The following is a 121,896-nucleotide window of genomic DNA, read 5'->3' as shown; positions in this document are numbered from 1 at the left end:
CAGACAAACCAGGGTTCTTCTGACTTGAGTGTTTGGCAGAAAACTAACAGTACTTGTTACTGCTAAAATTTGAACTTTCAAGAGAAAGTTGGAATTTTAGAAAACTTGCCTCTTCACACTGTAGCATGACAGCTTCCCAATACTTTTCCAATATAATCAGTGCTGATTTAACAACAGTTGTTTTTGATAGTTTATATGAAATGTGTCAACATTTGGATGATCTGCAAAACAACCAATGTTCTCCAGATGCTCTGTGCATGGATTACAAAATGGTCCATGAGTGAAGAAGTGAGTGAAACTCTAGCAGGGTAGAAGAAGTTTACAGGGGTTTGTCAAATTTTGGTATTGTCTCAAATAAGAATGTCCACAACTATCTGAAAAGCCTGCTAAAATACTCCTTCCCAAACAAAGCTAGACAAATCAAGACTGTGTTATGCCTTATAGATTAATAAAATAGAATTAAGAGTCCAGAAATTTGTGGTTAATTTTGGCACCCTACAGGGGTGCCAAAACAGCTCAATGGGGAAAGAATGGACTTTTCATTAAATTGTTTTGTGACAACTATATACCCACTTGCAAAAGAATGAAGTTGAATCAGTACCTCACACCATATGCAAAAGTCAACTCAGAATGGATTGAAGGGACTTCCCTGGTGGTCCAGTGGTAAAGAATCTGCCTTCCAATGCAGTGGATGTGAGTTTGATCCCTGGTCAGGAAGCTAAGATCCCATATGCTGTGGGGCAACAGCCTGCGTGCCATGACTAGAGGTGCTCAGCACCTCGAGAGAGCCTGCTTGCCACAAACTACAGAGCCCACGTTCTCTGGAGCCCATGCACCACAGCTAGAGAAAAAACCCACGCGCCGCAACTAGAGAGGAGCCCAAGCAGACAGCGCACTGTGACGGAAAGATCCCGCATGCCTCAACAGAGATCCTGTGGGCCTCAACTGAGACCCAATGCAGCCAAAAAAAAAAAAAAAAGATTGAAAACCTAAACGTCAGAGCCTAAATCATGAAACTCTTAGAAGAAAACGTAGGTGTAAATTTTTGTGACATTGGATTAGGTGATAGTTTCTTAGATACAGCACCAACAGCAAAGGCAACAAAAGAAAAAATAGACAAATTGAACTTTGTCAAAATTTTTAAGTTTTGTGCTTCAAAGTACACCATCAGCAGTGAAAAGACAACTCAGCATGGGAGAAAAATTTTGCAAGTAGTATATCTGATAAAGGACTTGTGTAAAGAACTTGCATCAATAAAAAAACAGCTCATGACAAAGCAGTTTTAATCTTTGGTGTATGTTTATACTCAAGAGAAATGAAAATGTCTACACAAAACCTTGTACACAGATGTTGATAGCAGCGTTATTGATAACAGCCAAAAAGTGGAAACAACACAAATGTCCCTTGGATGAATGGATTAATAAAATATGATATATCCAAAAGTTGAATATTATCTGGCTATAAAAGGAAGTACTGATATATCCTACAACATCCCATGGGCCTTTCAATTCTGTAGTAACTGTATATATCACAGTGCAAAATGAAGCTGGATAGACTCGGATTCTTATTCTTGCTCTGCCACTTATTCCATGACTGACTAACTTATTGAGCAAGCCTATTTGACAATATTTGTCTCATATTGTTGTGAAGGTGCAGTGAGTTAAGTACTCAGCAAATAAAAGTACTCAAATAATAGGTCTCTTCATGCTACCTTTTTTTCTCTTGGAAGTTCTAATAGAGAGAGGAGGGTATGATGAATAGAGAACATTCTGAGAGTGATTTTTCTCTTTATAAAGGAACTTATCTTGTAGCTTCTTTTGTTAGTGTAGTTAAAATGTCAGCACATGCTTAAGAGACGTGTATATGTGTATAATGTGCTCAAAGTGTATGTCTTTTCCATCATCATCTCAACAATTGAAGGCACTTTTATGTTATCCTTTAAGACTTTAAGAGTGAGATTAGGAAAAAAAAAAAAAGATGTAAAAAGTTGCCCTAAGCACAAAGGTAAAACTAAAACATCAAGAGAATTCAAGTCAAGTAACCATACAAGTGCAAGTGTACGGAAGTCAAAATAATGGAAAATTTGTGGGAAGAGTTGGAAGCACAGAGAATAAATCTAAGTGGTCAGTAGACTGTGAGTTATCTGAAGGTAGAGACTTGTATTTTATTCACTGCTAAACACCCAGCGCAGAGACTGGTACAAAGTAGAGTCACAATAAATATCTTCTAGATTAATAAATGAGATATAATAACTATTTAATAGGCATTCCAGATTAAAAGACCTAGAAGAGAGGAAATAAGTGAAAAGACCTACTTAATGCCACATTTTGGTCACTCTGCAAATGAGCAAAAAAGTAAGTATACAGGGCTTCCCTGATGGCACAGTGGTTGAGAATCCACCTGCCAATGAAGGGGACATGGGTTCGATCCCTGGTCTGGGAAGATCCCACATGCCACGGAGCAACTAAGCCTGTGTGCCACAACTACCAAGCTTGTGCTCTAGAACCCGTGAGCCACAACTACTGAGCCCGCGTACTGCAACTACTGAATCCCACGTGCCTAGAGCCCATGCTCTGCAGCAAGAGAAGCCACCACAATGAGAAGCCTACGCACCACAGCAAAGAGCAGCCCCAGCTCGCCACAACTAGAGAAAGCCTGTGTGCAGCAATGAAGACCCAACACAGCCAAAAATAAATAAATTTTTTAAAAAAAGGTAAGTATACAAAGGAGAGAAAAATCAGATTGACATAAGAATTTTCACCTGTCCTATAGTATCTAGGAGACAAGAAAGCAATATTGTTAAGTGAAAAGGGGGAGCTTGAACCCAGCTATTTAATGGCTTTCTCAAAAAGTTCACAATTCTCTTGGAAAATATTAAGGATAAACTCAAGCAAAAAGAAAACATCTAATTCTTGCTTCAGCAGCACATATACTAGAATTGGAATGATACAGAGATTAGCATGGCCCCTGGACAAGGATTACACACAAATTTTTGAAGTGTTCCATATTTTCCCCCTCAGACCCTGGCCATGCCCTCAACCATGGCAGAGAGTGCCATTGCTCCTAGCAGAAGCCCAGCTCCCTCAGGGCTCCTGCTCCAGCCCCTTGGGCCCTGGACTCACCCCCCTGATGGCAGCAACCACCACTGAACCAGGAGAAGCTCTAGCTTGCAACTGACTCTAGCCCCTCCAACCCCAGCCCTACTTCCCACCAAGGAGGCAGCTGCCAATACACCCCAGGAGAAGACATGGCCCCTGTTCACTTCATGTCCTGCTCTCCCACTAAAGCCACTGGCCACACACAGACTGCATAGGGATGTTCCCATACACCATGAAGACTGGGATAGGTAACTTTCACCTAATTTCATAGAGACAGAGAAAATCAAACAAAATGAGAAGACAGGAATATGTTTCAAACAAAAGAGCAAAATAAAACCTCAAGGGGGGAGGAACCCTAATAAAATGAAGATAAGTAATTTACTTGATAAAGACTATAAAGAAATGGTCATAAAGATGCTCATTGAACTCGGGAGAAAAATTGAGGAACTCATAGCTTTAACAAAGACAGAACATATAAGAAAGAACCAATCAGAGCTGAAGAATACAATAAGTGAAATGAAAACTATACACTGGAACGAATTAATAGCAAATTAGGTGATACAGAAAAACGTACAAGTGACCTGGAAGTTAGAATAATGGAAATCACCCGATCAGAACAGCCAAAAATTATATATATATATATATATATATATATATATATTTTAGTGATAGTTAAAGCGACTTCTAGGACAACATAAAGTGTACTAAGGTTCACATTATAGGGATCCCATAAGGAGGAGTGAGAGAGAGAAAGGGGCAGAAAATGTATTTGATGAAATTATAGCTAAAAACTTCCCTAACCCAAAGAGAGAAACAGATACCCAGGTCCAGTAAGCACAGAAAGTCCCAAGCAAGATGAACCCAAAGAGAGACCAAGACATACCATCATTGAAACAGCAGAAATTATAGAGAATTTTAAAGGCAGCAAGAGAAAACAAAGAGGTACATCCAGGGCATCCCCCATAAGGCTATCTGCTGATTTTTCAGCAGAAACTTTGCAGGCCAGAAGGGAGTGGCATGATATATTTAAAGTGGTGAAAGGAAATAACCTATAACCTCAGATACTCTACCCAGCAAGGTTATCATTCAGAATTGAAGGAGAGATAGTATGCCTGACAACAAAAACAAAGAGTTCATCACCACTAAACTGGCCTTAAAAGAAATGTTAAAGGGTCTTCTTTAAGTGAAAAGGAAAAAACTATAACAAGAAATAAAATATATGAAATGGAAAATCTCAGTGGCAAATGCAAATAACAGTAAAGGCAGTGGATCAACCACTGAAATAAGCTAACATGAAGATTAAAAGACAAAATTGTAAAATCAGTTGTAACTACAATAAACAGTAAAGGGATAGACATAAAGATGTAAAATATGACATCAAAAACAAAACATGGTGGAGGAGTGAAAAATGGAGATCTTTTAAAATGAACTGAAATGACTATCAGTTTAAAATAAGTAGATATAGGTCGATATATATGAACTTCATGGTAACCACAAATAAAAAACCAAAAATATATATGCAAAAATTAGGAACCCAAACATAACACTAAATAAAATCATTAAACAACAAAGAAGTGACTAAGAGAAGAGAACAGAAAAGAACTACAAAAACAACCAGAAAACAGGTAACAAAATGGCAATATGTACCTACCTATCAATAATCACTTTAAATGTAAGTGGACTAAATGCTCCAAAAGACATAGGGTGGCTGATTGGATTTAAAAAAACCAAACAAGACCCATCTGTATGCTGCCTACAAGAAGCTCACTTCAGAGCTGAAAACAGACTGAAAATGAAGGGATGGAAGATGTTCCATGCAAATGGAAACGAATAAAGCTGGGGTAGCAGTACTCATCAGATAAGGTGGACTTTAAAATGAAGTCTATAATAAAAGACAAAGAAGGGCATTATATAGTGATAAAGTGGCTATCAATCCAAAAGAGGCTATAAATTCGTAAATGTGTGCCTATCTGCACTTAATATAGGAGCATCTAAATACATAAAGCAAATATTAACTGACATAAAGAGAGAAATTGACAGTAATACAATAATAGTAGAGGACTTTACCACCTGACTTACATCAGTGGATAGATCATCCAGACAAAAAGTCAATAAGGAAACATTGGCCTTAAATGACATGTTAGAACAGGTGAACTTAACAGATATGTACAAGATATTCCACCCCAAAAAAGCAGAATACACATTCTTTTCAAGTACACATGGAGCTTTCGCCAGAGTAGATCACATGCTAGGCCATAAAACAATTATCAATAAATTTAAGAAGACTGAAATTATATTAAGCTTCTTTTTGACCACAACAGGATTAAACTAGAAATCAGTTACAAGAAGAAGAATGGAAAAAGAAACATATGGAGACCTAACAACTTGCTACTAAGAAAAACCCCAATGGGTCAATGAAGAAATTGAAGAGGAAAACAGAAAATATCTTGAGACAAATGAAAATAAAAACACAAATTTTGAAAATCTATGGGAAGCAGCAAAAGCAGTTCTAAGAGGGAAGTTTATAGCAATACAGGCCTAACTCAAGAAATAAGCAAAATCGATAAACCTTTAGTCAGACTCATTAAGAAAAATGAGACAGGGCCCAAATAAATAAAATTAGAAATGAAAGAGAAGTTATAATCAATATCACAGATAAGATATACAATCATAAGAGAATACTTCAAATAGTTGTACAACAACAGACATTTGCAGGACAGACCCATGTTTTTCGGGTTCTTCCCATGACAGTGTGAGTGGCCTCTGTGGGCATTACTGGCCTCTGTCGGAACACTTGCAATCTACCCACGTGTGTTAGAATTCTTTTCCCACACGTCTTTGCAGTCTGTTCCCGCTGAAAGTCCGCTAAGACTTGCCTACAATTGCTGACAGCCTCATCCCACCCCAACACTTGTACACTCACTCTCAGGCTAAAAAGCCATATTGCTTAATTTCTGGTGCAGTTTTAGTGAACTTAAAGCCATCTGAGAAAAGAGACCAAAAAAAAAAAAAAGTAAACCATCAAAATCAGAAGCAGAAAATAACAGGGAGAGCCTGATTCCTTTCTTCCTCTCTTCCTTCGTTCTTTCACACTTTAGTCTAAAAGCCATAGTTGAGACCAATCTAGTTAGGTCTCATATTGTTGCAGGGCAGCAGTGACTTGATGTGGGGTGTCAGAGAAGCAGGGTAGGGATGGTGTCTGTGTGTAGTGTAATAGGGTGGGAATCAGGGGTGGCAGCAACAGGAGATAATTTACATGCATAGGGGTTGATCAAATAAGGAAACATATTGAGAGTAATGGGGGGCTGTGACACTGTAATAGTGTGAGTATACCTAGCTCCCAGATCTTCTAAATACTGTTCTCCTCTAACAGGAACCAGGGCTCTTTGAGAAATGGCTGACTTCAGGACTGGGACAGGGACAAGACAAGGTAAGTCTGGAAGACCTTGCTGTACCAAAAAGTAAGGAAGTGCCCAAAGAATGATGGGGACATGTCAAATGGGTACAGAAAACATCTTGAAGGGCCTCCTGCTGGCTAATCTTGAGACGATTTATACATCAGAAACAAATGATAATAATAACAGATTCTAATCCAGTGAATAAAACAGAAATTCATGAGTCCACCATGATTTAAAAAAAAAAAAAAATGAGGAAAAGATAAAACTTCTCTTTATAGTAGAGGATCAGCTAATGAATGTAATTGGAATAACAGCATTAGGAAATCACCACTTGGCAACCACCATAGTGATAATTAATCCAGCTAAGCAACATTGATTAATGTATGGAAGTTTGATGAAGAATGGACCATTTACACTGTCTCTAAGTCCTTCCCACAAAATACTGATTACAAAAACGAAAAGTAACTACATTGGAGAAACCTGGAAGGCCCCACTTTATGAGTGATTGGAGTTAACATTGCCAGTGCTGGCATTGTGTTGCACCTAATATGATGCAGTAAGAACACAGCATCACTTCTGTGATATTTGTATTACAAATGCATGAAGTGAATCTGATCATGAGGAAACATCAGACAAACCCAAATTAAGGGGTATTCTTCAAAATAACTGGCCAGTAATCTTCAAAAGGGTCAAGTTCTTGAAAGTCAAGGAGATATATAAGAACTTTCAGGTTGAAGGATCCCAGAGAGATGTGATAACAAAATGCAATATGTGATCCCAGCTAAGCCATGCCCGGACTCCAACCTACAGAAACTGAGATAATATTGTAAATGGGTGTTGTTTTAAACCACTAATTTTTTGGTAATTTGTTACACAGCATAGAACACTAATCCATGGGTGATCTTACTCATGCACATAGATACAAAAATCTTGAACAAAAGATTAGCAAATAGAATCCAGCAATTCATGAAAATGATGCTATATCACAAGTAAGATAGGTTTCTCCGAGAGATAGAATATGGGTTTAATGTGTGACCATCATCAATAGTTAACCACGATAACAGAATAAAGAAGATAGAATCTCATGATTACCTCAAAAGATACAGAAAAACCTGATCACATTCACAATCTATTCATGATTACAACTCTCCAAAAAAAAAAACCCAACTATGCCTTTAGTAAGCATCACAATTAATGGTGAATTATACAAAACTTTTCCTCAGTTCAGGAATGAGCTATGTATACCTATTATCCCACTTGTATTCAATGTTTTACTAGAGGTGCTAGCTAGTTCAAAAGATAAAAAATAAAAGGCATAAGAAATTGGAAAGGAAATAATCCAAAGAACCTAAATAAAAATTAGACTTAAGTAAGTTTATAAAGGTTCCTGGATACAAGATCAACATATGAATATGAATTGTATTTTTACCTCCCAGCATCAAATTAAAATGAAATTTTAGCAAGACTATATTGATTAGAAGAAACTGAAGGTCTTGGGAGAACTTCACTGACAAAAGGAGCAGGATGATATGGTTCACGTCCTCCAGAATCACCACTGTGGTGACTTCAAGAAACTCCTCTGTAAATAGGCTGCAAAGATCAAATAGCTGCAAGAGTTAGCACCTCTAGTTGCCAGGATCCCTTATCCTGGTGTCAAAAAGTGCTTATTCTTAATGTCTTTGTGTAGCCTGAGTATAAATATATAAATTTAAATGTATATGTATAAGCATTTGGACACACTATAGGCAAACTCTTAAGCACCTTGCTTTTTGACTTACCAGTACTGTACCTTGGAGATAAATCCAAATTACAAATATGTCTACTACATTCTCATTTTTTAAACTTTTTAGTTTGAGATTATTTCAAACTTACAGAAGGATTTCAGGAAGAGGATAAAGAACTCCAATATACCCTCACTCAGATTCACCAATTGCAGACATTTGGGCTGCATCTGCTTCATATTTGCTTTATCACTCCCTCTTCCCTCCTTTCCTCATGTGTGTGTGTGTCTGTGTGTGTTTTCCTGATCCATTTGAAAGCAGGTTGCATAAATCATGCCCCTTTATCCCTAAATCCTTCAGTGTGTATTTCTTAAAAACAAGGACATTATCTTTAATAAACAGAATACAATTTTATAAAATTCAGATATAAAACTATTCTTATATAATCCATATTCAGATTTCATCAGCTGTCCCAATAATGTCCTTTTATACTATTTTTTTTCCTGACAAAGGATCCCACCCAGGATTGAGTATTTGTCTTGTTTCTCTAGGTTCTTTTTAATCTGAAATAGTTCTCAGCCTTCTTTCTTTCCTGACACTGACAATTTTGAAGAGTTTTTTCCTTTTATTACCTCATTCATTTTACTAGATGGAGAGCTGAGAAAAGATGAATTGAATTGGCCTTAATGGCTCTTTCTTTACCTACTTTCTACAGATTCTAAGTTAGCTCAGAGGAAGAACATGTTGGTATTAGCTCCGGAACTCCAGAGGCTCCCCCTTTCTAACAAGGCCACTTCCTCGACCAGGTTGCTATCACTGCTATTGGTCACATGTATTCTCTGACCCCTTTTCATCTAGACAGAGCATTGGGTAGCGGTTCTTTGCAGGGGTTGGGGAGTCCCTGTCTACTGAAGTGCTTTCTTTTTTTTTTTAACATCTTTATTGGAGTATAATTGCTTTACAATGGTGTGTTAGTTTCTGCTGTATAACAAAGTGAATCAGCTATATGTATACATATATTTCCATCTCTTCCCTCTTGCGCCTCCCTCCCACCCTCCGTATCCCACCTCTCTAGGTGGTCACAAAGCACTGAGCTGATCTCTGTGTGCTATGTGGCTGAATTGCTTTCTTTCTTTTTTTTTTGAAGTGCTTTCTTAAGCACAGTTCTCTGTGAAGAAAATGAGAGCTCAGGAGCTCATGTGTGCTTTGCTATTTCTCAACTTATAACTTCTTCTTTGATGAATAATTTTATTTGCCCAGTGTGGCATTAGGGGTGTGTGTGTGTGTGTGTGTGTGTGTGTGTGTGTGTGTGTATACCTCTTTTGCACTATAATTGATGACTGTGAAGGGAAATACTCCAGTCTATCCCAATGCTATGCATTTTGGGAAGCAGCAAAAGCCATCTGCCTCTTTCCCCGGTGTGAGACACAGTCCCTCAAAGTCCCTGGAGTGGTGTGGTCACTGGGAAGCTGGATGAGTGCCCTAAGGGGGCAGAGTTGCCATAGTATCCACTGATGTGGAGGCAAATCTTCTGTGTATGTGTTTGTGTGTGTGTGTATGTCTGTAATATATATATATAAGAGAAACTTGGAAAGATGAAGAGAGGTTATATGTTCAGTTAATTCTCTGAAATCTAATCTTTTAAGTTTTAAAGCAACCAAGTAACAGTATCTCAGGCAGCATTCTAGAATTTTGAAGTGTAATGTAAGGGATTATGATGTATGGGAAATCCAAGTTGGAAGGTACCTGAAGTACAGATGAAATCAGTTTGCAGCTACTGAAAGTAGGAAGGAACATGTAAGTTGTTTATTACAAACAAGAAGAACCAAAGTAACAGGCTTGGAGAAATGAAGTTAAAAGGATTAGATGTAGCTCCTGAATAGAAGTGAAAGACCAACATTGTTTCACTAAAATGGCTTCACAACAGCCTTTCACTGCAGATGACTTCGGTATCTACTATGTCCTGTGAGCCTCTATCTACTACAGTTTTCTAGATAAGTTTAGCTGGGCTGGGGTGGGGTGGGGGGAAGCCATGCTTAAAGGGGTCATGAGGTACATGCCGAATTTTGAATGGATTCCTCAGGGTTGACCCATTGGAGGTCTCCCAAAGGGAAGGGATGGGAAGATGTTATTTAATATCTAGCCAATAGTTATTCCTAAAGAGTGACAGCCCAGGGCCTCCTGTGACATTGGTAAATAAAAGGGGAAGTGTCCCTCCGTGTAAAAGCGAGCACTTTTCAAACTGGCAGAATTGTAAGTAGAGATACTGACATGAGGTAGCTGTCTCTTGGAGTCCCAATTTTAGATACTATGTGGAAAGAAAACCTAAAAGGATGAAGATATTGGGCTGCCTGGTACAGTAGCCAAATTACAAAAGGAAGCTCTGTGTGGAAAGAAGAGGACCCTCTCCTCTGTGCAGGTCTGGTTGATCCACATGGACACACGAATTCCGTAGCTACTGTTAAGGACATCCTGGATCAGTCATTTCTTTAAAGAAATTTTTTTAGGTTACCATTAACTATGTAATCTGTGCCTCGTTCCTTGCATTGTTTAATCCTCACAATCCAATAATCCTATAAGGCAGGTAACACTATTCCTATTTTATAGATGAGAAACAGATATGAGTCCCAGATCATGTAGCTGGTAAGTGACCATCAAAATTTAAACTAAATGCTCTTTCTCTCCCCCCTCTATGTATGTGTGTGTGTTTATATATGTATGTATTATATATACATATATAACATACACACATATGTGCTCTTAATATATGTATATATTCTCTTAATATGTGTATATATTATGCTCTCAAATATATATATGGCATATATATGTATATACACACACATATATACTCCTAATATTTGATATATAAATCCAAATAACTCTTGACAGACAGATGATGGGTAGGTAGATAGATAGATAGATATCCCTTCTCTCTGTGTGCCACTGCACATGCCTTAGTATATTACCGTGGGCAAATGACGAAACCATTTATTTACACATGATATCTCACCTGTAAAACAGGATTTAAAGATAACGGTACCTACCCCATAGAATTGTTGAAAGAATTAAATGGGAAAGTTCATGTTAAGTACTTAACATAGTGTCAGGTCAATACAAGATAGCTATTGTTATTAACTACTATCTATTATTATTATTACTGGTAATAATAATTAAATTACTTGCCCAGCAAAAAAGGAAATACTTTGATATTTAGAGAGGAAGTCTGCATTTTAGCAAAGCAATTCTAGGTCTCTGAAAGGCCAAATTTTTCTGTCCTCTTGCTTTGGTTTAAGGAAGAAACTTTATCTCTGCTTATTTGGCCGCAGGCACTGTTCAAAGAGTCCCAAACAAAGTAATGCAATTTTAGACTCCAAGTCCGAATCCTTCTGTCTTTGATAGGGAATGTGTTTGGTGGAAGTCTTATGAAGGACTCTTCTTTGTGTCATTAGGTTGAGATGGCCTTATTTCATTTGTACGTATTTTGTTTCCTCAAAATGCTGTCCTTTCTTTCCATGTGGCACCAACACAGCACAGAGTGCACAGATCACTATGACCCCTTTCCAGTTAATGGGGCTGATGAGAACCAGCCCCATTTCCAGGGCGTGACTGGTCTGCAGAACCTGGGCAACACATGCTACATGAATGCCATCTTACAGTGTCTCTGCAGCATCTCACCGCTGGTGGAATACTTTCTCTCTGGAAAGTACATTACCGCTCTTCAAAAGTAAGACAATTTGCCATCCCTGCAGCCGGGCCCTCACCCCTGCTCTCCAAGGTGAGGTTAGGGAAGGGACCCTCTAGAATCCCTATGAAGGGCTAAACCAGTTAGGAGAGGCTGCAGTGCCCCAGATCCCATTTCTAGGGTGTGTAAAATGGGAAGGTCAACCAAGAAATGAATGAAGCTTTGTTTGGGGTCTGATGCCACATGCTTAGCCGGAATCATTTCCCTTCCTTCTTCCAAGGGATTGCAGTGAGGTTGCCACTGCTTTTGCCTACATGATGACAGACATGTGGCTTGGAGACTCTGACTGTGTCTCACCAGAAATATTTTGGTCAGCTTTTGGCAAACTCTACCCAGCATTTATGAAAAAAACGCAGCAAGATGCTCAGGAATTCTTGATTTATGTCCTGAATGAACTTCATGAAACTCTGAAAAAGGTAAGTAGAATTAATGGCCTTGAAATAGACCTTTAGCTCTATCGGCAACTTTCACTTTTCATTCTTTTATTTGTTCAGTCAGTATTGCCTACTCGGTGCTGAGCACAGGTGCTGGGGTCACTATGGGGAACATTCAAGTTAGTATTTGAATGGGCCTGTATTTCCCAAACTTGGCTGTTTATCGGAATCACCTGGGGAGATTTTATGGCACAGCTTCTTAGGCCCTCTGGTGTTATTGAATTAGAATGCCTGCGTTGTCTTCTGGGAAAACTCACTTGGGATTTCCAGTAATCAGCCGGTGTGGGGACCACTGGTCTAGTTCCCTTGGCAGTAACATCTGCATTGACTATTTTTTAGAGTGAAAATTACATTTTTTTATAAAAATATATTCCTCATGAGGTATAATATATAAAATTTACAATTTAAAACAAGTGTTCTTGGTAGCTACAAACCCGAGGAAATATTAAGCTTGGTGTAAGGTGAAAGGACAGATCTGTAAACTGCAGTTTCATCTTTATACTAAATGTGCCTAACCTGAGTTCTTCACTGGATTAGGACATACATTTAATAAAACATGAAATTGCCAGTTACTAAGGAGGTTGCCTTTATTTATAAGACTCACTACCTTCAGCCTTGATCTGAGACCACACTCTCCAAAGATATGCCCTAGACTTTATGCAGTGTCTTTGTGCTGCTGTTAGCTTACCTCATAGCCAGGAGACACTTATCATGAAAGACCACAAACTATTACTGTTAACCCCTCTCATCTGCAATCCTCAGCTCCATTTTTAATTTTTACTGAAATATTCACAGCAGCACTTTTTTTAGCCAGAGGGGAGGGTGATGGTCAGTAAAAATCACTGAGGTCCTCATCTGCAACCGGTCTGAAATAAATAGCGTTCTGGTTCTCAAGGTTAAACTTGGAGTTAGAGGCATCAAACTACTGTCAGGGGGAAGACACGGGCAGGTGGGTGTGATGAAAGAAGCAGCCAAAGCGGAGCTTTGTGCACAGTTCCAAAACATAGCTGACTGTGGAGCTAAAGCACCTTCAGAATGTATATTCTGCTGAGGCTGTAGAATCACCAGTCAGGGTATGCTCCCGGAAATACTGTTCCTGAGCATCAGCTAGATTCAAATCAGGCTACAAGGCTAGTGAAATTGGGCTGCCCTTGGAGTTTAAGATTTGCTCTTTAAAAAATTATTTTCTAACAATAAAAGAAGAGACTAAGGAACGTAACCTGAAGGGACTGGAGGAGAGATCCAATTCCTTTATCTTACCTCTAGATCAGCTTGCATGACCAGAAGCTAGTTTGCAGCTTACCCTCAGCCCAGGAAAAACTGCCTGCAGGACCCTATATCACATTATCATTTACTGTCAGTTTATGGCACCATGGATATATGTTTTACCAGGGTTAGGGTGTCCTCATTCCTCAGGTTCACTTAAAGAGGGAAATAACTGAATTATCAGAAATCACACATATTATACGCTCTTAAGAAGATCTTATTCTGTTTATTTTCTGAATCCAAAACTAAGTGGTTTTGGGTAGCATTCTGTTAGAAAAATCAGGTCATTCTATTAAAAATATTTTGATAACCAGTAGTTGATTTGGGGTGAATTTGTTCCTTTATTCAGTACCACCGAAGAAGATCATATGAAAAAAGATCTATTCCGAGATTCTGCAGGAAGATGATTGCCAACGAGTCCTCCATCATCACCCGGCTGTTTGAAGGGCAGCTCAATTATAGCATCATATGTTTAAAGTGTGAGAACTGTACCTACAAGAATGAAGTCTTCACCGTCCTCTCCCTCCCCATTCCATCCAAATACGAGTGCTCTCTTCAGGTAGGGATTCTTACTCCATGAGACTTCTTTTGTCTTTCTCTACCCCAGCCCTGGGTTTTCCAAGGCTGTTTCCTACATTTTCTAGTATGAGGGGAGCTACTTTATAACTTAAAAAAATTGGAAACCCGTGATGAGAACATTTTGTAGAAAAGTGACATACAGCCAAAAGTTACTATGAATTCAGATGTATCTCTAAATGTGCGCAGTGAAAGAGCCTCACTGTAAAACTGGAAAGATGGGTGGGCTTTATACAGTCTATTGAGATGGCTTGGTGCATATAGGGAATTTATACTTATAAAAATTTTATGGCCCTTTCTCATCCCAGAGGTCTGTAGGTACATATTAGGAAATGACTTTGACTCTTATTCTTGAGCTCTTATGTTTTGGACAAAAGCTGAGGAATCTGGGGGTAAGATAGAATGGAATAGTGCCTTAGTTTACCTCTAGAGTTTTCTTTACCATAATACCAAAAGTTAATCTGTAAACAGAGGAGTGGTGGAAGTCGGGGACAGGGGTGGGTGGTAGGTGGCAGTAAAAGCCAGGGAACTGTGAGGAGGGAGGGAGCAATAAGTTTCCTTGCAGGAAAACACACATTTATATTTTTCTTCTTAAATTGCTAAAAGTCTTGAAATACCAGAGTTAGAGAAAATAATCCTACTACTTATTCAGAACTGGGCTTTGTTCTCAGATCAAACTGCTAAACACTACTGAAGATGAATTCCAAAGCCTCTAAGTGAGGTGCTGGCAATCTGTGCTCGTCTTCCTCGTTAGGTTAATGGTTTGCAGAGCGGGGAGCCTGGCTGGTTGAGGATGTCTCCTGTGGGCATGAGATCTAATTCTCTCTGTTCTGCTGTCTTTATTATGGGCCACCCCCAAATACAGGGATACGGTCATTTTTCAGTCCCCAGATCATTTTTCTGATGAGATGAATAACTTAAAGTAGCTGCCTGACTTGGTTAGTGGAAATTGCATAGTTGGTATTATTCCGAAACAAACCAGAAATGTTAAAATGCTGATTCAGAGATTAGAAATGAGATGGACATTTGGATCTATTTCAATAACTCAGGGAGAAGGCAGCACCTCCTTTGCCAGGTGGACTATATCCAAGCTGCAGCTTGCAGCGCTGGCATCTCTTGGACTTGGAGAAAAGCACAGAGAATTACATTTCCGCAGCTCTTTCAGAGTTCTAATATAGACAGGACCCCAGGTTGAAGTGGATTCAGTTTGGTCACCAAATGCTTCTTCCCTCAACAGGACTGTCTCCAGTGTTTTTTTCAACAAGACACACTGACCTGGAACAACCAAATTTACTGTTCCTTTTGCAAAACCAAGCAAGAAACAGCTGTGAAGGCCAATATTTCTAAAGCACCAAAAATAATTGTCTTTCACTTAAAAAGGTATGGATTTTGACATTTTGTGAGAAGATTTTTTGAACAGCTTTATCATGATATAATTCACATACCATGCAATTCACCTATTTAAGTGTACAATTCAATGGTGTTGAGTATATTACATTAATTTTTTAAAATCTGTGGTAAAATATATATAACAAAATTTGCCACTTTAAGTATATAATTTCACTGGCATTAATTACATTCACAATATTGTGCATCGATTTTCCAAAACTTTTTCATCACCCTCAACAGAAACTCTGGAACCACTAAGCAATAACTCCCCATTCCTCTTCCCTCCCAGCCCCTGGTAACCTCCAGTCTACTTTCTGTGTCTATAAATTTGCCTGTTCTGATGCTTCATATAAGTGTAGTCACACACCATTTGTCTTTTTTGCTGGCCTATTTCACTTAGCATGTTTCTAAGGTTCATCCTTGTTGTGACGTGTACCAGAAGTTCATTCCTGTTTATAGCTGAATAATACTCTATCGTATGTATGTACATCATATTTTGTTTGTCTATTCAACTGTCGATGGACATTTGGCACTCACTTTGAGTGCTCTTAAAAAATAAATTTCCTATAAAGATGTTATAAAATAAATAAATAAATTCCCTAGCTCCACCCTTGGGGATTCTGTTCGCACAGGTCTGAGGTGGAATCTAAGAATCACTATTTAAAATTTTAACACCCCCCCACACCGCACTCAGTTATTATTTTTATTTTTTTTGTTTTTGTTTTTGCGGTCCACGGGCCTCACTGTTGTGGCCTCTCCCGTTGTGGAGCACAGGCTCCAGACGCACAGGCTCAGCGGCCATGGCTCACGGGCCCAGCCGCTCCGCGGCATGTGGGATCTTCCCAGACCGGGGCACGAACCCGGGTCCCCCGCATCGGTAGGCGGACTCTCAACCACTGCGCCACCAGGGAAGCCCTATTTTTAAATTTATTTTTGGCTGCATTGGTCTTAGTTGCTGTGCGGGCTTTCTCTAGTTGTGGAGCGTGGGTTGTGGTGTGCAGGCTTATTGCGGTGGCTTCTCTTGCTGCCGAGCACGGGCTCTAGGGCACACGGGCTTCGGTAGTTGTGGCTCGCGGGCTCTAGAGCACAGGCTCAGTAGTTGTGGAGCGTGGGCTTACTTGCTCTGCGGCATGTGGGATATTCCCGGGCCAGGGCTCGAGCCCGTGTCCCCTGCATTGACGGGCAGATTCTTAACCGCTGCGCCACCAGGGAAGTCCCAATTTTTATTTTTAAAAGTTACAAATCTACAGAAAGTTTGAAAAGGTATATAATGAATACCCATATACCCTAGAATCTTCATTAGTTGGGGCCACTTTGCCACATTTCCTTTTGCTCTTCCTGCCTGTTTCTCCCTCCAGCCCTCCCTTCCATTTTATTAGCTGAACCGTCTAAAGTAAGATGCAAACACCATGGCATTTCATGCTTAAATACTTCAGCAGGTATCACTTGAGAATAGGACATTCTCCTACATAATCACACCATTATCATATAGCCCAAGAAATTTAACAATAATTTTATATCACCCAAGATACAGTCCATATCTAAATTCCCCCATCCCCAAAATATCTTTCATAACTTTTCTTCCAATCTAGCATCCAGTCAAGGGTCATACATTGCATTTGGCTGTCTCTTTAGTCTCTTTTAATCTAGAAGACTCCTTCCCTCTTTTTTCATATTTGAACAATTTTTTCTCATTTTGAGTTTGTTTAGATTATGTCACCCATCCTGGATTTGTCTAATTGTTTCCCCATAGTTAGATTTAGGCTAAACTTTTTTTTTTTTTTTAGCAAGAATTTGCCATAGCTGATGTTATGGACTTGTCATTACATTACATCAGGAGGCAGATAATAAAAGTTTGTCCCACTACTGGTAATGTTAATTTGATCACTAAGTTAAGGTAGTGACTATACGATCTCACCATTTAAAGGTATAGTAGTTTTCCCCACTGTAACTAGTATCACTCTGGACTCGTGGATATTTTTAAACTTAATTGGTTTAATATCCATTACTATTATCATTCTTCTCCATGCTCAAATTGTTCAAAGTTGGCCAGTGGGATCCCCTTCAAGCCAGCTCCTGTGACCCCATTAGTTAATTTAAGTTTACTTACATATATAAAATGTATCCTTCTTTTATATAGTTCTATGAATTTTGACAAATGTAATGTAACCATCACTGCCAACAGAGATTCTTTCCATCACCCCAAAAAGTTTTCTCATATTCCTTTATAATCAATTCCTTCTCCCACCCTCAGCCCCTAGAAACTTCTGATCTGATTTCCATGTTTATTGCCTTTTCCAGAATGTCGTATGTTATATCATATATGGCCTTTTGAGTTTGGCTTCTTTCACTTAGCACAATGAGATTAACCCATGTTGTGGAATGTAGTCATGGTTCCTTCCTTTTGATTGCTGTGTAGTATACCCTTTTATGAATGTACCAAAATTGTTGATCCATCCACTAGTTGATGAACATTTGAGTTGTTTCCAGTTTGGGGCAGATATGAATACAGCTGCTATAAATTTTGCTTATAGGTTTCTGTGTGGATATAATCTTTGTTTCTTCTGAGATGATACCTAGGCATGGTATTGCTGGGTCATATGATATGATATTCCCTTAGTTTTTGCAAACAAGATTTCTTGCTTTCTGGCACAAGAATATCTCAGCCTCACCCAGTAATTTCCCTTCCCCTGACCTAAACCAGCTGTTTTTCCAAAATGAACATAATTTATTCTTTAAAAAGCTCTGGGGCGATTCTGATACGAACTCAGATTTGGGAATTGCTGATCTGTATAACACATAGAGAATGTGACAAGATTTTCACAAAATTTTATCTTATTAAAGATATATTAAAACCTCCAAGTTGGAAAACAGGACACTGCGAAGACAGTGTGTGCTGAAATCAACATAAGGAAAAGCTGAGTCAGCTTGGTTAGAGTGAACAGCATCAGACGGAGGGAAGACTTCTGGAAGTTATCAATGTGATTTCTACTCCCCCTGATGCTGAGCTTGGCTTTATCCCTTTCTTTTTCTCCCGCTGGATTGACTCTACCCTGTCTCACTCCCTGACTCAGGCTCTTGGCCCACTTCAGCCTCAGTTTTGGCTGTGGAGATTCAAATATATGTAGATAAGAAAAAAATAATTTATGTATAAGTCTACACCAAATAATCTTTCCAAGAAATTACTTTTAACTATACTTAGAACTTGTGAAGGTATGTGGACTTCATTCATGAGTGGTTCACAAACTTACTTTCTATTTTACACATTTATTATATCTCTGCAGGTTTGACATTCTGGGTACAATGAAAAGGAAACTGAGGACAGATATTCATTACCCGCTCACTAACTTGGACCTTACTCCTTACATTTGTCCAATTTTTCGGAAACATCCTAAATATAACCTCTGTGCAGTGGTGGTGAGTAAAATACTGAAACTATTTAAAGTAACACAGGTTTAAAGAAAACTGTAGAATTATCTGTTTGAATGACTACTACTTCTATCTCTCCCTGACTTCTCCTATACTGCCCTTTTTAAAGCAAAATATAGAGCCTGGAAACTCCCTGCTTTGACCTTGAACAGTAGAGCAGTGAAAGAATACATCAAAGAATACAATGTCCTCTATGCTGCCTCCCCACTGTCCCTCTACTCTATAATATTACAGAGTATTTATTTATTAGTATTTATACTAATAAATAATACTGTAACAATAGAAGAGACAGGCTATTTCAGATCTAGGGACATTTGTGAGCTGTGCTCTGGGGGCAGCAGAAGTCGGTTCCAGTAGCTTTATGTTGAATAATCATGAGCCCCTCTATGGTGAAAGCCCCAAACACTAGGGACACGGTAGTCATAGACTCACTACCTGTGTGTGTCAGTCCTAAGGAAACTCTGGGGGTTCCCTTTGGCTGTAAATCAACTGTCATCATTGAGGGTTCCCTGAAGGAAAGAAAGCATGGAGTATAATTCAGACCAAATCATCTAGAACTTCCCACAACATCAACCACCCCAAGCAACAGGACATTTTCTGGGTTTCTATTCTGGATCACAGTGTTAAAGATCTGCTTCAGAACATTCAGATTTCAGTTGAACCTGGAGGTCCAGTTGTGTCCAGTGTCAGATGGGCAGGGCTCCCACTGGAGCCCAGTATGATTCATCAGAGCCCTCCAGTGTACTGAAGTCTAATTTCCCTTTTGGGCTTATCACTGAATTAATATAAAATGTTGATCCCACTGGTCTTTCTCTTTAACATCTCTCAGAACCATACTTCAAACTTTAAAAAAAAAATCCTTCTTTACTTTTTCCTTTTTACTTCAAACCTTCACGTTCTCCTTTCTAATTTATCCTGCCCTTAAATATGATTTTCCTTCTCTCACTCGCCAATTTGGAGATCTAGAGTGACATCCTCTTCCCTATCATAATAAACTCTAATGTGAATTCCAAAATGATATGCCCCCCCATATTTTACTGTTTTAACATCTCATTATAAGTGTTTCTGCTTCCAAAAAAAATCCAAAAGCAGAATTTATAAAAAATTACGTGGTAATTATCTACAGTTACATAAAAAGAGTCACCCAAGCTTCCTATAAATTCTTAATCCTTTTAGTGTTTAAATTATTTGTTAATTGAAGGGTAAAAATTGGTTTTGAAAGAGAAATATATCTAGAATTTGCTGCAAATTGATGATTGATCAGAAACAAGAACTAAGCATCTTAGAAACTAAGATGTATGGTCATAGGGAAAGGCCAGCCATAGCTCGGTTACTCAAGGTGTCGTCCCCAGGAGACACCTGTTAGAAATAAGGAATCTCAGGCTCCACCCCACATTTACTGACTAGAAACTTGCATTTTATCAAGATCCCCATGTGATTTGAATGCATATGGAAGTTTGAGAAGTACTCAGTTAGACCAGAAGAGAAGGATTACCTCCACACCACCCTTAACAGAGATTTATCCAGCTTTTGAATAAGCCCTTAAAGAGCTTCCTGCTTTATAAGGAAGGCTCTTTATCTGCCAGATTTGTTTGATTTATTTTACAAACATATAGTGCTTGCTATGTACCAAGCACTTTATGAATAATCAATCATTTAATCCTTATGTAGCCCTGTGAAGTGTACAGAATGGGAAACAGGAACAGAGGTTAAATAATCTGCTCCAATCTACTGCCTACAAAGGGCAGAGCCAGGACCTGAAGCCAGGCAGGCTGGCTCCAAACAGTCCTGCTTGCACTGCCATGTTATGCTGCCTCTGACTGTTAACTTGTCTCTCTGTATGGGGCACAAATCTACCTTCGTCCTTGTAACTCCTTCCATTTGTCCTAATTCTGTCTTCTGAGGTAGTAATAGTAATATGTGTGTGGCTTTTTGGTTAACAAATGCTTGTACATATGTGTTAGTTAAACAGAACACATTCTTCTTTCTTATACATGATGACCATTCAAATATTTGAAAATAGTGATCATACACCAACAATGTTTACCTCCTTCAACCCGTTTCAGATGATTGGTTTCTAGAAAAACTTTTTAAAATTATGAAATATTTCAGGCACAGAAAACAGAATACAGTAAGTGTGCACACAGATGTTAAGAATAGAATATTGTAGAAAAAATCAAGCCCCTGTGTATCTTTAACAACCCCACTCCCCCCCTTCTCTGTCCTGAATTTGGAGGGAATTATATCCATGCATTCTTTCTTATGTGTCTATACTATACTTTCATACTTTTATCACACATGTGTGATATAATGTGTTTTGCATGTTTTATAAATCTAGTATCATTAACTGTACATATCCTTCTGTAACTTTTTTCCTCAGCATTATTTTTATGATATTAATCCATACTGATATATTAGCTTTAGTGCATACATTTACCTGCATTTACTAATTCGTTGTGTCTATTTATTTATCATTTCTCCTGTTGCTGGATAGTTAGGTTGTTTCCAGCATTCTGCTCCTACAACTTTGTATAATGCATTGTCATGTGCTAACACATGAAACTTTATATATACGTGTGTGTGTGTGTTCTCCCAGATCACATTTTGAAGATAACTGACCTGAATCTCTCCTTTAATCTATTAACATAAACACTTAATTTCTTTTTTCTTTGCTAAAAATGTTTTCACATTTTTTATATCTATTTTCACAGTCGAGAAACTAACATGTAACTTTCTCATACTGTTCTTTTCTGTTTCTGTCTTGAGGCTCAGGCTGTTTCTAGCCTCATAAAATAAGCTGGCCATTCTTTTCTATTCTTTGGCACAGTCTGCAGAAGATAAAAATAACTTGTTTTTTGAAAGGCTGGTAGAATTAAACAAAAAAACTATCTGGTCCTGAAATTTTTATTCTTGGTGGGTAGATTTTAAAATATTTGCTCAATTTGCCTTAGCCAGGATGAGACTATTTTAGGAGTTTCTGTTTCTTCATTTTTGAAAAAATAAACTTTTTATTGAGATAAAACATACATATAGAAGAATGCAAGCCATGAATGTAAAACTCAATAAATTTTCGTAAAGGTAATCTGCCCATGTAACCAGAAAACAGTTCAAGTAGAATATTACCAGCACCCTAACTGCCCTTGTGCCCCCTTATAGTCCAGGAGACCACTGGCTGCTGACAGAATAGGTTTTGCCAGCTCTTGTGCTTTATAGAAATGGAATCATACTGTGTGTACTCTTTTGTGCCTGGCTTCTTTTACTCAAAATTATGCAACATTCATTCATATTGTTGCATGTATTGTAGTTTGTTCCTTCTCATTGCTGTATAGTATTACACTGTGTGAAAATACCACAAATTGCTCTACCCAAAGATCATGAAGACACTTACCTATTCTATCTTATAAAAGCTTTGTTTTATTTTAGCATGGTTTAAAAAATTATATTGAAAACTTCCAACTTTTTATATTTTCAAATTTATTGGCAGAAAATTGCTCACATTATACTCTTGACATTTTAATATCTCTATTGAATTCTCAGTTCTCCTTTTGTTTATTGTTAATATTATCTGTGTCTAATCTGTTTTTTCTTGGTCGGTCTTGCCAAAGTTTATCTATTTTGTTATCTGAAAGAACCAGATAACCAGAACCAGAATAAAAACTTTTATTGTGGTTTTGTTGATTCTTTATTCCGTTGTGTTCTATTTCATTAATTTCTGGTCTTTATTTCCCTTCTTATACTTTCTTTGAGTTTCCATCAACATGTTATTTAGAGGTGCATTTGAAAAATTCCAAACATAATTTTATTTAGTCGTCTTTTTGTTACTAATTTCTAACTTAACTGCATTCTTATCAGAAAATATGGTCCAAATGTTATCTATTCTTGGTACGTGTTGATACTCACTTTGTGTCATAGTTTTGTGTGTGCTTGAAAAGAATTTTTAAATTAGGTTCAGGGTTCCATATGTCTATTAAATATAATGCATTAATTGTGTTGTTTGAATATATACTCTTAATAAGTTTTAGTTTGCTTTAACAAGATTAATAACTGAAAGATATATGATAAAAAAAGACTGTGATTTTGCCAAAATTTTCCAGTAATTGTCATAATTTGAAGCTATGTGTGCAATTTTATATCTTTGTAGTGAATTGTTCCTTTTATCATGGTAGGGGAATCTTTTATACTTAGCCATACCTTTTCACTTAAAGTCTGTCTAGTTTGATATTGAAAAAACTATTCCAGCTTTCTTTTGGATGATATTATTTGTTCTTTTTCTGTCCCTTTCTTTCTTTTCTTTTGTTTTCTTCCAGTTTTATTGAGATATAATTGACATACAGCACTGTATAAGATGTACAGCATAATTATTTAATCATGAAATTATCACAGTAAGTTTAATGAACATCCATCATCTCATTTAAATACAAAATTAAAGGAATAGAAGAAAAGTTTTCCTTGTGATGAGAACTCCTAGGATTTATTCATAACAACTTTCATATATGACATACAACAGTGTTAATTATATTTATGTTGTACATTTCATCCCTGGTACTTATTTATCTTATAACTGCAAGTTTGTACCTTTTGACCACCTTTCTCCAATTCCTCCTTCACCCACCCCCCCGCCTCTGGTAACTACAAATCTGGTTTCTTTTTCTATGAGTTTGTTTGTTTGTTTTTCAAGTATAATTGACTTAAAACAATATGTTAGTTCTTGTCACACAACAGAGTGATTTGATAGTTCTATACATTTCAAAATGATTACAGTAAGTCTAGTTATGCTATATCACTACACAAAGATATTATATAGTTATTGACTATATTCCCCACACTGTATATTTCATCCTTGTGACTCATTTGTTTGCAGCTGAAAGTTTGTACCTCTTAATTTCCCTCATGTCTATTTTTCCTTCGCCTATGCCTCTCTCTTCTGGCAACTACTTGTTTGCTCTCTGTAGCTATAACTCTGTTTCTGTTTTGTTTGTTCATTTGTTTTATTTTTCATATTCCACATAAAAGTGAAATTGTGTAGTATTTGTCTTTCGCGGGCTGACTTATTTCACTTAGCATACTACCCGCTAGGTCCAACCATGTTGTCACAAATGGCAAGATTTCATTCTTTTTTTTTTTTATGGCTGACTAGTATTCGATTGTGTATATATGCCACACATCTTCTTTATCCATTAATCTATTGATGGGCACTTGGGTTGCTTCCATATCTTGGCTATTATAAATAATGCTGCAATGAACATAAGGGTGTATGTATTTTTTCAAATTAGTGTTTTGGTTTTCTTTGGATATATGCCCAGGAGTGGAATTGCTGGATCATATGGTAGTTCTATTTTTAATTTTTTGAGGAATTTTCATACTGTTTTCCATAGTGGCTGCACCAACTTACATTTCCACCAACAGTGTACTAGGGTTCCCTTTTCTTCACATTCTCACCAACACTTTATCTTCTTTAATAATAGCCATTCTAACAGGTGTGAAGTGATGTCTCATTGTGGTTTTGATGTCCATTTCTCTGATGACTAGTGATATTGAGCATTTTTTCATGTACCTGTTGGCCATCTGTGTGTCTTCCTTGGAAAAAATTCTATTCAGCTCCTGTGCCCATTTTTAATTTTATTTTATTTTTATTTATTTATTTTTTGCCGTATGCGGGCCTCTCACTGTTGTGGCCTCTCCCGTTGTGGAGCACAGGCTCCAACGCGCAGGCTCAGCGGCCATGGCTCACAGGCCCAGCCACTCCGCAGCATGTGGGATCTTCCCGGACCGGGGCACGAACCCGTGTCCCCTGCATCAGCAGGCGGACTCTCAACCACTGCGCCACCAGGGAAGCCCCTGCCCATTTTTTAATAGGGTTTTTGTTTTTTGGATGTTGAGTTGTATGGGTTACTTATTATTTTGGATATTAACCCCTTATCTGATATATCATTTGCAAATATCTTCTCTCATTTAGTAGGCAACCTTTTTGTTTTGCTGATAGTTTGCTTCACTGTCCAAAAGCTTTTTAGTTTGATGTAGTCCCATTTGTTTATTTTTGCTTTTGTTTCCCTTGCCTGAGGAGATTATATGCAAAAAAAATATTACTAAGACCAATGTCAAAGAGCATACTGCCTATGTTTTCTTCTAGAAGTTTTCTGGTTTCAGGTCTTACATTTAAATCTTTAATCCATTTGAATTCATTCTTGTGCATGTTGTGAGAGAGCAAGCTAGTCTGATTTTTTTGCATGTAGCTGTCCACTTTTCCAACACCATTTCTCTAAGAGGCTGTCTTTTCCCCATTGTGTATTCTTGTCTCCTTGTCATAGATTAATTGACCATGTAAATGTGGGTTCATTTCTGGGCTCTCTATTCTGTTCCACTGATCCATGTGTCTGTTTTTGTGTTAATTTCTCTTTCTGATAGTTTGTTGTTAGTGTACAGAAATGCAGTAGGTTCTGTATGTTAATTTTGTATCCTGCAACTTTACCGAATTCATTGATGAGTTCTAGTAGTTCTTTGATGGGATCTTAGGATTTTCTTTTTTTAATGCTATTTATTTATTTAAAAACTTTTATTGGAGTAAGTTAATTGTTGTGTTAGTTTCTGATGTACAGCAAAGTGAATCAGTTATACATATACATATATAGACCCTTTTTTAAAGTTTCTTTGCCCATATAGGTCATTACAGAGTATTGAGTAGAGTTCCCTGTGCTATACATACAGTAGGTCCTTATTAGTTATCTATTTTATATATAGTAGTGTGTATATGTCAGTCCCAAACTCCCAATTTATGCCCCTCTCCTTACCCCCCGGTAACCATAAGTTTGTTTTCTACATCTGTAATTCTATTTTTTTTGTAGATAAGTTCATTTGTACCCTTTTTTTAGTTTCCACATATAAGCGATATCATATGATATTTGTCTTTCTGTCTGACTTACTTCACTTATTATGACAATCTCTAGGTCCATCCATGCTGCTGCAAATGGCATTATTTCATTCTTTTTTATGACTAATATTTCATTGTATATGTGTACCACATCTTTATCCATTCCTCTGTTGATGGACATTTAAGTTGCTTCCATGTCCTGGTTATTGTAAATAGTGCTGCAATGAGCAATGGGGTGCATGTATCTTTTCAAATTATGGCTTTCTCCAGATATATGCCCAGGAATGGGATTGCTGGATCATACAGTAGCTTTATTTTTAGTTTTTAAAGAAACCTCCATACTGTTCTCCATAGTGGCTGTACCAATTAACATTCCTACCAACAGTGTATGAGGGTTCTCTTTTCTCCACACCCTCTCCACCATTTATTGTTTGTAGATATTTTGATGATGGCCATCTGATCAGTGTGAGGTGATACCTCATTGTAGTTTTGATTTGCATTTCTCTAATAGTGATTTTGAGCATCTTTCTCATGTGCTTTTAGGCCATATGTATGTCTTCTTTGGAGAAATGTGTATTTAGATCTTACACCCATTTATTGTTCAGTTGTTTCTTTTTTTGATATTGAGCTGCATGAGCTGTTAGTATATTTTGGAGATTAATTCCTTGTCAGTTGCTACATTTGCAAATATTTTCTCCCATTCTGAGGGTTGTCTTTTTGTTTTGTTTATGGTTTCCTTTGCTGTTCAAAAGATTTTAATGTTATGTAGGTCCCATTTGTTTATTTTTGTTTTTATTTGTATTACTCTAGGAGGTGGATCAAAAAAGATCTTGCTGCAATTTATGTCAAAGAGTGTTCTTCCTATGTTTTCCTCTAAGAGTTTGATAGTGTCTGATCTTACATTTAGGTCTTTAATCCATTTTGAGTTTATTTTTGTGTATGGTGTTAAGGAGCGTTCTAATTTCATTCTTTTACATGTAGCTGTCCAATTTTCCCAGCACCACTTATTGAAGAGACTGTCTTTTCTCCAGTGTACTTTGTTGCCTCCTTTGTCATAGATAAGGTAACCATAGGTGCATGGGTTTATCTCTGGACTTTCTATCCTGTTCCATTGATCCATATTTCTGTTTTTGTGTCAGTACCAACTGTTTTGATGAATGTAGCTTTGTAGTATAGTCTGAAGTCAGGGAGCCTGATTCTTCCAGCTCCGTTTTTCTTTCTCAAGATTGCTTTGGCTATTCATGGTCTTTTGTGTTTCCATACAAATTGTAAAATTATTGTTCTAATTATGTGAAAAATACCATTGGTAATTTGATAGGGATTGCATGGAATCTGTAGATTGCTTTGGCTAGTATAGTCATTTTCACAATATTGATTCTTCCAATCCAAGAGTATGGTATATCTTTCCATCTGGTTGTGTCATCTTTTATTTCTTTCATCAGTATCGTATAGTTTTCTGAGTACAGGTCGTTTGCCTCCTTAGGTAGGTTTATTCCTTGGTATTTTATTCTTTTTGATGCAATGGTAAATGGGATTGTTTCTGGAATTTCTCTTTCTAATCTTTTGGTTTGCTATTATTTTGTTGAGGATTTTTATGTCTCTGTTCATCAGTGATATTGGCCTTTAATTTTTTTGTGTGTGATATCTTTGTTTTTGGTATCAGGGTGATGGTGGCCTCATAGAATGAGCTTGGGAGCATTCCTTTTAATGTGTTAAGAGAGTTCTGTGTATTAATTTTGTATCCTGTAACTTTACCAAATTCATTTATGAGCTCTAGTAGTTTTCTGGCAGCATCTTTAAGATTTGCTATGCATAGTATCATGTCATCTGCAAATAGTGACAGTTTTACTTCTTCTTTTCCAATTTGGATTCCTTTTATTTCTTTTTCTTCTCTGCTTGCCATGGCTAGGACTTCCAAGAGTATGTTGAATAATAGTGGCGAGAGTGGACATCCTTGTCTTCTTCCTGATCTTAGAGGAAATGCTTTCAATTTTTCACCATTGAGAATGATGTTTGCTGTAGGTTTGTCATATATGGCCTTTATTATATTGAGGAAGGTTCCCTCTATGCCCACTTACTGGAGAGTTTTTTTTTTTATCATAAATGGGTGTTGAATTTTGTTGAGAGCTTTTTCTTCATCTGTTGAGATAATCATATGGTTTTTATTATTCAATTTATTAATATGTGTATCACATTGACTGATTTGCATAAATTGAAGAATCCTTGCATCTCTGGGATAAATCCCACTTGATCATGTTGTATGATCCTTTTAATGTGTTGTTGGATTCAGTTTGCTATTATTTTGTTGAGAATTTTTGTGTCTATGTTCATCAGTGATATTGGTCTTTAATTTTCTTTTTTGTGTGTTATCTTTGTGTGGTTTTGATACCAGGGTGATGGTGGCCTCATAGAATGAGCTTGGGAGTGTTCCTTCCTCTGCAACCTTTTGGAAGAGTTTCAGAAGGGTAGGTGTTAACTGTCCTCTAAATGTTTGATAGAATTCACCTATGAAGCCATTTGGTCCTGGACTTTTGTTTGATGGAAGATTTTTAATCACAGTTTCAATTTCAGTACTTGTCATTGGTCTGTTCATATCTTCTGTTTCTTGCTGGTTCAGTCTTGAAAGGTTGTCCTTTCTAAGAATTTGTCCATTTCTCCTAGGCTGTCCATTGTATTGGTGTATAGGTGCTTGTAGTAGTCTCTTATGATCCTTTGTACTTCTTCTTTTTTTTTTTGGCTGTGAAAAGTCTTAGTTGTGGCGCTTGGGATCTTAGTTGCTGCACGTGGGATCTTTAGTTGTGGCATGCGGGATCTTTTAGTTGTGGCATGCAGGCTTGTAGCTGCACCACGAGGGCTTCTTATTTGCGGCATTCAGACATCCTAGTTGCAGCACGTGGACTCTTAGTTGTGGCATGCATGCGGGATCTAGTTCCCAGACCAGGGATCAAACCCAGGCCCCCTGCATTGGGAGCATGGAGTCTTACCCACTGAACCACCAGGTAAGTCCCGTGATCCTTTGTATTTCTGTGGTGTCAGTTGTAACTTCTTTTTCATTTGTGATTTTATTGATTTGGGCCCTCTCTCTTTTTTTCCTTGATGACTCTCTCTAAAGGTTTCTCCATACACACTGCATTAGGAGGCAAAACTCAACTTCAAAAACTTATAGTCTTTGGATCCAGCATGTTAAGAAACATCTCACATATGGTTGTCCTCTCCTCAGCAGTGGGAGCCATTTTCAGTAATGACATAGAGCTGAAGGCGACCCTTCTCCCCTTGTTCAATTCTTCTTGTCTAAAGAGCTCTTCTTCCTCTGGGCTTTCAAGGGTGAGTGGATTTACAAATGCCCACCCTTTGTTTTCAGAATCACGGGCCACCATTACAAATGTCACATCCAAAACAGGGGAAAATTCATCGTGGTGTAACTGGAACATATGCATCCTCACTTCCATGGACGTCTTCCCAACCCAACTAACAAGGCCACTGAACTTGATGTCCTGTTCTGGGCATAATTAAGCTCTTCTTACACATATCAATCCTGTCCACCAGGGCTGTAACTATTGATAAAGGAGACATCTTAGCTGAATGATTTTTGTTGTGCATGTAGCAAATAAGTACTCCTAAGCTGTCAAGATCCTCAAGAATCCTGCCAAACCTTACAGTGTTTTAAACAGTGAGATATTTCTCTTGTAATTCAGGCTGACTGCCCAAAGGTAAGAGAACTTCAGTGTAACTGTCTTTCATTCTCCTTAGGTGGCAGTCCTTTCTGTGACTTAGCCAAAAAAACTATTAAGTAATTTTCTTTCCTCCATTGCTTTCACGTGGTCTCTCCAGTTTGTGGATGCTCCTACTATCTACCGCAACTTATCTGGAATTTCATGAACGTGGAAGACTCTCTGTTTCTTGGGATTCTGAGATCCTTGAGTCAGTTCTCTGATGGGAGCGAGGAGCCCTTTACTCAGCGTACAAAGCTGCAGCACTGCCCGCCTCATCACGCTTGCCTGCCGCCACGCACATGACCACAGACCTGGGCTCTGCGTGCCGGTCGGTGGAGGGAAGTTGAGGCAATGGATGGCAGGAGAGGGAGAAGGATAGCAGGTACCAGACTGGACCTTGCTCTCCAGGACTGCACCCTTGCAGTGTGGCCATGGAAGGGGGCAGGGGCAGGCTAGATTTACCAGAATCTTTACCAACCTTTTTGCAAACTAATCTCTCTTATATATTACTTTTTCATTTGTATTCAATTTTATTTATTTGTGTAGGACATATTTCAGTAGACTTTTCAACAAGGGTCTCTTATCCTGAAGTCTCCCAAGTCTTTGACTGAAAAAGTCTTTAGTTTACTTTGATTCTTGAATAATTTAACTAGAGACCAAATTCTAGATGATTTTCTTTGATCATTTTGAAACTATTTTATTATTTCTGTTTATAAGGCTGCCATGGAGTTCTACCATCATGTTATTCTTTTGTAGGTAATCTTTTTTTCTTGTTGCTTTAAAAACTTTTCTCTTTGTATTTGTTGTCTTGCAGTATTATTTTTATTTATCCTTGGTTCACTGTATTTCCTAAATTTGAAGATTCATGCCTTTCATTAATCATTTCTAGTCATTATCACTTTCAATACTGTTTTGCTCCTATATTCTCTAGAACTTCTACAAGGCATATACTGAATGTTCTCATTCAACTTTATTTATTTATTTATGGCTGCACTGGGTCTTTGTTGCTGTGCACAGGCTTTCTCTAGTTGCGGCAAGTGGGGGCTACTCTTTGTTGCGGTGTGTAGGCTTCTCATTGTGGTGGCTTCTTTTGTTGTGGAGCACAGGCTCTAGGCGTGCAGACTTCAGTAGTTGTGGCTTGTGGGCTCTGGAGTGCAGGCTTAGTAGCTGTGGCACATGGGCTTAGTTGCTCTGCAGCATGTGGGATCTTCCTGGACCAGGGCTTGAACCCATGTCATCTGTACTGCCAGGTGGATTCTTAACCATTGTGCCACCAGGGAAGTCTCTCATTCAGCGTCTCGTTGCTACTACACTCAGGGTAATTTCCTGTTTTGTTTCTATAGTTTATTCATTCTCTCTTCAATTCTATGTACTATTTACTCGCTACATTAAAATTTTAATTTCAAGTATTTATCATTTCTGAAAGTTCTTTTTAGGTTTTCAGTTTGCTTCCTTTTCTTAAATGTCTATATACTCTCTGTATAGTCTCTATTACCTAAAGTCCTTGGAGTTTTTTTTTTTCTTATTTATTTATTTTTTACATCTTTATTGGAGTATAATTGCTTTACAATGGTGTGTTAGTTTCTGCTTTATAAAAAAGTGAATCAGTTATGCATATACATATGTTCCCATATCTCTTCCCTCTTGCATCTCCCTCCCTCCCACCCTCCCTATCCCACCCCTCTAGGTGGTCACAAAGCACCAAGCTGATCTCCCTGTGCTATGCGGCTACTTCCCACGAGCTATCTATTTTATGTTTGGTAGTGTATATATGTCCATGCCACTCTCTCGCTTTGTCACAGATTACCCTACCCCCTCCCCATATCTTCAAGTACATTCTCTAGTAGGTCTGTGTCTTTATTCCTGTCTTACCCCTAGGTTCTTCATGACATTTATTTTTCTTAAATTCCATATATATGTGTTAGCATACGGTATTTGTCTTTCTCTTTCTGACTTACGTCACTCTGTATGACAGACTCTACGTCCACCCACTTCATTACAAATAGCTCAATTTCATTTCTTTTTATTATGGCTGAGTAATATTTCATTGTATATATGTGCCACATCTTCTTTATCCATTCATCCGATGATGGACACTTAGGTTGTTTCCATCTCCGGGCTATTGCAAATAGAGCTGCAATGAACATTTTGGTACATGACTCTTTTTGAATTATGGTTTTCTCAGGGTATATGCCTAGTAGTGGGATTTCTGGGTCATATTGTAGTTCTATTTGTAGTTTTTTAAGGAACCTCCATACTGTTCTCCATAGTGGCTGTACCAATTCACATTCCCGCCAGCAGTGCAGGAGTGTTCCCTTTTCTCCACACCCTCTCCAGCATTTATTGTTTCTAGATTTTTTGATGATGGCCATTCTGACTGGTGTGAGATGATATCTCATTGTAGTTTTGATTTGCATTTCTCTAATGATTAATCATGTTGAGCATTCTTCCATGTGTTTGTTGGCAGTCTGTATATCTTCTTTGGGGAAATGTCTATTTAGAAATATCTTCTGCCCATTTTTGGATTGGGTTGTTTTTTTGTTATTGAGCTGCATGAGCTGCTTATAAATTTTGGAGATTAATCCTTTGTCAGTTGCTTCATTTGCAAATATTTTCTCCCATTCTGAGGGTTGTCTTTTGGTCTTGTTTATGGTTTCCTTTGCTGTGCAAAAGCTTTGAAGTTTCATTAGGTCCCATTGGTTTATTTTTATTTTTATTTTCATTTCTCTAGGAGGTGGGTCAAAAAGGATCTTGCTGTGATTTATGTCATAGAGTGTTCTGCCTATGTTTTCCTCTAAGAGTTTGATGGTTTCTGGCCTTACATTTTAGGTCTTTAATCCATTTTGAGCTTATTTTTGTGTATGGTGTGAGGGAGTGATCTAATCTCATACTTTTACATGTACCTGTCCAGCTTTCCCAGCACCACTTATTGAAGAGGCTGTCCTTTCTCCACTGTACATTTGTGCCTCCTTTATCAAAGATAAGGTCACCATATGTACGTGGGTTTATCTCTGGGCTTTCTTTCCTGTTCCATTGATCTATCTTTCCGTTTCTGTGGCAGTACCATACTGTCTTGATTACTGTAGCTTTGTAGTATAGTCTGAAGTAAGGGAGCCTGATACCTCCAGCTCCTTTTTTTGTTCTTAATATTGCTTTGGCTATTCGGGGTCTTTTGTGTTTCCATACAAATTATGAAATTTTTTGTTCTAGTTCTGTGAAAAATGCCAGTGGTAGTTTGATAGGGATTGCATTGAATCTGTAGATTGCTTTGGGTAGTAGAGTCATTTTCACAATGTTGATTCTTCCAATCCAAGAACATGGTATACCTCTCCATCTGTTAGTATCATCTTTAATTTCTTTCATCAGTGTCTTATAGTTTTCTGCATACAGGTCTTTTGTCTCCTTAGGTAGGCTTATTCCTCGCTATTTTATTCTTTTTGTTGCAATGGTCAATGGGAGTGTTTTCTTGATTTCTCTTTCAGATTTTTCATCATTAATTTTGTATCCTGCTACTTTACCAAATTCAATGATTAGCTCTAGTAGTTTTCTGGTAGCATCTTTAGGATTTCCTATGTATACTGTCATGTCATCTGCAAACAGTGACAGCTTTACTTCTTCTTTTCCTATTTGGATTCCTTTTATTTCCATTTCTTCTCTGATTGCTGTGGCTAAAACTTCCAAAACTATGTTGAATAAGAGTGGTGAGAGTGGGCAACCTTGTCTTGTTCCTGATCTTAGTGGAAATGCTTTCAGTTTTTCACCATTGAGGATTATGTTGGCTGTGGGTTTGTTATATATGGCCTTTATTATGTTGAGGAAAGTTCCCTCTATGCCTACTTTCTGCAGGGTTTTTATCATAAATGGGTGTTGAATTTTGTTGAAAGCTTTCTCTGCATCTATTGAGATGATCATATGGATTTTCTCCTTCAGTTTGTTAATATGGTGTATCACGTAGATTATGATTTGTGTATACTGAAGAATCCTTGCATTCCTGGAATAAACCACACTTGATTATGGTGTGTGATTCTTTTAATGTGCTGTTGGATTCTGTTTGCTAGTATTTTGTTGAGGATTTTTGCATCTATGTTCATCAGTGATATTGGCCTGTAGTTTTCTTTCTTTGTGACATGCTGGTCTGGTTTTGGTATCAGGGTGATGATGGCCTCGTACAATGAGTTTGGGAGTGTTACTCCCTCTGATATACTTTGGAAGAGTTTGAGAAAGATAGGTGTTAGCTCTTCTCTAAATGTTTGATAGAATTCGCCTTTGAAGCCATCTGGTCCTGGATTTTTGTTTGTTGGAAGATTTTTAATCACAGTTTCAATTTCAGTGCTTGTGATTGGTCTGTTCATATTTTCTATTTCTTCCTGATTCGGTCTTGGCAGGTGGTGCATTTCTAAGAATTTGTCCATTTCTTCCAGGTTGTCCATTTTATTGGCATAGAGTTGCTTGTAGTAATCTCTCACGATCTTTTGTATTTCTGCAGTGTCAGTTGTTACTTCTCCTTTTTCATTTCTAATTCTATTGATTTGAGTCTTCTCCCTTCTTTTCTTGTTGAATCTGGCTAATGGTTTATCAATTTTGTTTATCTTCTCAAAGAACCAGCTTTTAGTTTTATTGATCTTTGCTATCATTTCCTTCATTTATTTTTCATTTATTTCTGATCTGATTTTTATGATTACTTTCCTTCTGCTAACTTTGGGGTTTTTTCGTTCTTCTTTCTCTAATTGCTTTAGGTGCAAGGTTAGGATGTTTATTCGATATGTTTCCTGTTTCTTAAGGTAGGATTGTATTGCTATAAACTTCCCTCTTAGAACTGCTTTTGCTGCATCCCATAGGTTTTGGGTCATTGTGTCTCCATTGTCATTTGTTTCTAGGTGTGTTTTTATTTCCTCTTTGATTTCTTCAGTGATCACTTCGTTATTAAGTAGTGTATTGTTTAGCCTCCATGTGTTTGTATTTTTTACAGAATTTTTCCTGTAATTGATATCTAGTCTCATAGTGTTGTGTTCAGAAAAGATACTTGATACAATTTCAATTTTCTTAAATTTACCAAGCCTTGATTTGTGACCCAAGATATGATCTATCCTGGAGAATGTTCCATGAGCACTTGAGAAAAATGTGTATTCTGTTGTTTTTGGATGGAATGTCATATAAATATCAATTAAGTCCATCTTGTTTAATGTATCATTTAAAGCTTGTGTTTCCTTATTTATTTTCATTTCGGATGATCTGTCCATTGGTGACAGTGGGGTGTTAAAGTCCCCTACTATGAATGTGTTACTGTCGATTTCCCCTTTTATGGCTGTTAGTATTTGCCTTATGTATTGAGGTGCTCCTATTTTGGGTGCATAAATATTTACAATTGTTATGTATTCTTCTTGGATCGATCCCTTGATCATTATGTAGTGTCCTTCTTTGTCTCTTCTAATAGTCTTTATTTTAAAGTCTATTTTGTCTAATATGAGAATTGCTACTCCAGCTTTCTTTTGGTTTCCATTTGCACGGAATATCTTTTTCCGTCCCCTTACTTTCAGTCGGTATGTGTCACTAGGTCTGAAGTGGGTCTCTTGTAGACAGCATATATATGGGTCTTGTTTTTGTATCCATTCAGCCAATGTGTGTCTTTTGTTGGGAGCATTTAGTCCATTTACATTTAAGGTAATTATCGATATGTATGTTCCTATTCCCATTTTCTTAATTGTTTTGGCTTCGTTATTGTAGGTCTTTCCTTCTCTTGTGTTTCTTGCCTAGAGAAGTTCCTTTAGCAGTTGTTGTAAAGCTGGTTTGGTGGTGCTGAACTCTCTCAGTTTGCTTGTCTGTAAAGGTTTTAATTTCTCCATCAAATCTGAATGAGATCCTTGCTGGGTAGAGTAATCTTGGTTGTAGGTTTTTCTCCTTCATCACTTTAAATATGTCCTGCCACTCCCTTCTGGCTTGCAGAGTTTCTGCTGAAAGATCAGCTGTTAACCTTATGGGGATTCCCTTGTGTGTTATTTGTTGTTTTTCCCTTGCTGCTTTTAATATGCTTTCTTTGTATTTAATTTTTGACAGTTTGATTAATATGTGTCTTGGCGTATTTCTCCTTGGATTTATCCTGTATGGGACTCTCTGTGCTTCCTGGACTTGATTAACTATTTCCTTTCCCACATTAGGGAAGTTTTCAAGTATAATCTCTTCAAATATTTTCTCAGTCGCTTTGTTTTTCTCTTCTTCTTCTGGAACCCCTATAATTCGCTTGTTGGTGTGTTTAATGTTGTCCCAGAGGTCTCTGAGACTGTCCTCAGTTCTTTTCGTTCTTTTTTCTTTATTCTGCTCTGCATTAGTTATTTCCACTATTTTATCTTCCAGGTCACTTATCCATTCTTCTGCCTTAGTTATTCTGCTATTGATCCCATCTAGAGTATTTTTAATCTCATTTATTGTGTTGTTCATTGTTGCTTGTTTCATCTTTAGTTCTTCTAGGTCCTTGTTAAATGTTTCTTGCATTTTGTCTGTTCTATTTCCAAGATTTTGGATAATCTTTACTATCATTATTCTGAATTCTTTTTCAGGTAGACTGCATATTTCCTCTTCATTTGTTAGGTCTGGTGGGTTTTTATCTTGCTCCTTCATCTGGTGTGTGTTTTTCTGTCTTCTCATTTTGCTTATCTTACTGTGTTTGGGGTCTCCTTTTTGTAGGCTGCAGGTTCATAGTTCCCGTTGTTTTTGATGTCTGTCCCCAGTGGCTAAGGTCGGTTCAGTGGGTTGTGTAGGCTTCCTGGTGGAGGGGACTAGTGCCTGTGTTGTGGTGGATGAGGCTGGATCTTGTTTTTCTGGTGGGCAGGTCCATGTCTGGTGGTGTGTTTTGGGGTGTTTGTGGACTTATGATTTTAGGCAGCCTCTCTGCTAATGGGTGGAGTTGTGTTCCTGTCTTGCTAGTTGTTTGCCATAGGGTGTCCAGCACTGTAGCTTGCTGGTCATTGAGTGAAGCTGGGTGCTGGTGTTGAGATGGAGATCTCTGGGAGATTTTTGCCGTTTGATATTATGTGGAGCTGGGAGGTCTCTTGTGGACCAGTGTCCTGAAGTTGGCTCTCCCTCCTCAGAAGCACAGCACTGACTCCTGGCTGCAGCAGCAAGAGTCTTTCATCCACATGGCTCAGAATAAAAGGGAGAAAAAGTAGAAAGAAAGAAAGAAAGAAAGAAAGAGAGAGAGAGAGAGAGAGAGAGAGGGAGGGGAAGAGAGAGAAAAAGAAAGAGAGAGAGAGAGAGAGAGGGCGGGAGGAAGGAAGGAGGAAAGGAAGGAAAGAAAAAAGAAGATAAAATAAAGTTATTAAAATAAAAGTTTAAGAAAAAAAATTTTTTTTAAAATAAGAAGAAAAAGAAACAGACAGAACCCTAGGACACATGGTGGAAGCAAAGCTATACTGACAAAATCTCACATAGAAGCATACACATACACACTCACAAAAAGAGGAAAAGGGGAAAAAAATCATAAATCTTGCTCTCTAAGTCCACCTCCTCAATTTGGGGTGATTCGTTGTCTATTCATGTATTCCACAGATGCAGGGTACATCAAGTTGATTGTGGAGCTTTAATCCATTGCTTCTGAGGCTGCTGGGAGAGATTTCCCTTACTCTTCTTTGTTTGCACAGTTCCTTGGGCTCAGCTTTGGATTTGGCCCCGCATCTGCGTGTAGGTCGCCGGAGGGCGTCTGTTCTTCGCTGAGACAGGACGAGGTTAAAGGAGCCGCTGATTCGGGGGCTCTGGCTCACTCAGGCCATGGGGGATGGAGGGGTACGGAGTGCGGGGCGAGCCTGTGGCGGCAGAGGCCGGCGTGATGTTGCACCAGCCTGAGGCGCACAGAGCGTTCTCCTGGGGGAGTTGTTCCTGGATCACGGGACCCTGGCAGTGGCGGGCTGCACAGGCTCCCCAGAAGGGGGTTGTGGTTAGTTACCTATGCTCGCACACAGGCTTCTTGGTGGCGGCAGCAGCAGCAGCCTTAGCATCTCATGCCCGTCTCTGGGGTCCGCGCTTTTAGCCTCGACTTGCGCCCGTCTCTGGAGCTCCTTTAAGCAGCACTATTAATCCCCTCTCCTCGCGCACCAGGAAACAGAGAGGGAAGAAAAAGTCTTTTGCATCTTCGGCAGGTCCAGACTTTTCCCCGGACTCCCTCCCGGCTAGCCGTGGTGCACTAACACCCTGCAGACTGTGTTCACGCCGCCAACCCCAGGCCTCTCTCCTTGCGCTCCCCAGGACTCTCCCTGCGCTCCAGCTGAAGCCTGAGCCTCAGCTCCCAGCCCCCGCCCGCCCCGGCGGGTGAGCAGACAAGCCTCTCGGGCTGGTGAGTGCCGGTCGCAGCGATCCTCTGTGCGGGAATCTCTTCGCTTTGCCCTCCGCACCCCTGTTGCTGCGCTCTCCTCCACGGCTCTGCATCTTTCTCCCTCCACCACCCACAGTCTCTGCCCGCGAAGGGGCTTCCTAGTGTGTGGGAACCTTTCCTCCTTCACAGCTCCCTCCCACTGGTGCTGGTCCCGTCCCTATTCTTTTGTCTCTGTTTATTCATTTTTCTTTTGCCCTACCCAGGTACGTGGGGGTTTCTTGCCTTTTAGGAGGTCTGAGGTCTTCTGCCAGTGTTCAGTAGGTGTTCTGTAGGAGTTGTTCCACGTGTAGATGTATTTCTGGTGTATCTGTGGGGAGGAAGGTGATCTTCCGCCGTCTTCTCCATGTCCCCTTGGAGTTTTTAATCTTGCTATTTATTGCCCTCTAAACTCTTACTCATGGTGAATTGTTTCCGTGTATGCTCTGTAATACTGAATTGTGAGTTCAGCATCACTGGGTTTTTATATGTGGTTATCCTGTGTAGCGTGAATTAAGGTGCATCAATCAGAAAGTAATTCTTTTTCTTTTGCCAAGCAACCCCAAAATACTTTTCATTCTCACCTTAAATTCACAGGATTCTGAGACACAGTAGTGTAAATTTGAATCCCCAGCCAAAGAGAAGCCAGGTCTGTGGTAACGACTTTCCAGGAATGACGTTTATTCTTTGTACCCAAAGCCTAAGCTAAGCTAAGCACTGGAGGGTGGATTTGTCCCCCCCTAGTTTATTCTTTTATTGAGGGTGCCTCTCTTTAAGAGGTTGTGGCTATGTGTGGATTTCAATCCAACTCCTCACCTTGCAGGAACTTAGGACTTTACCTCCAGCCCTTGTGTGACCTTTAAAACCCAAGCACTGTGGTTCCAGGGACCAGAAACTGTCTTTGCTCTCAGGCAGTCACAGCATTAATCACACATCATGCTCATCTTTTATTTCCTCTGTTCGTGGCCCCTGGAGATTACTCTCACTATACAATCTTTAAAGTTAGCCATATATTTCAAAGGGTATTTACCATGTTTTATCCAGCATTCTTTTTTATTTTTTTTGGCTGGTTGAGTCTTCGTTGCTGCGCATGGGCTTTCTCTAGTTATGGTGTGCAGGGGCTACCCTTCGTTGTGGTGCGTGGGCTTCTCACTGCGGTGGCTTCTCTTATTGCGGAGTACAGGCTCTAGGTGTGTGGACTCAGTAGCTATGGCTTGTGGGATCTAGAGTGCAGGCTCAGTAGTTGTGGTGTATGGGCTTAGTTGCTCTGCGGCACGTGGGATCTTCCTGGACCAGGGCTCGAACCTGTGTCCCCTGCACTGGCAGGCAGTTTCTTAACCACTGTGCCACCAGGGAAGTCCCTATCGAGCATTCTTCACAGTTTCGTAACTAAGGCTTTCAGGCTAATTGTCTGCCAAAATTACTGAGAATGGAAGTCTAGAATGATGCTTCACCCTACCCTATTCTACTATGTCAATTCTGTTTGTTTACATTGTCATCAAAACAGAACATATTCCAGCCATAATCTGTGTAGTCACTTTAGAATCTTACTTCATCATCTGGATCCACCAGATGTTTTGTTTTCCTCAAATTACATCACAATATTATGGGCACCATTTTATAAATAAGGAATTTTAAGCATATCAGCTTAAGGTCACATGGCCAAGACCAGGACCAGAGTCTGAATCTTTAAAATGTCAGCTTTGGGATATTTCTCTAAGAGTTAACAGGAGATGTGGGGAAGATGAAGCTCTAAGGGAACACTTAATAAGTACCTCCTATGTGCTAGCACTGTAAGAGAGATAGTAGTTGTATAAGACAAGGTCTTATTACCCATTTTAAAAGATAGGGGAATTAAAGCTCAGAAAGGCTAAATAATTTCCTTAAGGTCATTGTGCAGTATTAGAGCTGAATTCATAGAACTGACTAGAAAAATCCATTTTCTTCCCTCTACCCCAGGGGTCAACAAACTTAAAAAGCTAGATAGTAAATATTTTAGGATTTGCAGGCCATGTATTCTATAGTCTCTCTTGTAACCATTCAACTTTAGAGTTGTAGTGTGAAAGCAGCCACTTAAAAACATAAACAAGTGAGCATGGCTGTGATCCCATAAAACTTTATTTAAGGACATTGAAAAATCTGAAGTTCATATAATTTTCACACATCACTAAATATTATTCTTCTGATTTTTTTCAACCATCTAAAAATATAAAATGCATTCTCAGTTCACAGGCCATATAAAAACAGGCAGCAGGCTGGCTTTGACCCGTGGGCAAATGGTTTGTCAACCCCTGCTCTATGCCATACCACCTTCTGAGAAGTGAGGTTCTCCAATGCCTTTGTTTCAAACATTGCTTTACTGGGTTAGGGAAGACATGGGAAAAAGAGAATAGAACAGGTTCTTTTTTGGGCCTTGGATGACCAAGGGAGCTGTTGCTGTACAACCTCCTCAAATTGTGTGGTAGCAGTATGCAGTTGTTTTAATGTCTTGTTCCAATGTTAAATGTCTTTTTTCATGTCTATCTTAGACTGTCTTCAAAATTATAAGCTCATTTAGGAAACATGACTATTATTTTAAAATTTCCTTTGATGTTTAATAGTCTATGTATAGTTGGTGCTAAGTATTAACTGATAAATATTAGAAGATGCCAAATACTATCCTATTTCATTCACAGTCTATTAAATAATCGATGGACCCAATATATAACCATTTCAGTGACATGAAAAATATACCAGTCAGGCTATATGTATGATTTAACATAACGTATGATTTAGCTTTTAATCCAGTATAAGGGACAATTATAAAAATATTTCTTGGCCCTATCGTTTGGGTTCTAATATTTAAAGTATTCAAATGTAAATACTGCGTGACATTCCTTTCTCCCCTAGAACCACTCTGGCGATCTGGATGGTGGCCACTACACTGCTTTCTGCAAAAACTCAGTGACTCACGCCTGGTATAACTTTGATGACACACGAGTCAGAGAGATTCCAGATACTTCAGTTCAAACCGCTACAGCATATCTCCTGTTCTATAGCTGCCAGCCCTTTTCTATACCTATACAAAAACACAAGAGCTAGGAAAATGGTGTTTGTTTCCTGAAAATTGCAAAACTAGCAATTAGAACCTAGTACTTAAGTTTTGTTTTGTCATTAAAACTCTTGCAACTTACTTGCGTCACTGACATTTTTAAGTCTTTCTGGCATGTTACGCAACCTTCACAAGGTAAGTCTATAAAAAGATGGGTCCTGGCCCACTAAAAAAGGCAGCATGAAAATGATGCAATGCTAACGAATGGGGACCTTCAAAGCAATCAGATTATAAGTATTATGTTCAGGTTTCAAAGTACAGTGTTTATTAGTGTGTATTTTTATCATAAACTATCATAATAATTATATATATCCAACAAATTATTTTCCAAAGATACTTCATGGAGCTAAACCAAAATAACTTTTGTTCAAGTGGCTCTGTGAGGTTAGGAATGTGATTTGAAAATATTTAATTGTTCAGATAATTTAGGCAAGAAACTATAATCTCTCAGACTAATTGTAGAACATGAAACGTTGTCAGTTTCACAATTCAGCACCTTCCTTTCATCTTCTTCCTGAGTGTCCACTAATGGTGACATCTTTCAGAAGCACCTTTAGAATCTTGTTTTTATATTTATATATTGACTTTACCTATAACAACTAAGTCCCTGAGGTAAATGATCAATTCTAAGCTCCTCTATCCCTTTTAATACATCACTTTGTAAAGATGTGGTTTATAATGCAGTTCACTTTGCAGTCATGTCTGACTCATCTCTTTTTATCTTAATCCTAAGAATTCTACTACTCTTAATAGAATGAGTCTGGGCATTAAGTTATTTATATTTTACTCTGACTCCCAACTCTGAGAGCATCACAAGTGCTATGTGCAGTTCAAGGTCAAGGTAAAGGATGAGTGGAATCAAGTGATGCAAAGGAATAAGTGTACTAAATTTTAAGTCATTGTAGTGGTATAGAGAGTGTATGTATAAAGTCTGTAATTCTATTGTCCTATGTTTAATAATATAAAATTAAAGACAGAACACTTAAAGGGTTTTAAATTATTTTTCTCAATAAGATTTTAATGTAGGTGTAAATGAAAATTGTCATTTAAAAAATTAAAGAAAAGTTTCCATTTATTTTTTTAGAATAAAGATTTAGTGCACAAATACAGCCCAAAGCCAACAGAAAAATAGCTTTGCCCTGTCATTTCCCTAAGAAAGCACTGCAATTACTCAGAATAGGCCAAAAAGAAAGAAAAAAAAAAAGCAATCCTCTGAGTTCTAGGCTTCACAAAAGGACCACATATTATACTATGTACATCGATTTGATGTGCAATAAATATACACACATACATTCCTGTCTGTTTTACATCATTCTAGAGTATTCTAGAGTATTCTAGAGTATTCATAGATGAAGCTGGGATTTAGAAATGTGAAAAGGCCATAACAGTAAAAACGAAAACAAAGGATACAATGGTTTTTAGACCAGTAGAATAATTATGCTTAGCTAATTATTTTAACTTTGGAGCAAACTAAAAAAGTTGTTTTGAAATAAATGGTACCTGTAAGGAATGCTTACTGCAATACTTGTTAAATGTTCTTGGTCAGTTTTTTGATAATAGCACTGACCTGAAGTATATGGTATAGTAACACAACTCTCACTGTCCTAGAATTCCTTTAAATGGCCAGCTATAGCTATCCAGAATCTTTAAGCATTTCAAGAATTGTGTTGCTCAGCCTGTTTGTTAAAAGATAACTAGCTTATAACCTACTTCTCCTTATGTGGCTACATCAGTTACTCGTGGTCCCAATGACGTATAAAAGAGGATATAAGCTGCTGAAGATTTCACAGAAGAAACGGAAATATCAGAAACTTCATGATCATCAAATTTAAACCACCGCTGTCTTGCTGCATTTTTACAATAGGCAGTGTAGTGGCCTCCATCCAGCCCACCATAGTGATTCTGTGCCAAACAAGACAGAAAATCAAATCAAATTGAATTATTTAAAATATGTCAATAATTTCAAAGACTTATGTTGTTCTTACTTTCCTATGAGGTAAGGAACCACTTGAAACTGGGTTTTTTAGTTTGCTTCGAAAGAAAATGTGTTTAGTTTAATGAGATACTTACCGAAACAGAAAACAAGTTATATTTCCTCAAATTGTTCTTTGGACCAATAACATACTGTGACAAGTCAAGATTTTCTAATGGGAAGTCCACAGATGTCTGTAATTTTTGCTTCCATCTGCCATCATAGGAAAAACTGTAGAGCATAACATTACAGCAATTACACTGACAGACCAAAGACATCAGAATGAACCCTAATTCATTCATTAACAATCCAGATTTTTAGACAGGACCATAAAATCCATTTCAAACACACAATCAGAATTTTAATAGTGGAGGGACCTGTTAAAGACACCTGGTTTCAGACTTCCCTGGTGGTCCAGAGGTTAAGACTCGGCGCTTCCAATGTACGGGGCGTGGGATCGATCCCTGGTTGGGGAACTAAGATCCCACATGCTGCATGGTGCAGCCAAAAGAGAAAAAGAAAAAAGAGAAAAAAAGAAGAAAAAGATAACGTAAGTCCCCTACATACGAATCTTCAAATTGTGAACTTCCAAAGACGTGAATGTGCCCGTGTATGCCAGCTGTTGTACTGTATGTACTACTATACTTTTCAAGGTACTATACTGTAAGATTAAAAATATTTTATTTTATTTTTTTTGTGGTACGCGGGCCTCTCACTGTTGTGGCCTCGCCCGTTGCAGAGCACAGGCTCCGGACGTGCAGGCTCCGCGGCATGTGGGATCTTCCCGGACCGGGGCACGAACCCGTGTCCCCTGCATCGGCAGGCGGACTCAACCACTGCGCCCCCAGGGAAGCCCTGTTTTATTTTTTGTGTTTGTTTTTTATGTATTATTTGTGTGAAAAGTATTATAAACCTATTACAGTACACCTATTACTATATAGTGGAGTTAGTTGGGTACCTAGGCTAACTTTGTTGGACTTACAAATGAATTGGACTTACAAATGCACTCTCAGAACAGAACTCGTTCGTATATAGGGGACTTGCTGTACTTGGTTTCATTTGTTTTACAAATGAAGAAACTGTCGTACACAGATATTAACACATTATTGACCAGAGACGTATTAATACGTCTTTTGTTACCCGAACGTATTGACTGTAGGCATTTCAATATCCATTTACATAACAAATCGCCAGCCGCAGGCGTTAGTTTCTGCAAAAATCCCCCATCAATAATGAGTTAAATGTCTAACCACAGGTCAAACAGCTAGAGTGGTAGAGGTAGGGCCATACCTTGGTCCCTTAATCCCTAGACCAGCTAATAAAGCTATTAGATTAGTCTTCTACAAAGGTAAAAAGTTATGAAAACCCCCATTTATAATGCTAATCACCACAAAAGTACAGAGGAATGACAGAGGAGAGCTGGTCTAGATTTAAGCTTGTACTTTTGGGGACGCTAGAGCTGGTAATTGCAAGCACATAAATTAGTGACTGAAATAATGGCATTCCATTATCCTGACATATTCTGCTTCTTTAAACACCAAAATACTGGTTATTTCAGAATTATTTTTAAAAAAATGAACTCTGAACCATTTATACTTTTAGATATTCTCCAAGAGTAATACACAGCATTAAAAATTTTAACAGAACAAATGTGTAATCATTTATAGAATGTTTATACCTCCACAATCTGCAAGAAGCAGAAAAGGACAACTGATATAAGCTTTTGTTAGAAAATTTACACAAGAGGAATTTGAATATATCAATGTGGAAATTAACATAAATAACTGCCTAAGAATCTCCAATAATATAAGATGAAACAAAAAATTAAAAAGAAATGCTTTCTTTGAAACAAAAATTAGAGCTCTCAATAAACAGATGAAACTTCCTTTTAAAGTTTTTCCAAAAACTGACTTAAAGTTATCACTCCACAGATGGATACCATAAAGACAAAGAATCAGAGCAAAAGACCTGGCACATGTTTTACAACTCTCTCGCCATTATTCTTCTACTGCTATAGGTCCAGATCTTTTTCACTGGCTGGAAAAATATGGGCAAAAATATGTCTGCACTCTACAATGGCATCCTTAATGTTTTATCTTTAAAAATTATACTTTAAAAAAACTCATATATTTCATTTTCAGCACAGTATTTTTTGTTATGTTTACTATATTGTTTGAATGATAAATTTTATCTAATAGTGTGTTAGTTATATTGTATAACATTATTTTTATACATTTTCACTGAATGCTTTGTAATGATTTAAAATTTTCATATTTGAAATGCAATAATTTAGTTTCGCTGATTTTATTTTTAAAATTTTATATTGGATTATCATTGATTAACAACGTGTGTTAGTTTTGGGTGTACAGCAGAGTGATTCAGTTACACATATACATGTATCTATCCTTTTTCAAATTCTTTTCCCATTTAGGTTATTATGGAATATATGGAATATTGAGCAGAGTTCCCTGTGCTATACAGTCGGTCCTTACTCATTATCTATTTTATTTATTTTTTATTTTTAATTTTTTTGGCTGTGCTGTGTGGCTTGTAGGATCTTAATTCCCCGACCAGGGACTGAACCCACACCCTTGGCAGTGAAAGTGCAGAGTCCTAACCACTGGGCAACCAGGGAATTCTCTTGGTTATCCATTTTAAATATAGCAGTGTGTACATGTTAATTTCAAACTCCCAATCTATCCCTCCCCGCTAGTTCCACAGATTTTTAAAAACAGAATTATATGAAAGAGTGATGCTGTCACTTTGCCCTGTTATTACAAACACTAAGGTGAACTAGAATCTCATCATTTCTGCCTAGTTTCCCTAGAGATACCCTAAGCAGATGATCTTCCTTTGTTATACATCCTAAGCAGGTAGTAAAACAAAGTGTTTAGAATAAAAGACTTAGAAGTCCTTCATCTAAAAAGTACTAAACACTAAGAAAAATGTGTCCCTTTTACCGTTTCAGATGCACTAAAAGTACAGGTGGCAACTTCCAGATTTCTATCTTTTTTAGCGAATCCCGTCGAGTTCTGCAATGACTGCAGTAAAACCTGTTGTTATCTGTGAGTTTTTCTTCTTTGGAAAATAATCTAAGGCAATCCTGGAGGCAAAAACAAGTAGTAGATACTTGTTAATATTTTCAACACAGTATTCCTGAGCATCTATTCAATAAGTTACTCTGCCAGGCATGAGGAATACAACAGTAAACTATTACAAAACAGTTCCTGCCCCCACAAAGTTTATGATCTAGTGAGGGATGCAGACCCAGATGGGAGCTGACAGTGACAAAGAGTGTGGCGAGCGGTGGTGCTGCCAATGGTGGAGGGAAGAAGTCCTGCATGCCCTGAGAGCACTGAGGAACTTCTACCTGGTGGCTCGGAAGTTCTGACTAACAGGAAGCCAACACTAAAGGGTGTCAACAAGCTCTCTAAATCACACCGCTGTTGTCTGCAAAACATATTTATTTGATATACCCATGTAGAGCAAATTCCTATAAAACTGTACCTAAATTAAAGTCAACATACAATTTTCCAAATTAACTTTTAAAACTTCTTCAATAAATACAAACTTTAAAAAAAATTATTAACTCTAAAAGAATATTTTATAGGAAAATATCTTTTAAAAAGGAAAATTTCTTTTTAAAAATGCTGTTTTTTTCCTAATCTACAGAGGCCTAATTAAAACAAAATTTTTGTTTAAGTTTTAACCTGTAAAATGTTTTATGGGGCAAACAAGAGAAACAAATTACTGAATAAAGTACACCTCTATGTGCATATGAACAGAATTTTTCTTCAACAAATCATTTTCTCTCAATCCTAAACTTACCTGTAATGTACATTTACTTGTAGATGCTAGTGGTAGAGACAGATACATGAAAGCCTCAAATGTCCTAGACTTTTTGTGGCAGGTGAGGCACTGTACTGTGGATTTGAACTGACCCTGAAAAAGGGCAACAATGATAGATTCATTGAGCTGCTTGTGCTTCTGCCAAGCGTGTTCTGCAGCTTTAAAGTCATCGAGATGATCGTTATTTTCTTCTTTATGTCTCTTCCGATTATCAGCCTGGAAATAAAATTTAGACTCTATTATTAATATCTCAAAGTCAACATTTAAATATAAAATTGAAAGAGTATATTAAATACAAACACTCTGCAGATTTAGAAACACTTCTTGTTCTTTTCAGAAAGGAATTCTAATCTCATCAAGTGCTACAAAAATATTCTAGCCAAGAAAACCTCCTAAAATACCAAAACCCACTTTATCAAAAGATGTAACTTGTTGCAATTGCTCAACAAATTTTTATTTAAAGAGCTGAAAAGTCTGGTTTTGAAAAGACATCCCACATATAGCTGGGAGTCAGGGCTACAACTAGACAGATGTTATTTTGCTGTCCTAGTCTCATGGATGGATACATTCTATCTATCTATATCTATCTATCTATCTACCTACCTACCTACCTTCACACACATATACACATATAGACACACACAACGTACATATATTCACACACATACATATACATATATAAGTGTGTGTATCTATTTGTGTATGTCTGTGGTTGCTGGTAAGAAAGGTGACCCCAAAGGTATCTGAAAGAGGACAGCTTGGTGCTAAAAAGAAGCCACAGTACACAGACAAAGATGCCTCAGTAATAACTTTTCACATGAATCATTTGGTCATGTGGGTCACAAACACAGCATCTCTGACAACTATTTTTACAAATTTACAACATTTACAAACTTCTTGCAGTAATACAACCTGTTAACATTTTCGTAAGTAAATACAAATTGCATATACTTCCTTTCAAATATTAGACCTATCAGTTATATTTGTTTTAAACTTCCATGCCATAGTACAGAGTCACTAGGTTTCAATAAATCAGCACTGAACAATCACCAACTATAATTTTAAATTGCTATAAAAATGAGTACAATGTTAAGCAACCCTAAGGGGCCTGTGCAACTTAGAAAAATTTCTTACTTTATTAAGATCTTCATGGAGACCATCCATTAGGAACAGAAGCAGTTCTTGTGAATCTTGCTGGCTGTATCCTGCAAACTGGTCATTGATCTTCCCAATAGTGATTTTAAAGTCTTTCGGACTGATATACCTGTACTGTCCTGTCCACAGGGCTTTCATGATTATGCCAAATTCTTCCGCCACTTCACCTTTATGCCCCAACAAATTTGACCTTTGCAAATAAAATTAAAGTTACAAAAAAGCAATACAGGAATTATAAAGCGCCAAGGTACAGTGGGTTCTTGACATCAACATACTGTAATATGTGACCCTACACTACACTAAAATACTTATTCACAGGTTTATTACCAAATACCTATCTGAATCTTTGATTACACCCCTCCAACTTGCTTCCTTTTGGCTGCCAGCCCTGCACGGTCTCCTATTCCTTATCAACAGGCTACAGTTTATGACAGTGTGGTTCCACCTTCTAGTACTGTTCCTTTCCTGTCTGTCCTTTACCAATCAGAGGAGGCTTTTCTCTACACTGTTCTTTTTTTTTTTAAACATCTTTATTGGAGTACAATTGCTTTACAATGGTGTGTTAGTTTCTGCTGTATAACAAAGTGAATCAGCTATACGTATGCATATAACCCCCTGTTGCGTCTCCCTCCCACCCTACCTATCTTACCCCTCTAGGTGGTCACAAAGCACCAAGCTGATCTCCCGGTGCTATGCTGCTGCTTTCCACTAGCTATCTATTTACATTTGGTGTGTATATATGTCCATGCCGCTCTCTCACTTCGTCCCAGCTTACCCTTCCCCCTCCCTGTGTCCTCAAGTCCATTCTCTGCATCTGTGTCTTTATTCCCGTCTTACCCCTAGGTTCTTCAGAACCATTTTTTTTTTTTTTAGATTCCATATATATGTGTTAGCATACAGTATTTGTTTTTCTGACTTACTTCGCTCTGTATGACAGTCTCTAGGTCTATCCACCTCACTACAAATAACTCAATTTCGTTTCTTTTTATGGCTGAGTAATATTCCACTGTATACATGTGCCACATCTTCTTTATCCATTCATCTGTCAATGGACACTTAGGTTGCTTCCATGTCCTGGCAATTTCTACACTGTTCTTAAGAATATTTTCCTCTTTCCTAATTTGACATCTCTGGAACTGGCTGGTAAGGAAGCGTGGTTAGATCACCCTTTTAATACTGTACTGCAAAAAGTATGATATTTCTTTACCTATTAATATCATCCTGATAACAGTTGCGGTTGAAATAATCAGCCAGATGTGGAGTATTACATAGGCACTGCAGTATTGAGTTCATGTAACAAGTATTTCCTAAATTACGAAGTCCGGTGAGAGCTGGTCCAGATCCTCCAAAAACAGGATTGAGGTTCCGAATTTGAGAAGCAGAAAGCCTTGTGATCTCAGTTTTAGGGTAGCTTGTTGGCCTAAGGAAGAAAAAAGTGTACAAGATACTTTAAAACGCACAGCACCTGAAATGAAGGTTCACACTACAAAGGGCAGTAAACTCCAGCATCTGTACCAGTGTATTCAGTAATCTTGCAAATAGTTATTAAGTTAGCTCATAAGGTAATGGGTCTTACAGGACATTTAGTATCTAGTTTAACACTGGTTATATTCTGTGACCCTCCCATGAAACAAACACCTTTAACCTCTTATGTGAGTCCATGGTTTTTTACAGATACCCTGAGATAGATTCTCTGGCTTCTCATGAACAGGTAGAGTCTTCTAGTAGAGAAGGCTCTTTCAAACTTCTTTAAATGATCCCAGGAAATTTAGCATTACCAAATGTTGTATTCAACCAGAATGCCAAACAAGGAATCAAAAAAAAAAAAAAGTGTATGTGTGTATATATATATGTGGTACTGTGGAGTATATTATCAAGCAGGCAGAGGTTATTTGGGTACTATAACCTAAAGTCTAGAGCTGTGCTGACAAATATGGTAGTAGCCACTAGCCACAGGTGGCTATATAAATTTAAGATAAAATTTAAAATTTAGCTTTTTAGTTACATTAGCCACAATTCAAAATAGCCACTACCATACTGGACAGCACAGATACAGAACATTTCTATCAACATGTCTATTGGACAGCACTAGACTAGAGAATGCCTCCAAGACTTTTGTTACTTAGTGTATTTGATGTATATGTGGAACTTCTAGAACTGCTACAGCATTAAGAAAACTCCTAATTGATAAGTCTTTCTTTTATTATTGATCCTAAGTATATTTCCACCTCTGAAAGGAATACTGAGAACAGATTATCTTTCAACCACCTTTTCTTTACACATGGCTCAGGTGTATGCACTCATGTGCTATTTCTCTGTTCAACACAGATAAAAAAATACATGAACTGCATATGCTGTAGTTTTTAAAACTGTCAAATTAACTAACTTTCATAAGGATGATAATTCAAGAAGGAATTACACCTCACCAGCTTTAATAGTGAGCCCTAAAATCTATAACTAGATTTACCAATTTTACAAAATCTCCTCCAGGTAAGTCCTACCTGGCAGGGAAGGTTCTCATGAGGAAAATATATTAACTACTTTTTGCGGAGGTGATTCTGAAGAGGCCAAAAAGACAGCCTAGTTAGAATTCCTTAGCAATTAAGAGACTGTATTTAATAAATAGAAAAATCCATTTATTTTCACTTCCATCTGTCCTACATCCCCCAAAATTAATGATCAGAAGTGGTAAATAGAAGCTGATACACACTATAATGCTCATTATTTTAATACTATGTAAGTTTACTCCCACATTACTGGCTGAGTTAAAAAAAAAAAAGTTTGGAATTTAAGAGCTGCAACAAGACATACTCAATAATTCCATAAATTATGGTCCTCAAAAGGAGACTTAGGGATCACAGGAAGTTTATACAACACGTCTAGGCAGTCTATGGCACACTGCCTTAAAACTTAACAAGGTGTATACTTTTATATCTACATTATTACGTATGATAATCCTCTGTGATATATTTAAGTTAGCACTTGGGAGAAAAACCAAGGACATTTAATCCATTTATTTCTTTTTTTCTCTTTAGTAAATAAAGGCTGGGACAGCCATCCACAGAATTTTCTGATGCCCTGATATTAATAAACTGACATGCTTAGAGTAGAAGTTTTCAAATACAGCAGATGATTCTGTTTCTAGGAGTTAGGATAAACTTACTTGGTTTCCCGATTAACTGTTGGAGTTACTGCTGGTCTCCTCTTCTCTTCCTCTTGAATGGCTTGGGTTATATCTGGGGAGGAGTAGGAGCGCTTCAGCTTGGACGGTTCTCTATCCCGCTCGGCAGGAATCTGTGGCTTGGCTTTATGAGTTGGAGGGGTGGAAGGAGGTGCTGATGAAGGAGCCATTTCCGGTGGATACATATGAACAGTGTTGGTGGGCGAATGATAGTAACGAAAAGTTCCAGTGATAGGGTCAAGAAACTTACATGGGGAAAAAAAAAAAGGTCAAAAAATGATGAACATCAAGTGAACAACAACAAAAATATCACTCAAAAGTATTTCACTGATGAATTTACTTCTGGATTAAAATTATTTGAATAAAATGGTGATAATCACTTCTATAATTAAACTTTCAAACAACTTTAGGTTTTAAAGTGATACACTGTTTCTCAATGACAAATGCCAGGATGTTCATATACTGTAGCCATCATCCCAGATTGGATACTGAAAAATCTAACCCTGCTGTAATTAGGGAAATGAGTTATGTCCTTTATAATGAAGAAACAGAATCCACTCTGCATTAGAGAAGATGCAGAATAAACAAATACATGTTTTGTTTTTTAAAAAAACAGTGACCATGTAATTTATTTCTGTGCTAATTTTGAATTTTACCTTGGCCCAGCCTGAAGGCAGTCCTGGTACGATCCTCCCCATTTCTTCACTTCGTGCTCTTGTCAAAGGCTCTCGAGACTAAAGAAAAAAAACAAAAAAGTAAAAGTTTTTTAAATTACATTTTGCCATATACAAACTTAAGCTACTTGTACCAAAGAACCAAAAAGCCTTGTGTTGCTGCCCTTAATATTTTTTAAAACAAGTTCAAAGATGAAGAACTATACATGTTTTCTTTCTTTTTTTAAATAGATCTTTATTGGAGTATAATTGCTTCACAACACTGTGTTAGTTTCTGTTGCACAACAAAGTGAATCAGCCATATGCATACACATGTCCCCATATCCCCCCTCCCATTCTCCCTATCCCACCCCTCTAGGTCATCCCAAAGCACCAAGCCAATCTCCCTGTGCTATATTGCTGCTTCCCACCACCCATTTTACATTTGGTAGTGTATATATGTCGATGCTACTTTCACTTCGCCCCAGCTTCCCCCTCCCACCCCAAGTCCACAAGTCCATTCTCTATGTCTACCTCTTTATTCCTGCCCTGCAACTAGGTTCATCAGTACCATTTTTTCTTTTTTTAGATTCCATGTATATGCATTAGATTACAGTATTTGTTTTTCTCTTTCTGACTTACTTCACTCCGTATGACAGACTCTAGGTCCATCCACCTCACTACAAATAACTCGATTTCATTTCTTTTTATGGCTGAGTAATATTCCATTTATATATGTTTTTTTAAAGTCCTAAAATTATCACAGCAAGGGGAAGGAGTGTGTGTGCACAAGCCTATAATAACGGTGACTTTTAAAAGTTTCTCTAAAAAAACAGAAACACAGGCTTCCCTGGTGGCACAGTGGTTAAGAATCCACCTGCCAATGCAGGGGACACAGATGTGAGCCCTGGTCCGGGAAGATCCCCCATGTTGCAGAGCAACTAAGCTTGTGTGCCACAACTGTTGAGCCTGAGCTCTAGAGCCTGTGAGCCACAACTAGTGAGTCATGTGCCACAACTACTGAAGCCTGCGTGCCCTAGAGCCTGTGCTCCGCAACAAGAGAAGCCACTGCAATGAGAAGCCTGCCCACCACAATGAAGAGTAGCCCCTGCTCTCTGCAACTTGAGAAAGCCCATGCACAGCAACGAAGACCCAATGCAGCCAAAAAGAAAAAAATAAATTTATAAAAGAAGAAAAGAAAAAATAATAAATTGGACTTCATCAAAAAAAAACCCCAAAACAAAAAAAAAAACAGAAAGACAATTTCACGTCTAGGTGTCAACACAAAAGAAATGAAAATACATTTCCATACAAAGACACTTAGATGCAAATGTTAATAGCAGCATTATTGATAACAGCCCCAAAGCAGAAGCAATCCAATGTCCATCAAATGTGGTATATCCATACAATGGAATACTACTCAGCAACAAAAGGAATAAACTACTGATACGTGGTACAATATAGATGAATGTCAAAAAATTACGGTAGGTGAAAGAAATATACAAAAGACTATATATATATTATTTGTATGAAATGCCTAGAAGAGGTAAATCTGTGGAGGCAAAGATTAGATTCATGGTTGCCTGGAATGGGGAGTGACTATAGCTGGGCACAGAGATCTTTTTGGTGTGATGGAAATGTCCTAAAATTGGATTGCATTAAAACTGTTTCACAACTCTGAACTGAAATCACTGAACTGTACATTAAAAATGGATTACTTTTATGGTATTCAAATTATACCTCAAAAAAACTCTTAAATAAAAACAAAGGCAAAGACATCTTATAAAAGGCCTAAATATTTTAAAAATTGTGATGAAATATAACATTTACCATCTTGAACATTTTTAAGTGTATAGGTAAGTGGCATTAAGTATATTAATGTTGTGCAACTGTTGTGCAACCACTCTCCAGAACTCTCTTCATCTTGCAAAACTAAAACTCTGTACCCATTTAAACAACTCCGAACTTCTCCCAACCCCCAGGTCCCTGGCAACCACCACTCTACTTCCTGTCTCTATGAATTTAACCATTCTAGGTACCCTATATAAATGGAATCAAAGAACATTTGTCCTCTGGTGACTGGTTTATTTCACTTAGTGTAATGTCATCAAGGTTCATCCATGTCAGAATTTCTTTTTTAAAAGCTGAATAATATTCCATTATATGTACATACCACATTTTTTATAGATTCATCTGTCAGTGTATACTTGAGTTACTTCCATCCTTTGGCCATTATGAATAATACTCTATGAACATGGGTGTATAAATTTCTCTTTGAGAGTCTGCTTTCAATTCTTTTGGGTATATAACCAGAAGTAGAATTGCTAGATCATACAATAAGGCCTAAGTATCTTTTAATTTCATAAAATGAATAGAACACATCATCATACTTTAAATAGGAAGATAAGGATCTATTCCCTTTAGCATATAAGTGGATCCATCATGCAAAAACAAGCAAAAAATGCTACCAAAGATAGCAAAGATTCCCTCAGAGAGAAGATCTTAAGATGGAGGAGGATGATATGGTAGAGATAACCACATGGTTATAATCCATGTTTTCTTTTCCTATCCAATGAACTGTTGCTTACTTTATTTCTTTCAGTGCCTTCTGTATTCTCTCTAAAAGTTCCAGTCTTTAGAATTCCACTTTCTGGTTGTCCTTTAATCTTAACAGGCTATAAAATTATTAAAATCAGAAGTGAAACAAACCTTTAACTTTTCCCCAACAAAAACCTACCTATCACTAGCTAATACAAGCAAATCCATCAGACTGCAAATGTAAAAAGAGAGAAAAAAAAATGAGGCTCTGAAAAGTTTATTTGATTTTATTGTCAAATTAGACACTTAAAATTAAAGGTGGCAGGGCCTATGTGGGATTTCCTAACTCCAAAGGTAAAGAACTAAGAAACTTTGATGAATCAGTGGTGGGGAAGAGATGTCAATCTCAGTGGATTATGAAGCACTGATTCATAATACATGGCCAAGTTGGGTCATTAGTGTACACACACCATGGCTTCTTGTGAACATAATCCTTTTATTTAAATCTATTATGATTTTGGCTACCTTGAAAGTGGTAGTGATCTAAAATCATTAACGTATTAAACAGAATGAAGTGATTATAGAATTTCATACAGAGCAATATTCAGGAGTGCAAAATTCATTTTATATCCTCTTAGAACTTCTCATAGATGCTTTAAGAAATTCACTTTAATTTTATAGATTTTAAAAATAACTACAGTAAACACTTAAAAGTGTGATAACTTAAACAAAATTTATTCCAGAATAAATCACACATTTTGCCTACTTTTAAAAGGATCATACAATGAATGCAATCTTAACTTTTCCTTCAGTGTGTTACATTATAGGAAACATTAAAAAACTACATGTGATCATCTCAGGGCTATTTAGACTTGTATGCATATTTGGCACCTATACTAAGTGACCCCAGAAATATGAATGCTTTAAGTTCTTAAGACTACCTGCCTCTGGATAGAAGGTGGCTTTGGAATTTAACTGCATATGTGATTCACAGGCAACTTACTTAACCTCTAAGCTTCAATTTCATCTGTAAATTGAATTCCTCATAGAGTTATCATTAGGAGGAATAAGTAAGATTATGTATCAATAGTAGAAATACCTGGCATATACTAGCTACACAATGAATAATATTTAAATGGTAAGAGCTCCTAAGTTCTGATTCTTCTATGAATAAAGTTAGAGAATTTTAGAACATGAGCTTCATTTTCCTAACTTTGGATGTTTAGAAGGCTTTTGCATGGGACCTACATCTTTGATAATTAAAGTTACTAGGTTAAGTGTTCAGTGGATAAATGTGGCACTAATATGAATTGTTAATTTTGGTATATGCATAAACTGCTGCTTGAGAAGTATAGAAATTGATGTTCAATAAAGACAGTATTTCGCCTCCAATTAGAATTCATTTTCACACTACCAAAAATATATTTCCATTTATATGAAATGTAAAAAGGGCTATAGCTGTTCTTGCTAGTATAAAAACTTATTTGTTAGAAGATGACATGATACTATACATAGAAAATCCTGAAGATGCCACCAAAAAACTACTAGAGGTCATCAATGAATTTGGTAAAGTTGCAGTATACAAAACTCATATACAGAAATCTGTTGCATTTGTATACACTAATAATGAACTACCAGAAAGAAATTAAGAAAACAATCCCATTTACAATTGCATCAAAAAGAATAAAATAGGGACTTCCCTGGTGGTCCAGTGATAAAGAATCCACCTTCCAATGCAGGGGATGTGGGTTTGATCCCTGGTCGGGGAACTAAGATCCCACATGCCGCAGGGCAACTAAGCCTGCGTGTCACAACTACTGAGCTCACACACCTCAACAAGAGAGCCCGCATGGCACAAACTACAGAGCCCATGTGCTCTGGAGCCCACACACCACAACTACAGAGCCCTCATGCCCTGGAGCCCACATGCCACAACTAGAGAGAAGAAGCCCACACCAAAACGAAGAGCCTGCGCTGCAATGAGAGATCCCACATGCTACAACTAATACCTGATGCAGCCAAAAAAAATTTTTTTATATAAAATAAATATTAAAAAAAGAATAAAATATATAGGAATAAATCTAACTAAGGAGGTAAAAGACCTGTACTTGGAAAACTATAAAACACTGATGAAAGATAATTGAGGATGACCCAAACAGATGAAAAGATAATACTGTGTTCATGGATTGGAAGAATTAATATTGTTAAAATGTCCATTCTACCCAAGGCAATCTACAGATTCAATGAAATCTCTATCAAAACACCAATGGTGCTCTCTATTGTCTTCTCTGCACTGGGAGCAGCTCTCCTGCTATGGCCCTTCAGCCCCTGAAAATGTACACGTGTGCCAAGTTCGTCTCCATCCCCTCCTTGATCAGGAGAACCTCTCCACTAATAAGCCAATCACTGTCTGCAGTGGTGCTGAAACGACTGGAGATGCTGACAGATGAGCGCCACAGCAGCTTGGCAGCCCCGAGTCCCCTGACCACCTCACTTATTCCTACTCACTGCTTCCAAACCAGTGCCATTTCGAGGGACACTGACACAGCAGACAAGTTCACTGGAGCTGGGGCTGCCACAGTAGGGGTGGCTGGCTCTGGGGCTGGAATTGGGACTGTGTTTGGGAGCTTCATCATTGGTTATGCCAGGAACCCTTCTCTGAAGCAACAGCTCTTCTCCTACACCATTCTGGGCTTTGCCTCTCGGAAGCCATGGGACTCTTTTGCCTGATGGTGGCCTTTCTCATCCTCTTCACCATGTGAAGGGGCTGTTTCCACCTCCCACAGTTCTTTCTCCCATTTCTTGTCTGCCCTGTATGTTCCTTTTCCTGTACCACCCCAGGCAGCCTGGGGAAAGGGGTTGGCTCAGGGTTTGACAGAAGGAAGACAAATAAATACCTTATTAATAAGAAAAAAGATAAAAACAAAACAAAAAAGACACCAATGGCATTTTCCACAGAACTAGAACAAATAATCTAAAATGTTTACAGAAACACAAAAGACCCCAAATAGCCAAAGCAATCTTAGGAAAGAACAGAACTGGAGGAATCATGCTCCCTGACTTCAACTACAAACCTACAGTCATCAAACCAGTATGGTACTGGCACAAAAACAGCCACACAGATCAATGGAACAGAACAGAGAGGTCAGAAATGAACCCACACTTATATGGTCAAATTAATCTATGACAAGGGAGGAAGAATATACAATGGGGAAAAGACTACCTCTTCAATAAATGGTGGTGTTGATGGATCAGGTCTTTGAGATACATAAGGAAGCAAGTAATTTTTTTCCACACTTCTTTTTATTGGACGAAATAATTCAAAGTATGTATGCATTATAAAGTTCAGCATTCAAAGAGCACTGACATTTTATTAATATTAAAAATAAGCCAGGAGTTCCCTGGTGTTCCAATGGTCAGGACTCCACGCTTTCACTGCAGTGGCCCTGGGTGCAATCCCTGGTCGGGGAACTAAGATCCCGAAAGCTGTGTGAAGCAGCCCCCCAAAAAACAAAAACAAAACCAACCAACCAAACAAAAAAAAACAAGAGAGAAGATGTAAAACAAAAAAAAGAAACCCAAAAAACAAAACAAAAATGGTGTTGGAAAAACTGGACAGCTACATGAGAAGAAGCAAACTAGACTATTCTCCTACAACATGCACAAAAATAAATCAACATGCACAAAAATAAATTCAAGATGGATTAAAGACTTAAATGTAAGACCTGAAACCATAAAACTTCTAGAAGAAAACACAGGCAGAACACTCTTTGACATTGGTCTTAGTAATATTTTTTTGCATATGTCTCCTCAGGGAAAGGAAACAAAAGCAAAAATAAACAAATTTTGACTATATCAAATTAAAAAGCTTTTGCACAGAGAAGGAAACTAACAACAAAATGAAAAGGCCACCTACTGAATGGGAGAAGATACTTGCAAATGATAATATCTGATAAGGGGTTAATATCCAAATTATACAAAGAACTCAGACAGCTCAACATCAAAGAAACAAAAAACCTGATTTAAAAATGGGCAGAGGATCTGAATAGACATTTTTCTGAAGAACACATACAGATGGCCAACAGGCACATGAAAAGATGCTCAACATCACCAGTCATCAGGGAAATGCAAATCAAAACCACAATGAGATATTACCTCACACCTGTCAAAATGGCTATTATCAAAAAGACCACAAATAACAAGTATTGGCGAGAACATGGAGAAAAAGGAGCCTTACTACAACACTGTTGGTGGGAATGTAAATTGGTACAGTCGCTATGAAAAACAGTATGGAGATTCCTTAAAAACTGAAAAATAGAACTACCATATGATCCAGCAATTCCACTCCTGGTTATTTATCCAAAGAAACCAAAAACAGTAATTAGAAAAGATATATGTACCCCTATATTCATTGCAGCATTATTTATAATAGCCAAGATATGGAAGCAACCCAGGTGCCCATTAGTCAGCCATTAAAAAAAAAAAAGAATGAAATCTTGCCACTTGTGACAACATGGATGGACCTAGAGGGTAGTATGCTAAGTGAAATAAGTCAGCCCCAAAAAGATAAAATATTGTATGATTTCGCTTACATGTAGAATCTAAAAAACAAATGAACAAACATAAAACAGAAACAGTTATAGATACAGAGAACAAACAGGTGGTTGCCATAGGGGAGGACAGTGTGGGGAGGAAAGAAATAGGTGAGGGAGATTAGGAGGTATAACCTTCAGTTGCAAAATAAATGTCACAGGGATGAAATATATACAGTGTGGGGAATATAGTCAATAGCTATGTATCCTTGTATGGTGACATATCATAACTAGACTTATTATGGTGATCATTTTGAAATGTATAGAAATACCAAATTGCTATGTTGTGTAACAGGAACTAACAGTGTTATAAATCATTTATACTTCAAAAACAAACAAACACATAGGAAAAAAGATCAGATTTGTGGTTATCGGAGGTGGGAGTAGGGGGAACTGGATGAAGGTCGTTGTAAGGTACAAACTTCCAGTTATAAGGTAAGTAAGTACTGGGGATGTAATGTACAACATGACAAATATACTCAACACTGCTGTACGTTACATATGAAAGATGTTAAGAAAGTAAATCCTAAGAGTTCTTATCACACAATTTTTTTTTTTTACTGTTTCTTTAATTTTGTGTCTCTATGAGATGATGGGTGTTCATTAAATTTACTGTGATAATTATTTCATGATGTATGTAAGTCAAATCATTATGCTGTACATATTAAACTTATACAGTGCTGTATGTCATTAATATCTCAATATAACTAGAAGGAAAAAAATAAAGTAGGATTAAAAAAACCCAAAACACTTATTTAGTTTAGTGTTCAAAAGGGAAAGGCATTGTTAATTGCATAAGACAACAACAAGAGCAACAAAATAAAACAAAAAGGCAAAAAAGAAGCCCATGAAAAGCATACATGATATTATTAGGTTAAAAAAAAATCTCCAGGGGACTTCCCTGGTGGTCTAGTGGTTAGGATCTGGTGCTTTCACTGCTGTGGCCAGGTTCAATCCCTGGTCTGGGAACTGAGATCCTGAAAGCTGCATGGGGAAGCAAAAAAAAAAAAAAAGAAAAAAAAAAATCTCCTCCAAAATTATGAAAATCAATTGGAACAGCCAAGGGCAGAAAAAGGCAACATTAATGGGGTTATTGCCAAGATTACTGACTAGATGATTCAACAAACAAAATGACATAGACCTGACAAAAAAAATCATTATACACAAAGATAAATGTTGGTTCATTCAGAGGTCACTGATTTTGGACATATTCTAAGCAGAGACAAACTTCATTATATAAATATTTGGCAGCAAATTCCTCCATTCGGAGATCGTATTATATTTCATTCTAGTCTTTTGATGATCATACATCAAGAATAAAAATAAAGAATGTAGAACTTCCCTGGTGGTGCAGTGGTTAAGAATCTGCCTGCCAATGCAAGGGACATGGGTTTAAGACCTGGTCTGGGAAGATTCCACATGCCGTGGAGCAACTTAGCCCATGCGCCACAACTGCTGAGCCTGTGCTCTAGAGCCCGTGAGCCACAACTACTGAGCCCATGCGCCACAACTACTGAAGCCCTTGCACCTAGAGCCCGTGCTTCGCAACAAAAGAAGCCATCACAATGAGAAGCCCGAGCACTGCAACAAAGAGTAGCCCCTGCTCGCTGCAACTAGAGAAAAGCCCATGCGCAGCAACGAAGACCCAATGCAGCCAAAAATAAATAAATAAATTTAGTAAAAAAAAAAATAATGAAGAACGTAGCTATTTATCTCAGTTATCGAAAATATGTTGCATTTCATAGACACAAAAAGCAACTCCATTCCCAACCAATCAAATAAGAGTAGGTAAGCAAATGTAGGTGGATCAGTACAAATCTATCATCTCCTAAGAAAATTACTTAAAATGCCTGCCCTGTTTATGGAATGCTACTGGTGTCATCTTTTTATATACATTTTATTATTTATTTATATACATTTTATTACACTTAGTTGGCAACTTGTACTGTTTGTTTCTGCTTACCTTGCCTGAACTGGAATCTCCTGCCACAGAGGCATGGGGCACATCTCCCGATGACTTTTTCTGCACTTCTGGGGTTGGACACCTTTTCCCCCTATCTTCCACAGATTTCTTGGCATCAGTAGTTTCATGTTCACTTTTACTTTGTCTTTTTACTCCTGTTATTTCTCTGCCCTTCTTTGCTGAGGTTTCTTTATCTTCTTTCTTGACCTGTTCACTTTCTTTCTTTTCCATTTGTTCTTTTGCTTTTTGTTGCTTCTCTGTGATTTCATTTTCTTCAGCTTCTTGTTTCCTTCTGTCTTTTTGTTCTTCTTCTTTCCTCAGTTTCTCTTTCTGTTCCTCTTGCTGCCTTTCTCTAAGTTCTTTTTCTTGTTTGTTTTTCTCCATTAGAAGAGCAGTTTCCGCATGAATACGAGCTTTTTCTTCATCTGTTAACATGGCAGTTGGAAGGGGAAATACCGGTTTTGTGGACCGATCAGGAACAACTTTTCCATTCTGAGGAGACTGTTGCTCATGATCTGTAATTTCAGATTTTATTCTATGATCTTCAGGCAATTTGACTGCCGGTTTTTTAGTACGATCAATCTATATCAACAAAAACAGAGAAAAACAGACTTTCGTCAAAATCCAGGAACATAGTAACCTCAGTTCTTGATATCAAGTTGTGATAAAAGAACCATCACTGTGTGGAGACAACATCTACCAAAACATCTACTTGTAAATTATCCAATGTCAAGATTTCTCAGAAGGCACTTGGCACTTACGTCCTCTTGATTCCACACTTTCAATACACTGATATGTTCTGTATATGAAGAGTTCACTCTAAAACATAAAACCCAGACCTGGGCATACCTAATGTTCCATTTCTACATAACCAACTGCCTACTCAATATCTTCATGTGAGTGTCTCACATATACCACAAACCTAAAACAGACAAAAGAGAATTCATGATTTCGCCCCACAAACACATGGGTGTGACCACTATGCAAATAGTTGCTCAAACCAGAAAATTTATTTCTCCACACTGTTACCAGAGTAATCATTTTAAAGCACAAATCCAACCACCTACTTAAAACCTTATGTTAAATAGCCACTCACTGTACTTAGATTACATCTAAAATCCTTGCCATGCCTGTGTGGTCTCACTTCTGCCTATCTCCCCAGTCTTATCTCATACTACTTGTTACACCAGCCATACTTGCCTCCCTCCACTTAATTCCTCAAAGATGCCATGCTCCTTCCCAACTCAGGTCTTTATACCAGCTATTCATCTAGATAATCCCCACCACAACATTAGATCTTGGCTTAAATATCTCTTCCTTAAACACTTCCCTGATTCCTAAGACTAGCCAAGTCCCCTGATATATGCCCTCATAATACCCTATTTCCCTCATAGTACTTACTGGGATTCTGATTAAATAACTATAATTGTCTGTTTAAAATCTTTCCTCCCTCTGAGCACATAAGCTCCAGGAGGGTAGAGATTGTGCCTGACACTTAGTAAATAAAAGTTGCAGGGCAAATGAATAAAATATTCCATAACAACTTTCATAAGAGATAAGATACTAAAGACAAACTGAGTAATTATCTCAATGTAACAACATACTAACCATACAAAATTGTTAAAAGGGACCCTAACATCATTTCTTGAGAATGAAGTTTACTGAAACAAAAATGAGAATATCTGCCAGTAACAACCTGTGTAGTGTTCTTACAAAATGAACTATGTTTTTCCGTTAGAAACACTACCATAGGAAGAAGGAATCATTCCTTTGCTCCTTACTTCTCTTTTTGCCTCTTCACTTAAAATAAAAATGAAACTATTCCCCGCCCCCTTTTCTAAATTTATTTGAGAATGAAGTGGAAGGACCACTATGAGAATGAGGTTAATAAAAGGTGAACAAGAACCAAAATAAATGTTTTCATCCATATTTTGGCAACAATCCATTTTCCACTCATATTAAAGGCATAGCTATGATCTTGTTACTTTCAAGTTTAAAATTCTTTTAAATGCTTTCCTTTCGCCTACAGGATAAAATTCCAAGAGATCCAAGTCTCTCTTGATGACTTCTGTCCACTTTTCCAATCTTATCTACTATCACACTCACCTGTCTCTGACTGAGAGCTGTGCCCAAGCATGTCAAAACTACTCACTGACCCCAGAACATGCTTTGTGCCTTCAGTCATACAATTTTCCACTTGTTTCTCAAATCCTATTCAATCCTTAAAACTCAGATAAAAATACTACCTCCTCCATGAAGACCCCCTGATGATACCCACTCTCAGTCAGAATTTCTCTCCTTGCTGTGTGCTCTAGTGACTATTAAAAAGTTAGGATATTCTGCATTATGCTGTGGTTGATTTTGTCCATGTCTCTCCTAAACATCAGACAGAATCCATGGATTACCCATATTTGTAAACCTTCATATTTTGTTTCATACAGGAAATCCTCAAAATGTGTTCGATAAATTGTACATACCTCGGAAAGTCACAAACGGATTAGGGTGCAAATAACATGTTGATTAAGTTGAAAGGAAGTGCAATATCATAAGCTCTTTTTAAAATTTCTTTTTTTTTTTTTTTGCGGTACGTGGGCCTCTCACTGTTGTGACCTCTCCCGTTGCAGAGCACAGGCTTCCGATGCGCAGGCTCAGTGGCCGTGGCTCACGGGCCCAGCCGCTCCACGGCATGTGGGATCTTCCCGGACCAGGGCACGAACCCGTGTCCCCTGCATCGGCAGGCAGACTCTCAACCACTGCGCCACCAGGGAAGCCCTTTTTAAAATTTCTTAAATTTCCATTTTAAGAATAATTTATTCAAATACTATTTAGTCTTAAGATTTAATCAGAAATATTAAAAGCAGGCCGTAAAAAATGAAGAAATGAACCACTTCATTTTACAACAAAAAAATGACTAATTTTCTGCTCCACAAACCAGATGTCATCCACTTCAAATGTGAAATACTATTTAAATATACCTGAGGAAAAAAAATTAAAAGTAAATGCTAAAAAATCTTGTTGGAAAACACACAGGGAAGAATCAGTTAACCTTCCTTTAAGTAAAATCTAATGAAGAGAAAGATGCTACAAGTTTTTTATTGTAACATCTTTTTTTAAAAAATAAATTTATTTATTTTATTTTTGGCTGCGTTGGGTCTTCGTTGCTGCGTGCGGGCTTTCTCTAGTTGCGGTGAGTGGGGACTACTCTTCGTTGCAGTGCGCGGGCTTCTCGTTGTGATGGCTTCTCTTGTTGGGAGCACAGGCTCTCGGCACATGGGCTTCAGTAGTTGTGGCATGCAGGCTGAGTAGTTGTGGCTCGCAGGCTAAAGAGCACAGGCTCAGCAGTTGTGGTGCACGGGCTTAGTTGCTCCGTGACATGTGGGATCTTCCTGGGCCAGGGCTCGAACCCGTGTCCCCTGCACTGGCAGGCAGATTCTTAATCACTGTGCCACCAGGAAAGCCCCCTATTGTAACATCTTTTATTTAAACTCTTTTAAATAATTATTGATAAAAAATGCTTGTTATTTATGTGTCAAATTCTAAGGAAATGGAACTAAAATACTATTTCAAAACCAAAATATTGACATCACATACCTATCATCTATAAGCCAAATTATTTGGGAAAATACTACGAATTAAATTATAATAAAAAACACCTGAAAGTGTTGTTCAACTTCACTGTGCTAATACTGTCTTTCATTAGTACTGCCTGTACTAAATGGACCCAGCTGGGTTTAAAATCCTTCCAATTAGTTATTCTAATATTGCTGTGGCAGTAAGACAATTACAATGAAAATTTTTTATAGCAAAAAAGGTACCAAAACATATAGATATTTCTCAATATTTTTCTTTCTAAAATACTGAAGGCATATATATGCTAGATACATATTTCTATACTATATATTTAATATAATATTAAAAAAAAGAGACAAAAGTTAAAAGAAAATCAAGAACATACCTGTGGAACATTCTTTATAATAGGCACTGGCTGAATTATGGGTGAAACATCAGATTTAGAAGCAGCAATTGGTTCAACTGCAGTTGATATATTCAGTGGTCCCACTCTCTCATCTTGATTGTTTATCAATTCTATGTTTTCATTGACTTCTGTAGGAGGTGTCATCTGGGCAGTAGGTTTAGAAGGAACTGATTCTTCCAGGGAGGGGTAAGTAAAATCCACTAAAATCCCCAAAAGAATAAAAATATTTTTGAAAGAAAAGCAAACCCCATAAACAGTACTTCATATCTCATGCATGTTATATGTGATAGTTAAATGTAAACTAAGAGGTGACAGCCACAACAGCCTTAAAGAATTAATAAACATTAACTTCCAGGATGGGGACATCTTTTATTTTTATGCCTAAAAGTAAACTGCTATCTGACAGGACAAATGCACACACAACCAAAAACATTACCCTGAGAACATAAATAAAGTTTATTTAACCTAAGCAATTTTAAACAAAAATTTTCACATACATACATGAGACAGACACCTCTTCATTCTTGCCTCGTGGGGGTGGAGTGACTTTAGCATTTGTTGTATACTGTGGATAACAAAGGAGCCAATTTTCATAGCCTCCTTCTAAAACCAAAGGCTCATTGTGCAGGACAGTTTTACTTTCCCACTATAAAATAAGGAAATAGTATGTTTAACATGGAGGCAGCCTCTTGACAGCTAAAAACACAACAAAACTGAATATTAAAATTGCTCTTAAAAGATTCATCTTCTAAATGATTAAAAAAAAGAGAGAGCTGAATTCAAAATTCAGCATTAAGTGAAACAAATGGATAGATCAGGTTTTTAAAACCACACGAGTAATCCATGATCTTAGAAGAAAAATAGGAAAACAACTTAAAATACAATAAAAATCTTCTATAACCTCATCACCCAGAGATACCACTTTAACATTTTAGAGTTTATTTTTAGTTTTCTACATAGACATACTTCTTTTTAAATTTTATTTTTATAAAACAATGAAACTTATGCTGCTTTTCTCTTATATGAACATCTGTTATTAATAAAGAACTGTCTCATCATCTGTAATGAACAAATATTGTATTTTATACATACACACACACACGCCAAAACTGAATCAATCATTTGAACAATTATTATTTTTCCTATTTAATTATAAACAATGGTGAGATAAAAACTAAAGATCCTCATACATGTACATACCCAATCAACTCCATTAGGGAAAATCCCCACAAGTGGAGCTGCTAAGCCAAGGGTCATGAACATTTTAAGGCTTTTAATGTATATTGCTAATCTCTGAAATGATCTTTTAAAAATATGTTTGTGTATTCTGTACAATAATTTCCTAGGAGAACTGCTGGCTTACAAGTTTGGTAGATGCCACCAAACTGCCCTTCAAAAAGACAATACCAATTTACACATTTACCAACAGTGTATGAGAATGCCCATTCTAAGTCTTTATAATTTTTATCAAACTGGTGGACATAAAGTGGGTTGTTTTATTTTATTAATTTATTTATTTATTTTGGCTGTGTTGGATCTTCATTGCTGTGTGCCGGCTTTTCTCTAGTTGCGGCGAGTGGGGGCTACTCTTCGTTGTGGTGCACGGGCTTCTCATTGCGGTGGCTTCTCTTGTTGCGGAGCACAGGCTCTAGGTGCGTGGGATTCAGTAGTTGTGGCTCGTGGGCTGTAGAGCACAGGTTCAGTAGTTGTGGCGCATGGGCTTAGTTGCTCTGTGGCATGTGTGATCTTCCCGGACCAGGGCTTGAAATTGTGTCCCCTACATTGGCAGGCAGATTCTTAACCACTGTGCCTCCAGGGAAGCCCAGGTTGTTTTAATTAGTACTTATTTGTGAAGCTGAACATATTTTAATGTTTATTAACCCTTTATAGTCTATCTCATCTTTTGCCCATTTTTCTATAGAATTTGCTATTTTCTTGGTAAACAGTGAATGTACTCTGAATATTAAAGAAAATAGGTCTTTGTCATATTTGTTACAAATATTTTCCCTTAATTGACTTTTTACTTTATTTGTGGTGTTTTTAACACCGTCAAAAATATTAGCCTCTTGGTTCAGGATCAAGGTAATAAAAACACTTATCAGGGGCTTCCCTGGTGGCGCAGTGGTTGAGAATCTGCCTGCTAATGCAGGGGACACGGGTTCGAGCCCTGGTCTGAGAAGATCCCACATGCCGCAGCGCAACTAGGCCCATTAGCCACAAGTACTGAGCCTGCGCTCCGCAGCAAGAGAGGCTGCAACAGTGAGAGGCCCGCGCACCGCGATGAAGAGTGGGTCCCCACTTGCCACAACTAGAGAAAGCCCTCGCACAGAAATGAAGACCCAACACAGCCAAAAATAAATAAATAAATTAAAAAAAAAAAACAACTTATCAATGCTTTTTCCTAGTAGTTCATTGTTTGAATCAACATATTTATATCTTTTACCCATTTGGAATCTAGTGTGGTCTAAGAAATAAGGTAGGGATCCCCTTTCTTTTACTTGCTGGCTAGCCAGCTGTCCTCAAACCAGTTATTTCAATCCATCTTTTCCTCACTGATCTGTTATGTCATCTTTATCACACACTAAACTTTCAGGTAACTTTATGAAGCTGCCACTTTTTTAGGTCAAATCCCCTACACACGAACCTTCAAGTTGCGAACTTTCAAAGATATAAATGTGCATTCCATCAAAGTCAGGCATGAGTGAACTTGCAGCTTGTCCTCCGTCTCCTATTGCTGATGATTCTTCAGCTCTCCCATCTCCCACCTCCTCTCCCTCCTCCAGTCAGTAACTCTTCTTGCCTGTTCACTCGATGCCAGCCCCTGTATGCCAGCTGTTGTGTTATACTACTGTACTTTTCAAGGTACTGTACTGTAAGATTAAAAATGTTTTATTTTTTTGTGTTTGTTTTTTATGTAATACTTGTGTGAAAAGTATTATAAACCTATTACAGTACAGTACTATATAGCCAATTGTATTAGTTGGGTACCTAGGCCAACTTTGTTGGACTTACAAACAAATTGGACTTACGAACACGCTCTTGGAATGGAACTCGTTCGTATGTAGGGGACTTAACTGTAGTTGAATATTGGCAATCTCACATGTTGGCCTATATCTGGGTATATTTCTAGATTCCTTACTTTGAAGCATGATTTGTTTCAAGGCTTTTAAGATTACTCTCCTGGAGGGCAATGTTCCATCAATTGACCCTCCTACCAGCAGACTGAGTTTTATACTTACCCATGCTCACCAGCATTCAGTGCTATTATTGTTTAATAATTTAACAAATTAAACCGAGTATTATTTTTTATCTTTGTTAATTTGATCATGAAAGTGGCATTTACTGTTTCAATCTGCATTTCTCTGATTACTAGTCAAGTTGACATTTTTATGTTTTTGTCACTTGCATATCTTCTTCTGTTCACGTCTATCTGTGTCCACTGCTTATTTCAACATTTTATCTTAAGTAATTTTCTTATTTATTTGCAAAAGCTCTTCAGATTTCAGGTGTTCTAAATCACTGCCATATTTGTTGCAAATATTTTTTTTTGTCTTCTGCCTTCAAATCTGGTATTTTTTTGCACACCTAAGTTTTTATTTTATTAAGTCAAATCTTATCAATCTCTTTTTCCTTAGTGGCTTTTTCTTTGCCTTTATGTTTCATAACAAAAAATAACACTTTTTTCCAGACAATTTAAGTTTCGGAAAATTCGAATATCCTACTTTATAAAGATCAGTTTATTGTTATTGGGTGAGTCAAAACTGGTCTTTTAAATCTGAATTTTTTAAAAGTCTACAACCAAAGCATGTTGGATCTTCATGTCCTTAAGATAATCAACTAGTTGACATACCTTTCTAACAACCAGAGAAGTCTTGCAATTACAGTAAACTAACAAGGAAACTTGCTAACCTTGAAAAGTGCATCTTTCAGACTCCGCAGAGTTGTTCCAAGTTGTAAATCTTTTGCAGTACTAAACCAGTCAAGAAGTACCACATAATCCACGTTCCCTCTCTTCTTCCACGTGTCTTTAGAATCATCTGGGAGGTTTGCTTCAATCCAACTAGCAGTGACTCTGAAATGTATTAACATTTGTATTGGGGCAAAAGTAGATGAGAGGTCCTAACATACTAATATAAGACACTGAGTTTTGTTCTTCAGTCTTTATCATACCATAGCAAACGTTTTTTTTGTTTGTTGTTTTTGTTTTTGCTTTTGGCCATGCTGCGGGGCTTATGGGATTTTAGTCCCCCGAACAGGGATCAAACCAGGGCCCTCATCAGTGACAGCTTGAAGTCCTAACCACTGGACTGCCAGGAAATTTCCCCATACCATAGCAAACTTTAAGACAGCTTCCTTTCTAAGGTCAGACTGTATGTTAAGACAGTATATGGCCTAAAGTGTTTAACACCTTTACCACTGCATAATATTGGAATATATTTTAGTAATTATTAAAGACTGAAATAAATAGACTCAGTTGACCCTTTATGTAAAAAAAAAAAGGGCCAAAAATGAAAACACAGGAAGTCATCTGAGTATGTCTCAGCCAAATATAAATAAATGGTGGGGGGGGGCACGTGGGTAACACTGTTTATATTTCAGTTCTCTTATACCTATAATTAATAGTTAACCAAATAACAAAATGCTTATTAACAAACACATACAGCATTTACTATGTGCCAGGTGCTATTCTAAATGTTTTATTCTCATTGACTCTCACTAGATCCTCACTACACTCCTATAAAACAGGCATTATTATCCTCATTTTACAGATGAGGAAACAGGCCCAAAGAGGTTAAGTAACCTACCCAAGGTTACAGTTGCCAAGTGGAGCCAGAATTCAAATTCAGGCAACCTGGCTCACGTCTATGCTCTTAGCTGTTGTGCTGTGCTGCCTTCTACATCATCACCTGTGAACAATACCAACTCTACACTAAAGCATGCTGTTCACGTTCTCCTTCACTCACACAAAAGCTTAAGTTCTTACCTAAAGGCCTTCCCATGGCCCGATGCATGGCCCCACTCTCCAGTCCTATTACTTCAACTTCCTCATCACTAGTTACTAACTTACTCCCCCTTTCTCCACTCCACCCTTGGCTCCCTTGTAATTCCTGGTTTATGCAGGTATGCGCCTGCCTAATTACCTCTGCTCCTACTGTCCCCTCTGTCTGGAACCCTCTTCCCTCAGATAACTGCATCACTCATTTCCCTTATCTCAAGATTAGCTCAGGAATAACTTCTCCATGAAGGCTTCATGGATTAAAAATTTCAATGCTCACCCCAACATACACACTTGACATAACCATCTCCATACACTTATCAACAGCAGATACACATTTTAAGATTTATTGCCGGGGCTTCCCTGGTGGCACAGTGGTTCAGAGTCCGCCTGCCGATGCAGGGGACACGAGTTCGTGCCCCGGTCCGGGAAGATCCCACATGCCGCGGAGTGGCTGGGCCCGAGAGCCAGGGCCGCTGAGCCTGCACGTACGGAGCCTGTGCTCCGCAATGGGAGAGGCCACAACAGTGAGAGGCCCACGTACCGCGAAAAAAAAACAGATTTATTGCCTGTCTCACCTATCCCACCTCCCTGTTAAAATAGAAGCTCCATGAAGCAAAAATTTTTGTCTGTCCAATCATTTAGCCCCAGCACTTAGAACCACAGTAACTCAGCCCATAATAAGTGCTCAGTAAATATCTGCTGAATGATGGAATGAATAATACAGATTTGCTCCTCCAGGAAAGGAACTCCATATTATTCCTAGCAAAGCACCTAGGTATTTCAGGTATTTAACTGGTGATATTGGCAAGCTGGGCAGAAACTTGTATTCTAAGTAAAACTAAATGGTTTAACTAATTGAAGGGGAAAAAATCCTGTTCCTATATAATAATGTTGGTTACTGTACCTTCTAGGAAATAAAGAAAAAAAAGAAATATAAAATACGGTTTCATGGGGCTTCCCTGGTGGCGCAGTGGTTGAGAGTCCGCCTGCCGATGCAGGGGACATGGGTTTGTGCCCCTGTCCGGGAGGATCCCACGTGCCGCGGAGCGGCTGGGCCTGTGAGCCATGGCCGCTGAGCCTGTGCGTCCGGAGCCTGTGCTCCGCAACGGGAGAGGTCACAACAGTGAGAGGCCCACATACCGCAAAAAATAATAAAAAAAAATACTGTTTTGTAATAAGTCTCACTTGATATGTAGAGATTAGAAGGATGCTTGGTCAACAAAGAATGAGAAAAATTGAAACATGATATTCTTAAGGACAATTTCTGACACTACGGATATACTTGCCTAAATCACTCTGTCTAAAAACTCAACATTAGTATTCTGTAGAATACTAGTTTGGGAAACAATAATATCAGTCAGTACTCCCCAAACTTCAGTCTTTCATGTAACCCCTTCACAAGCTGCTGCAACTCTGCTCTACCTTGTCTACTGTGTAACGTTTTAATTTAATTATTTAACTGAAAGTGATCCTTTACTTAAATTTGTTTTAACAGGAAAATTTATATTCCTATATACATGGAAAATAGCATCATATCCAATAAATAAAGGATAATCCTAAAAGTAAATAAAACAGATCAGTAAATTATGCTATGTTCACACAATAGATCACCATATAGCAATGAGAATAAATAAATTACAACTACACACAATAATATACATGACTCTCATAACATAAGGTTGTGTACAAGAAGCCAGACATAAAAGACTTTGGACTGTATGATTCCGTTTATATAAACTACAAAAACAAATCTATTCTGTTGGTGGTTCCCTTGGGTGGGTGGGGATAAGTGTAGCCACTGACAGGTGGCATAAGAGAGACTTCTGCAATGATGGTAATGTTCTGTTTCTTGGTCCAGATGCTAGGTAAATGGATGCATTCAGTTTTTGAAAACTGGGCTAAATACTGAGGATACGAGTGATTTTGTGTGTATATTATGCTGTATTAAAATTTTAAAACAGACAATGAAAAACTAGTAATATAGTATTCACCATCAGCTAGCTGAAGATACTGTTGCCTACAGTGAGCTCTGAGGCCTGCTCTCTGGTAAGAAAGGGATATTATCAAATACTAAAAAGGAATGCTAGCACCAAATTGAAACTTCTTTTAACTAATTCGGAAGGACTGAAACAGAAATTCAAAGGTAATAATTTTCTTGGTATTTCATCTTTTCATATTTCTTGGCAATTCATCTTCAACCTAAACTCATCTTGAGTTTCACATTAGTCAAATTCTCACATTTTGGGAAACAGTTAATAAAAGTCACCAGCTTTCTGTCAGTAAAGATTAGAGCATCAAAGATTAATCATAACTTTCTCTTTTCAAATCCTGGAAATATGTTCATACCTACTTGATTAGACTATGCACCCTCATCGCATTTTTTTTCCTTTTAAAATTTTTATTTAAAAAAAATTTGTCATTCTTTTTTTTATTTTTTGTTTTCCTTTCTAATCTCATTTTTAAATAGCATACTTACAAAGCACTTTATTCTTCAGGTCGAACATTCATAAGCCTCAGCAATATGCTAAAAACTATGCAAATTTTATTACTTAACTTTAAAAATATATCTTTTTAAGGTTGCTTAAGTTAGTACTGGAATGGACCATAAATTTTAACTAATCCAGTCCCATAAACTAAGACCTAGAGAGGTTATATAATTTTTATAACACTCATAATAGCTGAAAATAGCCCTGGACTGGAGTTTTAGCCCTATCGCTATTATGATAGTTTTTAATATATCATATATTCATGCAAGTAACTTTAAATTATTTAATAGGTTAAAGGCCTTCTTATCAAAAAAGAAAGAAAAAGGTATTTTTTTTAGTAAGTCTTACTAATGCCAGGCACTGTGTTATCTGTGTGCATAAATAAAATTTGTCATTTAAACTTCTCAAAACTTCTGAGATAGGTACTATCATTATTCCCATTTCACAGAAGGAAACATGGGCTTAGAGAGGTTAGGCCACTAGCTAGAAGTAATGTAGCTAATGAGAGATGGAGTTATAATATATAGTCTAAATATAGTCTTGATTTTAGAGCCTGTATTTTTTCTTAATCACTTAGCTATCCTGCTTCTTCTTCGAAAAAGTATTTGTGTAATCTTTTACCACAGATAATAGTATGGGGAATTTCAAAATAGGAAGCAATTCAAATAAAAAATAGCAGGAGAAATTAGTCAACAAACACCTGGGGAAAGAGGACACAAAAGGGAGTTTCATTTCTCTTCTAGTAAGACTCCAAATGCCACAGATAAGAAAAAACAGCCAAACTGGAATGTCCTTTACAGTACCCTTCAGAAAGGGTAAGGTGTGCCACTAGGGAGTAAAGAATGAAAAGGCCCACAGGAAAAGAAAAGACTACTTTTATCACATTTAGCTTGGATGCTAAGTAGTAATATTTACTACTGTCCACAGTTTACCATTTTATCTAAATATACAGCGACCCACCCTGGACTGATGGCTTCTTCAGGAACACTGAGAGAATTTGAAATATGGGAATCCAGATAATCCTGCATTCTTCGAGCATCCATTATAATCAAGCTGATGTTTTTATCCATCCTCATTGTGTAAAGCTCCTTTGCTGTGATTGCTCCTTGGAATCGAGAGAGACAATATAAGTGACAAGAAACATCTAGTTCCGTGTGCTATTATATCACTAAATACAGGACAAGCATAGCTTTTCCTAGAAGTGTCATATACTTGCTATTCTGTCATATTATTTATTACCTTTTAAACTAATTTTAAATACAATTTATGTTTTTGACGTTTATCAAAAAACTAGTTCAATGCTTTGTTTATAAAGACTTAAATACCAAAACTTGCTGGTGATGTTACAACTACATCTGGTGTGGGCTCTGCTGCTGTATAAAATAAATTAGTATGGGTGTCTCATGAAAATATTCTATTTTAAAAAATCAAGCTATTTGAGAAATGTCAACCAGAAGAAATACCTGTGGTTCAAAAGTTCTTGAAAGGCTCTAAATTCTTTTTTAAAAGTCTCCATGGGGTCTTATGGGGGCTATCTGAAAAACTTATAGGTTTCCTAGAATAATAAGCCAAAAGTTTGTTATCTGTGTTCCACATCTGGGGTTGGTAAACTATGGCCAGTTATTTTCACTGGAACACAGCTACACTCATTTGTTTACATATTGTCTATGGCTGCTTCCATGAAAGGACAACAGGGCCCCCCAAGCCTAAAATGTTTCATATCTAGCCCTTTAATATTTAGCCAAAATAAATATTCCCTATGTTGCTATTTTCCTCTTCCAGGTTCTACCACCTGAAGTGAAAGATTAAAAAGCACTAAAAGGAAGCTTAAATATGGAAAGAACTATTTCAGCAGTAAGCTGTACGAAGAACACAGTCACACCATCTCCTAAGCTAAAATACCCAGCTGCTAATAACCATCTTACTTCCCTTTCTAACCATCAAGATCATTCTGATAACAAAACAATCTAAAGTGGAGAACAAACCACCAAGACGTGCAACACCTAAGCAGGGTGAGATACAAAGGAACACGTGGATAAAAACTAATCTTAGGGCTTCCCTGGTGGCACAGTGGTTAAGAATCCGCCTGTCAATGCAGGGGACACGGGTTCGAACCCTGGCCCGGGAAGATCCCACACACCGCGAAGCAACTAAGCCCGTGCGCCATAACTACTGAGCCTGCGCTCTAGAGCCTGCAAGCCACAACTACTGAGCCCATGTGCCACATCTACTGAAGCCCGTGTGCCTAAAGACCCTGCTCCGCAACAACAGAAGCCACCACAATGGGAAGCCCGCACACTGCAACAAAGAGCAGCCCCTGCTCACCGCAACTAGAGAAAGCTGCGCACAGCAACAAAGAACCAAAGCAGCCAAAAATAAATAAATAAAATAAATAAATGTATATATATAAAAAAAAAAACTAAGAATGAATTGATAACAGCTTTTAGGAAGGTACCTTACTACACTCAGTTTTATTTTTTAAATTGTTGTATGGAAATATTTTAAATAGATAATTTTAGTGTTACATACAATTAATGTTTAAATTAAACCTTTTCTGAGAGAGGAAAACTTAGGCAATTGCCTAATAAGTCTTGTTGTTTAGGTCACGTACTTGTTACTGGAGCATCAACACCACCTACGGATAACATCCAAATTACTGGTTTAGATTTTTTTTGAGGGGAGTGAAAAAGCCTTTAAATATTTAAGTTTTCCACTTAAAAGTCATAAGTACTAACAGCTACTTATATGAAGTTTACTGTGTTCTAAGAGTGTCACATATATTAACTCAGTCAATTCTCACAATAACACTATGAAATAGATGCGATTATTATTCCCACCTTACAGATGGCGAAACTAAATTAGAAAGGTGAAGTAATAAGCTCAAGATGACATGCAAACTCAGAGGAGCCTGCATTCAAACCTAGGAAGTCTGACTTCTGAGAGTCCATGCTCTTAACCACTATGCTAAACTATATCTTGAAAAAAAGCAATGACAAGTACCAACTGTGGTTTTCATGTTTTCAAATGCATATTACCATAAATATTCCCCATGACATGTAAATACAGAATATAATACATTTTCAATATTATTGTACAGATTAGGAAAAATGATAAAGCTCATAAACTAAACACAATGCTAAGAATCTCATTGTGTAAAATCTGAAGCTTATTCTGATTAAGAGATCTCAATAATAGCCTAAAAGAACTCCCTCTTTCTGGGCACACTTACCTTTCTCTGTAGTCTCATTTTTTTCACTCTTTTCACCATTTATCTATTTCATAAGAAAAAAAAGTTTCAACTTTAATAGAAACACACATTTTTATAGAAAGAAAAAGTTCAACTTTAATACTTCTTTGAAACTGAAAGCCTTCTAGGAAATGAAATGTGCAGAGTACTGGCATTTTATAAAAATACAGATGAACAGTAATGGCATTAACAGATTACTCTGATAACTAAAATTAACTAGTAGCATATCACAATCATATGTCATTTCCTCAAAATTTTCTCCAGTGAAAGACCAAATATGATTTCAAAGCACAGATTATTAGAGAAATTTAGTGTTTAACTTAACGAGAGAGCACTTTTTTTTTTTTTTTTTTTTTTTTCGGTACGCGGGCCTCTCACTGCTGTGGCCTCTCGCGTTGCGGAGCACAGGCTCCGGACGCGCAGGCTCAGCGGCCACGGCTCACTGGCGCAGCCGCTCCGCGGCACGTGGGATCCTCCCGGACCGGGGCACGAACCCGTGTTGCCTGCATCGGCAGGTGGACGCCCAGCCACTGCGCCACCAGGGAAGCCCGAGAGCACTTCTTATAATGAAATAAAAATTCTGGTCAATCCCTTCAGTGTCCTCCATTACAGAATTAAAGGAAAATGAAGTGATACAAAGTTTTATAAATTTGCATTTCCTAACCAAGATAACATGGGATAATTCTCTAAGGTACTAACTCATTTCATAGATGGGAAAACTAAGGACCCCACTAGAACCTACTGATCAATTTCTACATCACTAAAAGTAAAAAAGAAAAGAAATGTATATTATGTGCCTCCTAATATGATACAGTATGCAGTACACAGTATCACCTATGAAGCATTCTGGCCAAAAAACAAAAACTGAACCTCAATCTAATTAAGCTTTTAGATTGAACTTCCAGCCTACAGGAAATATAAGAGACAGAAGAACAAGTTAAGTGACATAAGGAGGAAGTAATCAGACAAACCTACAATGTGGCTGATTTTACAGAACTGATCCAGTATTAAAAAGCCAAATGCAGAAAATGAAAAATGAGAAGGAAACTCAATCAGAGAATGCTATAGAGACTTCAGAGAAATTGCAACCAAAAGACAGTGAGTGGACCCTGTTTGGATCCTGATTCAAACATACTGACTCTGAAAAATCATTATGAGCAAGTGGGTAAAATATCTGAATAGACTGGGCTTTAGATTATATCAGGGAATTATTATTAATTTTGTGAGGTGGGAAAATAGCACTGCGGTTATTAATAAAATGTTCCTTTTGGACTTCCCTAGTGGCACAGTGGTTAAGAATCTGCCTGCCAATGCAGGGGACACAGGTTCCAGCCCTGGTCCAGGAAGATCCCACATGCTGCAGAGCAACTAAGCCCGCGTGCCATACCTACTAAGCCTGCGCTCTAGAGCCCGCAAGCCGCAACTACTGAAGCCCGTGCACCTAGAGCCCATGCTCCGCAACAAGAGAAGCCACTGCAATGAGAAGCACGCACACCACAACGAAGAGCTGCAACTAGAGAAAGCCCACACACAGCAACAAAGACCCAATGCAGCCAAAAATAAAATTAAAAAAAAAAATCTTAAAAAAAATGCTCCTTTCTTTGAGATGCATACTGAAATATTTAGGGGTAAAATGATATGTTGTCTGGAATTTGACTGAAGACGTGAGAGGTGCAGATAAAAAAACATGGCAAATGTTAGTTGATTACTGAAGCTGGGTGACAGGATTTAACTGTATTCTCTTTTCAACATAAAAAGGCTAAACAAGGGCTTCCCTGGTGGCGCAGTGGTTGGGAGTCCGCCTGCCAATGCAGGGGACACGGGTTCGTGCCCCAGTCCAGGAAGATCCCACATGCCGTGGAGTGGCTAGGCCCGTGAGCCATGGCCGCTAAGCCTGCGCGTCCGGAGCCTGTGCTCCGCAACGGGAGAGGCCACAACAGTGAGAGGCCCATGTACCGCAAAAACAAAACAAAACAAAAAAACGCTAAACAAAAAAGTAAAGGTAATGAAAGGTAGTTGGCCCTGCTCTTGGAAAAGCAACAAAATGAAGAATTTGAAAAGTCCCTTTCATACAGTTCTTTGGAATCCTGGTATTTTTTTATATCAGCCATTTGACCTATAAATGAACATGTCTCTAAGGCAGTACTATTAATCTTACATTATGAGTTCCTAAAATCAAAAGACCGATTTCTTCACTTCCTTTTACATAGTGCCTAGCCCAATGTCACAAGCAATTCAACTACTACTTCTTAATGAAATCAGTGATAACCCACATACAAGTGATAGTTGAAAGCTACAAAATGCTTAAGAAAAATTAAATCTTTCCATAAATTTCAACAGTGCAGAAGAAATTATATTTTAGAAAGAATAGTTTCTGAGGAGGTGAAGGGAGGGAGATACAGTGACAGCTAGCAGGTACAGGTTGAGTCATTAACAGTTTCTGGCAAACGAATTATGTAGCTGAAAAGACTACAAGTTGTCGCTGAACAAATGGAACAAGAGGGAGAGAAAGAGGAAGGGGAAACAGGCAGAGAAAGGAGTAAGAAGCAAAGGGGAGAGAATGAGACGCCAGAAATAGAAAAAAAGTTTCACACCAAATAAATAGTGTACCAAATCTTTCCCTAATGTAAATTACATTTATTAGAAAGGAGAGACCTTAAAGATCATCTATTTCAAGATCTTAATTGGCCAAACTGAGTCCCAAACAGTTAAGCAAGACTTGATATGGGACCAGAACTCAGATATACTGAATCACAGCCCAAATGCTCTTTCCACTGCTCCAGTCAAGTCTATAGTGACTGCTAAAAACTAACAAATACACACAACATATTTCTTTAGAAGTTTCAAGAAAAACCTGGAATCAACTAAAGCTAGAATAATTAATTCAATTTCTAATAAAAACACATTAAATTTTATCCTTTTTGCCCAAAAGAATGATATAGTGGTATCTCAACTCTTCTTAAGCAAATCATCTGACAAAAAGAACCAGTCTTTTTACCTAGCAAAATAAATCTGAAATACCTTGTGGGCTTTGTCTTTGGCATCCAATACATTTTCCAAAGAACTTTTAGCTGATGTGCCACCATCCTCTCTTCCTGTTTCCTGCCTTTTCTGTTTCTGCAGCTGCTCTTTCTCCTGTCTGTCCTTTTCTTCAAGTTTTTTCCGAACTTCAGCTTCTTCATATCTAGTTGAAAAAAGAAGTCAGCATGTCTTTTATTGGCATGATGGTGGAAAGTAAAGGATTTCCAGTTGTATAAAGTTAATATCCTGCCATGAGGTATTTTATGGCTGCATTCTTTCTCCCTCCAGTTGAAATTCAACTCTGCCAGTGTTCCATTATAAATCACAACTCACAAATTTGTCCTCTGTAGATTTATTTCAAATTGCTCAAAAATCTTGAAAAGAAACTCTATGCTCTCAAGTTGAAGTTGTTCAATATTCTTTTTGCTCTTTCTCTCCCACTAATTTCAACAATCCTAAAATCCTAAAATTAACTATAAAGCCCGATTTACTTATAAAATAGCTCAAAATACAAAAAAGTACAGACAATAAATAAGTGAAAGAACCTAAAGCCACAAAGATAGAGGAGTAAAGAACATGATTATTGCTAGCAGTAGTATGATTAGGGAAAAATTAGGCAATCTAAGAGAGAACAGTTAATAATGGGTAACCCAAAGATTAGGAGAAATTCTATTCTACTTAGTTGATTAACTGGCTAAAGGAAAAAGAGAATAGTAATTCTAAATGACTTCATCCACCTTAACATATTCCAGCCCCAAGATTAGTAATTGTGGAAAGGACCAAGGAACACACTAGTTGAAAAAGATAATTTCTAAGTAAAGGCTATGATACATACAGGTATCTCTGCTTTTCAGACGTTTTCTTTATGCCACTTCGCTTTTACAAAAGACCTACATTAGTACTTGTTTTTACTAACCGAAAGAAATCTGAAGAGGATATTCACTTATGGAAAAAAGGTGAAAAATGAAAATAGCGTTTAGCAGTTGTTTTGCAGCCAGCTGTTAGAGAAGTAGCCACACCCTGATCAGAGAGTGGCACCGCCAAGCTCCTTCCCCAGGAATTACACAAGCATCTCAGCATCAAGCTGCCATAGCTTTGAACTGTGTCTGTGAGCATCTGTGCTTTATCTTGATTTATTTTGTGCATCTTGTAGCAAGACGTGTCCTGAGGTAGTTGCTTCTTTGCCTTACGCCATTTTGGCTTAGGTAAAGTTTCATAGGAACACTTTACTTTCAGATAGCAGGGGAAAACCTGTGTAACTATAGCAGTTAACTGATCCAAGTTTAAAAAAACTAGTGGAGTAAAAATAGTTCCCTTTTAATTTTGTTATTTAAAGAGTGACTAATGACTAAAAATTGAAACATACTGTTTTTAATTTCTAATTATTTTATAAGCCTGGTAAGTCAGTCATGGCAAATACTAGAGTTAGATTTTTTTTTTAAATATGTAACTTCTGCAACCAGGCAAGTCAAAACTAACATTAAATACTTCATTCCCACAAGTCCAGTGTCCAGTAGCACATTATGACATGAAGCATATGAGAATATTATGTTTTTCTGAAGAATCCTGTCAGAAACTTAGAAAAAACTGGACCTGAGCTATAATCTAATAGACCAATGCTTATCTTAACAATGTATTAGTCTAAACATTTAAAAATTTTCAGTAAAGAACATTAATGGTAACACATGAATATAAGACTTCTCCTTAGGAATTGGGATTTATATGCATGGTCATATATAAATGGACAAATTCTAAATATAATTTTAATCTTCTAAATTTACATTCTTTTAAAGATTTCATAATAGTGTCTGTACCTGAGTTTAAGGCTTTCAGAGAGTCTCTCAGCTTCTTCAATAGCTTTTTTGATGTTTGCAGGTCCAAGTATTGAATGAAAGTAGTCCTAAAATTATAGGAAAACCATCTTATACTGTTAGTACTAGCCACTGTACATAGCACTAATGCTAAAAACACAAAATTATGGTGTTCATATAAACAAAAGTTTAGATAAAAATATTATGACTGAATGAAATATTTCTTAAAACTTTTAACCTACAAAAGTGTACAACTTATTCTCCAATTGTTTCAAAAATATTTTTTCATACTATTAGTACGTTAAAAAAAAAAGCCGGTAGGTAATAATTTTGCTTATTTGTAAGGCACCTTTACGAAGTGTAAATACTATTATTGTTTTTTAATAAGTGCCAAAAAGCAAACCATATATGTTAGGAGCAAAATATATTTTCCTACTGTAAATATGTTACTTAGTTTTTTTCTTTTAGTCTCAGAAGCAGTAAAGCAAATTCTGTATTGATCCACAGCATAGAATTTGTTTTGTTTTACTTGTTTTAAACTGAGATGTTTCCTTCCACCTGTATTTTATAATACCTACCTACCTCCCAACTGGAGTCAAATCACTTTAGACATCAAACAAGTTTTACACTTGAGGAAACCCTGAATAACTAAAAATCAAATGGTAGAAAATAAATCAATAGTATGATCTACGTTAAAACACACACATACGTACACAAAAGATTTAGCACATAATTTATTAACAAGCATAATGAATTGAAAAAAAAATAAATCACTTCCCTAAGGGGTCGCTCATTAGATCTTGCAATCAGAGATAATTCCAAATCAAGCCTGGTTTAACATGACAGTAGTGTAGTGAGACTCAGCTAACTGACTAGTGGATCTAACTTGCCGCAACTTATCACTATGACTTTGCAAATAGAGCCTACTAACACAGTTTATTACAAATGATACTGTAATCAGAAGTTATAAAAAGAAAGGCCAGGAGGCCAGAAATATCCATCTCTGGCTGTTTGAGAGGCAGTTACGAAGAGCTGATAAGACAGATCTGTTGATAACAGTTATCCTATGTCTGTCTATCTAGCCTAAAAGTAGATCATGTTTTATTTGATTTTATTCTTCTAGATTAGAGATAAAATATATAAAAGGGCCATTCATTATGTAATTTTTAATAAAAGTATATAGTTTGTTCAATATTATATCAACTAAAAATTACAGTGGAAACTGTAATCACTTCCATTATCACAATGTCCTGACTTCTGATGCAATACTTTTTTAAGAGAAAACAGAATTAGCCATTACTGTAATATTTCTCTGATAAAAACAAAATACAAAGTAAAACCAAAAAACACTATAACTTTTTTTAAATTAATTTTTATTGGAGGATGGTTGCTTTATATAACTTGTTTTATTAATTTTTTGACATAAGCTCATTTAAAAGCCTAGCTTAACACTGCTGAAATGCTGAAAAAATCATGATTGGGCATGTCTGGTACAAACTCCCAGAAGACACTCCTCTAATATTAATGAGGTTTCTTGTCAATAATTACCTCTCTCTGTGCTCTTAAAGGAACACAGTTGAAGTATAATTTTTTTCCAATTTTCAATAGTATTGACAATTGGCAGAAAAAAAAATGTCCAATTCTTATACAACTGAAAACATTTGCTTCTTAGGTTTACTTAGAACTTTCCTACTCCTGAACACACAAATTCAAGCAATTCTCATGATTTCCCAAACAAAATGGTTCACTACTAATAATATTTAGCATTAATTATCATGATTGCCATGGATATTTAAAAATATTCTAACTGTATCTAGACTTTGCTATACTAATATTTTCAATATATTTGCCTTCTCCCCCTTTTCAAGTAGCCCTAAAAAAATTGTTCATAAACTAATTTTTTCAATGAGTAAACAATAATGTAATGTGTTTTCTACTAGTGAGCTTGCTAAATTAACAAGTTTTATCTAAATCTTAGTGTAAAACAAGTGAAAAATGTAAGTTTCTGAAGAAGGCTGGTCACATTACATCCTGTCACTTCCTGATTTAAAGGGTAAAACCCAGAAAATATGTAGTTACTAAATTTAACACTTCACATACTTAAAATGCACTGGAGACGTTGAGCTAAATAAAATAAAACAAAAAACAGTTCTAAGACAGAAGCAGATGTGGTACCCTGGACAGAGCAAATGGAAACAGTCCCTTTACTAATATCAGGAACTGAACATCTACAGCGTATGAAGTAACAGGCTGGGTTACTTGAGCCTTTGCAGGGAGCTTCCTAACCTGAACAACTCCTGCCACTTTCAACTAGATACTCTCTTTGGAAATGCAATAGATACTCTGTGGAAATGGAAAAATTTCTTACTGATTAAAATTTACTCCCAACCTTCTCAAGTTAAAAAAAAAAAGGTAGCTACAAAACCACTCCCAATCTTGCCAAAGAAAAAAAGTAACCAGTAAGTTAGAAAAATAAAGCAAAAATTAAATAAGTACATAAAAAACTGGCCCTACCACAACAGACAAAAAAGGAAACACCAAAACTTCCGAAGTTCTCCAAATTCGCAAATCTTTCAAAAATATTTATTTCAGTAAATACTTTTACACTTCTTTTTAAGCAGTATCTTTTTTTTTTTAATTTCTCACAGGGTTCAGATTTATGTTTTTTTTCAGATTTATGTTTTAATAAATAAAATATACATTTACAATAGTAATAAGCAGAATAATTGCCACCATTCATTCATTCACCCATTCAATATTTATAGAATACTTATAGTATGACAGGAATGATAATACAAGACTTATCTTCGATTCTTATAGCAACCCACCAAGGAGGTTCCCTTTAGAGATGAACGTACTGGGGGGCTCAGGAAAGATGAAGTAAGAGCCCAAAGTAAGAGAGCACATTCCCAACCCAGGTCTACTCTACCCCAGTCTGTGATGTTTTTGTCATGCCACCAGGGTCTTCCGGCACTGGGTTTCTCTTTATTATCTCATAAATAAGCCAAACTTCTATTTTTTAATTTAATTTAATTTTGTGGTACCTCTCCCGTTGCGGAGCACAGGCTCCAGACGCACAGGCTCAGTAGCCATGGGTCACAGGCCCAGCCTCTCCACGGCATGTGGGATCTTCCCGGACCAGGGCATGAACCCGTGTCCCCTGCATCGGCAGGCAGACTCTCTACCACTATGCCACCAGGGAAGCCCTAAGCCAAACTTTTAGTTGTGGGTAGTCCTTCATATCCCATAGATCATGTATATAGCAGAGTAGCTTTTATTCAATTTTATGTTGGGCAGAAACAACATGACTCAAAGACTCTCTGAGTAAAATGACCATTACATCATTGTTGTTTTCTGAAACCTTCCAGTGGGGTTAGGAAAAATATCAGTGATGACAGAAAGAAAACACATGAACCATATCCTGGCTCTAAGCAGTATCTTTTTAACAGATACTGTAAAAACCATCAAAGAGTGAGCAGGACAAGCCTCTGTCTCTATCTGCAGATAAGCATGTCCAAGAATGTTGCAAGGGCAGGACCAACCCAGCCATTTGTAGACAGGAAGATGAATCTCCAAATGCAAGGAACTACCTTTCCAAAGCTAGATCTAAAACCCCATAAAAATTATCAGCATAATTTTGCTGGTGAGAAGAAACACCAGCAATCATTCGTCACCATTAAATAAAACATTAAAGTTATCCCATAACCAACAACTGAAAGAAATTTTATTAGTCCCACTACTGTGAACAAAAAAAGGTTATTTCGAAGAATAAGATAACTTTTTTTTTTCACTTCTATAAGTCAATTTAAATGAGGCAGGAAGATCCCACATGCTGCCGAGCAGCTAAACCCATGCGCCACAACTACTGAGCCTGCGCTCCAGAGCCTGTGATCCACAACTACTGAGCCCACACGCCACAACTCCTGAGCCTGCACTCTAGAGTGCATGCTCCGCAACGAGAAGCCACCACAATGAGAAGCCTGCACACTGCAACGAAGAGTAGCCCGTGCTCACCGCAACTAGAGAAAGCCCATGCACAGCAACGAAGACCCAACGCAGCCAAAAATAAATAAATAAAACAAATTAAAAAAAAAATTTGAATGAGGCAAGACAATTCTGCCAAAAGTGAACTAAATAAAAATCTCAATATTAACTTGAGAATGGCTTGTCTTGGACTTCCCTGGCAGTCCAGTGGTTAAGACTCCATCCACACTTCCAACGCAGTGGGCATGGGTTTGATCCCTGGTCAGGGAACTAAGATCCCACATGCCACATGCTGTGGCCAAAAAAATAAAATGGCTTGTCTACCAGGTAAGAAATCTATAAGCAGTATTTTGCTATTATTCTCTAGTAGCAAGATCATTCCTAGGTAAAGGTGGAAACACCAACACAATATTCTTCCCATTTCTTTAACCCACTCTCTATTTTCTTCTTTTGTCTGTTTCTGGTGTAATAAAAATGCAAACTCTTCTCTATCAACACTTATCCTAGTCATCAGTTCTCTTTACCCATTTACACCTCTCCCATCCTCCCTCCCTCCTCACACTTCAGCAAATTGGAAGAAAGGCACCTGGCTCAAAAGATTAAAAGCAAAAAATAATAAATAGATAAAAATGAATATCTAAATTAAATAAATTAACCAACATTAATTTTGCAAACTGAGATCTTTAATATGGCTAGTGTCAATTAAATATAAAAAGCTGTCACATAAAAACAAGTGACTAAACCTTGACCCTTGAAAAAGTAAAACTATAGTCATATTTTTCTTATTGAATGCATGAGTAAACTGAATCCTTCTATTTGACCTGGCAGTGATCTATTACAACAGAAGACTGATCATGAGTCTGTATGTTGCTATAAACCTGTACTAATCCACACCAAATTAAGTATGTGTATATAGTGTGAGTGTAACCATACATATACACATATATTGCAAATAATGAAACGAAATATTTAGTTTGCTTTTTCTATCTGCAGAAGTTTGAACTTGCTGCTACATAATATCTAAATTTCAGTATTAGTTAAAAATTTTAGAGATCAATAGCTCCACTGTGTAAAAATAACTTAGCAAATAAAAACATAGAAATAAAAGGTACCTGCTGTTGCTTGAAATCAGGCCTCTTTTTGATAAGATTATAAACAGTCACATATTTCATATATAGCACATAGGCCCTTTCCTCATCACGATCTAATCTGCTTTCTTCTGCAGTCTTGAAGATCTTCAGGGCACTCTGTACATAACTTAAAATTAGAGAAGAAGTAATTAAAACACTTGACATCTGGGGGAAAAAAGTCATGTATAAAGTCCACAGAGACTCAATAAAATACATTTCATAATTTAGGTTGCACTACTTCAGAATTATACAAAGTTAGATATAAGTTTGGATGCAACATGAAAATTTCCCTTATACTACAATTAAATACTTATGTTTCATTAATAGTTGTTTGTATATCACCAAACTGTACAAAATGCATTCTAAATTCAGTTTTAAAAGATTTGCTACAATAGATAATCCTGAGGCAAGTGGTCCTCCGGCATCCATACAATAGTCATACTCTATAAAGAACATAGCTGCATACTACTTGTACTGAAATAGTGGAGCTAAAATATTTATTATTTTAATGTTAAAACAAATACTTTTCAATTCTCCTTACTCCTTTCTAACCACGATGTAAAATTCTCCTCACCTAAAAACTCAAGAAACTAGGGACAGGAAAGGGGACATGAGTTCAATCTTTTAGAGTTTTCTACACAATGGCTGAACTGCAGTCTGATTCACTGGCCCTGAAAAGAGAAGAGATTTAAAGTCTAAAAACATGTCATCTTAAAATTCCACTTCAGTAAAATAATTTGAGGGGTCTATGGCATTCATTTATTTTTTCTTTAAATAAATTTATTTATTTATGGCTGCATTGGGTCTTCACTGCGCGTGGGCTTTTCTCTAGTTGCAGAGAGCGTGGGCTACTCTTTGTTGCAGTGTGCTGGATTCTCATTGTGGTGGCTTCTCTTGTTGTGGAGCACGGTCTCTAGGTGCGTGGACTTCAGTAGTTGTGGCATGTGGGCTCAGTAGTTGTGGCTCACAGGCTCTAGAGCGCAGGCTCAGTAGTTGTGGTGCATGGGCTTACTTGCCCCACAGCATGTGGAATCTTTCTGGACCAGGGCTCGAACCCATGTCCTCTGCATTGGCAGGCGGATTCTTAACCACTGCGCCACTAGGGAAGTCCACTACGGCATTCATTCTAAGGACATTTTCCTGGTTTAACAGTCTTCAGAAAGCAAATTAATAAAACAGACATTTCTGCAAGAGGAATTCATTTACTTTGGACTAAAGTTTTGGCAACTAAGTTGTAGTGCCAATGCTAATACACAATATGCTTTATCAATAACTTATTTCTACAAATCAGTGCATCTTGTTTACTATATTTTTCAAACTGTGCTCTACGATTGAGACATGGATTAGTGATGAAGTTGGTCAGGCCAAGGAACTAGACAGAACACCACACAAAGGAACAGGGCCAAACTGGTCTTTAAGACCAAAGATGGTCCTACACAAGGACAATTTCAGTCAGTGTGCATGCCCTGCTAAGCATGGCATCGAAGTTCCAGGATAGAGGTAAATCAAACCAAAGCTAGTAAGGAGATTCTCTAAGAGTTTAGGAGTGGGTACAACAGTCCTTAGGTTTTTCCAAATTTCTTTCATCATGATGCATGTATATCTCATGGGCCCATATGTAGCAGCAGGCCCAGCTGAGATGGCTGCAATGTCACTGTGGGTCCAGTGAACCAGCCAAATATCCTAAAAGGATTCTAGCATTCTCTAGAATAGTGCTACATGTTGTGGTGGTACGTTTAGGCCAACATACCACTTCCTGTGGGATCAGGGTAGTCCTAGGGCTAAACCAGACATTGCTAAAACAGATTTATCTGTTTTAAGATTAGATGAAGCTCTCTGAGAAAGCTTCAAGGTGGTTTTACCCTTCTCACTATTTTCTATTTGAAAATCATTCAATGTGAGTTAAACAGCACTACTTTCTCTATCACCCCATCAACATCACCAACTAAGCTCAAGAAGTAGGCCAATCCCTCTCTTACTCTTCCTATCCCTTCCCCACCCAAAGATCTTTTCAAAAGCCCATTTTATACTTAGTAATGTTTACGAATATTAGTTCATTCTGGGATTTTCTTTCCTGACCTTCTTTAAAGTTCTTACTACTCTCCTGTCTTCATCCTTAATGTTTTATTTCCTTCCCATCTTGTTTATTTCCTCTAGAAAATGACTCATAAAGATGTTCCTGTGCAAACACAGGTTTAAGATGCCTCTTCACAGGTTCATTTGGGATCATACATATCATTTTTTAGAGCCTCACATTTATCTCCAGCCACAGAACACCTGTTTTCCCCGATTTCTAAAATCTGCTTACCTCAAGTGTAGGGTGTAAGGCTGGCTAGACCCACCTTTCTTTCTGAAACTCTTACTCCCAGCTCTATAATAATATAGTTATATATCTCTAAATCTTCTCCTTTGTTGGTCAAAATAAATTCAGAGGAAAAGTTCCCCTATTATCTCCTGTCCCTCCTTAACAGAAATAAAACTATCAACAAGTTAACAGTTTTAGTGATATCCCATTTTTATAGCAAAATAACTTCCAGTAAATATCAAAATAGCTGGACCTTTCCATCTCTATTAGATTTTATCTCAGGACAAATTCTGCAACTGTTATCAGGAAAGTATCATCTCTAGCCTCTACCTCAACATGTAGTCTACCCCAATATAGATAGACTACATGCCCTCAAAAATAAAAATACATAAATCATTAGGGGACTTTCCTGGTGGCGCAGCGACTCCACATTCCCAATGCAGAGGGCCTGGGTTTGATCCCTGGTTAGGGAACTAGATTCCACATGCATGCCACAACAAAGATCCCACGTACTGCGACTATGACCCGGCACAGCCAAATAAATAAATAATAAAACAAACAAAAAAAAAGAGGATATATAAGAATCCGCCTGCCATTGCAGGGGACATGGGTTTGATCCCTGGTCCGGGAACATGTCACAAGCCGTGGAGCAACTCAGCCCATGCGCCACAACTACTGAGCCTGCACTCTAGAGCCTGTGTGCCACAACTACTGAGCCCGCATGCCGCAACTACTGAAGCCCGCATGCCTAGAGTCTGTGCTCCACAACAAGTGCACCACAACGAAGGGCAGCCCCCATTCACTGCAACTAGAGAAAGCCTGTGTGCAGCAATGAAGACCCAATGCAGCCATAAATAAAATAAATTAAAAAAAATAATTAGGTTAAAACTTCATGTCAAATTGGTATAAATACTTTGCTGAATACTGCATAAAAAATACATATCTCTTCCTTTTTAATCAAAGACTATGCTAGAACCAGATCTTATATGTGAAATACACAAGGATAAAAATGATCTTTAATTAAGAAGTACTTTTACACTGTTTTAGGAAAAGACATTAACTGTGGCTGAATGAGTTTTGTAGAATCCTTGCAGTCTTCACCTCTTAAATTTATGATGTAACATACTGTCCAGAAAACAGATAATATGCTTATTAGCAGAATATATATGTATTCTGCCAAGATAAAATTAAGAACTTCTCTAACTCATTTAATAAAATGGAAATGAACTAAAAGTTAACAGTTATCCCCCACTTTTCAAAAGTTCACTTTACACCACTTTGCTTTTACAGAACACCTAAGTACCTTTTTTACTAATCAAAAGAAATACAGAGGCGATTTTTGCTTTCATGAAAAAAGTTGTTTCCTCACTTTATGCCATTTTGGCTTACAAAAGGCTTCATAGGAACACTCTACTTTTGAATAGTGGGGGATACCTGTATCTGACTCAAGTTAGCAAAGTATACACACTTCCTAGTGCTTATTTTCTCTGGTTTAACTTCTGTCTTCTTATTGAGGTCTTTTAGTGAAGAACTGAGGTAGAGTTCTTTAGGAACTGAAGCCACAGCAGGCATGATGAATAATCTTTACTTCTCCACTTTCACGATGGATGGTGTACTTCATTAAAAGTAGTTCTTTTCTGAAACAAAATGAACACAAATAATCCCATTAGTTTTCCTCATTAACAATAAAACAAGTGAGCAGTTTAAAAAACAAACAAACAAACCTCCTAAACTGTGTCCTTTGCTAACAGAGTTAATTTTCAATTATCTTGAATATTTATTTTCGGAGTTCAATACACAGGGTATCAATAAACAATCTACTTTCCCCTCCAAATTTTCATTAACGAAATGAATGTTTGTATCATTTTGCATTAAGTATTAGGAATCTTTCCTGTCAAAGGAACAGAATAATAAAAGGTTTTATATTTTTCTTCTGTTAAATCTGCATTAACGTATAGTTTACAAATAGAAGGAAGTTTCATTTAAAAATATTTCTTTCTCATCAGTTTACAAAAGGAAACAAGTTGGGGGGAGGGATAGCCAGGGCACATTATATGAAGCTGGGGATGTATGAACATGTTTCTGGTAGAATACACCCAAATACTTTGGTTTACTTTGAAAAGGTCTTTGATGTTTCATGACATTCTTTGTTTTCTCATCTGCTCTGGTAAATTCTGACTGGGAAGACTGAGGTAGTAAAAAAAAAAAATGAAGAAGAAAGGCTAGGTAAGTAACAATTAAGTTGTGTGTGTGTGTGTGTACCTATGAAGGGATGCATATAGATGGGGCAAATCAGCGGAGCACACTAAATGGGAATCTTGGCAAGATCATAAGTGTCACCAAATGAAAACTTCAGGAACCCACGTAAATTTATACAAGGTCTTCAGTTGTAAAGAACTAATTACAATTTGAATAAATAGCTGCATTAATACATTTAAGAGATTACAACATTTTTTGATACAGCCACTATGGAAAACAGTATGGCGGTTCCTCAGAAAACTAAAAATAGAATTACCATATGATCCAGCAATCCCACTCCTGGGAATATACCCGGTCAAAACTATAATACAAAAAGAAACATACACCCCTACGTTCATAGTAGCACTATTCACAAGAGCCAAAACATGGAAACAACCTAAATGTCCATTGACAGATGAATGGATAAAGATGTGGTAACATATATACAACGGAATACTCAGCCATAAAAAAGAACAAAATGATGCCATTTGCAGCAACATGGATGCAACTAGAGATTATCATACTAAGTGAACTAAGTCAGAAAGAGAAAGACAAATACCATATGATATCACTTATATGTGGAATATAAAATATGGCACAAAGGAACCTATCAACAAAACAGAAACAGACTCACAGACATAGAGAACAGACTTGTGGTTGCCAAGGGGGAGTGGGGGAGAGAGAGGGATGGACTAGGAATTTGGGGCTGGTAGATGCAAACTATTATATTTTAAATGGATAACAACAAGGTCCTAATGTATAGCACAGGGAACTATATTCAATATCCTGTGATAAACCATAATGGAAAAGAATATAAAAAAAGAATGTATGTATGCGTAAAATTGAGTCACTTTGCTGTACCATTTGGCACAACACTGTAAATCATCTATACTTCCAATTTAAAGAAAAGAGAGATTACAACTTTTTTTCTATCACTTATTTCCACTACCTTAATGCTCTTCATTCTATCAGTTCACTATTATTAGATGAATGGACATCAATGAACATTGAATCCTAAAATGCTGAGTAAGGTACAACTTTAGGGGCGAAAAGGCTTCTGTTCACCTATGTGAAACTCCAAAAGCACCCCAATTTGCTTTGATTCTTGTCACATTTTATACTAAATATTAATACTTTCTCATTTCTTGATTAGGTATATAATTCATCAACTGCACCACCAAAACAGCTAAGAGCATCCATTACAGAATATGATAGGGATCCCCTGGATTTCCTCATACTTATACAGACAACAGTATTGAGTGTCTTACCTTGTAAAAAACTATTATGTTACATGTTAAAGACATGAAGGATACATAAGAAATGGTTCCTGACCTTCCAGGATAAACAGTTTAACAAGAGAACATTACCTACTCCCCCATGCTCACCACCTCCTCAACCCCTGCTTTTCCCCCTAAAGGTGAGTGAAAAAGTTGACACGTGACACCATTTGTAAGAAGTTTTAAAACAAACTAAACTGAGCAACATATTGCTTAAGGATACAAATCAGATAAATTTATAAAGGTAGGAAATGGTAAATATAAAATTCTATTTCTGGAGAGGTAGAAGATACAATAAGGGAGGAACACACAAAGAGCTTCAGCGATATGTAAGGTTTTATTTCTCAAGTTGGGTGGCATGTTCACATATGCTCAGAGATGACTGTTTTGTTTTATGTATTTATTGAAGTATAACTGATGTACAACATTATATGTTGCAGGTGTACAATATAGTGATTCACAATTTTTCAAGGTTATATTCCATTTATAGTTATTACAAAATATTGGCTATATTCCCTGTTGTACAATATATCCTTGTAGCTTATTTTACATATAATAGTTTGTACAGATGATCATTTTATTATCAGGCTTTTATAACATAAAATAATATGTAATATACTTAATGTATTTCATCAAAAATTTTTAAAGAAAGCAATTATATAACAATGCAAATATGAATAAATTGTCTACAAATATGAAAAGAATACCCAGAGAGATGTAAAAGTTATGGTTGAAACAAGCAAACATAAAATATATATGTTTTTAAATACTCATTAAGAAAAAAACAGATTTGGAATATTTTAAGAGCTTAGTATATATAACCTCGTTGAGCACAGCTTCCATACAGTGGTGTGAGTGGAAGCAAGAGCACAAGCATTAAGGAATAAAGAAATGGAAGTAGACTGTAGATAACCTAAAAAAAAAATTGGCAATGAAAAAGAAAATGATGGGATAGAGTGGTGCTTCAGGAACATGATTTCTACTGAAACATAAGCAACAGTTGAGAAATAATACTTTTGACTAAGGGAAAGCACAGTAAGGCCAAGAAACTAACTTTTCAGGAAGGTGCTTAAGGAAACTTGAGTCCTTACTGATGCCACAACAGACACCATGGTGGCAGAGGGCAGGGGATGTTGGAGCTTGGACTACTAAGGAGGGCTAAAGGACAGTAAGATAATAGTAACAAGAGTTATCCCTGACTTTTCTGCCCCCACCTAGCTCAGCTAGGATCTTAAGCTTACTCAACCACAAGCCAACATATGCTCCCCTGATATAGGCTAGCTCTTGAAATGTAATATCGAAAAAGCCTAATGATTTTTTACTGGCAACACTAAATGTACTAAGATAAGGATTAATGCCAGAGTTAGGCAGAGTGACCTCGTACCAGTCTGACAGTATCTGTTTTTCCTACTCTATCCTTTACCTGCGTCTTAAGTATTAATGGTCTAACCACAGGACATATATTCAAAAAGTCAGGTAGAGTCTATTTTGTTGATTCATGACAATTAGGTTTCTTGGTTGGGAAAAGAAACCTATTTGTTTGAACCCTCTAAAATGAAGGTCTAGAATATGTCTCAGTCAAATCTTTTTCTCATCATCACCTTTAAAGCTTGGATCTTTAAAAGACAAAAGAATATAAAAACTATATATGCTACCTAGGCAACTTAAAATAATAAATCATTAGCTATTTCAAAGTTAAATTCCATTCAAACATTCACAGGCATCCTACTGTACAGAAGACATTGTGCTCCCAGGAACTCAAAAATTAGATGTGATCCATTTCCTCACAAAGTTTAAAAAACTAACATGAAAGAGAAAGTTGTAAGCAGTGTTAATACAACATGTATTATATCAAACTATAAAGAGTTACAAATAATGTACAATAAGAAAAATTAACAAGATCAAGTATGACTAGAGGGATCTTGTGAGGCATCATGGAAGAGATAGCATTTCTGTGAGTCTTGGTGAGAGAAGGCTTTTGATAGAGATGAGAAAGAGTTTGAGGAAAATGTCAAAAAAGTAAAGAACATCTTTAGGAACTAGCTAGTATACAGAATCAAAGAGGATTTGCTAGGCAGTAAGGACTGAAAAATAGTCTAGGAACAGATAAATGGAAGGCTGTGAATGTCACATTAAAGCATTTACTTTGTTTTCTAAAGGTAACAGAGAACCAGAGCAGGATTCTAAGAACAGAGTTATATGATCTAAACTAACAGTACAAGGTTAGGCTTTAAAAGACTGGAGATAAGGAAGACATTAGTTACCCATAATAATGATCCTAAGGAAAGATGATGAAGGTCAGAACTAGGGCAGTAGAGATGGAATGGAGGAGGCAGACAGATACTAGAGACACTGCAAAGGTAGAATGACAGGACTCCGATTGAGTGACAACCGATCAGACACACCAATGGAAACTACAGGGATAAGATTATGATACAACAAAGTTTTAATGAGGGTTTCCAGGAAAAAGATTGTGCTTTTTTAAAGTTACTTTTCCTGTCCTTATTTGATTTTTGAGAACAGCTGAAATAAAGAACTTGCTCTGATAATGTCATGAAAGGACCACAGTTGTTTCCATTTTCCTTCATTAAATTATATGTTATGCTGTCAAATAAGATGCCTGGTGTTAAAAATACTTCCAGCATTGCCTTAATTGCTATTTTAGCCTCTACAATCACATATACTTCTGCAGAAATCAAAGCACAAGGTAAAGGGTATTTTTCCCTAATCATATGAGAAAGCAAAGAATACATATCCAACTTAAATGTATGTAAACTTTAATGTATTAAATTTTTGATAAGTCATTCTGCTGCATTTTGCCATTAAAGAAATTTCAAAAGAGACTGGCATAAAATAACTTAAGGCCAGAATGACTGAATGGATTTACAATTTCCTTATTTTGGCTGCAACAGTAAAAACAAACCCACTGATACTTATACAGGAATGTTCAATAACTAAAGAACTCAAATAATTTTAAAATCAATTTGTTTACCTCTAGAACTAAATACAACATATAACCCACTAAAACTATGTTATACTTCAAAAAGGATTGTAAGTACAAAACATAAAATAACTAAGTATATGTAAGAAAAAGTTCTCCTAAAAAAAAATTTAAGATGTGTAAACCTCATAAAGATTTAAGAACAACAGCTTAATCAAACAGCAATGCTCCAAAAATGAAATACAGGCAGTGCTGAAAATGAGCTGACAATAGGGAGAAAATGGAAGGCATATATACCCCTCTCTCTCTTTCTGACATTTTTCTGATCCTTCCAAAGAAAGGAATAGAGATTGGATGACCTGAACCACAGAGTGATGACTAAAAAGCAAAAAAGTAAAGATTGAAGTTTGTTGTCATTCAAACTGGTCCTGATATCTTAACTAGGGCCTCATACCAGCCACTGCCAAGGTTACTGGCAACACTGAAAGGAAAGCAGTTTGTCCTTGTTGGCCATCCATCATCTCATCTCACCCCATCTTTGGCCTTCAGATAGCAACAGTATTCACTACATCATCTGACTATCTTAAATTTCATATAATCCATTCTATACTCATTCTAGTTAAAATGCCACAGACAAGTAAGTACTGATGAAATAATCTGCTTTAAAGCAATCCTAAAGTTAAGGCTCAACCCTTTTAAGAATTCATCACTGCTAAAAAAAACCTCTAGTATTTTCTGAGTATCTACTATGAGTCTAGTGACAATAGCAGTGTTTTTTTAAAATCCCTTTGGAAGGTCACAATCACCATTAAAAAAACAAAAACAAAAAACACCTGAAGAGAAAATTTCAGAGCATGTCACACATAGTAAGGTTAAAACTGTTTCATAAAACTTTAGTTTTGGCTGTGTACCTGTGTATGCACATATAGAACACTGGGTATAAATGTGAAATGTCTATAGGTTACAACTGAAAGTGTAAAACTCCTGCAGAGCAATGCTACTCAAGTGTGGTCCACAGACCAGTGCTGGTTGAGGAACTGTTGGTTACCAGCCTGTGATAAAATAAGCTTATAACAGAATGTAAATCTATTAAGCACACTGAATTTTTCATAGCAGCAAGACTTTCTTTACAAAGAAAGCAATGTACTGATTTATATTCTAGCACAAGCTGCAAGACTATAAGAGACTGGCTACTTTGAGTAACACTGCTCTAGGGAGATAGAGTATCACAGGGCTTCTGATCACAAATACCTTAGTTTATCAAGACCAAATTAATACTCATTAAATAATAAGCCAACAATTAATTCCTACACTGTACATTAATACGTGACTCCAGTCACTGGGAAGTCAAAAGGAGGGAAAAATTCACTGTAACTTGGGGCGAGGGGGGAGCTTCTTCCATCCCAGAGTGTACTCTTTTGTGCTGATCCCTCGTCCTGCAAAAACCAACTTAAGTTCCACCTCTTCCATCCTTGATGGTCCCAGTTCTTGGAGTTTATTTCTTTTTTAAAAATATATAAATTTATTTATTTTTGGATGCATTGGGTCTTCGTTGCTGCGCGCAAGCTTTCTCTAGTTGCGGCAAGCGGGGGCTACTCTTGGTTGCGGTGAGAGGGCTTCTTATTGCGGTGGCTACTCTTGTTGCGGAGCACGGGCTCTAGGCGTGCAGGCTTCAGTACTTGTGGCTCGCAGGCTCTAGAACGCAGGCTCAGTAGTTCTGGCGCACAGGCTTAGTTGCTCCACGGCATGTGGGATCTTCCCGGACCAGGGCTCAAACCCGTGTCCCCTGCGTTGGCAGGCAGGTTCTTAACCACTGCGCCACCAGGGAAGCCCTGGAGTTTATTTCTTGATCTAAATCCTATACTATCAATATTTGTTATATATAGCATTCCTTTAGTACAGAATTTGGATCAAATGACAATTATGACTAGGCTTTAAGATACTCATACCTCATAAGCATGCAGTTTCATGATGCTGTGATAGAGACAGAAACTGGCCCTAAGGATAGGAGTTAGCTATGAATAGAGTGAGAAAGGAGGGCATGCCAGAAGAGGAAATCAACACGAACAAAATGAGGAATCAGTATGGGAAGGTAATAAGAAAAATAAAGAATGCTATAGGGATTGTTAGGAAATAATCAAATAAGATCAAGGGATTATACTAACATGTCTTTATAAGTCATAACTCTAACGTGCTAGATCTCTAACATCTACCTTAGTAGTCCTTATAGTCAACCCTTAATAACTGTTGGCTAACAATAATAAATTCTATTAGGTAAGGAAATGGAATTACATGATGGAGGACTTTTGAAGCCACCCAAAATTGTTTATATTTAATTCAGCAGGCAATAAGAAGTCAGATCTTGAAGGGAAAATGGTATCTCTGGGCAGGTCAAAGTGGGGATATGCAAGACAGATTTGAAGGAAACAGGAACAAGGGAATGATACTTTAGAAAAGAATAACTAGCAGGCCATGGCAAAAAAGAACACAGAAAGGTAGAAATGTGCTTTGACTGAAACAGTATTTTCTCTCGAGTATACACACACACGCACACACACACTTCCAACCCTGAGAAATGTGAAGAATGGTAGTGCTGTTAACAAAAATAAAAAGTTTAAAAAACTGATCAGTTTACAGCATCATTTCTCAACTTGGGCACTACTCACATGCTGGACTGAATAATTCTTTGTTGTGGGGTTGCCCTACACATTGTAGGATGTGTAGCAGCATCCCTGGCCTCTACCCACTAGATGCCAGTAGTATCCACCCTTCTCCAGTTGTGACAACCAAAACTGTTTCCAGACATTGCCAAATGTCCCCTGGGCGGGGGTGGGGTGGGGGGGTGTCTGTGTCAAAATTACCCTCAAATAAGAACCACTGATTTAAAAAAAAATTTGAACATGTTGAGTGTATGCAAAAGGAATAACATCTAAAGAACGATGCCTTGATAGAGATGTAAATACGTAATCAGACATCAGGTTTACAGAAAGACCAGATATTAAATCAACTATTAAGGCGTTAATGTTACTTCAATAATCCTCAGTGTTTTGGGAGACAACAAAGTATTGACATTGAAATAATATGCTATCTAGGATATAGTTTAAATAATTCTATTCTCTTCACTTATGTATATTTTTAAACTTTTGTAATAGTTTTAAAAACATAAACATCATTTACACTAGTAACTAAAATCAGGAGAATGAATCACTAAGGAAATGAGATCTTGTTTCTCTACAGCTGACAAGATACCTGAAGGGCTCAGAACTTGGGGGGTGGGGGTGGTTCCTAAAGGAGGAAAGAAACACAGAATGAAGGAAAACCAGGAAAGTGCAATATCATGGAAACCAAAGAAAAAGAGAAGTTCAAAGTTACAAAGTTCTTACAATGCTAAAAAGAAAAACAGAGTAAAATAACTAGCCCTAGTTCTGAAGAGTGATTAAAAACCAGCTTCAATGTGGTAAACATTTAGAATACCTACATCTGTTCAAAGTGTAGCACTGGGGGCTGTAGGGGATACAAAGAATATACCTCCTAACAGAGTTTCTACCTCTTAGGATGAAAGATGAGTACACAGTGGTAATACAAAGCAAAGTATCATATTACAGGCACTAATGTACCATGCCCAAATATTTTGGTTTTATTAAGGACCATTCCCAGAAAAAACACGAGGGTAACTGTTTTACACAATAGGTGTCTATCTACCTATATAACCTTGATCTATCTCCTCTTCCTCTTTATCTCTTTAATTTTTTTTTTTAGCAGATGCAAAACTGATGAGCTGGGAACCCAACTGTACTTAGTAAGTACCAAAAAAAGAGCTATGGTTCTCAACCCTAGCTGTATATTAGAATCACCTACAGAACTTTAAAAAAATATTGATGCCCAGGACCCATTCCTAAATGGTTCAATCAGAATCTCTCAGTGTGAGACTTGCACATAGGTAAGCTCCTTGCATGAGGAGCTTTTTCTATAAAGCTCCTCAGGTGAATTCTAGCGTGCAATCAAGACAGGGAACCATAGGCATAAAGAATGGATATAAGCATGTTAATAGAAGCAATAAAACACTATGAAGATGACAGTTTTCAGCTGAAATCAACATTTTTTTTAAGGTAGAATTTTATTTTTTAAACTTTATTTATTTTTAACATCTTTATTGGATTATAATTGCCTTGCAATGTTGTGCTAGTTTCTGCTGTATAACAAAGTGAATCAGTTATATGTATACATATATCCCCATATCCCCTCCCTCTTACCCTCCCTATCCCACTCCTCTAGGTGGTCACAAAGCACTGAGCTGATCTCCCAGTGCTATGCAGCTGCTTCCCACTAGTTATCTATTTTACATGAAATCAACATCTTAAGTTATATAACGCCCAACCTACCAAAATTATGAGAAATCATTTAAATTTTTAATATTTTGTAATTAAGAAATTAAAAACCCCAGGATTCCTACACCCACAGCTTTTCAATTTGTTTTGAAACTGGTATTATAATGCATAATAATTTCATTTTACTACATTACAAAGACATCAGGTCAAATGTTATATGATATTACACATAGAATCTAAAATGATACAAATGAACTTATTTACAAAACAGAAATAGACTCACAGACACAGAAAACAAATTTATGGTTACCAAAAGGAAAGGGGGTACGGAGGGATAAATTTGGAATCTGGGGTTAACAGATACACCCTACTACATATAAAATGGATAAACAATGAGGATAACAAGGACCTATGGTATAGCACAGGGAACTACACATCTTGTAATATCCTATAATGCCAAAGAATCTGAAAAAAAATATATATATATGACTGAATCACTTTACTGTACACCTGAAACATTGTAAATCAACTATACTTCAATTTAAAAAACAAGAAAGACATGCAGATTCACATCACTGTTGGTACATTTCAGAGAATTTAGTATTATGAAAGACTAAACTGTAATGTTAGAAGAGGCAAAGTTTAGCTATCTCAACACTAACTTTATTCACTGTACATGAGTACTGTGTTACTTGAATTAGTATGGTTATAAATGTTATTACAAATAAGTTTAACATAACAGTTCATCATTTACTAATAAATTTTATATTATAAAAGTATTATAAAAGTCTTAGTCTCATTTTCCACTTATTATCATACAACTCTGGGCAAATTCCTTAAATCCTCCACCACAACCACTGCCACTGCTCAGTTTATTATCATCTGCAAAATGGGAATAATTCATCTGCTTCTATAGAGTTTTCAAAGGTGTCAATGAAAAAATATATACAAAAAGTGCTCCGAAAATTATAACATGCCATGAAATGGCTAAAGAAATCAGAAGCGTAACTTATTCTGCATTTACTATTATATCCAAACATCAGTCAACAAAATTATGGTAGGCTAAAGATGGCCACAAGTTCTTTAGCATTCTCCTCTTCAAAAGGTCTATCATTTGGTTGGGGGAGGGCTCTGACTGCCCTCACCAATACAGAATGTTGGAAGTAACGCTGTGCCAACTTCTGGGTCCAGGCTTTTAAAAGACTTTAAGAGAAAACTTCCACTTCCTGACCCTTCAAACACTTGTCTTGGAACTCAGCCTCCATGCTATGATCTGTCCAAGACACATGAAGAGGCTATGTTGTAGGCACTCCAGTTGAACTCCCAGCCAACATCAGTTGCCATCCATGGGAATGAGCCATCTCAGATGTCCTGCCCAGCTGAGCTTTCAGATGACTCCAACCCTAGCTGGATATCTGACTACAAATACATGAAACCCTCACCGAGAACCAACGAGCTGAGTCCAGTCAGCCCACAGAAACATGAGATAATGAATTGTAGTTTTAAGCCACTTTGTTTTAGAGTGATCTGTTATATAGCAATAGGCAACTGGGACAATGACCAAGATTAAAACAAAAAAGACTCAATAATATCTAATTTTTTAACACTTCATATTTAATAGACACTTTTTCCCCTTTCATCTCTACAAAATAAGTACATTTTTATGTAGAAAATGTTCATAATAAAATATAATGCTAGACATTTTATGGGAAAAAAATCTGATGTACTGACTCTCTTACTTTACAAAAGCCATTTTGGTTCTTTCCCATTATGTTCACGCTAATAAACAAATGACCATAATGACTGACAAAGTTCAAGTAAATATATTAAAAATTAAATTCTAGAAAGACATCTTTAAAATATTTTTGTTTTTCTCACGCATTGTTTTCTCAAAAACAATGCATACCTATGTGCAACTAATATAAATTTATATCATTAATGACAAGTTGTTTTTTATTATAGAGTCCTTACCATCTAATTTAAAAGATGCACCTAATGTGTCACAAGAAAAGGAATACACATTTCAACATGTTAAAGACATAGCACAACCTATGGAACCTTTCAGACAGACTGGTCCAGTACTCTGGAATCATGAGAAACGATCTAAATCCATCATGAAAGACATTCAACAATGAATCTTAAACAGAATCTGCTGAAATGCAAAATCTGCTTACATAGCAAAGCCGCAGAGCAAGCCTAGAAGAGGAACACTTCCCCAACAAAAATCACCTGACATTTTTCATGGCTGCAGTAGAAAGTACATAGGATGCTTGCTGACGTAGAGAGAGTAAAATCCTTAGTTCGGCATCCCCTACAGCTGAAACCCTCAGGGCTTTTAACAAATATTAAATTCCTTAGACTCTGCAACACCTCTGTCTTCAGGTAAATATTTTGTTAGTGATTAGGGACTTGCTCCAAGGTCACAAAATGAACTGGAGGCAAGAAATAAAACGAGAAGTGTGGTCTGCAGCTTTAAGTACAAATTCAGGGTTCTGATAATTTCCGAGGTGAAATTAACTTGTCCCACAACTCTAGGAGAAAGGCCACATTTTAGGAAAGACAAGCTTTTATTTGGGGAAGTCACAGTTTTAACTCTGATGCGCTCGCAGGTTCTTTAAACTCATACCTGGACTTCACTACAAGCAAGTTTGACTGGATCAGAGGAGAGATTGGAAAACACTCTGAGAGGTTGTATTAAGGCCTGGGAATGTAGCTCGACGGGCAGAAAATCTGAAAACGGAGGCAAGAGGAAAGAGGTCAAAGTTGGTCTGAGTGTCCAAGAAGGTGGAAGAATGGTCAAGGCCACCTTCTAAGACCGGAAAAACCGGAGCCCACACGGAACTCGCTGGGCAACCCTAGGTGGGTAGCGGGAAAGACTCGAGGTAGGGCCCTTCCTCCAAAAGCCGATTCTACGTTCGGGGTGGTCCCACCCCCTCCGAGGACACGGCTTGTCTCCCGGGTGACCAGCAGCTGGTGGAAGGAAAGGGGTTCACTGAGGACGGATTCCCGACGAACAAAGGCCAGGACCCAGCCCCGCACTCACCTTGACGCCGGGCGCGCTAATGCCGGCCTCCTCGCCAAAGGCCCATCTCCCACCAACCCGAAGAAAAATCTCTATCCCGACGGAAGTCAGCTCGGCTCATCCCTCTTTCCCAATTTGCACTGCGTTGCGACGCGTCGCGTCTCTGACGTCACGCAGGGGCGGGGCTGCGCGCGTGCCCTTGACTATTTGCTATTTCCCAGCCTCATCCCAGCCTGTGAGGGCTGCGCGGGAGGGCGAAGGAGGGCCGAGGAGGACGTTTTGGATGGACGGTCTGGGTAGTGTCCAGGCTACGCTGAGCTGGGGCGAGCTTGTCCGCCTGTCCCCTGCACCCTGCATTTCTCGGGCTTAGTTCTGTCACCCTGGTGTTACTCGCATCCTGGGTCTTGCTGTGAAGGAAGCAGGGCTGCTCTTAACGCCTTAGCTAAGCCTCTTCCTCTTCAGGTTGGACATTTAAGGCAGACTAGAAAAGGGATTTGAATCTCAAATTCTGATTAAAAGTTTAACGTTCTCCGAAGCCACGCCTCTGGTAAGAGAAGAATAGACACAGTTCTAAAGCACATTATATATACACATACACAGTTAAAAGCCCAATCTTACAGAAACAAAACGAGAGGTCTGAACTTTCTCGCGAGGTGATTCTTTGTAGGTGATTGAATGCTCCGATTATCTGTAAACATAAAGTTGCTTGGATGGAGTTGCGGGCCATGGTCACTAAGTCCCCAGGGACAGTCCAAGTGTCTCAGGGATGGAAAAGCTGGAAGGCGAGGTCTAGCAAATGCGTTAAGTGAAAGTGTGTGTCACACAGGTGTTCAGTAAACGTGTAATGAATAAATGAAAGGACCTAACCCAATAGTGTTTCACATACAGTGGTCTTTCCATTAATGGTAATTTCCTTTCCATCACAATGAATACCTGCAAAAATATGGTAGCTCTTTATACCTATGCTATACACTATTTTCCCAAAGGATTTAAGACATATAATATGAAATATACTATACTACCTGAGACTACTAACTAGGAAGCCTTAGCAAATTTTTCATAACTAAGGGGAAAAATTGCATCCATCTTTCAAGGGTGGATCTTAAGAAAGTAAATTGGTTATTGGTTGTTTGCTTTTGTTTGTTTGTTTTTGGTCTGCTGAGCATCCTGATGAATTTAAGTATGCAAAGAAAAATCCAGAGTTTAGTTTGGGAGTAGGAACCAAACAAAGACAGAGGAAGAAAAGTTCTCTGAAGACAATCTTGGAGAGGGAGGATCCTAGGAATGTGAGGTGATAAAGAAAGATCGAAGCCCATAAGAATGAATCAACCAGTGAAGAGTCTCCTATGGTGGGATGGCAGAAAGGTTTTAATAAATAGGACTCTTTAACATTCACCTAGTTGTTTTTTTTGCTCTGATGTAATTGCCCCAATCCCAATCCCATCCTCCCAGTAAGTGGAATTCCCCAACTTCCCTAAAGCATCAGTCAAGTTTGCTAAAACATAAGTCATTTGCGTGCATTTTTTGAAAACTAAGAAGTTCCCACATGTGGGTCGACAGGTGTGGGAGAGAAACCAGGCACAAGATGACAAGATGATTCCAAAACTGAACTGAGTTGGTGAAAGCAGGAAAAAACAAAACATTCCTGGGAAATTCACAGAAATCTGGGGATGGGCTCTGGACTTTTCAAAATTAGTGGAATGAGAGTTCTTAAGAAGCAGGGTTACCTAGATGAAACTATGCTTATTGAATGGAATTATAAACCCTAACACTTGTTCAAATTTGTACTGTAACAAACCAGGTGGCAGTATCTGTGGTACCCAGGCCATCCAGCATAAGCAGTAGTCCAAAATGTATTGAACCTGATTCATCCTCCATCCATTCAACAAGTATATGATGAATATGTATACTATGCCAGGGATTATTTTGGACTTGGGTTATAAAGTCCCTCCTCAACAGAGAGCTGACTTACATTCAGATAAGCGAGAAATATGATAAGCAAATACATACACACATGAGTTTGAACAACATGAGTTTGAACTGCCCAGGTGCACTTAAATGTGAATTTTTTTCGATAGTAAATACTACAGTACTACACAATCTGACATTGATTGAATCTGTGGTTGCGGAACTGAACTGGCGGATCCGGAGGAACCTGGGATATGGACGGCCGACTCTAAGTTATACTGGAATCTTCAACTCTGCAGAGGCTTGGTGCCCCTGGTCCCTGTGTTGTTCAAAGATCAACTGTATACTATGTTAGGTGTTGTTAAGTGGTAAAAAGAAAAATAAAACAGGATAAACGGCCAGCAAAGACAGTGGTATTTTTGGTGAAATAGGGAAGAGCTCTCTGACGAAGTGACATTTCCATAGAGCATTTAGTGAAAAGAGGGAGAGAGCCATGGATACGTGTGGGGGAAAAGCATCCAGGCAATAGGAGCAGCACAGGTGAAGGCAGTGAGGGAGGAAAAGGAGAGTGTGCTGGAGGGACAGCAAGGAGGACAGTATAGCTAGCATAGGGTGAATGAGTGGGATTGTGATAGAAGATGATCTCAAAGGGGTGGGGAGAGAATAGAGCACAGATTATATAGGCCTTGTAAGCCAATAAAACATGTTTATCCCAAAATAACACAAGAAGTGAATCACAAGTTAATATTTTATGAGAAAATTTAGCTTTCATATATATAATAAAATTTACAACATTATGTACAAATGTTCATCCCAATTATCTTTTAGCCAAAGCACAAGTGTCTTGTGGGTTTTTTTTAATTAATCACTTATTCTTTTCTATTCATCTGGGTTTTATTTCCTAAAATCATAATGATCATCACATTGGGCCAGTTGCATGGCCCATCAAACATTTTATCTCTAGGGAATGCATCACCAGAAAAGGGGTGGTAAGTCTTGGCTATTCTCCTGGATATCAACTTCAAAGTTTAGGCAGTCACCACTCTTTGCACTTCACTAAGACTCAACCAGATTGGTTTATCTTAAGTTGTAAAAAATTTGCTATATCACCACTTAAGGTGATTTGAGTTCTTTTTTTTTTAATGTGAAGTTATACTTCTATCTTTTTTAAAAAGAATTTATTTGGCTGCATCGGGTCTTAGTTGTGGCATGCGGGATCTTCCGTTGCAGCGCGTGGGCCCTTAGTTATGGCACACAAGCTCTCAAGAGTGCGGGCTCAGTAGTTGCAGTGCGTGGGCTTAGTTGCCCTGCAGCATGTGGGATGTTAGTCCCCTGACCAGGGATTGAACCTGCGTCCCTTGCATTGGAAGGCAGATTCTTAAGCACTGGACCACCAGGGAAGTCCCTATACTTCTATCTAATTGGCCTAAACTTAATAAAGTTTTAGAGATATATCCTCATTCTATGATTTCAGGGTTTAATGAACAACTATACTTACTTTTTTCAACCCTTAATGATTTTACAGATTTAGGTCTTCTTTCCTTTCTCCCTTTGATATTCTATCTAAACTGAAAAGTTTTAATCTGGTTATTATGTTCTTCAGTGGTTCCCCATTGTAATGTTTTCTTCTGGATCTTCCTGCTTCCATTAGATTTTCCTTGCAGAAAGATATTTCCTTGTAATACTCAGAATACAATATTACAAATGGTGATGCACATGGTTTTATCCCAAAAAGATAAAGTTTTCAGTTTGTTGATCCTATCACAGAATTTTCACCTACTTGACTGGGGTCATCAAAGAGTTACTTAAACTTCTTAAGAATTGTCTGCAGTTTTGTCATGCTAACTCTAACTGGCAGAAAGAGAATCCCATTCAATAACCATAGGAACTGTTGAGCTATCAGTGTATTGAATTGAGATCATAGAATCAACACACATGCTTAAGCCTTTTCTACATATTTACAAAAAAAAAAACTTATTAAGCTTTCGATATAATGACATTTTAATGAAGCACCTAATTTAAAGAAGATACTTTTTAAGTCAAAATTCCAAAACAGTCTTTCTGTAATTTATTCCCATTTATACAACTCTTAACTATCTAAAGTGATGTAATGTCTATGGGAACAGGAGTACGATTTTTGATGTGGTATTTACGTCTTCCAAATTATAGGTAAATATATTAAATAATACATGCCCAGTGGTTCAAACTTCAGTATTATCAAGCAATATGTGGCTTGAATAAACACAACAACAATGCAGACCCAAAACAAAAATTTACAGACTCTGGGCTAGCCCAATGCTTGGGATGCCCCAGCTGCTAGCCAACACATGGAGAGTTGTGCCTGGGCGTGGCACAACTGGAATGCACTTTGGGAAATGTTCTGGATGAGGGATCCCAACCCCCTGCCTCATCACATACTTCTAGAGGAGTGGAGAGGGAGCAGGGATCACCCAGCCAATTTGGAAAACTAAGCTTTTCTATTGGGGTTACAATTTTATCGGTTTAAAAAACAAGGTTTTTGAGACCAATCGCCTGTGAAGTTTTCCTTATCAATTCTAGTTTCTGCCTGAGCCTTTAGAGCCACCCTGCTGAGCTAGCTTGTTGCTAGGCTGCAGAAAGAGAATGAGAGCACCCAGGTTATCCAGCAGACAGACTAGTGTATCTTTACTCAAGTGTGCATAAGAACCAACCTCTAGTTTACATTTAGTAGATAAGGAAAAGGAACAACAAATTTGCGTTTAAAAATATCTGTGGTGATACTGATGCTGGCGGTCATGAATTCCCCCTGAAGAAATGACAAAACATTCTCTTTAATCTGAATTTACTTTTGTAATAGCTGTCTGTGAGAAATCGTATGGAAGATTTTTGAGATTTTAACTAGAGGATGAGATTCTTTATACATTACTGGGGAGTATATAAATAATCTTGTCTCTGCAATATTTTAAAATTCTAAATCCATCAGTATGTCATTCTATAATCTGCTAAGTGCAGAGGTACAATGCACAAGCCTTTTTTTTTTTTTGCTGTATGCAGGCCTCCCACTGCTGTGGCCTCTCCCGCTGCGGAGCACAGGCTCTGGACGCGCAGGCCCAGCGGCCATGGCTCACGGACCCAGCCGCTCCGCGGTATGCGGGATCCTCCCAGACAGGGGCACGAATCCGTGTCCCCTGCATCGGCACGCGGACTCTCAACCACTGCGCCACCAGGGAAGCCCTGCCCAAGCCATTTTTAATGGTTCTTTTTGTGGCTGAGATGTGTAAAAACAGGGTGCCATTCTGGTTGATGTTTCTTCCATGTCAGTTATTCTGCTAGAGTTTTATTACAAAGGTGTGAGTATATTGCATATATAGATATGCAGAAAGAGTAAGAACATGCATCCTCTCAGTGGGTCATATTAGTCTGTGAACTGGGTAAATATCTCAGTGATTATGCAGTACCTCTATAGAGAGGTGAGCATATTTCAGAATGTAATAGAGTGAGTGTCTGCCTGTCTTTGTATAGTATATTCACAGGTAAAAATGGGACGACTGGATGAGCCTATTTACCAGTCTGTGTCTAGGAGTGTGATGATTTGGGATAAGGGAAAAATGCATAAGTAGATTTTTTTCCCCACTGCTTCATGATTGGACTGTATGGAAAAGATCAAATGATTTATACTTTTATGGATTTAAAAGTATAATTAAAGGATTATAACTAATGCCTGGTACATAATTGGCCCTCAATGAATATGTTACCTGACTGTAAAGGTGGCTGGCACCTAAGAGGAAAAATTGAGGAATGGTTTAATACCCTTTAATAGACTCCATCAGCAACCACCCCCCTTTGTTCTTTAATGGGATCAGTTAACATTTTTATCAGTATTTTGGTAAAGTGACATGTAAAAGCAACTTTAAGCCTGTCCTTCCAACAGTTCCAGTGCTCCCTCCTGTACACAAACTGTGGAACCGCCAATGGCTCTCTGACTCACTGACGTGTTGCCTTTTAAATAATCTTGCTTTCTTTCTGCAATTTGTTTTCCACAATTAATTTAGCTCTTCTATCTAGTAGTAGCAAGACAGACAGACAAGGTTATTTTTAATCCCCCCTCTGACTTATCATGGTATTTGAAATGCTACCATTAAAGATTCATTTCTTCATATGAAAATGGAGCATCTCTGAAAAAACCTTCCTTCCTAGTGTTAAACTAGTTTCCCATATCAGGCAGCCTTCTATTAAAGAGAGAATTAAACAGAGGACAGGTAAATTTTGATAGGATTTGGAAAGTGAAGATAAGAAGATGGGAGTATTGTGAGAACCAAGGTTTCATAGAAGGCTTTGGGCAGCTGAGAGGCAGCACAAAAAGATTTGAACATATGAACTCCTCCCTACCAAAGGAGAACACATGGGTGCACAACGGAAGTTACATGGGCTAAAGCTCCCCGCTTTTTTTGTTTATAAACAATTTATTCAGTTTATTGTACTTAAGTTCACAGCTAAATGCACAGAAACAAGCAAGGTATTCCTGGGTTAATACAGGATCCAGTGGGGTTACACGGCACTGAGGGTCAAGTCCAAGGAGAGAGCCCTAAGGTTTCAGAGTCAGACCAGGCCAGAGACCCTGAGCCAAGGGTGGGCGAATGTCCCGCTACTGACAGCTGCTTTCTTCTAACATCTGGGCATACTGCAAGGCATGTCTTCAACACTACATCATTTCATTGATTTCAGGGGAACAGATATTAAAGAAATGGAATGCATGTCCTCGTGCATCTCAGCTGTTGTTGCTTTGTAAGTCACATACTAGCATGTGAGCAACAATTTTATAATATTCCAGTAACAGTGGGCCACAGAGTGATAAAACCTGTATGTTTCTCCCTCAGTGCTTCCTTGCCTGTTTTTATTCCTACCTGAATTCCCACCCTCAAGCCATCTGCCTTGATGTTCAATGTCTCACATATATAACAGAGTTTTCTCAGGTGACAACAGCTATTTCCAAAGCAGCATCTTGTGCAGAAAAGTTTATGACATCAATAAAGTGTCTCTGGGACTTCCCTGGTTGCACAGTGGTTAAGAATCCGCCAGCCAATGCAGGGGACACGGGTTCGAGCCCTGGTCTGGGAAGATTCCACATGCTGCGGAGCAACTAAGTCCGTGTGCCACCACTACTGAGCCTGCTCTCTAGAGCCAGCGAGACACAACTACTGAGCCTGTGTGCCACAACTACTGAAGCCCATGTGCCTAGAGCCTGTGCTCCGTAACAAGAGAAGCCACTGCAATGAGAAGACCCCGCACCGCAACGAAGAGTAGCCCCTGCTCGACGCAACTAGACAGAAGCCCGCGCGCAGCAACGAAGACCCAATTCAGCCAAAAATAAATTAATTAATTAATTAAAAAAAAAAAAGAAAGTGTCTCTAGTTAGCTATCCTCTGGGAAAAGAGTCATCCACCGCTGGCTAATGCCTAATTGAACATATAATTTAGAAGGCAGATTTAGGAAGTGGAATATGGTTAAAAATAGGAAACAAACTCCAAAAAGCTATGTCTATGAGGGCCAGGTAACAATGAATTCATGAATGGTCTCACTTGAACACTACAAAATTGTTGCTTACACAATTATTAGAAACATTAGACTCCACAGCTGATAACATGCAAACTGTAGGTTAAAAATCTTTGTCTATAGGATGAGATGGTCTGAGTCTAGCTCAAACATTCTCTAACCCCCATGAAAAATGCTGAGTTGGAAGGGAAGTCACACCACCTACAGCATTTCAAAGGCAAGAAAGACCTGTTAGGATATAGAAGGTGCACACACAATATTACACTTTTAATTTTAAAGGGCATCTTGAGTTCTATTTATCACTTTTCTAAGTTTATGTGTCAGGAACCGACTTAAGGACATTTTACTGGGATTTAACTTTTTGGCAAAATAGAAACTTTGTTTATAGCCATGGTTCTATAAAAATGTTTAAAAGGAGTTATTTCTAATTAAAATAATATTTTCACAAGTGATACATAACAATAACAAGAAAGTAAACATCTTCATAACTAACGTAAGAGTAGAATCTCTCTTCATTTCTTGTAGTCAAGCCACATGGCTTGCAGGATCTTTGTTCCTGGTCATTGAACCCACGCCTTCAGCTGTGAAAGCATGGAGTCCTAACCACTGGACCGCCACGGAATTCCCAGAACCTCTTTACTAGCATCTTATTTTAAATACAGCAAAAGAGTCAGTAGAGCTTATGAACAGAAGTGGGTTCTCTTACAGGGAATCAGAAAAATAGTGAAATAAGGCGGAGCCTATTTTTGTCACAGATCTGTTAGGCAGTAATGTTCTTTCTGGAAGGCACAAGTGGGCAATCTTTTTTTTTCTTTTTTTAAAAAATAAATGAATTTATTTATTTATTTTTGGCTGTTGGGTCTTTCTTGCTGCGTGCAGGCTTTCTCTAGTTGCAGTGAGCAGGGGGTTACTCTTCATTGCGGTGCACGGGCTTCTCATTGCAGTGGCTTCTCTTGTTGCGGAGCATGGGCTCTAGGCACGGAAGCTTCACTAGTTGTGGCACGTGGGCTCAGTGGTTGTGGCTTGCAGGCTCTAGAGCGCAGGCTCAGTAGTTGTGGCACACGGGCTTAGTTGCTCCGCGGCATGTGGGAATTCCCCGAACCAGGGCTTGAACCTGTGTTCCCTGCATTGGCAGGCAGATTCTTAACCACTGTGCCACCAGGGAAGCCCCACAAGTTGGCAGTCTTATTACCCAAAGGTTTAAAAAGTGGTTCTGAAGATAATGTCATATGAATAGGTAAACTATGAACTTCTCCAGGCCACAGCCCTCTTATTTATAAAGTGGAGACATTAATGCACTACCTGACTGAAGCTAAAGATATTTTGAAGTCCATTCCAACTCTAGGGTTTATTATTCTCCAACACTCATAGCGCCATGTCTTCCTCTGAGAGTTGTTATCTATCACCACCCATCTCTCTTTTAGTCCTAGGCTACTAGTGTTCTATATCCCATCCCCTCATGCCTCCTCAGGAACCCTGCTTTGTCAATTACCCTTTTTTTCTTATAACTTCTATCTCTGTCTCTCTCTTATTGCCCTTTCCTCTCTGAACATGAACATGTTCTTCTATCTTAAACACATACCTCCCCCCAACTTTTTCCACCCCATATCCTCCTTTACCATCACTCTCTTACCCTTTTTCCTTTCACATGCAAGATTCCTTCACATTCTTAATAGAATGCTTAAATTCAGGGTCTCTCTTTCCTCACCTCTCTCTCAGGAGTAACTCTTCTTGCTGAGGTCACCAGGGATTTCCTAAATGCAAGATCCAGGGGAGACATTTCAGTCCTTATCTCCCTTGGTCTTTCTCTAGCATCCATTCTAACTCTCTCCTCCCTTGATTTCTGTGACTTTATGCTCTCTTGGTACCTCTCCAACTTCGTGGATAGCTCCTTCTCAGTCACCTTCAAAGATATCACTTTCTTCACCCACCCCCTCCCTAAGATGTTGATGTCTCCCATGGTCCACCCTCAGTGCTCTCCCCATCTCACACTGTTACTCTCTGCAGGAAATTTCATTCATTCATAATTTCAACTACTCCTTGGCTCTAAGTTATTCAGCCCAATACTCCTTACAGATCTCCAGATACATAAATAAATACATAAACAGCTCACTAGTCACCTATGACTGTATGTTTCCCCATTGTGACATTTAATTTTATTTGTTAACTTGGCTAGATTACAGGTGTTTTTGTAGATGTGATTAACATTTTTTAAACCACTTTATTGAGGTATGAATGGCATACAAAACAGTACATATTTAATGTATACAACTTGATGAATTTGGAGATAAGTATATGCCTGTGAAACTATCACCACAATCTATGCTATAAACATACCTTACCTCTAAGATGTTCTCCTTGCCTTCTTTATGATTATTAACTTTTTGCTAGTGTATGATACGGACAATTATAAGATCTACCCTCTGAGTCAAATTTTAGGTATACAACACAATATTGTTAACTACAGCCTCTATGCTGTATAATAGATCTCTAGGACTTTTTCATCTTATGTAACTGAAACCTTATATCCTTTGATCAAAGGAGTACATGGTACCCTTGTGCCTTCTTGCTTCCTCCCCTAACCAGCCCCTGGCAATCACCATGAGTTTGACTATTTTAGATTCTTCATATAAGTGGTGTCATGGTTTGTCCAGATGTGACTAACATTTACACAATCAGTTGACTTAAAGTAAAGCAGATTACAATCCATGATATGGGTGGGCCTCATCCTCATCCAATCAGTTGAAGGCCTTAGATGCAAAAGACTGAGGTTTCCCAAAGAAACTAAAAGGAATTCTGCCTCTAGATTGCAACATAGAAACTCTGCCTGAGTTTCCAGCCTTCAAACTCAAAACTGCAACATCAACTCACCTGAATCTCTAGCCTGCCAGGTTGTCCTATGAATTTTGGACTTGCTAGCCTCCACAAATACATGATCCAATTCCTTAAAATCCTTTCTTCCTTCCCCCTCCCTCCCACCTTTCTTTCTTTCTTCCTTCCCCCCTCCCTCCCTCTCTCTCTCTTTCTCTATCTCCTGTTGGTTCTATTTCTCTGGAGAACAGTGACTAATACACCCATCATCTATATATCATGTCTGAATCCCTTAGCACACCCACTTGAATCTTCATGATCTGACTGTCTTCAACTTATTCAGTCTCACCTGCCATTTTTATACATCCATCTTCTCCTCCTTTCATACTGACTCTTTGGTCATTCCCAGAGCTTGCCACACTCTTTTATACCTCTGTACCTTTGCATTCTGTTCATCTAGAAAACTTTTCACCCTTCAGAACGCAGCTCAAGCTTCACCTAGGCTGTGAAGGAGGCAGGCAGAACAAGCAACTATGTTCCTATTGCACCTTGTACATAATAGTTCCTTTAAGCACTGGTCACATTATTTATCAAATAATTCCTTATAAATCTTTTTTTCCCTTCTTTTAAAAATCTTGTTTGAATTTCTAGCATCTAGTGTAGGGTCTGGAACATGGTAGGCAACTGGTGATCAAAAAATATTTGATTAATTGATAAGTAAAACTTCTCTACTTAAGATATTAAATGGCTGCCCATCACTTTCAAGATAAAGCTCCCTCAGTGCAGCAGCAAAGAGGCTTTGTTTGTTTGTTTTGGCCACACCTGTGGCATCCTAACCACTGGGCCACCAGGGAACTCCTCCCTCTCCAATCTTATTCCCCATCAGGTCTCCACAGCACTTGAATTTCTAGTCATGCTGTACTAGCTGCAGTTCTCTCAATAAGCTTAGCTTTCTTGCATGTACTTCTGTACCCTTTGTTCACCTGGAATATTCTCCCTCCCCTGAAACCATTTGGCAATTCCCACTGTCCTTTTAATCTTCATATCAAGTTTTCTCTCTCCTCTGGACACTACTCTCACCAACTCCTTGCTTTTGCCTCTGAGTTCCCTTAGCATTGCATACTTATCTTAGTTAGCGTGATTGTCTGCTTCTTAGTCTACCAGCTGCAGCCTATAAATCACAGTCTACTCCACCTCCTATTCTGCAGCTCCTTCCTCTCACCAGGCACTTTCTGCTTTCATGCTGCCACCCTGTCATTCCCAGCTGACCCAGCCTACCTTCCTACTCTCCACCCCCAAGGCCATTCCTCTCATGGACCTTTTGGAATCCATACTTCCCATCAAAATGAATCTTGCTATCTCAGTCTATCAGCCAGATGATCTGATGGTCTTTGCAAAATATAATGGATGATCTTCTGAAAATCTTCAAAAACATTGCCTTTGAACCCAGACCGTTCTGTTAATAATGTCTATGTCTTACCCCAACGTGCACATTCCCCTTATTGGGACACAGAAGTGCTCTAGATTGTCTACAGAAGTTTCATAACATTTACTAAAAATGTCTTTAAATTTCATGTGTCTCTGCCAATTCTTTCTTGTTACATAATAGTATATTGTACACTCAATGTTTCTTCTTATGCCTTTTTCTTAGGCTTTCCAGGAAATATTTTTCCTACGCAAATGGTATCAAACTGAAGAAACTAAATCTTTGGCCAATTGTAACAGAAAACCTCCAACCAAAGAAGATTGAAATCAACTAGAGTGTGCAACTTGACATGCATAAACTGAGAATCCTTTTTCACTTTTCTTTCCTTTTTTTCTTCCTCTTTCCTCCCTTCTTTCTTCCTCCCATTTACTCAGCAAGTATAATTCGAGGTCTAGAGCAAAGATTTCCTGGATGAAATGGCAGAGCAGCATAAGGTAATATTTAAGAGAGGACAGGCTCTGGAACCAGATGGCTGTTTTTGAATCCGGGCTCTGCCAGTTAATAATTATGTGACCTTGGCCAAGTTATTTCACTGCTCTGCAACCTCAGTTATGTTATTTGTAAAATGGAGATGATAACACACCTCACAGGGTGGCTCTGGGGATTAAATTATTTAGTACCTAAGAAGTGCTCCCTCTAAATATTAGCCAACTATTAACTGTTGCTAATTCTAGATGGCTAATGGGAATTAATTAGAAGTGCAGCTGGGAGTGGGGAAAAAGAGCTTTCTATATAGAGGAAACATTATATTTAAAGTCCCGAGGCAGGAAGGAGGTGCAGGGTGTTTGGGAGAACTGATAGGAACTGAGAGTGGCTAGAGTGGGCAGGGACCAGATCATCTGGGGCCTTGTAGACCATACGTAGGATTTAGGGTTTTGTTTTTATCGTAAAAGCCATGAAAAACCCCTCAAGGGTTTTTAAACAAAAGGATGGCATGATCCGATCTGCTTTTTTACAGATAACTCCTGCTATTGTGGGAAAGAATAGTTTGAAGTAGGTGAGAGGAAATGTGGGGAGATCGGGGGAGGGGGAAAAACATGATGCTGCCAGGACTCTAACTTGAGCCACTGGGTGGATGATAGAGCCATTCATTAAGATGGGGAACACTAGAAGAGGATCAGGTTTGGGGAGAAAAGGGAAGGACTCACTGTTGAACAGGTGTTAGCTTGTAATAACACTTAATAAAGTATAATCTGTAAAAATACTGAATCACTGCACTGTACACCTGAAACTAATATAATATTATAAAACAACTATACTTAAAAAAATAAAAATAAAAAATTTTAATTTAGTCAGCCACGGTCCCCCATCTCCCCCCGGCCATGAACATGTGGATTTGAAGTGGCTAGGAGACCTCCAAATGGAGTTAGATATTTAGAGAAATTGGATACATAGGTCCAGAGCTTAGAGATAAAATTTGACTTGACCTCTCTTGAATTCACAGAGTCAAGGTGAAAAAGGAAATTCTCATTCAAGTTAAAGTAGACAACTTCAGTTAAGGATGGAATAGTGATCAGCAAATAAGTACATTTGGTAAGAGAGAAAAAACTTTCCTATGACTTTTGATTGAAGCACAAGGGACAACTAGACAACTTAAAAGACCGAATTTCAAGCAAGCATTTCAGAAAGTGACAATTTAGCTTTTGATAATTGTCAAGTAAACGGCTCATCAAGTTAAGAATTATTTTATTTACTCAAAGAAAGGGGAAAAAAGGACAGAGAGTTTCTGTGTCTAGTTTTGAATACTTTTCTGCTACAGGTCAGAACTATCAACCAAGACCTATTAACCTTTTTCAAATTGAAAACTCCCACAGGCTTAGATTTTAAGTGGATATGTGAGGTAAGTATAGTGCTTTCTGGAGTCTAAAAGGTCACTATTAATCTTGCTGAAACATTCCAGGTTAAATTAGCAGAGACTTGTATTTGCTGCATAGCTTTAAAGTTAATCTTTTAGAGACTCTCCAGGTGTTAGATTAAGTCTTTCAGAGATTTTGAGACCAAAGCTCCAGTTATGACAAGATACGGGTTCATATTTTAACAAAGAGCAGGTTATATAAAGTATTATGTCCATAAGGGTGTCAAAAAAGATATTTTTACTATAGGAAATATCACATGAAAAAAAAGAACAGTATAATGAATACCCAGGTGCCCCTCCCCCAGCTTCAACTACTATCACTTGTCTGTTTGTAAAAAGATAAATAATTGGGGACTTCCCTGGTAGCGCAGTGGTTGACAATCCGCCTGCTAATGCAGGGGATGTGGGTTTGATCCCTGGCCCGGGAGGATCCCACATGCCACAAAGCAACTGAGCCTGTGTGCCACAACTACTGAGCCTGCACTCTAGGGCCTGTGAGCCACAACTATTGAGCCCACATGCCACAACTACTGAAGTCCATGCACCTAGAGCCCGTGCTCCGCAACAAGAGCAGCCACCGCACCACAACAAAGAGTAGCCCCGGCTTGCTGCAACTAGAGAAAGCCTGTGTGCAGCAACGAAGAACCAATGCAGCCAAAAATAAAAAAATAAATAAATTTTAAAAATAATTGTATTTTTTCTTTCACAAAAGTAATGCTTATTCACTGATGAAAATATAGAAAATACAGATTACCCAGGAGAAGAAAATATATACTGGTCACAATCCCAGAGCTATCAATAGTCCAGTTGATGCTTCTGAACAATTCAGAAAAAGATATCCCCTTCCCTTGGGTGTAGACAGCCCCTGTGCACAAGGTGCAGGGCTAGGCGAATGGAGTAGAACTTGACCTCTGCTCTAACTCCCCTGTTAAGCTCCTTCTGGAGAGCTCAACGTGCAACATGGACATGGCACACCTGCCTTCTAACCTCTTTTCTCTGCAAAGGCACACATACATTTACACAATTGTGTTGTGCTATACATACTGATTTGTCATACTCCTTTTCACTTAATATTTCATGAACACTTCTCCTTGTCATTATTGAATTATTCTAAATATTTTTAATAACTGCACAATATTATTCAATAATCTCTTAATTATTTAACTCTACCATTGGGCACTTAGATTATTCCTATTTAACAATATTAGAAAAAGCACCGAATATAAAAACATATACTCTTATGGATTTGTAATATAAATATTAGTGTATATCCATGATAAACTCCTTAGAATAATTTTCAGAAGTGGCATTTCTGGGACAAAGGGCAGGGCAAATCCCAAGCTTTTTTATACCTGTTATCAAACTGCCTTTTAGTGAGGTTGAACTAGCTCATACCCCGTTATCAAGCATTTTCCCAAAAGCTTGATAACATTAAATGTTATGATGATAGATATGGATTCATATTTTTACAATAAAACCCCCAAGAGTTTGTCAGTTTGACTATTGAAGAATAGTGCCCAGTGTTGCTTTATTTGGGTTTCTTTGACTAGCGGTAATGAAAAAATGTTTTTATATGTATATTAGTCTTTTTCCTGAATTTCCCACATGTATCATTTATCCTTTAGCACTTTTCTACTGGTATATTTTCTGATTTCATAAATCTATGTGGGTAAAAGTTGGATACATGTGTCACACTACCCACACATTACTATAAAAGGCAAGTATTAAGAAGCAGTGAATACCATGTTTAAAAAGATGTATTTATTTGACTTATTGGCACTGAATATTTTGAAGAAAGAGATATGTGAGGTTGAACCATGTGAAATTGCCAACCCTATGTGGTAGTGGCTCTCAAACTGTGGTCTGGGGATCCCAGGAAGTTACCAATTCCATTTGGGGGGTCCACAAGGTCAAAACTATTTTCCTAAGAATACTATGACATCATTTGCACTTTCACTTTCATTCTCTTACAAATGTGCAATGGAATTTTCTAAAGGCTGTATGATGTGTAATATTCTAACAAATTGAGTGTGGAAGCAGATGAGAATCCCTCTGTCTTCTATTAAGCCAGACATTGAAGAGATCTGCAAAAATGTAAAACAATGTCACTCTTCTCACTAAATTTTTTTGGTTGGAAAAAATACAGTTATTTTTCATAAAATATATTAGTTATGTTAACATAATGGGTTTATTATTATTTCTAAGTGATTTAATACTTTTTTTCAGTTTTAATTTATATTATAGTGAATGTCAATAGACATAACATACATAAACAGAAGCTCTTTAGGGCCGTCAGTTTTTAAGAATGTAAAGGGGTCTTGAGTTAAAATGCTTGAGAACCTCTGCTCTGTGGCATTTGAACATAGTTGCCTTTTATTTCAAAGACAGAGCAAGAGATGTGAAGTGCTTCCTTGACAAGTAAATGAAAATAATCAAGGGAGTGATTGTTAAGGGTTTCATCCCATCCTGAGTGTCAGAGACACTTCTGTGTTCTTTAATAATTTACTTTTTCCTGGGCCTAATGGCAGTACTGTAGAAGGGCAATAATAATGAGAAAATTAGCTGATTAGAGGTAACATATTGGGACTTCCCTGGTGGCACGGTTGTTAAGAATCTGCCTGCCAATGCAGGGGACACTGGTTCAAGCCCTGATCTGGGAAGATCCCACATGCTGCGGAGCGACTAATTCCATGCGCCACAACTACTGAAGCCTGCGCTCTAGAGCCCATGCTCTGCAACAAGAGAAGCCACAGCAATGGAAGCCCCGTGCACTGCAACGAAGAGTAGCCCCCGCTCACCACGACTAGAGAAAGACCGCATGGAGCAACGGAGACCCAACGCAGCCAAAAATAAATAAATAAATAATAATAATAATAAAAAAGAATGATTTGCCTTTCTTCACAGTGTCGTGAGGATGAAAGCTGTGAACCAATAATTTATAAATTAAAAAAAAAGAGAGATAACATTAATATTTTCACCCCAACAACAGAATGGTAAAACACGACCATGTGTTTCTCTTCTTTCCTTTGTCCCAGCCAAAATAAAAAGACAGATTTATCTGAGGCTACATGAGTAGGAAATCTTTCTTTCCTGAATTATACTAGGAGAGAAACAATTTAAAGAGGTAAAAGGATTCACTTTGTGCTCATTTGGGCTCCCTTGGGAGCCCTGAGTCCTCAGGAATTTCAAAGTCATCACTCGTGTTTACTTAGAAATTAATTAACACAATAAGAAATGGGCAGGGCCTAAATGAGAAATCTTTAAAACTTTACATATTAGAACAAGAAAATAAATGGAAAGACACATCATGTTCCTGGATTAGAAAATGGAACATTATTAAAAATGTCATTTCTCACAAATCACATTTTCAGTGAAATGCAATACCAATCAAAATGTTCATGCCCTCTGAACCAGTAATGCATTATTTAAAAAATCCCAGGAATCCATGATATTAAGCTTATTTTTATTCTTTAAAACTTAGTTCATGTTTCATTTATTTCCCTCTAGTACCCAGATGTTCATATTGAAGGTATTTTTGCATAGTTAGTTGTCTCTCCAGAATGGTGAATAACTAATAAACCAGGAAGCTGCCCCAAACAAGGAACTCCTGACCTTAATATCCCTCCATTATCATTAGTTTCCCTTGAACTTGGTGTTAACATCACAAACGTTCTCAAGGAGACCAGAAGACTAGCATGTGGCAACAAGAGGCATCAAAAGCACTGAGCAAACCGAGGATGTCCATAGTTGTAGTAGTGCTGAGAGGACTTTACGGTTGTGAACTCCAAACTAAATGGATGTTATTATCCATTTGGTTATTTCATCAATTTCATTAGAGTTGTGTATTTTAAGGGAGATACTCTGTGCTCTATAACACCAAAGCACAGAACTTGGGGTAATATTCTCTTGTGTGGAAACCGTTAAAGGGTTTCAAGATGTGGAGAACTGGGCAGTTAAAGATTTGGAAGGTAGAAACTGAGAAACATGAATAATTTTAATAACTATTCATAGATTAAATCAGAAGGAAAATGATAAATTACAATTTTGATCTTGTCTTGATTTAAGCCTATTATGAGAACAAGGTTGACAGACTTGAGAACTCCGACTAAAAAAAAAATCCTGAAGTATAGCAAGCACACAGAAAAGTGCACAAATTATGAATGTATATCTCAATGAATTTCACAAATTGAATGCACCTGTGTACCTATTGTCAGATCAAGAAAGATAACATTAACCATCCCCATTAATTTCTCTTGTTCCCCCTTTCAGTTGCTCCATTGCCCCCGCCCTGCCCCATCATACACAAACACCACGGGCAACCACTATCCTCTTTTCTAACTGAATAGATTATCTTTGCTTGTTTTTGCACTCTATACAAATGGAATCATACAGCATGAACTCTTTTGCCTCTGGCTTCTTTTGCTCATCATGATGTAGTATAATTCATCCATGTTGTTGTGTGTAGTTGTGGTTCATTCATTCTCATTGTAGAGTAGTATTACACTGCATGAATACACCATATTTATTCATTCATTCTACTAGGACATTTGCATAGAATCCAGTTGTTTCTGCTGAGTAGATACCTAGGATTGGAATTGCTAGGTCACAGCGTATGCATTTGTTCAGCTTTATGAGATAAGAGCAAACTATTTTCCAAGGTGGTTGTACCAATTTACACTCTCACCAGCTGTGTATGAGTGTTCTAGTTGCTCCAAATCCTTATCCAACACTTGATATTTTGTGTTTTCATTTTAGCAGTTCTGATGGCTAAAATATTTTATTGTGGTGTTAATGTATATTTCTTTGATGACTAAAGAAGTTGAGTACCTTGTAAAATGTTTATTGGTCTTTCAAATAATCTCTTTTATGAGATGCCTGTTCAATTATTTGCCTATTTTGCGATTGAACTTTTTCTTACTGATTTATAGACATTCTTTATGTATTCTGAGTCTGTGTCTATTTTATTTACATATTGAGAACATCTTTCACTCTGTGTCTTGGTCTTTTTTATTGTCTTATTGATGTCTTTTGATGAACAAGACTTTACAGTTGTTTAATAGTCCCAATTTATCACGTTTTTCCCCCTTTATAATTAGCGGGGTTTTGTCCTATTTAAGAAATCTTTGCCTATTCTAAGGTCATGAGCTATTCTATTATGTTTTCTTCTAGAAGCTTTATTCTTTTACTCCTGACTTTTAAAATGTCTGAGTTGAGAAAGTTGTGAAAATCAACATTTATCCAAATTGAAGAGCTTTTTTTGAGGAGCCAGTCACAGAGTATTGTGATATCAAATCTGAAGTGGTTGAACAAGCAGCTCTCTGCAGCAGGAATACTAGGGAAAACAATTACACAACTCCCACTCTACTACAGCAAAGTGTCTCTTACTAAGTAGGCCATGTCGCTAGCCAGTCAGAAATTGGTTTAATTGACAAGGGACTGGAAAAACAAAACAGGGTGAGATTTTCCATACTGGAAAAAAATTATCTGCAAATCATCTGACATCATCTTAAGTAGAAACTGAAATTCTTCACTTCTTATGCCTACAAATTATTGTCACAGAAATAGTTCATATCCTATCCTCCACTAATACCTCTGAAACTATGACCTTGCTCCATCATTTACCCCCTTCTCTTTCATTTTCAATTTTTGGTCTGCTCTTCATTTTCCCTTTCCACCTACATATTAGCTCAATCTCTCCAGTTCATCATACAGTGAAAACCCTCAAGGTTTGCCTCATAAACTCTTTTCCTTCACTGCCAGAGTTCACAAAAAGTCGTCACATTTGTTGTCTCTTTCTCACTTCCCATTTCTCCTTAACCACTTGTCCCATCTTATCTATTGTTTCTACCAGTCTATTGCAGATTCTCAAAATTAGTGCGTCTACTTTTCACTTCTCCCGAGCCTTAACTCTTACGTTTCTTACTGTTAATGGTACAGCATCCTCTCAAGCACTCAGGTTGCCAATAACCATACCCCATGTCTGCGACACTTCTGCCATTTGGCCTCTCCCTTCCATTCCTCCTGCCACTTTCTACATGATTTTGCTACCTCTTACCTAGTTATTTTAATAGTCTCCTACTTGCCCTCCTTGCTCCTAGTGTGGCCTTATCCAAACTATCCTGTACAAAACTATAAGCTCAATCTTCTTAATCCAAAGTTCTAAGCTTATCCTGTCCCAGTTTGAAGATCTTTAATAGTTTCCTCCATTGTCTTTAATCCCACCACAAACTGGATCAAATTCATGCATTTCTACTCACCCATGAGAACTATTTCACTTCATGCTTTCTTCTGATTTTCCAATCTTTGTTGATGCAATTCTGGATTCTCCCCACTTCTGAATGTCTAAATTCTTCCCATTTTTCAAGATAAAAAGGCAACTTCTTAATAAATACCCTTTCCAATCTTCTCTATCTGGGAAACTCCTCTTTATCCTTTAAGACCCAGCTCAAACATCATTTCTTCCCCAGTCTCTGTACACTGAGTTAATCACTCTTGATCTCTACTTCCAAAGCACATTGAACATCCCACTTATAAAGCAGTCCCTACCACATAGTACCGCAATTATTCTTT

The 121,896-nt window shown here is 37.7% G+C and overlaps 2 protein-coding genes and 3 pseudogenes across 4 annotated transcripts; 3 read left to right on the top strand and 2 right to left on the bottom strand.

Annotated features, from left to right (window-relative positions):
* Positions 1-2,912: 2,912 nt before the first annotated feature.
* Positions 2,913-3,012, top strand: LOC136119492 (U6 spliceosomal RNA; annotated as a pseudogene).
* A 6,964-nt stretch (positions 3,013-9,976) lies between these two features.
* USP50 (ubiquitin specific peptidase 50) lies at positions 9,977-41,110 on the top strand. The gene is made up of 7 exons (XM_065872576.1): positions 9,977-10,182; positions 11,750-11,944; positions 12,183-12,378; positions 14,012-14,221; positions 15,476-15,618; positions 18,912-19,044; positions 40,865-41,110. The coding sequence occupies exons 1-7, from the start codon at positions 10,130-10,132 to the stop codon at positions 41,054-41,056; spliced, it is 1,122 nt and encodes a 373-aa protein (XP_065728648.1). The 5' UTR covers positions 9,977-10,129; the 3' UTR covers positions 41,057-41,110.
* On the bottom strand, positions 28,987-29,913 carry LOC136143607 (acyl-coenzyme A thioesterase 9, mitochondrial pseudogene; annotated as a pseudogene).
* A 1,010-nt stretch (positions 41,111-42,120) lies between the features above and the next one.
* On the bottom strand, positions 42,121-101,876 carry USP8 (ubiquitin specific peptidase 8). Of its 2 annotated transcripts, XM_065872702.1 has the most exons (19): positions 101,756-101,876; positions 89,397-89,565; positions 85,606-85,750; positions 80,513-80,598; positions 78,699-78,861; positions 75,660-75,702; positions 73,391-73,535; positions 68,855-69,017; positions 65,447-65,591; positions 64,925-65,145; positions 60,970-61,551; positions 51,880-51,957; positions 51,206-51,468; positions 49,250-49,462; positions 48,022-48,232; positions 46,867-47,103; positions 45,999-46,141; positions 43,137-43,269; positions 42,121-42,968 (listed from the first exon to the last, which is right to left on the bottom strand). In XM_065872702.1, exons 2-19 carry the CDS (start codon positions 89,498-89,500, stop codon positions 42,783-42,785), a joined length of 3,261 nt encoding a protein of 1,086 aa, XP_065728774.1. In that variant the 5' UTR covers positions 89,501-89,565; positions 101,756-101,876; the 3' UTR covers positions 42,121-42,782. The 2 variants fall into 2 exon arrangements, with proteins under 2 accessions (XP_065728774.1, XP_065728775.1); XM_065872703.1 differs by lacking the exons at positions 80,513-80,598; positions 85,606-85,750; positions 101,756-101,876 and having other exon boundaries at positions 42,783-42,968; positions 89,397-89,500.
* LOC136119256 (ATP synthase F(0) complex subunit C2, mitochondrial pseudogene) lies at positions 56,696-57,176 on the top strand (annotated as a pseudogene). The gene has a single exon (XR_010655464.1). The product of XR_010655464.1 is annotated as an ATP synthase F(0) complex subunit C2, mitochondrial pseudogene (transcript).
* Positions 101,877-121,896: the final 20,020 nt, after the last annotated feature.

The sequence above is a fragment of the Phocoena phocoena genome, chromosome 2 (genome assembly GCF_963924675.1).
Source record: "Phocoena phocoena chromosome 2, mPhoPho1.1, whole genome shotgun sequence".
NCBI classification, from domain to species: Eukaryota; Metazoa; Chordata; class Mammalia; order Artiodactyla; family Phocoenidae; genus Phocoena; species Phocoena phocoena.
The sequence above is the reverse complement of the archived record's forward strand: the minus strand, read 5'-3'. Positions and strand labels throughout refer to the sequence as shown.

Excerpts from the sequence above, each read along its gene's own strand:
- USP8 (XM_065872702.1), bottom strand. The coding sequence starts at position 89,500 with ATGCCTGCTGTGGCTTCAGTTCCTAAAGAACTCTACCTCAGTTCTTCA. Across the intron at positions 69,018-73,390 it reads GAAGAAGCCATCAGTCCAGG|AGTCACTGCTAGTTGGATTG; the intron begins GTGGGTCGCTGT and ends AATACATTTCAG. Across the intron at positions 48,233-49,249 it reads TATCAGGATGATATTAATAG|GTCAAATTTGTTGGGGCATA; the intron begins GTAAAGAAATAT and ends TTATTTGCAAAG.
- USP50 (XM_065872576.1), top strand. The coding sequence starts at position 10,130 with ATGGCTTCACAACAGCCTTTCACTGCAGATGACTTCGGTATCTACTAT. Across the intron at positions 10,183-11,749 it reads TTCGGTATCTACTATGTCCT|CACAGAGTGCACAGATCACT; the intron begins GTGAGCCTCTAT and ends GCACCAACACAG. Across the intron at positions 12,379-14,011 it reads TTCATGAAACTCTGAAAAAG|TACCACCGAAGAAGATCATA; the intron begins GTAAGTAGAATT and ends TCCTTTATTCAG.